The sequence below is a fragment of the Sciurus carolinensis genome, chromosome 16 (genome assembly GCF_902686445.1).
Source record: "Sciurus carolinensis chromosome 16, mSciCar1.2, whole genome shotgun sequence".
NCBI classification, from domain to species: Eukaryota; Metazoa; Chordata; class Mammalia; order Rodentia; family Sciuridae; genus Sciurus; species Sciurus carolinensis.
Genome location: NC_062228.1, coordinates 49,442,135 through 49,579,814, shown reverse-complemented (window position 1 = coordinate 49,579,814; position 137,680 = coordinate 49,442,135). Strand labels below are relative to the sequence as shown.

The 137,680-nt window shown below is 50.2% G+C and overlaps 11 protein-coding genes, 1 non-coding gene and 1 pseudogene across 15 annotated transcripts in view; 7 read left to right on the top strand and 6 right to left on the bottom strand.

Annotated features, from left to right (window-relative positions):
- Positions 1–1,375, top strand: part of LOC124966119 (galectin-10-like) — a 2,895-nt gene extending 1,520 nt beyond the window's left edge. Inside the window, exons 3-4 of the mRNA XM_047527194.1 lie at positions 178–388; positions 1,170–1,375. Of these exons, the coding sequence (XP_047383150.1) occupies positions 178–388; positions 1,170–1,283 (325 nt within the window). The 3' untranslated portion in view covers positions 1,284–1,375. The remainder of the gene's footprint in view (positions 1–177; positions 389–1,169) is intronic.
- Positions 1,376–12,945: 11,570 nt separating this feature from the next.
- LOC124966118 (serine/arginine-rich splicing factor 5-like) lies at positions 12,946–15,429 on the top strand (annotated as a pseudogene).
- Positions 15,430–16,587: 1,158 nt separating this feature from the next.
- Eid2 (EP300 interacting inhibitor of differentiation 2) lies at positions 16,588–19,066 on the top strand. The gene has a single exon (XM_047529979.1). It carries the CDS (start codon positions 16,735–16,737, stop codon positions 17,461–17,463), a length of 729 nt encoding a protein of 242 aa, XP_047385935.1. The 5' UTR covers positions 16,588–16,734; the 3' UTR covers positions 17,464–19,066.
- Positions 19,067–23,016: 3,950 nt separating this feature from the next.
- On the top strand, positions 23,017–29,918 carry Eid2b (EP300 interacting inhibitor of differentiation 2B). The gene is given in 4 exon segments (XM_047527193.1): positions 23,017–23,057; positions 28,614–28,973; positions 28,975–29,012; positions 29,015–29,918. Coding segments are annotated over 4 exon segments (531 nt in total). The 3' UTR covers positions 29,107–29,918.
- Positions 29,919–39,169: 9,251 nt separating this feature from the next.
- On the bottom strand, positions 39,170–43,015 carry Selenov (selenoprotein V). The gene is made up of 5 exons (XM_047527191.1): positions 42,060–43,015; positions 40,212–40,236; positions 40,043–40,096; positions 39,865–39,939; positions 39,170–39,772 (listed from the first exon to the last, which is right to left on the bottom strand). Exons 1-5 carry the CDS (start codon positions 43,013–43,015, stop codon positions 39,695–39,697), a joined length of 1,188 nt encoding a protein of 395 aa, XP_047383147.1. The 3' UTR covers positions 39,170–39,694.
- A 6,057-nt stretch (positions 43,016–49,072) lies between these two features.
- LOC124967247 (60S ribosomal protein L17-like) lies at positions 49,073–49,972 on the top strand. Its single transcript, XM_047529348.1, has one exon. The coding sequence runs from the start codon at positions 49,383–49,385 to the stop codon at positions 49,956–49,958; it is 576 nt and encodes a 191-aa protein (XP_047385304.1). The 5' UTR covers positions 49,073–49,382; the 3' UTR covers positions 49,959–49,972.
- A 2,603-nt stretch (positions 49,973–52,575) lies between these two features.
- Dll3 (delta like canonical Notch ligand 3) lies at positions 52,576–60,138 on the bottom strand. Of its 2 annotated transcripts, XM_047529560.1 has the most exons (9): positions 60,067–60,135; positions 59,638–59,919; positions 58,844–58,901; positions 56,917–57,159; positions 56,284–56,507; positions 55,232–55,454; positions 53,514–54,096; positions 53,190–53,274; positions 52,576–52,759 (listed from the first exon to the last, which is right to left on the bottom strand). In XM_047529560.1, the coding sequence occupies exons 1-9, from the start codon at positions 60,133–60,135 to the stop codon at positions 52,754–52,756; spliced, it is 1,773 nt and encodes a 590-aa protein (XP_047385516.1). In that variant the 3' UTR covers positions 52,576–52,753. The 2 variants fall into 2 exon arrangements, with proteins under 2 accessions (XP_047385516.1, XP_047385515.1); XM_047529559.1 differs by lacking the exon at positions 59,638–59,919 and having other exon boundaries at positions 60,067–60,138.
- A 5,546-nt stretch (positions 60,139–65,684) lies between these two features.
- Timm50 (translocase of inner mitochondrial membrane 50) lies at positions 65,685–72,884 on the bottom strand. Its single transcript, XM_047528970.1, has 11 exons — positions 72,753–72,884; positions 71,676–71,826; positions 71,269–71,300; positions 71,038–71,059; positions 69,464–69,522; positions 69,256–69,375; positions 68,841–68,945; positions 68,648–68,746; positions 67,682–67,838; positions 67,210–67,316; positions 65,685–66,251 (listed from the first exon to the last, which is right to left on the bottom strand). Exons 1-11 carry the CDS (start codon positions 72,858–72,860, stop codon positions 66,150–66,152), a joined length of 1,062 nt encoding a protein of 353 aa, XP_047384926.1. The 5' UTR covers positions 72,861–72,884; the 3' UTR covers positions 65,685–66,149.
- A 1,775-nt stretch (positions 72,885–74,659) lies between these two features.
- Supt5h (SPT5 homolog, DSIF elongation factor subunit) lies at positions 74,660–102,156 on the bottom strand. 2 transcript variants are annotated; one of them, XM_047529323.1, is made up of 30 exons: positions 102,084–102,156; positions 101,745–101,828; positions 94,185–94,350; positions 93,344–93,409; positions 92,788–92,799; positions 92,257–92,326; positions 92,071–92,139; positions 91,913–91,978; positions 91,602–91,632; positions 91,208–91,276; positions 86,151–86,402; positions 84,841–84,930; positions 84,672–84,742; positions 82,725–82,830; positions 82,481–82,574; positions 82,258–82,394; positions 81,154–81,309; positions 80,907–81,053; positions 80,029–80,175; positions 79,818–79,943; positions 78,873–78,957; positions 78,532–78,651; positions 78,351–78,453; positions 78,147–78,274; positions 77,956–78,061; positions 77,411–77,569; positions 77,138–77,306; positions 76,820–77,023; positions 75,158–75,253; positions 74,660–75,084 (listed from the first exon to the last, which is right to left on the bottom strand). In XM_047529323.1, the coding sequence occupies exons 2-30, from the start codon at positions 101,817–101,819 to the stop codon at positions 74,941–74,943; spliced, it is 3,264 nt and encodes a 1,087-aa protein (XP_047385279.1). In that variant the 5' UTR covers positions 101,820–101,828; positions 102,084–102,156; the 3' UTR covers positions 74,660–74,940. The 2 variants fall into 2 exon arrangements, with proteins under 2 accessions (XP_047385279.1, XP_047385280.1); XM_047529324.1 differs by lacking the exon at positions 92,788–92,799.
- Positions 102,157–106,835: 4,679 nt separating this feature from the next.
- On the top strand, positions 106,836–109,522 carry Rps16 (ribosomal protein S16). Its single transcript, XM_047528565.1, has 5 exons — positions 106,836–106,996; positions 107,107–107,208; positions 108,969–109,065; positions 109,176–109,223; positions 109,319–109,522. The coding sequence occupies exons 1-5, from the start codon at positions 106,949–106,951 to the stop codon at positions 109,462–109,464; spliced, it is 441 nt and encodes a 146-aa protein (XP_047384521.1). The 5' UTR covers positions 106,836–106,948; the 3' UTR covers positions 109,465–109,522.
- Positions 109,523–114,309: 4,787 nt separating this feature from the next.
- Positions 114,310–125,602, bottom strand: Plekhg2 (pleckstrin homology and RhoGEF domain containing G2). Of its 2 annotated transcripts, none has more exons than XM_047529646.1 (19): positions 124,679–125,602; positions 123,908–124,041; positions 122,938–123,206; positions 122,759–122,859; positions 121,914–121,980; positions 121,744–121,790; positions 121,361–121,511; positions 120,910–121,047; positions 120,520–120,720; positions 120,013–120,105; positions 119,846–119,932; positions 119,443–119,476; positions 119,250–119,351; positions 119,104–119,151; positions 118,988–119,026; positions 118,813–118,829; positions 118,433–118,609; positions 117,200–118,097; positions 114,310–117,013 (listed from the first exon to the last, which is right to left on the bottom strand). In XM_047529646.1, exons 2-19 carry the CDS (start codon positions 124,014–124,016, stop codon positions 115,464–115,466), a joined length of 4,128 nt encoding a protein of 1,375 aa, XP_047385602.1. In that variant the 5' UTR covers positions 124,017–124,041; positions 124,679–125,602; the 3' UTR covers positions 114,310–115,463. The 2 variants fall into 2 exon arrangements, with proteins under 2 accessions (XP_047385602.1, XP_047385601.1); XM_047529645.1 differs by lacking the exon at positions 124,679–125,602 and adding an exon at positions 124,215–124,419 and having other exon boundaries at positions 122,938–123,209.
- Positions 125,603–125,829: 227 nt separating this feature from the next.
- Positions 125,830–125,922, top strand: Trnai-uau (transfer RNA isoleucine (anticodon UAU)). The gene is given in 2 exon segments: positions 125,830–125,867; positions 125,887–125,922. It is a non-coding gene; the product is annotated as a tRNA-Ile (tRNA).
- Positions 125,923–129,244: 3,322 nt separating this feature from the next.
- Positions 129,245–131,646, bottom strand: Zfp36 (ZFP36 ring finger protein). Its single transcript, XM_047530078.1, has 2 exons — positions 131,511–131,646; positions 129,245–130,780 (listed from the first exon to the last, which is right to left on the bottom strand). The coding sequence occupies exons 1-2, from the start codon at positions 131,550–131,552 to the stop codon at positions 129,848–129,850; spliced, it is 975 nt and encodes a 324-aa protein (XP_047386034.1). The 5' UTR covers positions 131,553–131,646; the 3' UTR covers positions 129,245–129,847.
- Between the last annotated feature and the right edge of the window lie 6,034 nt (positions 131,647–137,680).

Here is a 137,680-nt window from a genome sequence, read left to right as displayed (position 1 = left end):
CTTGAGCTAAAGGACAGGGTATCTCACCCCCCAGTCCCACGGGGACAAGGACGACAGTATCACCCGGGAAGGTCTTCCTCCCATCATGGGGGAAAGTAGGAAAGGATTTGTGTGCATGGAGCATGTGTGTCACTACAAAGAAGGAGCCACCAACCTCCTCTGTGCTTTGCCCTTCAGAAAGGACCCACAGCTGCAGGTGGATTTCCACACTGGCCGGGACCCCACGTCTGACATTGCCTTTCATTTCCGCGTGTACTTCCGCCACTCCGTGGTCATGAACAGTCTTCAGGATGGGAAGTGGAGAGAAGACGTGAAGTCCTCCAAGATGCCCTTTGAGGACGGCAAGCCATTCAAACTGCGCTTCCTGGTGCTGGACAATGAGTACCAGGTGAGGGTCCCGGGACCAACCCCCCCCCCCCCCCAGGAAGGCTTGCGTCCTTCATGGGGAATGGGTAGGATAGGACCTGTTTGTGCACTGAGGGCGTTCCCTCCACGAGGGAGCTGCTGGTAAGGTGCAGATATCAATGCCGGCCTCGGTTCCTCCACCCACTTCCCTTTGGGAGCTAGAGCTTGTTGCTGTCAAGGACTATATTTGGGGCAAGAAGCAGAGAGTCGAGTCGTGGTCGCCAGAGCCTGGGGAGGATGTGAGGAGAGTGGGGTGGGGAGGGCGGTGCTGGGTGCAGAGGCGCTGCGCGGGCGGCGTGCCTCCAGCCCTGCAGCGGGGCGGCGACGAAGGGCATGTTTCAAAGTAGCGAACCGGGAGCTAACAGACAGGATTTTTTTTTTTAATTTGTAAAGAAGAAAGTGTATTGAGCTCAGGTTCCGGAGGCAGGAGGTCCAGGAACCCGGACGTGCTGGCGTCGGGGGAGGGCGTCCTGCTGCATCGCAGCAGCAGAAATGATTTTTAACGTTCCCAACACAAGGAAACGATAAAGGGCTGAGTTGACAGATATGCCACCTGTGTGTGTTGAAATCACAGGGTACCCCACGAATATGTATGATCGCTCTGTGTCCATCGAAAATAAAATGTTTTAAAATTTAATATTTTAATTTTTAATATTTTTTAAATTTTTAAAAGAAATTATGTTTGTGAAGTCACCCATCACGGTGGAAATGGAAAAGAGGGCTGGACTCTGTGCTGCATTTCTGACACGCCTTCCTTCCTGCAGGTCATCGTCAATGACGAGCACTGCTTCAGCTTCACCCATCGCGTCCCGCCGAGCTCCGTGAAGATGGTGCAAGTGTGGAGAGATGTCCTCCTCTCCTCCGTGGATGTCTGCTAGGCAGCGACCCGCTCCCCAGAGTTGAGGAGTTGCCCTCTCTGTGCGACCAAGGAATTCCCCGAATCCACAAGCACACATGATTCCTCCTTACCCCTTCCCTTCCTTTGCTCATTAAAACTTTGCCAAACTTCATGGGATTTGTGTTAGAGTGAAAAAAAAAAAAAAAAAAAATCAAGTGCTCATCACCAAGAGGGGTGTGGGCATTGCAGGGGAGGGATCAAGGAAACAGAGGATAAATCTTTCAGGGACACGGAGAGCAAATGACAAATCCCTGAACTTTCTAAGACATTAGTAACAACATCCTTATATGGTACTTACTAGATGTCAGACACCGTAAACCAAAAACCTAACCTGGTTTCAGAAGCCTGAACTGAAATGTTAGGTAGCAGTTCATAGCCACAGAACTAGAGTAGCTGTGGGGGAGGACTTGTATTTAGAGAACAAAGGATGAAATTTCTTAATTCCTCCATTTGAGGGATGTTCCTTTTGTATCAAAGCTGTGCCTTGCTTTGTGCAGGTTGCACTGGGAGTTGAAGAAAATAAATGGCAAAGTTAGAACCTAAAATTCTCAGCCTAAGCCCAGTTAGAGAACTACAGAAATTCAATGACAGGTCAGTCACAGTAGTGCACCCTGTGATCCAGCAGCTTGGAGGCTGAGGCAGGAGGATCCTGAGTTCAAAGCCAGCCTCAGAAACTTAGCGAGGCCCTAAGCAACTCAGCGAGACCCTGTCTCTATTATAAAAATATAGAAAGGGGCTGGGGATGTGGCTCAGTGTTCAGTGTTAAAGAGCCTCTGGGCTCTAACCCTGGTACCAAAAAAAAAAAAAAAAAAAAAAAAAAAGAAAGAAAAGAAAATCATTGACAGCCTTCAAATAATGCCCCCTATCTTTTTTTCTTTAATTTCAAAAGAGTTGCAAGAGCTACCAATTTATTTGTGCAGAAACCTGGGACCCACATTTGAAAATTGTCATGACTTTAGATCAAGGAATATGTGATTTATTATTGGTGCAAGCACAATTTATACACAGGGATGCAGAGACCAGATTTTGATTTTGCACTCAATCAGATAGGCACTGAGCAAAACAAACCTCCACAAAATGCAGGGGTCCAGCCCTAGCAGCGGTAGGGGTCCTAGGTGGATGGGAGGGGTCGGCGCGGTGGAGAAACAGCACAGAGACACCAAGTGTTCTGAGGCTGAATCCAAATCTTTGCTGTTCACAGAATCTTTTTGTATGTTTTTCATGGTTAATACAAGGAAATGTTAAGTAAAAAATCTTTAATAGCATAATTAATGATCTTATTCAAGAAACATATTCTTACTGTATGATAGGTTAAATTTAAAAAAAAATTTTTTTTTAAATCCAGTTCCCAGCAAGGTAGAAGGCACCATACTCAGTTTAGTTTTAATTTCCCTGAAAGAATATGTCATTGGGCTGGGGAGATAGCTCAGTTGGTAGAGTGCTTGCCTCACAAGCACAAGGCCCTGGGTTCAATTCCCAGCACTACAAAAAAAAAAAAAAAATACTTCATTAAGTTTCTATAGAAGTTACCCTTTCCAAGAACTCTAATGTTAGTTATTAACAGTGGAAAGTTTTTGTTATTATGAACAGAGAATAGAGGAATCAGCATATAGTTAATATTTATTCTATTTCACATACTCAATGGCAGACTAAAACTCTATTTTGATCTTTAAAGAATTAGACATAGGAAGAATACAAATTGTACTTATGATCAACCTATTTTTTTTTATTAAGTGGGAAAAATATCCTTAAACTTAATCATAAACACTAAGAAAGCAATGAAGACCAAACACCACATCAAAGCTCAGAGGAATACACTCTCATATACCTATATATAACTTTTAGAGAATTTGTATACTAAAAGAAATCACAGATGCCTTACAAATTTGAGCAAATCATAACTGCTTATTTATGATTTCATCTAAGTAATTAATATTAATTAATTAATATTATACTTTATTATATGTTATTTTGTGTCCCAGCACCATGAAATCTCCCCAGTATTCTCTATAATCTGAATCTAAGGATATATTGATTATTAGTATTAAAAGCAACTGCACATGGAGACATGCCACACCTATGGCCCCCAAGAGGGAGGATGACCTTTCAACAGAACCGTGTTAAGTGCTGAATCCTCTACTCCAACAGAACTGTGTCAAGTGTTGGAGTGGTAGGAAATAGATGCGGCACCAAAACTTATTGGTTTAAATGATAATCATCTCTTCCAGGTCTATGAGTTTTCTGGACTCATGGGGGGTGGATCGTGTGGCTCTGATCATGCTGTGGGACACAACTTAACAACAGACCGATCACCACTGAGAAGACCAGATTTGAGAGTCTTTATTAGCCAGCCGACTGACTGCCTCACACAATGTCCAAAATGGCTATTGGGAGAACAGCCCTGACCATAGGGTTGCAGGGCTTTTTATATCATCAGTCAGTACATCAATCATAAGTGTCTCTTGCTATGATTCAAAACTACAAAGTAACATCATGAGACCTAAAATCATGAGCAGAAGGGGAAGTGGGTCAAAACAACCTCACTTAGGTACAAATTAAAGAATGGTTACTAACATCTAGACAATCACTGTTGACATGGTACATTGTCGAAGAAAAATAGGAATCAAAAAGAGAACAATTTTACATTATATGAGAATTGCCATTTTGTGTTGCCAAACATGCTGTGCTCAGCAACTGGTGATGCAAACAGAGGGGGGTGTTCCCACGGGAGAAGCTTTTCCTACTTAACATGGAGTCTGTTTAGTCATTGCCCACATAGCCTGGCCACATAGCTGGACACTAGATGAACTGCAGTTAGCATGCCTATTTTTAAGAGAGAGTAGCAGGAGATGTAGAGAGGTCACTGATCCATGTCATTTCTGAAAAGCAGCCATTCTCGTACCTACCATTCCCTTTGGGTGTCTTTCTCTGCAGTAATTGACTCCATCCTCCATTTCTTAACTTTTTTGACTTCCTACCAAGATGAGACACTGACAGTAATGGATATGGAGAATAAGAAATTCCCAAAATAATGAGGCCTGAGAAAAGAAGTAAAAATGAAGGCCACGCACTGACAGGCTTGTCTCCCAGGACAAACGTCTTCCAGGCGCCAGCAGCTGCGGACAGGGCGGGGGTGTTTCATCACCTTAGAGGAAGTGGTCTCTGCGAGGCGTCCTCTCCTCCGAAGCCCATCCTCTCCAGACGCTGTCCGCAAACCTTGACCAAAGTCCCGCGTTCCTGAGTGTCCAAGCAAATTGACACATGCTCACTAGACCACCCCTCAAAGTAACCTGTATAAACCAGTCCCTTTCGCTGCTCGGTGGCTCATTTTCCACCAGGAGAGTGGGGACGTGGGCACCATTTCATCCCCTTGAATAAAGATGACTCTTGAGGTTTGCGTCCTGCCCAGTCTTTTTGTGCTAACAGCCCCTTTCTGTCTGGAAGGGCTCTGATGATCTGCTCCTCTACAAGTCTGGGAGCCACTTAGGAGAAACAAGATATGACCTTGAAAAAAAAAAAAAAAAAGGGATCACGGTGGATCTAATGAGGTCCTGTGAATTAGCTCTTTGTACATGAGGACTTGCTCAGGCTTTGATTTTGATCATTCTCGTCACTCTCACCAAGTCTAACTGCCACACTGCATCCAACTCCAGCCTCACTAGGGCCTCTTTCCTTAGCCCTCCTCTAGCCTGACTTCCAAACATTCGAAGGCACCCGTACACACAGATACGCTTCAGGCCTTTCTTCGTTGTTCCGTTTCAGTATGGGATAAAATGTCCCCGTCTAACTCTAAACTCCTGGCTTCTGTTTAGACACACTCTCCTTCCTCCTTACACCTTCTCTTTTTTTCTTGTATTTTGATTATGAGTCATAGGACCCCCAGTGATAGTCTGTAATTCATTTTTGGGAAACCAGGCAATGCTTGCTCTAACAGATGGAAACTCTCCTGGAGTCCACAACTTGCTGACTTAGATGTCATAGCCACTTGCCCTTTGGCTGGTGGCTACTGTGTCTTCATGACCTACCTAACCCCACATGGAAGTCCTGCTACAGAAACATACAGTAAATATCCTTAGCTCTTTCCAGTCTGTGCTAAACCCCTGAAAGAAAAAGTTGGACAATACTATCCTTCATGGTAAGGTCCCCAAAATCTGGTTTTGCTCTGTGGTACTGTCCAAGTTACTGATTAGTCATGGGCCTGGGCTTTGCTTCTGAGTGAGGAGCAGGAAAGATATAAAGAATAAGAGGAGCCCTCAGTGATGCACGCCTGTAATCCCAGCTACTCGGGAGGATGAGGCAGGAGGATCACAAGTTCAAGGCCAGCCCAGGGAACTTAGTAAGACCCTGTCTCAGAATTAAAATAAAAAGGGCTGGAGATGTAACTCAGTGGTAGAGTGCCCCTGGGTTTGATCCCCAGTACTGCAAAAAAGAAAACACAAAAACAGAATATGAGGGTTTTTGATGAATCATAGCTCAATATCTCTATGATGAGTAGAATTCACTCTGAATTTTTTAAACCAAAATTTTGAATTGCTGCGGATTTTCCTACCACAAATTCTTATTCAACAGGATTTAAGAATGAGTGAGGGGCTGGGGATATAGCTCGGTTGGTAGAGTGTTTGCCTCACAAGCACAAGGCCCTGGGTCCAAATCCCCAGCACCACAAAGAATGAGTGAAATACTCATTTTCCATCAGCTTTCCACACATGGATCATTTAGTAATTATTAAAATCTTTTTCCTTTCTGATCTTTCTCCCAGACAAGTATTATAGACTGTCATGCATACATGGGTGACATGACTTTCTCTAGTTTCAGAAAAAAAGATCATAAGGGACAGATGAAGGTACTGGCAGTTGGGAGACATCTTTTGTTTTATATTCGTTGAAATAAATCTATATGGGACTGGGAAGATAGCTCAGTTGGTAGAGTGCCTGCCTCCATCTTACAAGGCCCTGGGTTCAATCCCCAGCACCGCAAAAAATAAATAAATAAATAAATAAATAAATCTATATGGTAAAATAGACCTATATGGCACACAACAGGCTCATAAGCTGTATATTAAGATGAACGGGCAGGGCGCAGTGGCACATGCCTGTAATCCCAGCAGCTCAGGAAGCCGAGGCAGGAGGATCACAAGTTCAAAGCCAGCCTCAGCAATTTAGCGAGGTCCTAATCAACTCAGTGAGACCCTGTCTCTAAATAAAATACAAAAACAGGTTGGGGATGTGACTCAGTGGTTAAGTTCCCCTGAGTTCAACCCCTGATACCAAGAATATAAATAAATAAATAAATAAATAAACAAACAAACATGAATGGGAATCTCCTTCCCGACCCTCACTCCACGTACTCATATGCAGGATATATAGATTGTAGGTATCTCCCAACTGCCAGTATCTTCATCGGGTCCTTACAATCTTTTTTCTGAAACCAGAGAAAGCCGCGTGGCCCACATATGCATGGCAGTCTGAAAATGTCAAAGAATTACCGCCCTCTAGAAACGTCCTTCATCAAAGACACTCAGCAGTTGGTGCATAAATAGCCAACTCCCTCCTCCCTCTGCTGAGATACTTCTGAAGTACATCGCAGGTCATTTCCCAGAGTTTTCGCATGGGCTGAACTTCGTCGTCCACTGCAGCAGCTGAGACAACGCACCCTGACCCACTGCCTTCCCTTCCTGAAGCACGCTCCAGGCCCTTTTTGGTGCCACCTTGCTTTCCCAAATAAACTACTTGAACTTGTCCTCAGGTCTCAGGATCTGCTTCTGGAAAGACTCACACTGAGAGAAATATGCAAAGCTTTTCAACAGTTTTCCTTCTTTGCTGCAACTTGAAAACTAGCTTGTCTTCAATTTGGTGATGCATGAGATCCTTCGAATTTTTTCCAATCGCTTTCATGGTCAAGTCTTCTAAATACAGAGAGAGCAATACTTGCAATGCATTCAGATGAGAAAACTTTTGATGTATTCCTATAGCTCATGCTTTCTATAAGCATTTCCACCAAATATATACTAATTATTATTCATAGCACCAAAAAAAAAAAAACTGAAAATATCCATCCCTAAATTCTCTAAAGGCTCCCAAGTACATGAACAGAACCGAGTTGATCTCTATAACTATTCCTTGAACTATGTGTGCGTGTATTATACATTTATTTGTCTGTATTATCGCTACAGTTTGTAAGAGTGTTCCCCAGAGGTCCCCAGGGTGGGACTATTGGGAGATGTTATGGGCCTTTAGAAGATGAGGCCTTACAGGAGATTCTTAGGTTATATGGGGCATATTTGTAAAGGGGATTTTGGGACCCCAGTCTCATTTCTCTGTTTACCTCCTGGCTCACAACATAAGAGAGTTTTCTCTTCCAGACACTTCCACCATGATGTACCATTCTCACCAGAGGGCCCAAGCAATAGGCCAGAACCATGAGCTAAACAAACCTTTTTTCTTTATAAGTTAATTGCCTCTGGTACTTCGCTGCAGCAATGCAAAGCTAATACAATTATGTATCACAATAATATAATGGAAGAAAGTTAAATTAAATCAGTGTGTATATAGAAAACCACTAAAGTCCAAAAGTGACAATGAGCTTTTCTGTTAGTTCTTCCTACAATGTGGAGAGAACTGAAGCATCATACCCTATTACCTATCATGCCCAGCATCCTCTCCACGTGTTATGCCTTGAGTTATGCCACCATGATGAGGCAGATCCATTAAAGTGCCATCTGGAGAACACCAGCCAGTCTAGGTGGACAAAATGGTCAGCAGTTTCCAAAAGTTCTTTTCTAACATGAGGCTTGATTTTGGAAAAAGAGTAATATTTGAAAGAGTTCCCAAAGGAAAATGGGTCAATGGCTAAGACATTACCCATGTGATCCCGGCGGCTCAGAGGGCTGAGGCAGGATGACCGCAAGTTCAAGATCAGCCTTGACAACTGAGCAAGATCCTGTCTGAAACTAAAGAGATAAAAAGGGCTGGGGAGGTAGCTCAGTGGTGGAGGAACCCCGGTTCCAATTCCCAGTACCACAAGACGAAAAAGTGATGTCAGTAAAGAGAAAAGGGGGTACAGCCTTGCCTGTGACATAAACCAAACCATTTGTCAAGGTGCCTCGTCTGAGTCCTAGAGTTACTTGTTAAGCAGCAGATTCTCAATAAGCATCTGTTATCTTTTATAATTGAGTCCTAAGTATACTTCACTTTTTTTTTGCTTTACTTTTAAAACTGTAATTTTAATTGACAAGTAATCATTGTATAATAGCTTAGTTAACCACGAAGAGGACTGGGGATGTAGCTCAGTGATAGAGCATTTCACTAGCATGTGTGAGGTCTTGGGTTCAGTCCTCAGCATGGGGGACGAGGCGGGGAGTTAGCGAATGTTTACAACCTGGGCCAAAAAAGATGGGAACTCTTGCTTTTGCAAATGAACCTAATTATAGACTATTCCAAAAGCATACCTAGGGTCAGTAATATTACCAATAGACTTGGAAAATGAAAGGTGCATGCCAGGGTTAGAATAGCATTCTGCATGTGGAATAATAAAGGGGAAAAAACTTTCTACAACTTCAGAATTTTAAAAATGCAAAAATAAAACAAGGCAGGGACTGAGACACGTTCTTGTGTGTCTTCCTACGTGAAGTACGTGTGTTCACGAAGAATTAGTCAACAACATTTTAAAACAAGACGTGATGCTTGTCACTTGGTTAGTGACCAGGGACCACCCTCTCCCAACCTCCACCCCCAAACAAACTTCCCATAATCTCTTATTTTTCATGTATGTATTTATTTATTTATGGTACCAGGGATTGAACCCCCAGGGATGCTTAACCACTGAGACACATAACCAGCCCTTTTTAATATTTTACTTAGAGACAGGATCTCGCTGAGTTCCTTTGGGCTTCATTAAGTTGCTGAGACTAGCTTGGAACTCGCGATGTTCTTGCCTCAGCCTCCGACCATCACCTTCCCATAGTTTCTTCAGTGACACGACCTCCAACCACTTGGGCGTTAGAGACACGGGCGCACACCCCCTGAGACCCGCATGCGCACCAGCGTGCGGTTACGATATTCCAGTTTTATTGGAAGCAGTGGAGCTGACCCTGTAGTCCCAGATGTCTGAGCTATGGTGCAACCCAAGTTGACAACCCCACATGGTTGTTTGTGCATATGTGTGTGAAGCCAGGGAAGTAGCCCTCGTAGGACTCCGGGTCTCCCTGCGTCCGTCTGGATCATTTTGCATTCATTTAGGATCTATGCGATGGTGGCTGTCAGTCACCTGCTGACAGAACTCGGCTGCGTTAGGTTGAAAACCAAGGAGTAGTTATGTTATGTCCTTTACGCCCAAAGAAGAGGCAGCTAGTTCCAGAAAACCCTGCCTTTTTCTTTGGGGTTCATTCAAGATGGAGTCGTTTGCCACTCCTATAATGAGAACAATTTTGGGGAAAAAAATTAAGGGAGAAGAAAACATTTCTGGCACAGGTGTCAAGAGAACGATGTGAAGAATCATTACAGGATCTCCCCCACCCCTTCAATACTGAGGACAGAACCCAGAGCACTCAACCACCAAGTCACATCCCCAACCTTTTATTAATTAATTTACTTATTTATTCATTTATTATTTTCAGATAGGGTCTCACTAAGTTGCTGAGACTGGCCTCAAACTTGCAATCCTCCTGCCTCAGGCTCCCAAGACGTTGGGATTACAGGCGTGCACCACCACACCCAGCTCCCACACCACTTTGAAAGTCTTCTTCCAAGAACTCCAAGACAGAAGGGAAGGGGATTCCGCTGAGTCAATGCTGAGGACATGAGCTGGGGCTGTTATCCTCTCTCCAGGGTCCTAAGCCACAGATCTCCATGGAAAACAGGAAAAGAAAAAAAAAAAAAAAGGTGCCCCAGTCTCTCTTGTGGCTGACATCTGTTTGATCCCTGTCTCATTCAGAGGGGAAGGGCTGAGATGACGGAGATGACTGCCGGTGGCCTCCCATGCGCCCCCATTCTCTCAGCCTGCTCCAGATCCGCTGTCCCTTACCCTGTCGTCTCTGTGTGAACATTCCAGCCTTCAGGAGAAAAGTGATGGCCTTTTTCCCAGCACCAACATCAGCTACCCTACACAACCAGAGGGCGAACTGAAGGTGGGGAGGTGGCCCCCCATTGATGAGCAAGATTAATCATGGTAATAATTCCTACCCTTTATATAAAGCTTAATCTGTTCCAGCCATTGTTAAAGGCATGTTCCAGAAGTTAACTTATTCCTCACACAAACCTGTGATGGAGGTACTACCATGTTGGTTTTACAGATGAAGAAATGGAGTCACAGAACTATTAACTCACTTGGACAGTTACACAAAGGAGCCACACGCCAGCTTCCCAGAATCTTGACAGTGGAGAGAACGGGTTAAACCACAACAGGACGGATGTTACTTCTGGGTAACAGAAAAGGGTGGGGAAGAGGAAAGATTTTCAGGGCCGATTAGGCTACAGGTACAGAGTCCCTTTCCACTGTCTCCACACCCTGGTGAGATTTTACCCAGCTCTCCAGGGGACCCCATCAGCACTTTGTATCCCCCCTGAGCTGAAGTCCCATGCATCTTTGAATAGGGAGGTAGAGTAGGGACAGGCGTGTCAATGGCTTGACCTTCAGCATGAGCTCATCTTTTGAGCTGTGCTGCCTGAGCTTGGAGCCAAAGAGATGCAGGGGATGAGGGACCTATCAGAAGAGAAATAGATGAGCTGTCTCAGTGTGATGGACTGACAGATCTGGCTCCATGAGAATGTTATAGGTCAGACTCTAAGGGAAATGACCAAAGAGACTCCATTTTGTCATGTAGGAAATAAGCTTCTCCCATGGGAACACCCCGCCTCTGTGCCCATCAGCAGTTACTTAGTGTGACATGTTTAACAATACAGAATGATAATTCCTATGTAATGAAAACTTGCTCTCTTTTGATTCCTATTGCTCCTAAACAATGTACCATGTGAACAGTGATTGTGTGGATGTTAGTAACCATTCTTTAGTTTCTACCTAGGTAAGGGTCAGTTTGACCTACTTCCCCCTCTGTCGATGATCTCATGATGTTAGTTTATAATTTCGAATCATAGCAACAGACACTTATGATTGATGTGATTTTTGGTATAAGAACCCCTACAACCCTGTGGTTGGGGCTGTTCTCCCAATAGCCATTTTTTGGGGCATTGTGTGAGACAGTCAGCCGGCCGGCTTAATAAAGACTCTCAAATTTGGACTTCTCAGTGGTGATCAGTCTGTTCTTAAGTTGCAACGCATAACATCAGGCTGCCCGAACTGTCTTAACAGAATGCTGCAGACCAGGAGGCTTAAACACAGAAACTAGAAGTTCAAGATCATGATGCTACTGGTTCGTCTTCTGGTGAGGCCTCTCTCCTTGTCTTGCAGATGGTCACTTTCTTGTGTCTTCACGTGGCCTTTCCCTCTGTGTGCATGCATCCTGGTGGTCTTCTCTCCCTCTCACTCCCTCTCTCCTTCCCTCCCTCCCTCTCTCTTTCTTTCTCTCTCTGAGACAGGGTCTCACCATGTTACCCAGGCTGACCTCTAAATGCTAGGATCAAGTAATCTCCTTACTCTGTGAGAGAGTAGAGACCCCCTTATAAAAAGAAAAGGGAAAAAAAAAAGAAAAGAAAAGGGTAGAGACCCTCAGATATAAAACAAATCTATCTGGTTAGGATTGACCAAACCAAAATGGGTACAAATAAAATCATCGAGTTGTGCTGACTGTGGTAAATACAAGGACAGAAATACCCGAGATAAAGTAATGTGGCCATGAGTTAAGGACATTGTGACCATTTCTGTGAAGCAACCCATCTCTCTGGAGGCCCCAGAAACTGCCGGTTTCAGATATGGGTAGTCAGGCTCCCCCGCCTAGCCCGTCCTGCTAACCCACCAGGTGCAGCCTGAAATAGATAAACTGAAGCTTGCTATTTGCATTCCTTGAAAAAAGACCCCTATTGTAAGCCTACCAAGATTTTTTTTTTTTTTTTTTTTTTTTGTGGTTTTCACTTTAAAAACTGGCTTGCTAAAGTCACTCTTCACTGCTGCTCCACTTGGCGGGGTGGTCCTGACGCATCAGTCTGTTTTTTCTCTCTTCCCAAATAAACTTTTTTCCTACTCTATCCCTGGTGGTCTCACTATGTGTCAATAACCGGACCCCATAACAACTTAGCTTCTGGAGTATATGGGACTACACATTTTTTCCCCAGTACCTGGAATTGAACCCAGGCACTCGCACATGCGAGGCAAGTGTTCCACCTAACTACACCCCCAGTCCTTTTTATTTTACTTGGGATAAGATCTCACTAAATCGCCCAGACTGGCCTGTAACTTTTGATCCTCCTGCCTCAGTTTCCCACGGAGCTGGAATTACAGGTGCGCATGACAACACCTTGCCTCTTCCTCTTTTAATAAGGATACTAGTCCTATTGGATTAGGGTCCTACCCTTATGATCTCATTTAGCTTTAATGAATCTCCTTGAAGACCCTATCTCCAAAGGCAATCATAGTAGGGATTAGGGCTTCAACATTGGAATTTGGGGGCGGGGTATAAGCTATAAATATGTGGAATAGCGCCTTGTCCCTAGTAAGTACTCAAAAAATGGGAACAATGGTACCGATTAGTAATGACGTTCACTGGGAAGAGAATTAGAACCAGGAAGCTTGGTAACCAAGACTACTGAGCCTCCTCATTTGCCAAATAATTGGGGTTTATCAATTAATAAAACACTTCACCTCCCGACTTCGCTATATGCAGACCCCGCCCTGACATCCTGCAAGATGGTGTCGCTGAAAGCTAAGGAAAGCCAGCTTCCCCCAACTGAGGCTGTTAGTGGAAAGGACAAATTTCCACCTGGCTTTTATCACAAGCTTTGCTCTTTTCTAGCAGCAGATCTTTCAAAATATTAACTGTATGACCAGGGGATTAAAGTCATGCCCATCCTCTGTCTCTCAAGATTTTAGGCCACCTGGAGCCTCTGAGGCCACCCCTAATTGTTACATCTGCAGCATGACTGACGGAATTTGCCTTCAGATAATCCTAAATCATCTTCCATGAGTCACCAAGAGGCTAGCTCCAATTTTCATTTTTATCTCCTCATATTATCATCAAGTTTTTCTGCCTCTCTCTTTCAATTTTGTTCACTTCATTTTTCTAGAACATTTCTCCGCCTGTGGTACTGGGGGAAATCAAACCCAGGACCTCGAACCTCCCAGTCCCTACAAAATCTTTTACATTGCTTCTGTTTAATAAAATTCAATTTTATTTAGAGCCATTTCTGTTCCTGGAAAATAGAAGTACTTTTTAGCCTATGCTACAAGGTGAAATTTAGTCTCAGAAGGCAGGATTGCATCTGCTTCCATAGGAACATAGCAAAGTTCGATAATTTCTAATTCTTCCTCTAATGATGTATATTATTGCTGAAGTCTGGGAATTCCTTTGTTAAATATTTGCGATTCTCCAGGCAGCCAAAGGGTGGGAACAGAACATCTTCAACTGCCAAGCTAGTCTGGTAGTCTGCCTTAAAGGAGCCACATACTTAGTGATAGCAGAGACACTAGTGGAAGGCTGCATTTAAAGCAGCAGATAGTCAGGGTGTTATTTTATAGATTTGCTACTTGGAACAGGAAAATGAGAGTCCTGGCTGAGATCTGAGGATGAGATTTTAATGCCTCAAAATAATTTATTCCCAACAGGAAAGAAAGCAGTTGAGTCACTAAAGTTATTTGCTGACGCAGAACCACCACCAGCAAAATCAAAGGTGGAATTTCCTTATGTGATGTTTTTAGCATTAGTTGGAATTAAGAGAAAGTAATTAGAGAACAGTTTTGTTGTTGTTTGGTTTGGGGTTTTTTGTTTGTTTGGGGGATGGGGGTCTCACTGGGTTGCCCAGGCTGGCCTCCAACTCCCAGACTCAAGGATCCTCCTGCCTTACCTTCAAAGTAGCTGGGATTACAGACACATGCCATGGTGTGTGACTTGGAGAATCACTATTTAAGATGCATATTGTAATATGATAGGACCATAAAAAGAATGGTAATGAATTTGTAACTATCAAGAAAATAAAGTGGGCTGGGGTTACGGATCAGTGGTAGAGCGCTTGCCTAGCACATGTGAGGCACTGGGTTTGATCCTCAGGACCACATAAAAATAAATAAATATATTATGTCCATCTACAACTAAAAATATTTTTTAGAAAGTAAGTATTAGAGACGTAGAGGAGCTGAGTCTGTGGGGAGGCAGATGACTCCTGTCGCAGACTATGGACCTTTCTGGGTCTCAGCTGCCAAAGATCCTTGTTGGGTAAGAAATACTAGCCAGACATCAAGAGTGGCTGTCAAGTGAAGTTCACCAGGAGGCTAAACCCAGCAGCGAGGGAGAAAGATGTGGAAAGATTCTTCAAGGGTTATAGACGGATCAGAGATATTGAGCTGAAAAGAGGTTTTGGTTTTGTGGAATTTGAGGATCCCGGAGATGCAGATGATGCTGTACTATTGATCATGCTAGGGCGCAATCTCCAGGTGGAAGAGGTAGAGGACACTACTCTGATCGTTTTAGTCATCTCAGACCTTGAAATGATAGACAAAATGATCCACCTGTAAGAACAGGAAATTGACCTATGATTGAGAATTTATCCTCAAGAGTCAGCTGGCAGGATCTCAAAGATTTCATGAGACAAGCGGGGGGAGTAACCTTTGTGGATGCACATCAACCTAAATTAAATGAAGGCGAGGTTGAGTTTGCCTCTTATGGTGATTTAAAGTATGTTATTGAAAAACTTTCTGGAAAGGAAATAAATGGGAGAAAAATCAAATTAATTGAAGGCAGTAAAAGGCACAGTAGGTCAAGGAGCAGGTCTCGATCAAGGACTAGGAGTTCCTGTAGGTCACATTGCCAATCTCGTTCCCGTGGTCGCAAGGCTTACAGCTGGTCAAGAAGCAGGAGCCAGAGCAAGAACAAGTCCCGCTCAGTTAGTGCCTGGGAAGAGCCCAAAACGTGGTTCTTCAAGTAGATCTAAGTCTCCAGCATCTGTGGATGGCCAGAGGTCCCAGTCCAGGTCCAGGTCCAGATCAGTTGACGGTGACGATTAAACTGTAAATACCTTGCCCAGGGGCCCTTTAAAAAAAAAAAAAAATCCCAAACCACACTTGCTAAAAATTCTAGGAGGTCTGTGCTTTTCTGTGGGGGTGGGGTCTGGAGGGGGGTTGGACTGGGCTGGATATCTTTGTAGATGTGAACCACCAAGGGGTTGTTGAAAACTAATTGTATCAAATGTCTTTTGATAAGCAAAAATAAATAAATAAGTGAAAAGAAAGTATACTACGATGAAAAACATGGGTGAATTTCATTTTTAAAAATGATGTTATTCAAAAGAAACCAGACACGAGAGTACATAAAGTTCAAAACACAGACAAAACCAAATTGCAGTATTAGGAAAGCACCCTTAAGTGGTAGAACAAAAAAGAAAACAAGGAAATGATTATCATAAATATCAAGAGAGTAGTTCCCTCCAGGTAGAAGTGAGAGGATAGTAATAAGAAGGTAAGGAAGGATTCTGGGTACTGGAAATATTCAATTTCTTAACTGGAAGTAGTTTTACAAATGTTTACTTTGTAGTAAATCACTCAGCTGTGTATATTTCATTCATTTTTATGCGTATGCATAATATTGCACAAATTTTGAAAAAAATTAATGTCCAATCACAGCTAAAGAAAATTTTTAAGTTACAAGAAGGGAGTATTATTATAAAACTTTAGTAATTAATTGGATTGATATGGGTGAAAATAGATGAAAGAATGGAAAAGAACAAACGACCTAAAAAGACCCAGAACCAGAATATGTGGGTATATAATAGAGGTGACAGTGTCTACTGAGACAGGAGGATCACAAGTTTGAAGTCAGCCTGGAAAACTTAGCTAGACCCTGTCTCAAGATAAAATTTTTAAAAAGGGGCTGAGGAGGTAGCTTAGTGGTAGAAAACTTGCTTGGAATGTGCAAAGCCCTGATTTCAATCCCCAGAACAAAAAAAAAAAAAAAAGAAGAGGTGGTATAACAGTCACTAAGCAAAAGTTTAGAAGCATCCTAGGATGGAAGGATAGGAACGCTTACAGAAAACGATCTTGTGAGACTTTTCTTATAAACATTAACTGGTAGAAATGTAAAAACTTGGACCCCACCCTTGCACGTTCTGCGGTTTCAGATGCCTTAATTTTGCTGGCCACTAGATGGCATCTGGAGTCTCCGGGTGCCTGGCTACTAAGCATGCGCAGAGCTGCTAGTTCGCGACAGAGAGTGCACACAGCGTTTACCCGTGCGCATTGCGCTCATGTACGCGCCCTCGCGTGCACACCCGTAATCGCACTGTCCCGTTATTCCATTTTTTCTGGGAGCAACCGAGCTGTCCCTGCGGTCTGAGATGTCCCAGCTGCCCGAAGACAGCAGCGTCCCGCAGACTGGCGCAGCTAATGGCGACGTCGGCGTCCCGCAGGCGGAGGTAGGCGGCGGGAGGCGGGAGCCGACCCCGGCACAGGCTGCGGAGGTCCGGGAGGGCCCGGTGGCGGCGGCCCGGGAAGGCCCGGTGGCAGCGGCCCGGGAAGCCCCGGTGGCGGCGGCCAGGGGAGGCCGGATGGCGGCGGCCAGGGAAGGCCGGATGGCGGAGGCCAGAGGAGGCCCTGCGGCGGCGGCCCGGGGAGGCCCGGCGGCCCGAGAAGGCGCGATGGCGGGGGCGTCCCGGGATGCCCGGATGGCGGAGGTCGCCCGATTGTTGGGGGAGCCGCTGGAGGAGGAGGGTCCGGAGGCCAGGCCCAGGTCCAGGGCCGGCAACGCCGGGGGCCTGGCCGCGCTGCCCTATCTCCGCCTTCGCCACCCGCTTAGCGTTTTAGGAATTAATTACCAGCAGTTCCTCCGCCACTACCTGGAAAATTATCCGATCGCCCCGGGCAGAATACAGGAGCTGGAGGAGCGCCGCAGGCGGTTCGTGGAGGCCTGCAGAGCCCGGGAAGCCGCGTTCGATGCCGAGTATCAGCGCAACCCTCAGAGGGTGGATTTCGATATTTTAACGTTTACCATAGCTCTGACTGCATCCGAAGTGATCAATCCTCTGATAGAAGAACTCGGTTGTGATAAGTTTATCAACAGAGAATAGTTGAGTGATGCAGCGACTCCAAGAGAACCTCTGCGTTCCAGACAGTCGACCCAATCCTGCAACTTGATCTTAGAAAAAGTCAAAGCATATGGAGAACAAGGCAGTGCCCAGTTGGGAAGAAACGGAAGCTTATCATGACGAAAGCATCAGAAAAGAAATAGAAGAAGAAATGTCCAAAGCCTCGTAATTACTCCTGTGATGTTCTTTGAGTTTGTGGTTGATCCAGATTCTTTTCCCTGTGTTATGAAACATGTCTGTCAACATGGCTTCATTCCAAAATAAAGGGTGGTTTTATGAAGTTGAGACTTGAAGGAAAATTGCCAGCAGTAGAGCCCATGACGAAGAAAGGAATTATCAGATAGCCATGATAAGAGAATAAAGAATTACAGCTGGTTTTGGGACTGGAATGCCGTGGAAAGAACTTGACGTTGTCAGAATACGTGCTCTCTTCATGTCAGATTCAACAGAAGTTTTTAGTGTAAGACTGAGTTTGTGTTTTTCTGGGGCATTTCAGATGGCAAGCAAAGTAAATATTGTATATATTACGTGATAAAGCGGTGTTTTCAAAAATACCAAATTTCTGGATTTTTTTTCTTTCAGTTGTTAATCCTCATTGCAAGTTTTTTGTTAAGTCATCTAGTCATAAACCCCAAATATAAAATAGAAAAGCTTCCCATCCTTGTCCCCCTTCACCCGGGACCTAACAGCCTCTATGGCACCAGCCACAGTTCTGCCCTAGTTTCGTTGTGTACACACAAGCAAACATACATTTGGATTTGTTTTTTCATTTCTTCACAAAGTTTAGCCTATTGTATTTACTGGTTTTGCATATCTTGAAGATCCTTCCAAACCACTCTATCTCCTCTTCCTAGGACCAAATTTCTTTCCCCTCTGTGGTTATGTTGTAATTAACCAGAAGTGTATTGATGAACATTTAGGTTTGTTGCCCATCATTTTCTTGTGGCAAAAGAAGAAGAAGAAAAAAAAAGGCTTCTGTAATAGTTATCTTGAATGCATATCATATGGCATGTATGCAAATATAGTATTGCTTTGATTCTAAATGCACTTTTCATATTTTAACATCTCAAATCAGGATACTTCTTAACTTTGATAGTGTGGTAGATCATGTCTGCCTTAGGTCTTCCTCAAGCTAATGGTCTATGTCTATCTTATAACCAGTAACTTCTTAGATTCTTTGTAATGTATATTGTCTATAGGATGAATTTCCAGAAGTGAGAGTTCTGGGCCAGAGATGTTCCATCTGAAATTTGATGCTATTGCTAAGTTGCCTTCCACACATTATCACTGTTTCCCCACAGAATCTCTCTTTAATGCCTAGCCTACAGTAAGCCATCCAATGTGTGGATCTTACCAATCCAATAGCTGAAAAAAATGGTGTATCAGTTTTAATTTGCCTTTTATTATAAGCAAAGTTAAATTTAAGAATCATATATATTCCCTTTTCTGTGAACTATTTGTTGTATCCTTTATCTGTTTCTCTCCTGAATAACTGTCATTCCTTTATTGACTCTAGTATATGTATTGGTGACATGAGGCATGGTAATAGTTTGTGATGTGCATTATGAACATTTTTCTTCCAGTTGTCATTTGTCTTTGACTTTTCTGAAAACCTTTTGGGTGTGGAGATTTTCTTATTCGTTTTTTGTTCAAACTTAAACCTACAAGGATTTTGAATCCCAATGTTCTCTTGCGCATGCATTGTTCATATTTGAATCAACAATTGGAAATCTATTCCGGGGAATAGTAATATAAAATAAGGATCTGTTTTCTTTTTTTAAGATGGCTACCTGTTAACCAGATACTAAGTAACTGGTTATTTCCCCTCTAATTTTGTTTTAAGATGCCTTTTCATGTATCAACTGCATTTTAGATTTTCTAACTAGTTCTGAATTTTCATACTGAAAACCCTTAGTATACTTCCTTTTCATAGTGTTCTGGCTGGTTTTGTACATTGTATGTATTACTACATCAATCTCAAAATTAGCTTCCCTGATTTCACACACAAAAAAACCTATTTAGTCATGTTACACTTAATTAACCCAGAGGTAACTACTATCTTGAAGATCCTGAACCTTTGAATCCAATTATCTATTTTCCCATTTTTTTAAAAAGAATTCCTTTGTGTCCTTCAGCAGACTATTAATGTTTATTCTTGAATTAATGCCCCTAAAGGTGATCTTTCACAGGTCTAGTAATTTATTCCTAGATATTTTCTCTTTTATGTTTTCTCTATAGTTGACAACATTTTCATTATATGTTAAGCTTGCCTATGTCTTTGAAACAATTGATTTTTTTTTTTTTTTTTTTTTTTTTGGTATTAGGGATTTAACCCAGGGGTGCTTTACCACTGAGTCACATCCCCAAACCCCTTTTATTTTTTATTTTGAGACAGGGTCTCACCCTGTTGTTTAGGGCCTCGCTAAGTTGCTGAGGCTAACCTAGAACTTGGAATCCTCTTGAGTCGCTGGGATTGGAGGCATGCACCACTGCACCTGGCTGAAAATAATTGATTTTTGCACATTTATTTAATAACCTGTCAGTGTACTAAATTCTCTAACTTTTATAATAGTTTTTCAAATAATTCTCTTAAGTTGAAGAATTAGTCATGTGCACATAACTATAGTTTTGCCTCTTAACAATTTTTAACACCTCTGACTTCCTTATTCTTGGCTCGTGCCTTCTGCCTAATACAAAGTAATGATGGGTGATGGTGAAGCATTCTTACTGTGGTTTTGTGAAAATCCCTTATATCTCCATCTATTCCTATTTGTGTGGGTGTTTTTATGAAGAATGATTGTTGAGTTTTGTCAAAGCCCTTTTCAGAATCTAGGAAACTGATCCTAGAGTTATTTTCAGGTCCACCACCATGATGAATTAGTTAGTGATAATGCACGATCTTTACATTCTTCAGATTTACTAATTTTTTTATTCTTTTTGTGTGTCATTGGATCTCTTTTTCTTTTTTTTTTTTTTTTAAGAATATTTGCAATTCATGTCCATAAGTGAGATAGCTGTAACATTCTCTTGTGCTGTATTTATCCCTTTTGGGTATTGATGCGATAATTATATTATATAAATAACTTGGAAGTTTTCTTCCTTTCTAAGTCCTGAAATACTTTAAATCCTTTGGAACTGTTTTTCTATGAATTGGAAGAAAATCTGCCTTTGAAGCCCTCTGGGCTGGGGCTTAGGGTGCTGAGGGGTAATAGTTCTTTCATAATTTTCTCTACCACCCCCATGGTACCAGGAGTAGATTTTTAAGTACTTTGAAAAAAAAAAAAAAATGGGAGTTAGAAGTTAGCATTTTCCCTGATTGCATATCTTTCTTTATATTTATTAGTAATGGAAGTTTTTGAAGTTAGCAAAGTGGTATATCATTTATAAGTATATAGTACATAAGAAACTCTAAAGTCTTCATAAAACTTTGTTTTAACTTACCATCGTCTTCTCAGAAATGATGGGTACATCAAGGTCTAAATGGTCTCCCTGGAGTCCGGAAATCAACCTGGAGTTTCTGCTTATTGGGTTCCAGGAGGGAAAAAAAAAAAAAGGAAGGCTGTTTTTTCTGAGGATTTTTCTAGAATTTGACCCAAGACAGAAGTTACAGGTTTCTGCCTTGACAGAAGATGAACTCAGGTCTAGAGAAAAAGGAGTAGTTGCCCAAACAGTAAGAACGTGGAAACAGATTTCCACAGCTCTAAGCATTTTTCCATGTCATCTGACTCCACATCAGGACCTCTTCTGTGTGAAGGGCACAGTCCTAGCTGTGGGGTTGGCCTCTCCAGAGGGCGGGAGAGCAGAATCGGGGTCAGATGGAAAGTATTAAGAGGCTCACCTCTGGTGTCCAACTGCTTGGGCGCAGATTCCAGCTGTGACATTATCTGTGTGACCCAAGGCATGCTACTTGATACTGTGTTCATCTTAAGTTCAGCCTTCAACATTCTCAGACACAATGGGAGTTTGTAGAGGTAAAATATGTCAGGTTTTGAGATCTGGGTCAGGAGACATATGAAGCTAGAGTTCCTAAGCCAACACACATCCTTAGAATAGGTAAATACATATTGTCATAGAAAGTGAATTCAGTTTCCCTATGAAAAACCAAACAAACCACTCATCGCTCAGTTCCCAGCTGAGCTGATGGAGAAATGCCCACCTGCAGAAGTCTGAGCACGGGAAGGACTTCAAATGAGTGGGCACCGAACAACCTTCCCTGGGTTGAGTGCTACTAGGATTGTGGGAAATGGTCTGTCTTCTTCAGGGATTGAAAGGAAATTCCCAGAAAAAAAATAAAATGCCAGAAATCCTAGAAAAAAAGAAAGGAAGAACTGTTCTCTGCTGATGAAAATTGACTAAATGGTTCCTATTTCCTCCTGTCTCCAAGATCTCTCTTTGCTATTCTGCAAAGAAAGGAGGAAAGAATCCCTCCATTTCCTCCTCCAAGTTACAAGACCCTTTGTGGTAGGATGAGAAAGGTGTTTTGGTTTTTGTCACTGGTTGCTGTCTGGATGCCAGAAAGACCAAGGCTTCATTAAAGCCTGAAACTTCCAGCTCCAGCCCCCAGCTTCCCAGGGAAGAGAGGGGCTAGAGATTCAGTTCATCACCAATGGCAAATGATTTAGTCATGCCACGTAATTAAGTCTTAAAACCAACCCTCAACGGCAAGGTTCAGGAAGCTTCCAGGTAAACACATTGAGGTGCTAGGAGGGCAGTTCCCTGAGAGGGCTTGGAAGCTCTGCACCCCTGACCCCTCACCCCAACTCTGTGCATCTCCATTTAGCTATTCCTGAGTTGTATCCATTATAATAAACTGGTAATACCGGTTGAGGGTCCTGTACTCATCTGTTTTGAAATGCCTGAGGCAGGATAATTTTTATTTATTTTGGGGTACTGGGAATTGAGCCCCCAAGGGCACTTTACCACTAAGCTATATCCCCAGCCCATTTTTTTTTTTTTTGGACAGGGCCTTACCAAGTTGTTGAGGAATCTTCCTACCTCATCCTCCCAGGTTGCTGGAATTATAGGCATAAGCCACCATGCCCAGCTGAGGCAGGGTAATGTTATAAAGAAAAGGTTTATTTAATTCATAGTTTGGGAAGTTCAAGGGCACGGTGCTCTCACTGGCTCAACTCTGTTGAGTCTCTTTGGTTGCATTAAATCATGGCATGTGACAGTGGGAGAAAGCTGTCCCATGACCAGACAGGAAGCAAAAGAGTAACAAGGGTCCCACAGTCTCTTCTGAGGGCACACCCCCAATTGATCTAAGGGCCTTCCGCTATGCCCCACCTCTGAGGTCCCAGTACCTCAACACTTTCTTTATTCATTCATCCATTGACAGACACCTAGGTGGGTTCCATAGTTTGGCTATTGTGAATTGAGCTGCTATAAACATGGGCATGTATGTATCACTATAATATACTGACTTTAATTCTTTAAGTAAATACCTAGGAGTGGTATGGCTAGCTCCCCTGGTGGTTCCACTTCTGTCTTTGAGGAATTGCCATACTGCAAAATCCAAAACCTTTAAATGCCAGCATGACGTCACAAGTGGAAGATTCCACACCCGAAAAAGGCAGGTGCACTAAAACGTATACAATATTATCTTCAGGCTGTTTATAAATGAATTTCATGTTTACACTTGGGTCCCACCCAAGATATCTCATTATGTATATGCAAATATTCCAAAATCAAAAAATAAAAATCCAGAATCCAAAGCACTTCTGGTCCCAAGCACTTCAGATAAGAGATACTCAACCTGTAGTAAGTAAAGTAATTTGCTGAGTTCTGTGAGTCACTAGTGAATTATCAAACCTGAGGAGATAATGGGAACCCCCAAATTTGTAGTTTGCTGGGCAAAAATGTGGGTAGCTTGGGCATCCCATTTGAGACTGGCATCTGAAATCAGGGCAGTCTTGTGGGATTGGAGGGGCCTTCACTAACTCCAGGTAGTATCAGAATTGACTTGTAAGACACCCAGTTGGTGTTAGAGAATTAATGTACAAAAAATGCATTTATCGGGCTGGGGAGATAGCTCAGTGGGTAGAGTGCTCACTTCACAAGCACAAGGCCCTGGGTTCGATCCCCAGCACTGCAAAATAAAATACATTCAGTGGCAGAAGTGCTATCGGGAGGAAAACTTGGCTTTCAAATGGAGAATAATATCCTTTTAAAATAGTAAATTTTAAAATATGGACCTTTATTTTATTCATATGTGGTGCTGAGAATCGAACCCAGGACATCACACATGCTAGGCAAGCGCTCTACCACTGAGCCACAACCCCAGCCCTGCCTTACGGAATTTAACTTCAATTCAGACAAAGGAAAATGGCATAATGTTATATATCATAAAAATTAATAATAAATATACCATGTGGATATATAGTAACATGTTACTATATGTTGTTATATGTATTCAGGCAAATTAAACAATCACTGCTTATGGCAGTTTTCTGAGGTATTTGCGGACCCCTGAGGAAGCCGTGTGACATGGCACAGAGTGAGTAAGGGAAGGTGATAGCGATGTAGTTAGAGAAATAACAAGCAGGCCTGAGCTGGGGCCTGGTCTCCTCCTTAGCCCAGTTGTGCCGTCGTGGGTGAGGCTGCGGACTGGCCAGAACGTGCCCTGAGACGCATGGGAGACCGTGGTTATTGGGAAGAACTTACACTAGATGAGAGACTACTCTGAAAAGACATCGGTGGCGACAAGCTGACAGCCAGCACCTCCAACCCCCGGGGCTTGACGAGCAGCACCTCCATCCCTCACAGTGCTTTGTCCATGGCAGCCAGCTGGTCGAGTGGCACATACCCTTTCCACAGGGCCCTCAGTTCACACCCGTCCCCACTCGGGTTTCGTAGGTTAGGCTGCACATGCAGTGACAGCATTAGCATCAGCATTAGCTTGCTGAGTTTGCTTCAATGATCAGCGTCCCAAGGTCCAGTTGTCCCTTGTACATGCAAGAAAGTAACTTTCTGCAGATAGTACCAGCTTGCCCTCATTCCCAGCATGTAGAAGGCCCCAGTGTCCTTCAAGATATATGTATCTGGACCTTCTGGTCCAGGCTTGCTTCCATTGTTACTTTAATTCAGATAGGGGCCTTCAGGGACATGGTGTTTTACTGTCCCACGTTAGAGATGATACATGCCCTATAGACCATTGTTAGAACTTTGGCGTTTATTCTGAGTGAAATGAGTTATTAGAAGAGTGAGCTATCTTGACCTTTGAAATAATCATTATGGATACTTCATTAAAAGTCGATTGCAGACAGCAATGTGGGGAGCAATAGGAGGCTACTCTAATAATCAAGGGAAGAGATGGTGAAGTTGTTAAATTTCAGAAGTGGGCAAAAGTAAACATGTAATATTTTTCCATCCTAGTTCATGGCTGCCCTGAATTCTATCCAGTGATTTCTTGGGGCTCATGGACCCTTGGTTAAGATGCTCAGATATTGCAAGCATAAGGCCCTGGATTGATTCCCAACCCCACAAAAAAAAAAAAAAAAGATGCTCAGATCAGATATGCCAGGCAGGTGGCTCACACTTGTAATTCCAGCGTCTCCAGAGGCTGAGGCCGGAGGATCCTGAGTTCAAAGCCAGCCGCAGCAGCTTAGCAAGGCCCTAAGCAACTCAGTGAGACTCTGTCTCTAAATAAAAAATAAAAAGGACTGGGGATGTGGTTCAGTGGTTAAATAGCCCCTGGGTTCAATCCCTGGTACCAAAAAATAAAATAAGCCCTGATATCGATGGTATTTGAAACCATGAGACCAATGAATCTACCAGAGAGGTGGGGTAAGTGGGCTAATAGCTGAGCCCTGAAGCCCCCGCCATTGAAGTCAAGGGGAAGAGTAGGGATGAGGCAGGGAAGAAACAGGGAACAACAGAGTGCGGTGTCCTGGAAACCAAATGAATCAAGGAGTATGAATTGTGTCAAATGCTAGTTTTGGATCAGATGAGGCCTGAGACTTGACCCTGGGGTTTATCAGTGGCACTGGTAACCTTTATTAAAAGTAATTATTTCACTTTAGAAAAACAACTTTGGAGGAGTTTTGCAGGAAAAAAAAATGAGGTCATAAAGAAAGTAGGGTTAAAGTTTTTTTGTTTGTTGTTTTTGTTTGGTTTTCCAAAATAGGAGGAATAGCAATATGTATATGCTGAAGGGAATGATCCATTAGAGGGGAAAAGTTATTGATGGAGAGAAGAGGGGCAGATACTAGAAGGTGGGTCTGTGCCTAAGTAAAGGGGTCGACACCGGGCAGGAGCACAGTGGTCACCCATGGAGACTGCGCAGGTAGCGTGCGTGCGGACAATGCTGCTCAGTGGGGAGATGAATAAGAGCTGGAATTGTGCTTCAGATTGCTTCCATTTCCTACAAAATCTTAGGACACAAAATTGCTTGCTGAAAATAAGGATGAGAAAGAATGTTTTGGAAGTCTGAAGTTTGTGAAATAGCCATTCAAAGAATGGAAAAGGGGCTGGGGAGATAGCTCAGTTGCTAAAGTGCTTGCCTTTCAAGCACAGGGCCCTGGGTTCAATCCCCAGCACCAAAAAAAAAAAAAAAAAAATAGAATGGAAAAGTAAGTAGACTGGAAATACTGTAAAAGTGCTAGGCAGCTTTAAGGGCACAATAAATTTGGGTCAATAATTTAACATAAGATCAGATTTTTAAATGCTGTGATTGTAGCTTAACCAGTTGCCTAGGCTGGACTTTTAGGTTGCTATTAAAGTGCTTCTCTTCTTGGCGTTAGAAGTGTAGCTCAATGGGCCAGATGTGGCACACACCTGTGATCCCAGTGGCTCAATTGGCTGAGGCAGGAGGATCGCAAGTTCAAAGCCAGCCTCAGCAACTTAGCAAGGCCCTAAGTGACTTAGTGAGACCCTATCTCAAAATAAAAAAACTAAAAAGGGCTATGGATGTAGCTCAGTGCTAAAGTGCTGCTGGATTCAATGCCCAGCAAAATATGGTATAGTGTGCCTGGTACCTAGTGAATGGTTAAAAATGGGAACAATGGTAATATTAGTAATGATGTTCATGGGAAGGGTTTTGGAAAAACAAACTGACTCAATTTCTCCTACTATACCCTAATAACAGCTCAAGTGGGGGATTTCTCCCCACTAACAAGCCAGCAATCAGGCCTGGAGTGAATACCAGCTGATTGTCCTCTGCAGTGGAAAGCCACTGCAAACCTAAGTCACTTCCCAGGCCCAGAACACTTGATCGAGTAGGAGATCAGCTCCCCTTGAGGAAAAAGACCTTGCACCGTGCCAAGGTACACCCCGTAAATCTTCATCCAACTCTTTCCCTTTGGGATCCATGGCCACTTACTAGAGTGAAAGCAGAAAGGGAAATACCTAAACCTTTTGGGAATTCTAGACACTGGCTCTGAATTGATGCTAATATGGAGGAACCAATCAAAGTGGAGGCTTTTGGTAGTCAGGTGATAGATGGCAAAGGTTCAGGTCACAGTAGGACCAGTTGGTCGACTATGGGCATTTTCCCAGTGTCTGAATATCTAATTGTAATATAAATACTTGGCAAGTGGAAGATTCTCTACATTGGCTGTTAACACAGTGAGTACCATTGGGGTTGGGTGGGGGGGCTAACTGGAAGCCCCTGGAACTTTCACTCCCATCCACAGAGTGCACCAATGACAAACTACATCCCTAGAAGAATTTCAGGGACTGATGCCACCATCAAAGACTTGCAGGAAGCATAGGTGTGGTTAACACACCCCCATTTGACCTGTATAGAAGACAGACAGATCTGGAAGAACGACTGGATAATCATAAACTTGATTGGATGGTGAGTCCAACTGTAACTCCTGTCCCAGATGTTATGTCTTTACTGGGCATGGCATCATTATTATTTTTATTATTTGGGGGATACCAGGGATTGAACCCAGGGGTGCTTTACCACTGAGTCCTTTTTTATTTTGAGACAGCATCTCACTAAGTTACTTAGACCCTCACTAAGTTGCTGAAGCTGGCCTCAAACTTGCAATCCTCCTGCCTCAGCCTCCCAAGTCACTGGGATTACAGGCTTGTGCCCCCATGCCCAGCAACATCTTACTTTTTTAAAAATATTTTTTAGGTGTTGATGGACTTTATTTTATACATTTATTTATATGTGGTGCTGAAAAATGAACCCAGTGCCTCACACGTGCTAGGCAACCACTGAGCCACAACCCCGGCCCCAACACCTTACTTTTTAAAGGTCATCAAGGAAGTCTCTCTAACTCCATTAGGTTGAGAATCATCAGAGTGACATTCCATCACTTTTGCCATATTCTGTTGTTTGGAAGCAAAGAACAGACCTCACATATACTCTACTGTGTTTTTTGAGATGATGACTAGGCAGGTGCTGTCAAAAGAAGTAGCATGGGAGAGTCTCAGGAAAACAGTCTATTACACTCACAGGTCCTAGGAGACAGAGTCACTGGGTGCTGAGAGGGAGGTCTCATGAAAGTGTGGAGGGAGCCTGCGCCACCAAGCACGAGGGAAGCAGAGAGAGGGATGACCTGTGGGCAAGAGCCTTTACTGGGCGTCAGGGTGGACCACACAAGAAAATGAGCAAGGGATTTCATGGGTACCTTTGACTGTTATTAGGCCGTGGTCAGGGGGAAGTAGGAAGGGGAACGTTGGGATGCTCATAGTGTTGGTGGAGACCTTGAGGCAGCAGAAAAATATGAATACATTCACCCAAGGGGGAAGAGACACACAAAAGTTATGAAAGTTAGGAAGCAGTCATTGGGATTCACCAGAAGGTCTGTCCGGCATAAACAGCACCAGCCTACCAATGAACCTAGCGGTGGAGGAGGGAGGGAGGATGAGGGAGGAGACCCAATTCTCAGGAAGAGTTTCCCGAAAGCAACAGTAGATTGCTTCAATTTTACAGAATTAAAATCTGCAGAGTTTAATTAAGATGGGAGCTAGAAGAAGGATCTTATTCCTCAATATTCATGAGTGTTTAAGTTGAAACTTTAATTTAAAACACAGCTGGAGGCTACAGTCGTAATAGTTCCCAGGGCCGCTAGGGGGCGCCCGAGGATTGCGCACTGTGCTTACGCACGCGCACACCGCCACTCGCGCGTGCGCACGACCCTCAACCTCCAAAGCCGTTGCTCTGTTGTGTGTGTGAGTGGAAACGCTCTGGCGTTGGCGGATTGGACGCCGCGGTCAGAGATGTCCGAGCTGCCGGGAGACAGCAGTCTCCCCGAGATGAACACAGTGACTGGCGTCAGCGACGTCTTACAGGCGGGCGTAGGCGGCAGGAGTCGGGCCCGGGAGGCCCAGGAAGGGCCAGTGGCCGGAGCCGCCCAAGCCGCGGCTCGGGTGCTGGGCGCCGCTCTCAGGCGGGTCCCTGGCCTCGTCCCAGGCCTGATGTCAGTGCTAAGCCTTCAAGGGCAGCTTGGCCTTGTAGGAATTAACCAGCAGCGGCTCTTCCAGTACCTGGACAGGTCCCCCATGGCCGCAGTCAGGTTCCTCCGAGATAGCGAGGAGCCGCAGGCTCTTTGTGGAAGGCTGCAAGGCCAGGGCTCCGGCCAGCTGGACGCCGAGGCCGGAGCTTTCACTCTAGCCCTGACGGCCTCGGACGCTGTCAGCCCGCTGGCCGACCGAGTCGGCAGTGGTTGAGATAAGATGGGTGGTGAGGAAGTCAGGTGACTCGGGATCAAAGGCAGAGACGGCCGGTGCCGGTGCGGTCAGTCATTAGGAAGGAATGCAGACCAGAAGAGAACCCGGCCGTGCCCGTGGGGGAGGAAGCACACGGGAAGAGAAGGAGAAGGGCACTTGAGACGGATGGAGCTTGCTTCCAGAGGCCCTGGCACGCCTCTGACCACGCTTTTTCTATGAATCAGGTTCGATCCTCAGTATCATCATTGCTTCTCTAATGCTGGTACAAAATAATTGGAAGCCAAAGTATGTTTGGGGAGTCTTCGTCCTGTGGCGTTTTCCTGGACTGGATTTCCTCCCTGGAGGAGACTCGAAAACAGCCCCAAAGGAAAAAGCACTTGCTTCACTGCAAAAAGAATAGGAACTCACTTTAAAATAATATGTACATGTAATTTCTCTGTTCTTTTAACTCATCAGTCTGGGGAGAGTTTTCTCAATGTTAATACTTTTTTCCAAAGCCTATCTATTTGCTGTTTTAAGCCTCTTGTTTTCTATTAATTTTTGTCTTTATCATTTCTTTTTTTAACTTTTTTAATTTTTTAACTTCTTGAATTGTATTTTCATTTCATCAATTTTCACCCTAATTTTTATTACAACCATTTAAGCAAGATGATAAAATTTCTTCTAAGTACCATTTTGGTCAAACCCACAAATTTAGGTACATATTATTTTTGTTATTTAGTTGAAAATGCATCCCAATTGTGATGCTAGGGATTGAACCCAGGGCCTCACACATGCTAGGCAAGTTCAGACCTTCTACATGCTGAGCTACATCCCCATTCATTTTTATTTTTTAATTTTGAGACAGGAGGCTGAGGTTGTGGCTCAGTAGTAGAGCACTTGCCTAGCATGTGTGAGGCACTGATTTCAATTTTCAGCACCGCATAAAAAAATATTGTGTCAATCTATAACTAAAGATATTTTTAAACATTATTTGAGACAGGGTCTAAGTTGCCCAGGATGGCCTTAAACTTGTAACCCTCCTGTCTCAGGCTCCCAAGTAGCTCCGGGTGTGCCACCATGCCCACCTAGAAATGTATTCTTTAGTTCCCAAATATATTCGGGTTTTATGTTCCTTTTTTACTAATTTCCAACTTAAATACATGATGGTCATAAAATGTTCAAATGATAAAATTATGCTTTATGACATAATAAATTGTTAATTTTTGTAAATATTTCATTTATATTCTCCAATTGCAATGGTATGCATTTGTCCATCAGGTCAAGCCTATAATTTGTGTCAGTCAGACCTTCCACCCCCTGATATTTTTTTGTCAGTTTCATCTGTCTCTAACTTGGTTGTGTTGGTCAGTTTCTTATAGTTTTCTTAACTTTTGCTCAATGGATTTTGAAGCTGTTATTAGGTACATGTGGCTTAAAATTTTATCATCTTCTTGGCTAATTAAAATATCATTCTGTAGTTACTGTCTTTATACCCGCAATGGAGTTCTAACACTAACTACCTAGAGTCAGTGTCAGACTCCACAGGCTTAAGGACTTAGTCCCCCACAAGACTGCCCTCACTACAGACGCCAGCCACGATTTAGGAGTTCCACAGCCCCCATGCTCCTGAGCAACTGTGTACAAATTTAGGGTCCCCACAACTCTCTCAGATTTGATAATATGCAAAAGTGTCTCACTGTACTACAGAAGTACCATATTTATTTTTACAATTTTAGCATAGCAGCAGGTAGAAGAGGAGACACATAGGGGAAGGTCTGGAGGGCTCCAAACACTGGACTTCCCCGTCCTGTCTTGGTGTAGTCAGGACATACCAACCTCTTGGCTGTCTAGTCCAGAGAAGCTGCCTGAGCCTCCGTGTACACAGTTGTTACTGGGGCTTCGTTTTGAAGGTCTTACTGAGTCATTGTTCACAGGATTGAATTCAGGCTCCAGCTCCCCTCCCCTCAGAAGGTTAGGATGATACCATATGGCTGGAAGCCCAGCTTTCTAATCATGTGGTTGGTCTAGATTTATGTGGATCCGCGTGGTTAGAGCTGAAGATTTCAATGAATGGAAAAGGACATTGTTGAGGGATGTTAGGTAAGCTATCCCTAATGAAAACGAAACCCTGTGTTCATGGGTGTGGATGATTATACAAAGCCTAAAAAGCAACTAGAATTCATGGTGGGGTGCCTCAGGGTAAAGGGCATTTGTGAACAGAGACCTCAGGAGTTGTCACTGACTATACCATCAGCAGTACTGAGTGGTAGAATGTACATACTTATATGTTCTGTATTTTATAAAAACTCTTTAAAAACAAAAAGATACATGTGGTTATAAAGAAGGAAAAATCAAATTATAAGCTTTTGACCACCAGGTGCATTTTTAAATTACTGAAGTGTGGGCTGGTGGCCCGTGGCTCAGTAGTAGAGCATTTGCCTAGCATGTGCAAGGCCCTGGGCTCAGTCGCCAACACTGCATAAATAACTAAATAGAAAACCACTAAAGCTTTGGGGGCAGGCCACACAATCATTCTATAGAAACATGATTATTATGATTGGAACTAATGCTGTCCATGGTCTTCCTGAGCTAATTTCTGTACCTTCACATTTTTAAAAAGGCCTTGTTCAGCTACGTAATCCCAGTGACTTCAGGAGGCTGAGGCAGGAGGATCACAAGTTCAAGACCAACCTCAACAACTTAGCAAGGCCCTCTCTCAAAATATAACATAAAAAAGGGCTGGGGATATGGCTTAGTGGGAAAATGCCCGAGTTTAATCTCCAATACAGCAAAAAGGAGGGAAGGAAGGAAGGAAGGAAGAAAGGAAAGGAGGAAGGGAGGGAGGGGAAGGGAAGGAAGGGAAAAAAATAAGGAAAAAGGCCTCTTTTTGGATACATATAGACCAGGCTCAAAATGAGACAAAAAAAGTGATCTTATGACATTCTATGTTCCAATGCCATATGAGTGACATCTTCCACATCCCATTTCTGGGCTTGAGTGTGAAAATGTGTGTGTGTGTGTGTGTGTGTGTGTCTGTCCCTTTTTTCTGGCAGTTTGTGGGGTGTTGACGCTGGGGCCTGAGAAGTGTGCACATCTGTGTGAGGTTATTTCTTCAGGTTTAGTATGTAGTTCTCCATGCGTCTCTGGGAATGCTGGTGCCTCCCGTATGAGTCTCTTTTTGTTGTTCCACACATTTCCATGTGTCCAGCTTAGCTTTTCTGCCCAAGTCTGTCTCTTTCACTGGATCTGGGAAGGTAATTGGTAAGTCTGGTTTCTGGGTGATCATGTCCTTGAATCTCTGTGTTCCTGGATGTGTGTCTGTGTGCATCATGGCTGCCGCCACCTACCGTTTGTGAAAAACATATGGTTGGAGAGAAGCATTTCTTCTCTGGTGAGTTGAGTACTGCTGTGGTTTAGTAAGAGTCCCCCAAAGGCTTAATGTTAAGTAAGGGCTTGATCTCCATCAGGTACTGCTGTTAGGATCTGGTGGAGTCTTTGAGAGGTGGGGCCTGGTAGGAGGAAGTTCGGTCCTTGGGGGCATGCCTTAAGGGAGATTGTGGGACTCCAGTCTCTTCCTGTTCCTCTCTGCTTCTTAGTCACCACAAGGTGAGGAAGTTGCTTGACCATATACTCCCCACCATGAGTACTGCTCACTACAGGCCCAAAGTGATAGGGTCAATTGATTCTTTGGACTAGACCCTATGAAACTGAACAAAAACAAACCTTTCCTCTTTTTAAGTTTCTTTATCTCAGGTATTTGTTACAGTAACAGAAAACTATTACAGACCTGTCTTACCAAACCCTGACAGTTGGACCCTCCCCCCATCTCAAGTCTGAGGACATGTAGATTGGTTTTCTTAGTCCAAGAAGATTCAATACTTGTCATATCTAAAAATAAATCACTGACTGACTTTCCAACTTAGTTTGGGGCACAACAGATGAGTATTGTGAGGAATGTGAAGACACCGTGACTGAGAGAGTCCCAGTCATAACCATTATCCCAGCAAGAAAAGAAAGTGGGTTTTTTTTGTTTGTTTGTTTGTTTTGTACCAGGGATTGAACTCAGGGGTGCTTGACCACTGAGACATCCCCAGCCCTTTTTGTATTTTATTTTGAGCAGAGTCTGCTGAATTACTTAGGGCTTTGCCAAATTGCTGAGGCTGACTTTGTTTTTTGTTTGTTTTTGTGTTTTGTTTTTTAATACTAAGGATTGAATTCAGGGGCACTCAACCACTGAGCCATACCCCAGCACTATTTTATATTTTATGTAGAGACAGGGTCTCACTGAGTTGCTTAGCACCTCACTTTTGCTGAGGTTGGCTTTGAACATGTGATCCTCCTGCCTCAGCCTCCTGAGCCACTGAGATTGTAGGCAGGTACCACCGGCATGCCCAGGTCAGCAGAAATATAACATCCTCCTTCCCAAAAGTATCCAGGTTTGGACAATAAATTACATAGTCACCCTGTGTAGAGAATGTTATTGGGTTTTTTGTTTGTTTTTGGTACCAGGGATTGAACCCAGTGGCATTTGGCCACTGAGCCACACTGCCAGCCCTATTTTGTATTTTATTTAGAGACAGGGTCTCACTGAGTTGCTTAGCGCCTTGCTTTTTTGCTGAGGCTGGCTTTGAACTTGCGATGCTCCTGCCTCAGCCTCCTGAGCCACTGAAGTTACAGGCGTGCGTCCACCACACCCAGCTGAGAATGTTGTTTTTGAGGAACCTCAATGAGTCATAGCATGGGTCCTGAAGCGGCAGGCCTATGCCTGTCTGCCTCACCCCCGCCGCCGCTGCCACACCTTCCTGACACTGGCCACATGCCCACCAAGCACCACCTGTTCCCTACCACAGGGCGTATGTCATGGTATAATGTGTGTGAGATAAACATCTTTTTAGCTGATTTTCTATCAATTGGAACTTTGGTGCTGGCAAATGACAAACCCATCTCCAGAGACCCTGAGTAAGAAAAATGTAGTCCCTGAACGTGTATTCCAGAACCCGGGTTTGACAACTCCAGAATTCTCAGTTCTTCCTTCTACACCTTGGCTACTGCCCTGTGAGTATTGTCCCAATTTGTCTCTTATTTCAGATGACAGTTGTCCACTCCAAAGAACAGGGCTGGGGTCGTGGCTCAGTGGCAGAGCACTTGCCATGTGAGGCGCTGGGTTCCATCCTCAGCACCACATACAAATAGATAAAGGTATTTAAAAAAAGAATAGGTGGCTTTAGGCTGCTCCTCAGTCATTTCCCAGGACACCTGGTCATAATTCCTGTGACCCCCTTAAGGAATCACAGTTCATCCCAAGAACAAAGGATGGACTCGGGGCAAGTGTGCAGTGACCATGGGACCAGAATTCTGAAGACTTGAACATCGTCCTCGAAGATCAACCCTGAGGTCCCTCTAACCTTAACCCTGAAAAGAGTCTGCCGTGTCTGGATAGAAGATCTGATCTACGCGGCATGAGTCCCCAGACTCAATCCCTGACATTCAATGAAACTGATTCAACAAGGCTTTGTTACTGAGCACCAACTGTATTTCACCATGCTACCAGATTCCCGTAGATAGTTTAAGAGACCCAGAATAGCTAAAGCAAGAAGAGTGAAGAGTGAAGCAGGAGGCAGCTTGTGGAGAAGAAACCCCAGCCCAGACACGCGGGAGCCCCAAAGGGCTGTGGCCTTCAGCTAGGTTTGTCTTTTTAACTCTTATTGAGGAAAACCACAAGCACAAAAGTGGAAAGGACTGATCCTCACAATTCTGCATGTTGTCTGGTATTTGCTTCACACTACCAGGCCTTAAACTCTACTACAGAGCAAGAGTAACAAAAATGGCATGGCATTGGCACCAAAATAGACATGCAGACTATGTGCAGACTATGGTACAGAAGAGAAGACACAGAGACAAACCCACATAAATACGGTTATCTCATATTAGACAAAAGTGCCAAAAATATACATTGGAGAAAAGATAGCCTATTTGATAAATGGTGCTGGGAAAACTGGAAATCCATATGTAACAAAATGAAATTAAACCTCTATCTCTCACCCTGCACAAAAAGATCAACAACTTAGGCACTAGAACAGAGACACTGCATCAAATAAAAGGAAAGCAGGCCCAAATCTTCATGTTGGTTTAAGATCTGACTTCTTTAATGAGACTCCTAAAGCACAAGAAATAAAATTAAGAATCAGTAAATGGGATGGATTCAATCTAAAAACTTCTCAGCAAAGGAAACATTAATGTGAAGAGAGAGCCTACAGAATGGGAGAAAATCTTTGCCACACGCACCTCAGAGCACTAATCTCCAGAATCTATAAAGAACTCAAAAAACTTAACACCAAAACAACAAATAACCCAATCAATAAATGGGCTAAGGAACTGAACAAAAATTCACAGAAGAAGTATAATCAATCAACAAACATAAAAAATTTTCATCATCTCTTGCAATTGTAGAAATGCAAATCAAAACTACTGTAAGATTTCATCTCCACCCAGTCAGAATGGCAATTATCAGAATACAAGCTGCATTAAGTGTTGGTGAGGATGTGGGGGGAAAAGTTCACTCATGAATTACCAGTATGACTGCAGATTGGTGCAACCACTTTGGAAAGCAGTGTGGAGAATCCTCAGAAAACTTGGAATGGAACCACCATTTGACCCAGCTATCCCACTCCTCAGTTTATGACCAAAGGACTTAAAATCAGCATCCTACAGTGATGTAACCACATGAGTGTTTATAGCAGCTCAATTCACAATAACTAAACTGTGGAACCAACCTAGATGCCCTTCAATAGATGAATGGATAAAGAAAATGTGGTACATATACACAATGGAATATTACTCAACTTTAAATGAAATGATGGCATTTGCAGGTAAATGGACGGAACTGGAGATTATCATGCTCAGTGAAATAAGCCAATCCCAAAAAACCAAAGGCCGAATGTTTTCTCTGATAAGTGGATGCTGATCCATTGTAGCGAGTGGGTAGGGAAGAATGAAGGAACTTAGGGTTGTGCAGAGGGGAGTGAGGGGAGGGGAGGGGTGGGGCAGGGGGTGGGCAGGACGGTAGAGTGAGACATATTATTACCCTATGTACATGTATGATTACGCTGCTGGTGGGACTCGGCACCATGTACAGCCAGAGAATGAAAAGTTCTGCTCCATTTGTGTACAATGTGGCAAAATGCATTCTACTGCCCTGTACAGCCAATTAGAACAAATTTTTAAAAAGAATAATTAAAAAAAAAAAGACTGAAGCCAAGACTCAGCCCACTCTCGTCCCCCAAACCCGCCCATCCTGATGGGGTACAATGGTCAGCCCAGGAAGAGCAGCCCAGACTGTGGCCAGGAAAGACAGGAAGTTCCATCCCTCTCTCTTGGCCCCACAGAAGTGAGGCCAGGGTCTGGCAGTGGCCGCCTCCTCCACCCTCCCTCCACCTGGGTGCCCCACGTCCCGCTCCCACCACAGTGGCCTTTCCCTTTGTAGCGGCTTTCATCTGGGTCAGCTTGTGGAAAAGAAACCCCAGCCAGACACGCGGGAGCCCCAAAGGGCTGTGACCTTCAGCTAGGTTTGTCTTTTTAACTCTTAGGAAAACCGCAGGCACAAAAGTGGAAAGGACTGATCCTCACAATTCTGCACGTTGTCTGGCATTTGCTTCAGAACAGCAGCTGGGGAGTGACAGCGCGGGAGCTTTCTATTCTCTACTACCATTGCCGCACAGCCGGTTTCACAGGGACCCGCTCAGCTCCCTCCGCGGCCCCAAGAACTTGTAAAGGAGCTGAGAAATCACCGAGTGAACACACAGCTGAGGAGGAGGCAAGAGAAAAGGAAAACACCCCCAAGGACTCAGCAGAAGCCGGGCAGACCTCAACAAGAGCCTTAAAAAGTCCAAAACAGGGACCCCAATACCAAAGGCTCATTAAGGGAGAGGAATGTTCATGGCCCCTTATCTGCCCCCAAGCAGAAAAGCAAGTCCAGCAAACCACGACGGTCCTGCTTCCTAACCTCCTCAGCACCTCAGGTGGGCCCTTCACATTATTTCAGAAGCAGGAGGTGACAGAACCGTGCCTGCTATCGCCCTGAAGACTTCCCAGGGGGACCTGATGTGGAGGTGGAAGACTGTGATATCGATGATCCTGGCCCTGGGCAGACCTAGGTGTGTGTGTGTGAACAAAACGTCTTAAAAGTAAAATATAATAACAAGAAGAAGAAGAATATAATCTCATAGGATCACAACTAAGTACAGAGGCACAACCCTGTAATCCCAGCCACTCAGGAGGCTGAGGTTGGAGGATCACAAGTGCACAAGTGTCATTACAGAAGTTTAAAACATTTTAAAGTTCATAAATTTTAAAAAGTTATGGTAAGTTAAGGCTGATTATTGAAGAAAGAAAAGGTTTAAATGAATCTAGTGTCACCAGGCACAGTGGAGCACGCCTGTGATCCCAGCAACTTGGGAGGCTGAAGCAGGAGGATCGCAAGTTCAAGGTCAACCTTCAGTAACTTGGGGAGTCAAAATGAAGAATAAAAAGGGCTTAGGAGGTGGCTCAGTGGTAAAGTGCCCCCTGGGTTAAATCCCCAGTGCCAAGAATTAAAAATGAAAAATCTAGTGTGGCCCGAGTGTCCAGCAGGGTCCAGTCGAGTCCCAGGCCTTCACATCTACTCACCCCTCCCTCCCAGCCCTGCAAGTTCCCTTCATGGTAAGTGCCTAGACAGGTGCACCATTCCAAAACTTTCTTGCTGTGTTTTTAGTGTGCTTCTTTCTAGGCTTCGACACGTTTAGATACACAGATACTTACCATTGTGTTACCACTGCCTGTAGTCTCCAGGCAGTAGCCGAGCCTGGGTGGACAGCAGGTGATCTCTTGGGTGTGCATGCACACTTTGTGGTGTCCACATAAAACAAAACTGCCTACTCATTCATTTCTCAGAACTTGTCCCTGTTGTTAAGTGACACATGACTCCGATTCTCTGTCATGCCCTTGGCTGATCTCTTCCAGGCACAATTTAATATGTAAGTGTCAAATTCCAAGAATTGGGGTTATGATAGCCATTATGAAAGAGAACACTGAGCTGAGAGGCGGTGTCCCCGGGGAGGGCACACAGCAGCTGGGCGGTCAAGTCCGCAAGGTCTGCCCCCCAAGCCTGTGCACTGGACCTCCTGGTGGGCGCCCAGCGAGCCTGCAGTGCAGTCAGGGGCCTATGACTGTCCAGTGAATGCACAGACGCCCCTTGCAGCTCCCAAGATCCCTCCCAACACTTGGAATTCCAAGGCGGGGCTAGAAAGCGGTCCTGGAGTGCAGGAGATTCGGAACGTCAAGGCCTGAGACTCTCCACAAGCCCTGTTTCCATCTCAAACCCTAAAAACGCCAGGAGATGGAAGGTGTTCCAAACATGTCTTGAACGAGGCCATGGGAAACGAAGTCACGGGAATCTGGCCTCCGCAGCATAGAGGCTGAGCCCAGTCTGCCGGGAGCGCCGAGCCGCCTTTATTCCAAGCCCTGCTCTTCCCCAACCCCACCGGGGCCAGAACTCGGACGCTAGAAGCAGGCAGCAGGTCCTTCCAGAGACCTCCGCTGTGGGCGCAGGGACCACAGACGCAGGCCAGAGCACAGGGAGGCAGACTCTGCATGTATTTCCCTCCAGCCTTCCCCAACCCCACCCCAGCCAGCCACCATCAGAGGAGGACCCGACTTGACATTTCAGCCCTTCTCATCATCCTGCTGAGGCTCCTGAGATGGGAAAAGAAGAGAGGGAAAACAGTAACACATAACTCCACTAAAATAATGGTGTTTATATAGGGCTTCCTGTGTGTAAGGCACTGTTCTAGGACTTTCCATGGATTACAGTGTCCACTCTAGTCCTATTTCTCAAACTCACAAGCACACTCCTACAGGGCCTTTGCACTTGCTGTTCCCACTGCCTGGGATACTTTCCCCCAGATGCCCACATGGTCCAGTCCCTCACTGCTTTCAAGAGTTCAAATATCACCTTCTCAGGGAGTCTTCTGAGTTATGAAAGAACTCCCAGCAATCCCCATGCCTTTTTTCTACTTTTTCTTCATAACTCTTGTCACCTTCTAAAATGCCTTCTATGGAGATCAGTAGCGGAAAGGGACCAGGGAGAGAGAAAAGGGCATGGAGACAGGAACTACTAGGGAATTATATTGACCAAATTATATTGTTACATTGCATACATGTATGAATATATAACAATGAATCCCACCATTATGTACAACTATAATGCACCAATAAAAAATGGGAAAAACTAAAATAAAATGCCAACTATTCTCCTATGCACAGCTTTACAAATAAAGGTAACAAAAAATAGCCTGTTTTTTGGGGGAAAATGTATAATCAACATACACTGAGCCCTACTTGGGACCAAGTACTATTTACTACCTGATAGGAGTCATCCCATTTTACAGATGAGGAAACTGAGGCTCAGAGAAGGGTCTAGATAACTTGTGACTATGACAGTGAGGACCAGCTGAGTCAGACAGTGCTAGAACCTAGATGGATGGTGCCCTGCCCTGCTCACCTGCCACCCCAAGCCAGCCCTCCAGTCCCTCTGCAGGATCTCACTCACTTCCAGCTCCACCATTGCCTGCTACCTTTTCTTGATCTCTTCATCAATAACACTAACAATTTTCTGCAGCCTGGTCGCATCTACAAAGCCATCACCTTTCTGGGCACAGAGAGGAAAGACTCAGATATGTCCCCTGCCCCTCAGAGCCCCGGCCCACCTCCTCCCTATCCAGGCCCCTTGTTCAGAATCACCTTCTTGGAATGGACCAGTGTCCCTTCCACAAACACTTCAAACTCCCCTGTGGCCTGGGTGGCTCTCTCCTCCTCCTGGGAAGGAACGTTGGGGATGGCGAGAGGCCAAGAGCTCCCTCCAAACCCTGGAGGGTCAGAAGCCCCGACGCCCCCCTCCCCAGCCCAACAACACACTTACAAAGTACAGAAGATTCGGAAACTGCAGCTCCAGACTCTTCTTCAGTAGGATGTACTGAGGGGAGATGAGATCATAGGCTCACAGGGTTATGGGGTCACAGGAGGGGAAAGAAGCTCCACCCCATCTTCGTGCCCCACTCTTTCCCCACCTCCAAGGCCAAACTACTCACCTGAAGACTGTAGCTTCAGAGGCCACTGGAAGCCAAGGGCAGCGGGAGGGGGCAGAGAGAGAGGAGGGGAAACGCCACATCAGCACTGCCAAAGCCCAGGAGCACCCGAGTGGGTCACGTCCCCCTCGCTCAGAACCTCCACGTGCCCCCTCAGTCAGGGGAACAGACCACAGTCTGCCCATGGTCTGCTAGCTGCCTCCTGATCTGCCCCACCTCCTCCCACTGTGTCCCACCTCACTCGCCCTTCCAGCACACAGAGCTCCCAGCTCTTCTGCAACCCTGGGTACCCACTGGTGGTTCTCTCTGCAGAATGCTCCTCCCCCAGGGACCATGTGGCTCCTCCTCTCCCCTCCTTCAGGTCTCTACTCATGTCCCTGTCTAAGTGAGGCCTTCCTGACCACTCCAGCTGAAACCGTAACCCCCAAATCGGGCGCCGTGGCACAGGCCTGTAATTCCAGCAGCTTGGGAGGCTAAGGCAGGAGGATCATGGTTCAAAGCCAGCCTCAGCAAAAGAGAGCATTATGCAACTCAGTGAGACCTTGTCGCTAAATAAATTGTAAAATAGGACTGGGAATGTGGCTCAGCGGTTAAGCACCCCTGAGTTCAATTTCTCATACAAAAACAAAACAAAACAAAACAAAAAAACCCTGCAATCTGCAATCTTATCAGTGATAAGATGCCTTTTGTCCATAGGACTGGTCACCTTGTCATCTATGAGATCATTTGCCGTGCGTCCTATTTATGGTGTATTGCCTGCCTCTCCACCCCAGCATGCCAACACCCCCAGGCCAGGGACCCTGGTCTTGTTCACTGCTGTATCCCTGATGGTACACACAATGCCTGGGGCATGGCAGGTACCTAAGGAATTGGTTGTTGAATGAACGAACTGCTGAACCCATGGAGTCAGAGAAAGAGGTAGAAAGGAGGAGATGGGGAGAGAAGAGAACAGGAGAGGAAGGAACCAGTGGAGCTGGGGAAGAGGAGAGACACTCGTGCCATAGAAAAGAAAGAGCCAGAGCGAGCTGGGAGAGAGACAGAGCTGGAGAGAGACACCTAGGCAGAGACAGAAGACGGGAAGCAACAGGGAAAGACAAGGATGCAAAGCGACCTCCGGAGCAGAGCGCAGGGATCTGAGGGGAAGGGTCTGTCTCAGCTACATTCAGCCCTGGGTTCCAGGGGCGTCAAGGAAAGTCATTACTATTATTTTTGTTCTCATTATTGTTGATTTGAAGAGAGGCCCGGGCCTCCGCGCTGCATCCAGCCTCCTCCAGACTTCCCACTCGCTGTTCCGGCTACCTTGACTACCCGTCCCCTAAGGACCCTACACTTGGCAATCTCCTCCTGCTGAGAAGTGTCAGCTCAAGGGCCACCTCCTGAAAAGGGCTGTTCCCGACCGCTCGGTCCTAGAGTTCGCTGACCCCTTGTGCTCCCCAGGGAGCGCACCTCCATCCACAGGAATGCACCTGGCCTTGGGTCTGCGTGGCCAGACCTCGCGCTGAGGAGGCAGAGCGAGCCCGGGGGCTCAGCGCGGTCTGCCCAGCGCGGGCCTGGCTCGAGGCCGGCGGAGCTCTTGGAAATTAACGAAGATGGGGAGTCAAAAGGAAGCTCCCAGGCCGAAGTCACGCAAACGGATCAAGGAATGAGTGAGTGAACGAATGACGCTCAGGCTGAGCGGGAATCCGAACCCGCCCGGGACAGGAGGATGGGCGGAGCCGCGTGTCCGGCTTCCAGGTTCCACCGACTCCTCCAGGGCCTGCCGGGGCTCTGCCACCACGTCCCCAGAGCGCCAGAGCCTCCGCGCCCAGCCCGACCTTGGGGAGCAGGGCGGGCGTGGGGGGCCGCCCTCACCAGTAGGTCACGCGAATCAGGATCTTGTTCCCCGTCTGGAGGTTCTCGCTGGTGGAGGCCAATGTGTTGGTGGAAATGGAGATGGACAGCGGGCCGGTCCGCAGGACGGGTCCAGAAGCGGGGGGATCCGTCGGCCCGGTGGCCGGTAGACCCACCTTCGTGGCGGACCCCAAGGTGGGTCCCAGCACGTTAGGGGCCAGAGCAGTGGGCGCGGGAAAGGGCTCCTGGGCGGGCCCCGCAAGCGTAGCGAGCGACGGGAGGTGCTTTGGTCCGGGCGCGGGCGCAGGAGCCTCGGCAGAAGACGGGGCTGCCTCCCGAGCAAGTTCTGCGGGCGGATCCAAAGGCAGGGCTGGGGGCGCAGGGGATTCCTCAGCAGGAACCGCGGCGGGCATCGGGGCCTGGACCCTGGAGGGCGCCGGGACCGGGCCTGGGGCTGGGAACCGGACGGGAGTCCGGGTGGAGACCCAGGTTGGGGCTGGGGCTGGAGCTGGAGCCGGGGCTGGGAACTGGACCGGTCTCGGGGTCGGGACCCAGGCTGGTGCTGGAGCTGGTGCTGGATCTGGATCTGGAGCTGGAGCTGGAGCTGGAGCTGGAGCTGGAGCTGGAGCCGGGAACCGCACCGGACTCGGGGTGGGGACCCAGGCTGGGGCTGGGGCTGGGGCTGGGGCCGGGAACCGGACAGGAGGCGGGTTCAGAGTCCGGACCGGAGCCTGGGTCCGAACTAGGTTCGGGGCCCGGGCCTGCGTGGAGGTTCGGACGGGGATCACGGGTCGGGTCGGGGCCGGGGTTCGGACCAGAGTCGGGGTCCGGGTCTGGACAGGGGTCGACATCCGTGCTGGGATCGAAGTCCGGACGAGAGTCGGGGTTCGGGTCGGGAGCGGGGTGAGGGTGGAAGCCCGGACCCGGGCTGAAGGCCGGGCTGGGGACGGGGCTGGGGTCCCCGCCTGGTTGTTCATGGGGACCGGGTGGGACCCGGGAATCCGGGTCCTGCGTCCCGCCCCGCCCCGCTTCCTGGGCGAGGAGAGCACCCCAGCACCAGGGTTCTAAAATGAGGGGTGCCCACAGGGAGGCACTGTTACACCGCGTTCCACCCGGGCGGAGGTTCCACAGACCTAGGCCTGGGATGTGGCGCGGCTGCAGCTCCCCCGGAGCAATTCCGAGTAATTCCCAGCCCTTCGATCGCCACCACCAAGGTAAGAAACACACAGGGCGCCCCAGTGCATTCCACAGCTGCCGCTGACGTTCGTGTGTTCAGCATAAGTTTATTGAGTGCCTATTGTGTACACCGTTCTGTGCTGGGTGCTTCTGGGGACAGAGGAAGGATCAGGAAAGCCCCGGTCCCTGCCTTCCTGTCCTCACCAGGCTCCCTGTCCATGGGAATGGCAGCCCAGGGTGGTCAGGGCCAGGATGGGAGAGCACTGAGGACCTGCACTGCCCCAGAGAGATGCAACCAGTCTGTAGCAGTCAGCCAGGGCCGCCTAGGAAAGGTGACAACTGTGAGCTTTGAGAATATGCACTTGGGATTCAAACCCAAGCTGGTGGCTCCAGGGTCCTGTGGCCTCCGCACTCTGAGAAGGACTCTATCACTGAGAACTTCAAGGGTAAGGATTTGTGTGTCTTGTTCAGTCCCTAACTCCTAGATCAAGGCCCAGTACACAGGAGGTGCTTAATAAATGGGGAGTTAATGAAAGAGACCAGGAATAGGAGTTAAGGAGGGAAAGCTGGGGTTTGCTGGAGGCAGAGGGGAAACCTGGCTTGTTCCAGGAGCTGACAGTGCCTCACAGGGCTGGAGCACGGGCAGCAAGCGGGGCGAGGGACTGGAGCCCAAGCAGTGGCCACCTGAGGACATGGACTCCCCAGGCCGGGGAGTCGTGGGAGGCTCGTATTAATCTTGCCCACAGAGGTCTGGCCTTTGCCCTTGGCTCCTGGGAAATGATCTCTAAGCCCTCGGATGTCCTTCTGGAAACACGGTGTCCTTGAGCTGGTAGTTAAGCCATAGCAGGTATCCTGTGCTAACAGTGTGACTGATGGTGGGGTCTTTGGGCCACACTGTCACCTCAACCTTGGGAAGTGCTGGAAACTCTAAGATCAGCCACTGGGACTGTCAATCACACCTACTTGACCAACTGTAGACCCTAAAGGTGCACAGGGGCACCCCGGTGGTTGGTAAGACACACGCTCATATCACTCACTGTCACGGGGAGAACAACAATGACTCCCCAGAGAAGACACCCAGACACTCATACCGGGAGCTCCCCTGGACTCTGCTGCTCTTCCCTCGGCTGATTTTAATCCATATCCTTCCTCTGTGATGCACCATGACCGAGTGTAGCAGCTTCCAGTCAACCCTTCCATCCAGTTATCAATCCTGAGAGTGCTCTTGGCCCCGAACTCCGCAGGCGCACACCCGCACGCTCCTTACAAACTTTGCACAGGTCTGCACATGCACAATCTTTTTACTTGAATATATGTTTTATATAATATGTAATTATGCAATTCAAATATAAATAATTGAATTTATTTAGTTAACAGTCCCAGGAAGTTGGAACGATAGGACAGAGAATTCCTGTGTAATTCCCATTTTGCACAATAATATCTTAGGACCCATGATATATGGTGGAAACCAAGGCTAGCACAATATGGTTAGGTCAGACTTGCTTCAGATTCACAGAAGGGTTCTGAGAAAAAGAGAGGCATAACCCACTATCCAACCTCTGAGAGATTGTCCGTGTTAAAACTTGGGCCTGGGTCTCAAAAACCAGGAAAGCCACTTAATTTTGTTTGATGCCAGGCAAGTCTCCACCCTTCTCTTTCCCCCTCTGTGGGATTGTCTTTCCTCATAGCACAATATTGAGAGTGAACATTTTTGGGGGTGCTGGGGATTGAACCCAGGACCTTGTGCTTGCAGAGCAAGCAAGCTACTAACTGAGCTATATCCCCAGCCCTGAGAGTTAATATTCATTGAGCATTTATTATATGCAGGCTCTGTTATAAAATGCCTTGTACTTGTCCGTTGATACCCCCAATTTTATGAAGCAGATTCTATTCTTCCCATTTTACAGATGAAGAAATGAAGGCACAGAGAGGTGAAGTGGCTCATCCTAGCAAGTGATAGAACCAAGATCTGAGCCCAGGCACTCCTATCTATACACACGTAACCTTTTTTATTTTTTCAAAGGTACCAACAGCATTAAGAGTATTATTAACTGTCTTAGGATGTTCCCCAAATTAGGGAAGATGACCTCCTTCCTTCTAGTTCTTTTTAAAAAATTTTTTTTAGTCATAGATGAACACGATACCATTGATTTATTTATTTATTTTTATGTGGTACTGAGGATCGAACCCAGTGCCTCACACGTGCTAGGCAAGTGCTCCACCACTGAGCCACAACCCCAGACCCCTTTCTGCTTGTTCTGACTTAGATCTTTCGGTCTCATTTGGAAGGAGATTTTGGAAAACGCAGAAACAGGGCCAAGTCAAAGTATTTGCACTTGCCCTTTATTCCCACCCGGAACAGTGGAGGAGACAGCTAGCTATTGCCAGTCCTGCTCCTACGATTTGCCAAGGACTGGATTCTTCACCTGTCTTAGAGAGATCCCTGACTTCTGTCTTGGTTTTTGGAGTTTAGGATTTTTTGTTTAGTTTTGTTTGGTTGTTTGGGGCATCTGTATCCAAGGACCCGGATGACTTTCCCTCCAAAGGGGGAGGGGGTCCCAGTGTTGATGGCAAAAATGACCCCGATGCCCCGACTCTGTCCCCTTCCCCTTCCCCATTCAGGCCCTTGGAAAGGGACTCTGTACCTTCTCCCCTGAAGAGGCAGAATCCATTTCCCCACTCCTGGCCTGTGACTGGCTCTGATCCATAGGACACTGGCAAAATGAGGAATGTTGGTAGAGTCCACTGGAACTCCTGCCTTGGCCAGGAGAACAAACCAGAACCAGCCTGCTGGAGGACGAGGGGCCTGTGGAGCCCGGCAGAGCAGCCAGCTCCCAGCTGACCCCTGCGCTTGCCAGGGACATATTCCTGAGGCCCGCCCACATCAGCCACCCTGAGTGCCCGAAGCCGAGTCAACCTGTAGCCTCTGGAGCAAAAGTTTATGTTCAGTGTTTTCTGCCACTGAGTTCTTGCAGCATTATCCCTAGCAATAGGTAGTGGGCAATTAGCCATACTTTTGTTTTAAACTTTTTTGTTGCTAAACATAACACAAATGCAGAGACTGCACAAAACAATAGCTGGGTGCACTGGGCCCAGTGGTGCAAACGGGTAATCCCAGTGGCTCAGGACGCTGGGGTAAGAGGATCACAAGTTCAAAGTCAGCCTCAGCAAAAGCAAGGCGCTAAGCAATTCAGTGAGACCCTGTCTCTGAATAAAAGATACAAAATAGGGCTGGGGGAGTGACTCAGGGGTCAAGTGCCCCAGAGTTCAATCCCTGGCACGTCCACCCCCAAAAATAAATAACTGGGTTTGACCATGTCTCCCCAAAAAATAGCATAAATTGGAAACTTAATCCCCAACGAAAGTTTCTATGGTTTGGATGGGTGTCCTCCAAAAGTTCATGTGTTAAAGGACTGGCCTCCCGGGTGGCTGGGTAACCGGGAGATGGTGTGAACCTCCCAGAGGTGGAGCCTAGTGGGAGGTCCCTAGACCACTGCAGGTGTGCCCTCCAAGGGGATTGTGGAACCCCAGTCTCAGTCTCTCGGCCTCCTGGCTTGTGAAGTGAGCAGTTTGATGCTGTACACGGCTGCCATGATGTGCCACCCTCACCAGTGGTCCAGTCTTATGCCACATTGGGGCCCAAGGGCCGAACACATGAATCTTTGGAGGTAGACCACTTCCAACCACAGCAAGTGGCCGTGATCCAGCGGCTCGCGCCAGTCCCCTCTGCTGAAGCTCCTGCGTCAGTCAGCTTGTGTCACTGTAATGAAATACCTGACGCGGCTACTGATGAAGCAGAGAGAGGTGTATTTTGGCTCATGGATTTAGAGGTTCAAGAATAAGGTTTTTAATTAATTTATTTATCTTTTAATTAATTTATTTTTGGTACGGAGGATTGAATCCAGGGTGTTCTACCACTGAGCTACAACCCCAAACCCCCAAACTTTTTTTTTTTTTTTTAGACAGGGTCTCACTAAGTTGCCCAGGTTGACCTTGAACTTGTGATCCTCTTTCCTCAAACTCGAGGATCTGAGGTTACAGGTGTGCACCACTGCACCTGGCTCCCAGTCCTCTTAGAACCTATGCATCATAAGAGCCTTTCCACCCATTTACAGTTAACCTCCAGTCCCACCCAAACCCAGGCAGCCACGAATTGACCTTCTGGCTCTATAGATCTGCCTCTTCTAGACATTCCATGCAAATGGAATTCTGTGACATGGCTTGCTTCTTCCACTTCCATGTTTTCATGGTTCATTTGGATGTCGGTACTTCATTTCTTTCATGGCCAAATAATATTCCCTTGTGTGGACAGATCACACTTTGGATGAACTATCATCCATTGATGGACACAGGTGGTTTCCACATTCTGGCTTTTTTTTTTTTTTTTTTTTTTTTTTTTTTTTTGTAGTTGTAGAGGGACACAATCCCTTTATTTTATTTATTTATTTTTATGTTATTTTATTTATTTATTTTTATGTGATGCTGAGGATCAAACCCAGTGCCTCACCTGTGCCAGGCAAGCGCTCTGCCATTGAGCCATAGCCCCAGCCCTACATTCTGGCTTTTTTTAACAGTATTTTTTTAGTTGTCCACGGACCTTTATTTTATTTATTTTTATGTGGTGCTGAGAATTGAACCCAGTGCCTCGCACGTGCTAGGCAAGTGCTCTACCACTGAACCACAACCCCAGCCCCCACATTCTGGCTTTTTTTGAATAACATGTCTATGAACGTTTGCAAGAAAATCTTTGGAGGTACACATTTTCTCTCTTTTTTTCTTTGTGTTTTTATTTTGATACCAGGGATTGAACCCAGGGGTGCTTAACCACTGAGCCACATCCCCAGCCCTTTTTTTTGGTATTTTATTTAGAGACAGGATCTCACGGAGTTGCTCAGGGCCTCACTAAATTGCTGAGGCTGGTTTTAAACTCGCGATCCTCCTGCCTCAGCCTCCGGAGCCACTGCAATTATGGGCATGGGCCCCTGTGCCTGGCACCATATTTTCTCTCTTGAGGAGATAAGGAGGAGTGGAATTGCTAGGTCACAGAGTAACTCTGTTTAATTTATTAAGAAGCTGCCTGTTTCACAGTGGCTTCATCATTTTTCCCAAGAGCAGCATATGAGGGCTCCTGTATTTCCACATCCTAACCAACACCTGTTCCTGTCATTTTACTTGTAATCATTCTAGTGAATTTGAAGTACTAAGCTAATTATTTCCTCAAGAAACCACTTATTTATCCCATGAAGTTCCCACAGTCTGGATTTTGTTCATCTCGGGGTGGTACTTAACACCTGTTCTCTGAATTTCCTATAAATTGGTATTAGGTTAAATCATAACAGATTGTCAATATCCCACCTTTTTACCTGGGCAGATCTCAACATACCTCCTGAAGAATAACAAAAATTTACTCCGCTATTCCATCTGCTACCTGTGAAAAAGGAAACATCGTTCCATGGTGTCTTAGTCCATTTTCGTTGCTATAACGGAACACCTGAGACTGGGCAGTTCATGAAAGTTCCTCTTGGCTCACAGTCCTGGAGGCTGGAAAGTCCAGGAGAGTAGGCCAGAGTCTGCTGGACTTCTGCTGAGGGCACAGACTGCATCACAACGTGGCAGAAGGGGAAGCAAGCACATGCAAAGGAGGAAAAGGCTAAGGCAGATTTGCTTTATACCAACCTTGTCCCCCAATAACTCACTCCCATGACGACATGAATCCTTTTTTTTTTTTTTTTTTTTTTAATTTTTGGTACCAAAATTGAACACACAGGCGCTTAACCACTGAGCCACATCCACAGCCCTTTTTTGAGACAGGACCTTGCTAAGTTGCTGAGGCTGGCTTTGAACTCACAATCCTCCTGCCTCAGCCTCCCAACCTGCTGGGATTACAGACAGGCATGCCCCACCATGCCCGGCAACATTAATCCATTCTTGAGGGTGACACCACGTGAACTAATCACTTTTAAAGGTCCCTCCACCTCTCAATACTATTACATTAGCAATTAAATTTCAACGTGAGTTTTGGAGGGGACAAACCACATTCAAAGCCTAGCACCCTGTGACGTCAGAGGGGATCTTCTGACGTGTTCCAAAACAGCAAGATAGGGGGCGGTGTTAAATAAAACAAAGGTTTACTCTCTTCCTGTAAGCGGCCTCAGGTGATCTGTGAAAATGGTCCGATACTCTCTTGACCCAGAAAACCCCACAAAGTCATGCAAATCAAGAGGTTCAAATCTTCGCGTTCACTTTAAGAACACCTGTGAAACTGCGCAGGCCATCAAGGGTATGCATATCCGAAAAGCTACCAAGTACCTGAAGGATGTCACTTTAAAGAAGCAATGTGTGCCATTCCGGCGTTACAATGGTGGAGTTGGTAGGTGTGCCCAGGCCAAACAGTGGGGCTGGACACAGGGACAGTGGGGCTGGACACAGGGACGGTGGCCCAAAAGGAGTGCTGAATTTTTGCTGCATATGCTTAAAAATGCAGAGAGTAATGCTGAACTTAAGGGTTTAGACGTAGATTCTCTGGTCATTGAACATATCCAGGTGAACAAAGCACCCAAGATGCGCCGCCTTACTTACAGAGCTCATGGTGGGATTAACCCATACATGAGTTCCCCCTGCCACACTGAGATGATCCTCACTGAAAAGGAACAGATTGTTCCTAAACCAGAAGAGGAGGTTGCACAGAAGAAAAAAATATCCCAGAAGAAACTAAAGAAACAAAAACTTATGGCACGGGAATAAATTCAGCATAAAATGCAAAAAACAACAACAACAACAACAACAACAACAAAGGTTTATACGGTGAAATGTCAGTCTTCCCAGGGTTTCTTATACACCCCAGCGGGAACTAACTGCGGAAATGAGGACCGAGAAACCAGCTGTCACTAGCTGGTGAAACTGACGGCTACGCCAGGGACCAGGCCAACTCTCCTGGGTATACATCTGTAGCAGCCTCCATTCAAAGTATTCACTGTCGCTCCCTGACGGGATACTACTTGCTGCCCCACCAACAGCAGGCTCAAGTCATGTGACTTGTGTTGCCCAATAAAATGTGAGCAGGCGTTTTAGGAGCCTCCGCCCGAGTCTCGCTGCTCTTTCCCTCTAACAGGTTGCCTGGCAGTGATCCAGATAGAGGCTCCTGTTAGCCTTGGCCTTGGGGGGAAAGCAATGTGGAGCAGAACTGGTGGCTTGGAGGTGTGCCATGACAAGAAACCTGTGGGGATTTGCTGTCATTTGTTTGGGGAGGGGTTGTTTTATTTTGGTTTTTTACGTTGCTAATGCTGGAACCCAGGGCCTCCAGCGTGCTAGGCAAGCGCTCTACCACTGAGCCACACCCACAGCCCCAAACCTGTGCTTCTGTAAGCCGTTAAGATCTGAAGGTCACTTGCTATTGCACAAAACCTACCTGTCTTAGCTCAGGCTGCTGTAAAGAAATATCATAAACTGGGTGCATTAAGCAGACATGTATTTCTCACAGTTCAGCAGGTTCCAAGTCCAAGATCAGAGGGCCAGCAGGGTCAGGTTCTGGTGAGGGCTCTCCTCCACGCCGGAGCTCTCTTCTTATGAAAGCATCAGTCCCATTCCTGAACGCTGCACCCTTGACCCAGTACCGCCCAACGCCCCCTCTCCAAACACACCACGTTGGGGATCAGATTCTAACAGGAAATGCTGGGGGGACACGTTCAGCCCCTCACAGCCCATGCTGACTGATATGAAGTCCAGAGAATTCAGTTTACACAATTGCTTTTTAAACCAGTTAACAGAAGAAAGGAGAAGAAACAGAGGTGCGGACTCCGGTGGTTCCGCTACCGCCTTTCCCAGTGCTCTGCTGCCTGGTGTGGACTTCGCGCCTCTCTCACTTGCCTCCAGCCTGAAGAACTTCTGTAGCTTTCTTACAAGGCAGCTCTGGGGGGTGCCTGCCTGGCGCAGTACTCATTTCTAGCAATGAACCCTAACTTGAGGTGGGACCCTCTCCCACATACCGCACGTGATTTGGGCAGGCCAGCCTTATGTCCTTGCACACAGCAGGGAGACGACAAGAGTAAACCAGGCTGCTTGGCAACTAGTTCAGTGGTGGCCTTGTGACCAGCCAGGATCAGTGAAGATCTGTCAACCTATGAAGGCAATTCAGGGGTAAGAGAGCCAATTGGAGCAGGGCATGATGGCCCACATTTGTAATCCCAGCGAATCTGGGAGGCCAAGGCAGCAGGATCACAGGTGTGAGGGAGCCTCAGCAACTTAGCAACTCTGTCCCAGAATTCAAAAATCATTAATAAATAAAAAGGACTGGGGATGTAGCTCAGTGGTAAAGCACCCCTGTGTTCAATCTCCAGTTTCTCTCTCTCTCTCTCTCTCTCTCTCTCTCTCTCTCTCTCTCACACACACACACACACACACACACAAAGAGCCAACTGGAAACAGACACACACACACATACACACACACACATACACACACAAAGAGCCAACTGGAAAAAGACACTGGGCTGGAGTCTAGCCCTACTTGAAGCTGCCACAGGATTATTTCTTATGAACTGTTACTTTGAATTATTTGGCCAAAAGTGACATCCCTACATAGTGAACTATAGTTTAACTAGATGTGCAAAGTAGTTGAGTCTTAGCCAATCACAAGTAGCCAACTATTCAAATGTTCAAATAAGACAGACACCTAGCTGTAACCATGAGTGTCTCTACCTCACTTCCTGTTTCTGTATCATTTCCTTTTTTTAAAAAAAAATTTTTTTTAGTTGTAGATGGACACAATATATTTTTATGTGGTGCTGAGGATCGAACCCTGAGCTCTGTCACTGAGCCCCAGCCCCTGTCCTGTCACTTCCTCTTCTTAGGATAAATTTTAACCTGCCTATGGGGTGGAAGGGAGTTTTCTGAACCATGTTTCATAAAGACTGCTGCCTAATTCAGTAACAAATAAAGCCAGTTAAGATCTACAAAATCAGATTTGTTGTAATTTTGTGTTTTAACAATGTTATTTTAAAATTTAAATCAATTTGTATGGTTTCTGATTTCTGCAACATAATCCCATTAGTATCATCCATGGTGGTGCATGCCTGTAATTCCAGTGGCTCGGGTGGCTGAGGCAGGAGGATCCCGAGTTCAAAGCCAGCCTCAGTAACTTAGCGAGGCGCTAAGCAACTCAGCAAGACCCTGTCTCTAAATAAAATATAAAAAAGAGCTAGGAATGTGGCTCAGTGGTAGAGGCCCCTGGGTTCAATCCCTGGTACCCACCCCCCAAAAATCTCATTCTCCTCAGGAGTCAAATCTCTCCTCCTCTCATTCCTAACACCAACTATAAAGCACTCAGCCTGAGATAGCTGATCAAAATAAGAGCCTTTATAGATGTCTCTGGAGAGATGGGGAGAGAAAAAATAGGATATAAATAACCATTATGTACAATTGCCAACAGTTAAGTTCTCCCAGCCACCCCTGCCAGCATGCACTCCAAAGTGTCTGGGGCAGAGACTGGACACTAGCAAGCAAAGTACATCCAGGCTCTGTCTCCAGGTGCTGATGGGCAGTTCAGGCCTAGAAAAGGAAAGGAGTAAGAATCATTAGAAGGGCCGCCCCTCCGCCACCCAGCTCCCTCCCCAGAAGCAGCTCTGACTGAGGGTCTCCACCGTGACCTCTTTTTTTTTTTGGTGGGGGGGTGCTGGGGATGGAACCCAGGGCCTTGTGCTTGCAAGGCAAGCACTCTACCGACTGAGCTATCTCCCCAGCCCCTACCGTGACCTCTTGAGCCCATGGGCCTTCCATGGAGAAGGTGGCAAGGAGCCCAAACGACAGATAGAGGAATGCAAGATAGAATTAAGTCAGAACTGAACAGTGGGCTTAAGGACCTTGCGGAGACTCTGTCCTCCTTGTTTCAATACAGAATCAATGAGAACTACAGAAAAATCAGGGTTGCCTTTACTAGTGTGCCCAGGGTGTGAACTGTGGAGACAAAGGGCATAGCTACCTCCCGAGCATAGACTGAAGGAGCAGAAATGACATAAATCGAGCGAGAGTCTCCATCTTCGGGGTGATTCCAATCTACTGACGAACTGCGGGAGGAAGGAAAGAAGGAAAGACCGAATCCCTCTAAATTCTCAGATCTTGTTTGCCCCACCCGTCTAGAAGAGGAACCCGCGGTCAACTAGGGGAATTCTGGAACTACCCAATCCGAAGAGGGCTAGAGGGGTTCGGACCAATCAGGAAGATGCACCAAAGACAGCGCCCGCTCGCACGAAAGAGATGGATGCCGGCCACCAACAGCGACAAAGCATCCCTCAGCGGCCCTCACCTGGGGCCATCACCGGAGCCCTCGTGCGTCCTCAAGTTGTTAAGTGCATCGGGGAGCGTGTGGACCGACGGCTCCGGGGATCCCGCCAGCAGGCGAGACCCAGTCTCCCGACCCGGGCCACGGCGGCGCACGTGGACCAGCAAGAGTGCAGCACCAGCCAAGCCCGCGGCCACCAGCAGCCCCAAAGCTGGCGGCAGAAGGAAGCGCTGCGGATCCGATGGCCTCAGGCTGGGTCGAGCTGCGCTTACGCCGTCCTCCGCGCCTTCAGGGTGAACCGGGAACTCGCAGCGCGCGCCCATGTAGCCGGGCGCGCAGGCGCAGACGAGGCCGGAGAAGTGGGCGTAGCATCGACCACCGTGAGCGCAAGGGCGCGCGGCGCAGGGGTCCGCGCGCTCGCGGCAGTCGCGGCCGCCGAAGCCCAGCGCGCAGGAGCAGCGGCGCGCGCCGCCACCCTCCACGCACGTGCCGCCGTTGGCGCAGGCGCGGCCGGCGCAGTCGTCCAGGTCATGCTCACAGCGCGGACCCGCGAAGCCCGCGCGGCAGCGGCAGCGCAGGGAGTGGCCCAGGTCCAGGCAGATCCCGCCTGCGGGGAAGGGGGCGTCAGCAGCGCAGCCCTGGCTGGAGCCCCCAGCCCGCCCGTGCCAGTTTCTCAGCTCCGTGGTCGCCACGCTGGGTGCCCCGTTTTCTAACTCAAAGGCCAGCCCCTTGGTTTGCCTGGAAAACCAGGTCGCTGCTTTTTCTACGTCTTGGAATGACGCAGCATCACTTCTTTGACCCTCAGTCTCTTTCTCACCTTGACACGTACTTAGTTAACAGGTCTCAGAACTAGCCTTTGAACCACCTGGCTTTTGCCCTGCCTTCTGCTGCCTGGACTGCGCCTCCTCTTTTCCTTTGCTCCCGTTTTTTTACTTTTTCTCTTCCCGAGTTCAACCTTCAGGTCTGTGCTCAGAGACCTTCCTCCAGGGAGCCCTCCCCAACTCTTCTTCTAGCCCAACCCTGATCACGTGCCCTGAGAGAGCACCACAGCCTGACCTCTCTGGGCTATCTCTGAGGATGGGCAGAGGACCAGGGGCTGAGGCAGCCCTTGGTACCCTCGGAGGGCAGGGCTCAAGAGATGGCCTGGCCACTGCTGTGGCCACAGTGCACACTCAGTATTTTGGAAAGAATCATTCTATTCACTTTTAAGAGGGTGCCAGGCACAATTCATGAAAAGCACTTTACATTTACGATCTCATTTAATCTTTTAACACCTATATCAGATCAGGTGGTTCTCCTTTCAGAACTGTCCTGTGGCTCCATCTCAGCGTAAAAGCAAGAGTCCTCCTTTCTGGCTGCCCAGGAGGTCCCACAGGATCTGCTCCCATCACCTGCCTGACCTCAGTCTCTCACCCTCTCCTCTGCTCTCTGTTCCAACCCCACTGTCCTCCCTGCTGATTTGCAGCACGGCAGGCACATTCCTGCCACATCAGCTCCAAGAGGGCAAGGATTTTCTCCCGTTTCCCTGATGCAATCTGCAGTGCCTAGATGGAGGCCTGACAGACATACAGACAGTCATACATATTTATGAGATGGGGTCGACCTCCTTGCCCGTTTTACAGAACACTGGCTGGGCAGAACACTGGGGTTACAGAATAGAAAGCCAGGATTCTCGCCCAGGACCGTCTGAGCCACGCAGGGACCCCCTCCCCCTCCCCTGCCGCTCTGGCCTCCCGCCTTACCGTTCTGGCATGGCTGCAGGCTGCACCGGTCCACCCTCTTCTCGCAGTTGGAACCTTGGAAGCCAGGTGGGCAGTGGCAGACGTAGGCAGAGTCGGGGTCTGCACCCCCAACACACAAGCCACCATTGAAGCAGGGTCCATCCGCACAAGTCACCCCGCTCACCTCACACCGCAAGCCGTAGAACCCACGGGGGCAGGCACACTCGAAGGACCCGGGTGTCTCCTGGCGGGGGCAAGAGGGTTTTGTGCAGGAGGCTCCCCAGAGCAAAACCCCACCCCGCTCCTCAGACTTAACTACTGGGGCTGCTCTTTGTCCTGCCCCAAGTCCCAGTATTCAGGAACCTCGCCTGGGAGTCCTCTCCAGACAGCCCCTTGTCCACTCCATCTACACTGCAGCCCACAGGGAGGGGGCTCTGGAGACCCTGAGCGCCCCATCCCAAGGCTACCCCTTTGCCCACCAAGTGCCGCCTGTCTGCTCTGCCCTCCCCAAATCCATCCACATACACAAATCCTACTTTGAGGTCCCAGCTCTACGCCCACCTCCTCCATGAAGGCTTCTCTTGATCTCTTCCCAGGTGATCCTTACTTGAACTGAGTGCCTCTCACTCTCCCAGGGTAGAAGTGGCTCTCCTTTGTCCCAGCATAGACACCAAGCTCATTCCCACTTCTGTGCCTTTGCCCCCTCCATGCCACTCACCTGGCCACCCCTCAGCCAAACCACACTTCTCAAGCCCTAGTCCTGGAAGCTTCTGCCATCTTTACCTCCTTCTCCCAGGATCCCAGATCCTCCACTCCCATTGCCCCACCCACTCCTGGTTCCCATCCCACCTTCTGGTACCATCCACTCAGTCCTTGCTCCTCAGTCCCATCTCCATCACCTAATGCTACTTCAAGGCCCCAATGTAGGCTGGATGCCTCCAGGAAGCCCTCTGTGATGGCTACTTCTAGATCTCCAACCCAGGTTGGTGTCTCATGAAGCCCCAGAGAGGGAGGTCTCAGGAACTCCCAGGGTGAAGTTCTAATCAGGGTGAGGTGGGAGAGGGGATACTGACACTACAGCTGCCTCCATTGGCACACGGGTTCCCGTCACAGGGCCCGGGCCCGGGCCCAGTCACAAGACATCCAGCGGTGGCAGATGAGGGGCCCTTAGGGCTAAGGCAGCTGCTGGTTGAGACAGGGACCGTGCAGAGGGGCCCAGTCCAGCCCTCCAGGCATCGGCATTCATCTGGCTGCTCACAGAAGCCATGCTCCGGGTTGCAGCCGGCTCGACACGCTGCTGTGGGGCGGGGAGGGGGGTGGAGAGGCAGAGAGAAGAGGGGTATCAACGTTGGAGAAGGTCAAGGGCAAGGATCTGAAGCAGAGAGGTTGAGTGCTTTCCGTGCACTACCCTATCTCATGACAGCCCTCTGGGATAGATGGTATTGTGACCTCCCTCCCAGTTTACAGACAGGGAAACTGAGGCCCAGAGAGGGGGTGAGCTGCACGGCTAGGAAGTGAGGTGAGGAGTGAGGTTCAGAACGCAGGCTGCTAGACCATGAATGGAGCTAGCAAGGGACCGAGGGTCCCCAGCTCCCTGAAGGAAATAGTTGGGTTGAGGAAGGATTTTGGAACCCGCGAGTGAAGCAAGGGGGAGTCGGCGTTCCTGGGCGAGGCGCGCACGGACTAGGGCTGAACAGAGGACTCACTGGGGGCTTCACACTCGTCCTCGAACGGCTCACAGGGGCGCAGTCCCGGGCCGCATCGCGAGGGGGCGCTGCGCGAGCGGCACAGACGTGCGCATGCGGCTCCGACGGCAGGCGGCTCGCAGCGCGCGCGGTAGGAGAAGCGCAGCTCCCAGGCGCCTGCGCGCTGCACGTCCCGGGCCCACGGGCCCCCAGCCGCCAGGCGACGCCGGCCGGCCACTCGCGCCAGCAGGCTCCAGACTGGCCCTGCGGGAAAAGCGGGGGTGCTGGAGTGGGCGCGACCGACCCGGCCAGACTCTCCATACTTAAAGCAGTGATGAGACCTCTAACACCACGTGACATTTGATATCTTTTTGTGGACAAAGGAAAATAACGGGTCTCCTAAAGTGAGAGCATTACATCGCATCCCAGATGTTAAAATAGTGACAGACACTCCAGTTGCCAAACCATAAATTTCATATTGCCTGAGACCTTAGGATGCTGGGAAAGTGACAGCTTCCCCAGAGCAAGGGTGTCACATTCTAATATTGTGCCCCAGGAATTTTCCATACCGAAACGGTGACAGAACCCCACTGTGGGTCTTCATAGCAAGTTTCCAAACAGAATAAGACCACATCCTGAAACCTTTGCTCAGTATTCCCCTGGGGAAGCCGCCACATCCCATAGGGTTCCCCAGGATCATTATGGTGACAGGTGATGGAGTTACTCATAAAGGAACCAGAACTAACTCCTATTGCATCCTGGGTTCTTGAAATCCGGTCATGACACAGCAAGACCATGAAATGCAGATCCTGCTCTGGTGGCTTCAATTCCAAGAGAGCTTCCTCCAATTTGCCAGATACTGATGCAGGATGCTTGTCCAAAATTTTCAGAGCTGGGTGCAATGGCATGTGGTTCCAGCTCTGGGGGTGCTGAGACAGAAGGCTCACTTAAGCCCAGGAGTTTTGAGACCAACCTGGGCGACATGGTGAAATGCATCTCAAGGAAAAAAAAAGGGGGGGTGGGGCTAGAGACACAGCTCAGTGATAAGAGCATTTGCTTAGCACACATGAGGTGCAGAGTTTGATCACCAATGCCACAGGAGTAAGGGAGGGGTACCCTGAGACATAAGTGTGTTGGATTTTGAAATATTTGCACCTACATAATGAGATATTTTGGGTATGAGAAGCAAGTCTAAATATGGAATATGTTATATTTCATATCTTATACATATAGCCTGAAAGTAATATGATAATATGATATTTTATATTTTTAGTGCACCTGCTTTTTTTGGGGGGGTACTGGGGATTTCACTCAGGGGCCACTGAGTGAAATATCCCCAGCCCTTTATCTATATATTTTTTATTTTGAGACACGTTCTCACTAAATCGCTTAGGGCCTCATTAAGTTGCTGAGGCTGCCCTTGAACCTGCAATCCTCCTGCCTCAGCCTCCCGAGCCGCTGGGATCATAGGAGTGCACCACGGGCCAGCAGTGCACCTGCATTTTGCCTGCAATGTGCCGCATGAGGTCAGATGTGGAATTTTACACCCACAACATCATGTCAGCTCTCAAAAAAGTTTCATTTTGGGGGCTGGGGGTAGCACAGTGCAAGAGTGTTTGCCTGGCATGTGGGAAACTAGCTTCCATGCCCAGCACTGCAAAAAAAAAAAAAAAAAAAAAAAAAAAAAAACTTTTGGATTTTGGAGCATTTAAGAGTTCCCATTTTTTGGATTAAGTATGCCCAACCTGTGCCAAGACCATGGGTTCCACATCCATCACCAGGACATTCCTATACCTGAGATGCCCAGAGCCCTGGAGCTGTTACCACACAGGAGCATGGGTCTAGCGGTCTCAGGAACTCTCCACCTTACAGACCACCTCGTGTCACTATCCTGGATCCCACATCCAGACCCGTACCCCCAACCACAGCCCCAAAGCCGAACACTCACTTCCAATCCGCTCTCCCAGCTCCTCTCTCCAGGTTTCAATGATGAGGGAGAAGGTGCCCTGTTGGTGGCAGAAGGGGAGGAAGACAGAATGGACTACATGGTCAGGGCAGGCACTCAGAGAAGGCCAGAGTCCAGGCATGAAAAGTGGTGGCCAAGTTCCAGGACAATTCCCAGAGGGAATTGCAGAGCAGGAACGATATTGTGGGCACTCTCTGCTGAGTGTTGTATGGCAAGCGCGTAATTCAAGAGACCTAGTTGAGTCTGCAAAGGGGTTCACTGAAGTACCAGTATGATCCCACTTTACAGCTGAGAAATCAGACTGGAAAAGGGAAAGTCATTTACCCAGTGGTCTAGAATTTAAATCCTGGAGAATAGGTGTCCCCAAGACAGTGCATGGAAACAGTCCCTAAGTGCAAGGAGATTTGGAGATAAAGATGAGGATCCCAATTTTTAAGTATCTCCAAGAAACAAAGGTAGGGCTCTATGAAGTTAGGACTTTCAGAGAGTGGGTTTGGGGTTCTGGGAATTTGGGGTCTCCAGCCTAGAAAGCTGGGGTCAGAACATTTGGAACCCCCAAGAGGGCAAGTTGGAATCAGAATATTTAGGGTGCCCAGTGAGTAGGGTTGAGAAGTCTGAAAATGTAGTTTCCCAGAATGATGGTAGAGTTACTTCTCTGGAAATGTGCCACTATGGCAGCACGGTTAGGATTTTGAAATTTGGACCAAAGAAAGGGGTCGAGGTTTGGGTAGCATGATCAGCCCCAGCACGGGCAGTACCCCGGGGCAGGGGCTCACCGGCCAGGCATCTCGGAAGGGCACACGCAAGAGGCCCTCCGGCAGCGGCAAGTCAGTCGCGGGCGCTCCGGGCGGCTCGGTGTAGACCGGTCCGCGCGCACTGAGCGCCGCGCCCAGGGCGCAGGGGGCCTCGGCGGCCTCCTCAGAGATCCCCGGCTTTAGGCAGACCCTGAAAAAGAGGCGGCAGGACCCCCGGGCGCTGCAGGGTGATCGCGGGGTCCCTGGGCCTGGTCCCGGTCCAAAGGAGTGGATCTGCAGCTCGAAGACACCGGCTGGCCGTGCCTGAGGTCGAAGGGGTGGAAGGGGGCACAGGGTGAGGGGACCGCGGGGACCCAGGTGTCTGTCGGCCCCGCATCCCCTCCCAAGACCACCGGGTCGCACCCCTAGCCCCATTTATCCCTTTCCATTACATCCCCGCTGTGTTCTGACCTGGGGAAGGAAAAAGAGCGCCAGGATCACCGTTTGGGACGGAACCCGGGACATCCGCAGAGAGACCATGGCCTTTCCAGGATCTCGGGAGTCGCAGCTGCTAGCTCTGGAGCTTTATAACGGAGAGGACGGCCCCGCCCCTTCAGGCAGCCGCCTGGCTCGGGGACCAAGGGGAAGAAGAGGCAGGGGAAGGGGCGCAGTGCAGGGAGCAACCTCGAGGTTCCGATGTGGCGATGGGCGCGGGCGATGTAGTGTGTGTTCGTGGGCGTGATTTTGAGTGTAGTCGGGTAGGGTGGGAATCCGGCGTTGGGCCTGTGTGTGAGGTTGTACAGGATTCTGTGTCTGTGTGCGGACAAAGGCTACTGGAGGACGTGCAGGATGTGTCTAAACGGGACGGTGTGGCTCAGCGTGTCTGGAATTGTGGATGGATGACAAATTGTAGATTGTCAATGATTCTGTGCTCCTGTGTGTGAGTACGCACCTGAGTGGGCGAATAGCAGTGAGTGTGTGACGTTTGGAGATCCTGTGGCTGCGTGGGTGCTTCTCGGCGCATGTGAGTGTGTTTTATGTGAGCTTCTGGACCATTCTGTGTAGTCGCCGAGCCTGTGACTTTGTGGTCCTGTGCAGGTGTCTCCAGCTGGCTATGTGCATGTGGGCTAAAGGACATGAGGTTGTGAATGACTAAGGTGTGTGTGTGTGTGTGTGTGTGTGTGTGTGTGTGTGTTGACTAGGTTTGGGAGGTCCACGGATGTAGCTGTGAATGAATACGATGAAGATCCGGGGTTCTTTGTGGACCTCTGTGTGTGTGCGCGCGCGGGCACTCGTGTGTTCCGCCTTCTGATAACAAAGCCACCCTTCCCAAACCCTGCATCACCAGACGCACCAGACGCCAGGGCGAGGAGCCCCAGCCTCAAAGAGAACTCTCAGCTGTATGTAAATGCCGCCATCTGCCGGGCGGCCGCGCCCCTCCCCCTCGGCCGCAGCTGGGCTGCCCGTTTGGCCTCCGGAAGGTGTGAGGAGCAAATGGGCAGGAAATTCGTCTTCACGCACCAGTAGCCGCTCTCCCGCCCCAGGACGAATGCGGTGGGGGCACCCCCGGAGTCCCCAGAAACCTCTTAGTATTCCAGGACCACAGCAAAAAAAGTTAGGGGCAGATGTCCCAGCCCTGGTCACGATCACTCTGTACTCAGGGCAAAGCCCGTTGGATGGAGGAAACTCAATGTCTTGTCCTGGGGGTGGGGGTGGGTGTAGGGGGATTAATTCAGAGGCTAATAATTTTAGGGAAAAATGCAGGTCGAATTTAAATACAATTTCTCTTCTAGAGGCCAGCAAAGTGAGGCATACAGCAGTGCTCAGTAATTTGTAATTAATAGAAGAATCCAATCCAGAGCGTCCTCTTAATCCTGAGGACACTGGAGTCAGGGGAGGGTCTGAGCCCAGAAGCAGTGGGCCAGCTGACCTGCAACGTCCCAGGCTCCTTTTCAGCCTGTCATTCTTTCCCTCCCTCCCTGCTCTAGGGATGTCCTCCCCAAGGGGACCAGGGTCGTCTCTGCTTCGGCTCCATCTCTCTGCCCCGACCACTCTGGCCTGTCGTCTTTCTGAGCACAAATCTGGCCATATCCTTCCCCTGCACACTCTTGGGTGGCCCCCCAGTGCCTTCAGAGTATCTCGTGGGTTTCTGACATTTGAGGTCCTTGTTCCACAGCCTCACTACTCAGATTCTGTGATCCCCAAAGAAAAGAGTCAGACCTTATGGGTCCGGATTATTGGGCAGCAGATTAGCAGATTAGCATTAGGTGGGAGAGTGAGCCTCCCATCATGGGAGATATTCAAACAGGATTTGCACAAGTATTAGAATTAGCTGTGGGAGAAGCGAACTTCTGGGTAACTTGAGAAAATAACAGATTCCAGGATTGATATATCTAAAAAAAATTTAAGTTTAAAAATAGCACTTGGGGCACTTAACTGTATGTCAAACTTAATGAAAATCAATACAGTGTATCAAAATGTGTGGGATGAATTGTTGAGAAGCAAACCAACATCTTGCACACCAACATTGAAAAAGAAGGATCTGAAATCAGTACCCTAAGCTTCTGCCCTAAAAAACTAGAAAGAGAAAACTAAGTCCAAAGCCAGCTGATTACTAAGAAAAGTGACAGAAAGAGGCAAATCTCAAGAGGCAAAGCAGATGAGTGATTTCCTGGGGTTGGGGTGCAGTGAAGGAGTCCGTGCAAACAGGCGGAAGAGACGCTTCTGGATCCTTCTGAGGTGATGACAGACGTTCTAACACTAGACTGGAAGGATGACAGCCTAACTTCATAAATGTCATCCAGCTAAAATGAATGGATTCTATAGCACGCAATTTATACTTCAATAAAGTCATTAAAATGTAACGGCCTTATTGGCATCTGTCTATATGCCAGATAAATAAAATTCAATATTATTAAATTCAACCATTTAGTGCTAAGTACAGGCATGGATTTTAAAATTAAAGAATATTTAACCATGCTCTTAAAAATAGTCAAGGGGCTGGGGCTGGGGCTCAGGGGTAGAGCACTTGCCTGGCATGTGTGGGGCACTGGGTTCGATCCTCAGCACCACATATAAATAAATAAAGGTCCATCGATGAGTTAAAAAATTTTTTTTAATTTTATAGTCAATAAAAATATTCTTTTCTAGTTTTAACTGTTGAAATGATATATTCACATAAAAAAACAGCCAACACCTGCCTCTCATATATAAGGCCCTGGGTTGGATCTCCAGCACTACAAAAAATGAATGAATGATCTGGGTGTGGTGGCACATGTCTGTGATCCCAGGGGCTCAGGAGTCTGAGGCAGGAGTTCAAAGTCAGCTTCAGCAAAAGCGAGCTGCTAAGCAACTCAGTGAGACCCTGTCATCAAATAAAATACAAAATAGGGCTGGGGATGTGGCTCAGTGATCAAGTGCCCCTGTGTTCAAGCCCTGGTACACGCCCCCCCCCCAAAAAAAAAAGTGGATGAGTAAATAAACTTAAAAAAAAAATAACTAGTCTGTACAGAGGGCTTGTGCCAAGCATAGTGGGGTTTTCCATGGATGTTCTCATGTCCCGTGGGCATGAAAGGTACTTCAGAGGATTTCTGACCATCTTTTTGGCTGTTTGGGACTTTTTCTTATGTGCTAACCTTAGAGATCACAGAAGGCCTGCTGAGGTGACATCTTAGCTGAGACCGAAAGGAAGTGAGGAACTAAACCGCAGGATCCTAGGAGAAAACACTTCTGACAAAGGAAACCACAAGTGCCAAGGCCCTGAGGTGACCACGCCTGGCACGCTCAGACATCCCAGGGCTCTCCTCATTTTGTTCTGGGCTCTGCTCAACTACGTTCCATCAAGTCTAAAATAGCACTCCAGGGGATGGGGAGATAGCTCAGCTGGTAGAGTGCTTGCCTTGCAAGCACAAGGCCCTGAGTTCAATCCCCAGTACCGCAAAAAAAAAAAAATAAAATAAAATAGCACTCCTAGTCCCAAACCCTGTGTCCCCCACATTTTCTTTTTCACTTATGGGGCTGACCCAGGGGCACTCTACCACTGAGCGGTACCCTAGAGTTTTGCGTTTTCCCATAGTCTCGCTAAATTGCTGAGGCGTCTGACCCCTGCCTCACCCCAAGTCACTGGGATTCTGAGCGTGTGCCACCGGGCACTGCTTACTTTTCCTTCATCCTTGATCATTCCCGAGAAATACCTGTGCACCGAGTCTCTCCGTGGGGACACCAGCTGCGTGAGGGCAGGTTCCCCGTCCCTCTGGTTCTCTGCTGCACCTTGGGGCCAGCAGTGTGCACTGCCCCTATGTGGTCCGTGTGCCAGTGAGGAACCAGTGTGAACGCCTTGGGGTGAGGAACTGCAGGCTTGGCCTTGCCGGGGCACAGGGCCCGAGGGGTGTGGCCTGGAGGCTCAGATCCTGCTGGGGTGTGCTTTAACCCAGCCCACCCTGCGCATCCGTAGACCTGTGGCACCACGCAGCCCGAGTGCCCAGGGCACTTGAGCCCGGGCCCTTGCCTGTCATATGCAGTGTCAGATCCTCTTCTCCCACCCTCAGCTTTAGCAGGTGTCACCCAACAGCAAGAGGGGCTGAGCTGGCACCAAGGTGGGCAGGGTTCTGGGGACCCTGATGGGCACAAAGCAGGTGCCAGTGAGCCTGTCTCTAAATAAAATGCAAACAGGGCTGGGGAGGTGGCTCAGAATGCCACAGCTTCCGGGCTCAAGTCACTCCAGACCGCTGGAGGGAAGGGCCAGTGGATGAACCTCTTCCTTCCTGCACTGAAGGGGCTTTGGAAAGGTCCCTCAGGTTCCAGGGATGCGCTGTTTCCCTCCCTGGAGCTCCCTGTTCACCACCCACTCCCCCAGGACACATTACTCACAGCTTTGCCCCCACCTTCTCCTCAAAGCCATATGCAAAGCAAATGTGGCCCTCCCTCCATTCAGGAATTTCCTGCAACTGGGGAGCCCTGAGAACATGGGCCGGCTCCCTGGATTAGAAAGAGTACCCCAGGGCTGGGTTGTTTGTGTTTGCAGATGCCCATGAGCATTTTTTTTTTTTTTAATCGAGCCCAGGGGTGCTCTAACACTAAGCTACATCCCCAGCCCTTTCTGAGACAGGGTCTCGCTAAATTGCTGAGGCTGGCTTCAAACTTGTGATCCTCCTGCCTCAGCCTCCTGAGCTGCTGGGATTACAGGCATGAGCCACCACACACATCTGGCGGGGTAGAAAGACATTTCAAGTGAAAAAGTTTCAGCGTATTTCCATGTGTGAACAATCACTGTGGCTTGGTAACAGCAGGCCCCACGTAGATACATTAAATCCCTGAACAGGGAATGTCACTATTCCTGACAACCACTCTAAGGTACCAACATCACCCCATTTTAGAGATGAAAAAACTGAGTTAGAGAGGTGCCTTCCTTTGCCTAAGTGGATGGGCCTCTGTTTTAAGCCCAGTCTGAGGCAGAAAGTGTTGTAGATGTTGGAACGGAGGCACCACGAGGTAAAGTAGCTTGCCCAGCATCACAAGCCAGCCAGGAAGTGGCAGAGCTTGCGTTTGCACCTGGACAGTCAGGAACCTGGACTCTTTAATCAACACACAGCTGTGCTCCAGTATGGGGGCCAGGAGACCCATGTGGCTATTAAATTTTAAAAATTCAGTTGATCATTCACACTAGCCGCATTTCAATTACGCCACAGCCTCACCAGGCGCTGGCCACCACACTGGATGGCAGACATCACAGACAGTGCTGCTGCAAAGGGCGGCTGCAGGTCTGGGGAGGCGGAGCTCAGGGCTCAGCTTTGGCCTGTCATGTGGGAGGCCCTGGGCTCTACCCCAGCACTGCAGAAAATAAACGAATGGCAAGATTTGATACAAAAATCCCAATTTCTGGGCAGGCACAGTAGCACAGTCCTACAGCGCCCCCAGCGACTCTGGAAGCTGGGGCAGGAAGACCACTCAAGCCCAGGAGTTCAAGATCAGCCAGGGCAACAGACAGAGGCTCCATCTCATTCATTCATTCATCCATCAATCAATCAATCAATCAATCAATCAATAAAATCCCCATTTTTGGTTTCTGTTGACAAACTGGAAGATTAAACAACTCCAAGGCCACCTTCCCATGGGGCCACAGCAGGCCAGAGGAGAGCAGCCCACGTGAGGTGGGCCTCTCTAGACAACCACAGTTCAGCTTGGCTTTATTTCCACGGACGCTACCTGTCTTAACTCCACCCTCCTTTTCTCCACATGCGAGGAATGTGAGGCCAGAGAGACGCACTTTTGCAGATCATACAGCCGAGCAGAGACCCAGGTTTCCAGACAGCCAGGCCCAAAGTGGCCCTGATCCAACAGAGCCCCCCCTCTGTTCGACAGTCAGCTGGTCACCATGGGAGGATGACCCAAGTCCCGGACCGCACCCTGATGCCCCAACTGCAGACTCTCCGGACACAGGAGTTGTGGCATCTGGGATGCACTTTATTGGACACATGGCTGCCCAAGCCTTGGTCTGGGAGAACTGTGGCCTGAGGCCTTGGACCCAGGCAGTGAGTTTGAGGAGGCCCAAAGTATTAGGGCTGTTTGGAGCGAGGCCACAAGCGGCTGGTGAGAGAGCCGAAGAAGAGGTTCTGCTTGTTGGACTTGGAGAGCTCAGCCAGGCGCTGCTGTTCCTCCTGGGGTCAGGGGACAGAGGAGGAAGAGGGTCAGCCGGGTTGGCAGGCCTCCTCCCACATTACCAGCTCCCAGCCTCAGCCCAGCAGCCAGCCTCTGTTTAGACTTTGGCCCAGGCCCGACTCCCTTCCCACACAGCAGAGCAGTCCACATGCCGGCCCCGCTCACACACTGGCAAGGGCCAGCTGCGTCACAGGAGCTCAGTCGCAGATGTCTGGGGATACCTCGCTCAGTCCCAGGCCCTCAGGCCCTCCGTATTTTCAGCCCTGAACCTCAGCAATTCTCAGGCAGAAAACTCTCACTAGACCCTCTCCTGATCCCAGGGCCCCAACCTGTAGCCTGGGAACCTATCTCAGATCCTAGAGCCCATCCTGGATACTGGGCAGACCCCAGGCCCAAAACCCACAGCCTTCTTCAACACACTGCCTTGTCTTACTCTGAGCATGGGGGATCCCCGACCCCAGCCTCCAGAGCCTTTTCTGGGCACTTAGGGGCTCTAGCCCCACATCCAGAAAGTCAACCCAGAATCTGGCCGACCTCAGTCTGGACCTGAGCATCTTTTCTGACTCCATCCACACACCAGTGTCCCTCTAAGACCAGCAGAATCCCCCCCCCAGACCCCCCGCCAAGTGCCATGGACACCTCCCTCCAGACCTGCTCTAAACCCCAAGTTCACCTCCACAGGAGTCCCCAGGACTGCTCACAAGCATCAAGGACACGCCCTTTCCCAGACCTGTCTCCAGTGCTTGCTGCTTCCCACCTCCACTCCGAGAGCAGCCTGCAGAGCGGGCCACCCCGCCTTACGACAGCCCTGCCAGGAAGGCTGTGTTAAGCCCCCAGGTTAGAGATACACTGAGGCAAAGCAGAGAAGGTATTTGCCAAGGTCACACAGTCGGCCAGGGGACCGTGTGGAGATGGGAAGCCCTGGAAATGATCCAGGGGTGGGGTCTGAGTCCTGACCTGCTCCAGCTGGCTCTGCCGCTGTTTGAAAGCCTCCAGCGGATCGTCCTCCAGGGCGTAGTGCTCCAGCACAGTCCGCACGTCCTCCACCTGGTTCAGTGCGATGGCTGCAGGCACGACAGGGAGAGGTCAGCCAGGCTTGAGGCCTGAGGGAGGCAGGCCCACAGCGTCAAAGTCAGATCCCAGATCAGCACTCCCTGGAACACGTCTCAGTGCTCTAAAAGGCTTCCCCAGACATTCCCAGGGAGCCCCTAACACTCCAAAGGAACACCCAGACACGGGAGTCTTCAGGACTCCAAGATGCTCAAGACCTCCTGAACCTCAACTGCCAGTCTTGTCTTCCAGTGCTGGAGGCTGAACCTGGGCCTGGCGTGATGCCAGTTTGACAGGAAAGACGAGGCAGAACCAAGCCTCTGTCAGCACCCTGAGGGCCCCTGGGGTCAGAGGCCAGGAGGTGCGGGGTCCGTCTTACTCTTAAGGAAGGCAGACAGGTCCAACAAGACCCGGTCATCAGAGTTGCCATCCCAGGGCCGCAGGGCGACGCCATTGTAGGGCTGCAGGCGGAAGGCTTCCTTCTTGCAGTCCACAACTACCACTCGGGCTGGGTCCCGATTCAGACACGAAATGTCCTGCAAGTGGGTGACAGGTCAGGTCACCATCTGCACCCCTCCCCGCCCCACCAGGAACACGCGCACACAGGGCATCACCAAGGCCTGTCTCCCAGACTCGACCTGGAGAGCCCTGGGCTCCTGAGGAGCTAGCCACACGACTCCTAGGCCCAGGTGGACTCAGGCCCTCCTGGGAGGGGCGGGCCCTGGCGTGTTCCACCACCACTGCCCAGTGACTGTGGTATGCTGCTGGTCGAGGAACCTCTTGCCCAGAAAGAGGTGCAGCTGGACCCACAGCAGTACACGGGAGTCACACAGACCGACGCAGACCTGCGGTCACAGTCCACGCACTGCTGAATCCCAGCACAGACCCCCAGAACCACCAAGACCCAGACAGAAGCCCAAGAGATGCCTGGGCACATGGAATCCTGCAGCCAGGCCCAGACTTCTGATGTGTTACTGGCCCCAGGAACAAACCCCAAGCCAAACCAAGTCCAAACAGGTTCACAGAAGCTACTGTGGTTATTCAATGTCCCTGAAACACCCAGTTACAGACACAGAGAAGCAAAACTCAACATCACTACCCCTCACCCACAACTGCCTTCTTTAGGGAGACCCCATTTCTCCCCACTCCCCCAGGTTCTGGAGGAAGAAGGGCCAAAATGCTCCACCAAGCTCAGGTTCTGCCAGGAGAATGAGGTCTGTACAGAATCACAAGCAGGGTTGAGGCTGGGATTTAAGCTGAGCCCTCTTTCTGGCAGTGCTAGAACGCCCACCCCAGAGGCCCAACAAGACCACCCCAGAAGCCCACCATGACCTCCACATGGCACCTTAACGTGGTGTCCATCCATGTATCTCGTGGCATCCCGGAACAGGCGGTAGGAGATGAAGCCATGGGGGTCCACGCTATCGATAAGTGGGAACGCAGTCTAGGGGACCAAGGAAAGGTCAGCTGGGTTTGGCCTACCAGATCTGTCTTGTTCCACCCCCACCAACTGTGCCTCCTCTGCCCTGGAGCCTCACCATGCCAGTCTCTGACGTAAAGATGACAATTTCATACAGAGGTGCAAGCTGCTGGAACAAGGTCTCGATGCCTGGGCGTTTCTTAAACCTCCAGCCAGTAGCCAGCTGGGGAGATGGGACAGTGAGCCACCAACCAAGAGGCCCCTGGAGCCTACAGCCAGCCAGAGGATCCCAGAGCCAGGGTTCTCGCTGTTCTTGAGGGCTTGGGAATACATGGGCTAAGAACTAGAGTCTGGAGCAAGAGCCAACTCTTGGCACACTTCCTGTGTGCCCAGGCATACCCACAATAGAGTGGGCACTGAAAGTAGTGGGCACTGAAAGTGAGGCAGCGGGAAGAGACAAGCCCTCCCCTAGGTCCCACAGCACCCCACCAACACACAGGTCTCCCCAACCCGCTGCCTTCCCCGAGACACACCGACCACTCAGGGTGCAAGAGGACACCAGTCAGCTCCAAGACGAGTGTGTAGGGCGGCTGGTAGTATGGCTCCCGCAGAGGGTCTGGGAGAAGGCAGGGGCTGGTGGGCTCGATGATCATCTGTGGGAGAGGAAAGGGACAGGGTGCTTGACACAGAAACTGGGGGCTGAGGATGGAAGATAGGGACCAGGCCCAGGTCCCTGCTTACCTGTCTATAATCTTTGAAATATTTGTATGTCCGACGCAACTGCTGTACCAGAAATGGATCTAGAAGAACATCAGGCACAAAGGATTCCAAGATAAGCTGCTGCTTGCTTTCCAAACACACCATGGGTTTGTGATCTACTAGATACACAACAGGCCTACACATCCACCTGAGAATCAGCTTATTTCCAGGTCCCAGGTAGGAACAAAGATATTTACTCACTTACCCAGTTTTACCACACACACCAGGTATAAAAACAACATTTACACATCGGTCCACTTAAAATTCAGACGTATAAACCTGTTGACCTTATGTCAGTGTTTAGTCTATTCTGAGCAACCAAGCTTCTAGATCTGTTTGCTTTAAGCCAGTGTATTAGTTATACCACAATGAACACAGACATCTGTGTGCTTTAAACCCAAGGTTGTCAACTAGGAACACTTTTATTTTGCTCCCACCCCTCAAACACCGTAAATTTGACAATGTTTGGAGAGCAATTTTTTTTTTTTTTGATACTGGGATTGAACCCAGGATCTCACCAAGCTAAGCCTGGGCTCTACCACTGAGCCACACCCCAGCCCTTGGGGACAGCACTGATGGCCATGATTCTGGCACCAAGTTTGTAGATATAATTATCCTGGGTGCTGCTAAATGTCTTACAATGCACAGGACAGTCCCCTACACAGCAAAGAATGATCTAGTCCAATGTGTCAATAAGGGCTGAAGGTGAAAAATCCTGGCTTACATGAACACACTGGATTCAGTTTAAAACAGTAAACTTCCATGAGTGTGCATTTCAAGGCTGTATTTTCAGTCCAGTTCTACCTCTGGCCAGCTTCTTAAAAACCAAAATATTGAAACCAGTTAACTAGTTAATATGCACATTTTAAACCATCATGTCTACCTGCCCAATTTAAATCAGCATATTGATTTGTTGAAGCCACTATGATTTTATATCTGCCCAGTTAAAACAACATACTTACCCCCCTGCCTAGTTGAAACAATCAGTGTATTAACATGCCTGTTTGCAAACTTCCCCAGCACAAACAGGTGGCTTTCTGGATCCACCAATTTTACTTTTCTCTTGGGAAGGCCCAGGTGTGACAGAATTGACAACTACTCTCTAGTATCCAATTTCTCAGAAGCTCCCCATCAAAAGCTGGCTAATGAGAGAGGGAGGGAGGAAAGAGGCATTGTTTTGGAAATGAGGAGCCTGGAAGGGTCAGAGCTTAGGGGGAAAAAAAAAAGAGGCTGTCATAAAGCAGGGGTTAGGGGCTGCAGATGCTCAGATCTAAGGCACAGGAAGCCATGTGTCTGGGGGTGGACTGCCCAAGACCTCCCACCCAGGCTCCCCTCCCCCATCTGTCCCTGACCATCTGCTCCTGGGCTGAGGGGCCAGGAAAGGGGGCTGGAACTTTATAATGCCCCTCCCCCAAGCCATCCAGCTGCTGCCCCTCACCTAGTACCCCCCAATAGGAGGAGGAGGGGCTGGAGGCACCAGAGGGGGAGAGCTACTGTGCCTATAAGTGGCACAGTCAGGAGGGCCAGGGACCCAGAATCTGAGTTTGTTTACTCACCATTGTCGAACTCATCAGGAATCTGGGAGGTGGAGAGAAAAATGGAAGGTTTGGGAAGGTAGGAGTGGGACCCCATCACACCCACAAAAAGGTTCTCCAAAGCCTCTGAGAGGAGCAGGAGAAGGTCCCTGGGAGGGAGAGGCTCACTCCATACCAGAGACAAGCCTGAGCAAACCACAGGGAAGCCACCCTCACACAGGAAGGACTTCCGGCAAGGCTGCATTCCCTCACCTTGGCACCATTTTCATCCACAGGGTTGTTTCCTGCAAGGGAGACAAAACAAGTAAGAGAAATGGGGACCCCATCTCTTGGGTCTTGAGGGTGGAGTATGTGTCAGTGGACCTGGACTCCTGGGTCTGAAGGACAGGGCTAGAGGTATGGCGTCCTAGATTCAAGGGAGGAGGGGACTGGGACGGACTTTTGGGAGTTGAGGGAAGACACAGCGTAGAAAGCTGGTCCAGGCCCAACCTCCTCCATATTCCCTTCTTCCGTTTGGTTCCCTGTAGCCTGGTACAGGAATTGGCAGTCCTATTGAGGGGTCAGAGATCAATGAAGCCACTATGGGGAAAGATGGGGTGGTTCCACAGAATTCAGGAGGCCAGCAGAACAAAACTGGGGGGAAGGGGCATGTCCCTCACCGAAAATATAGATGATGCTCACAGTCCCACCGGCTCCAAGCAAACCAGCAAGCCAAAGTGCAACTTTTTTGGCATAACTGGGACCTTCTGAGCCTGGCTGCTGCTGTGGCCCCTGGGCCTTAGTGCTCCCATGGCTTCCAATCTCTGCAGCCTGTGGGTTGGGGAAGGGGCAGGGGAAGGCAGTTAGCCAAAAAGAGAAGAGAGACAAGGTCAGGATACACTGACCTCTACTCCAAGTAGAATCAAGATCAGAAGTCAAGAAGACACCCACATAGCCCCCAGCATTGTGTCCCTGGAAGGGCAGCTGAGAGGATGGTCCCCTGGGAGGGACTAAACTAGACTGTACAGGGCAACAAATCCAGGGATTCAAGAACTGACAGGTCAGTTTACCCAGGACCCTGAAGGCAAGAGGACTGGAGGGTCTGAAGCCCAGCAAGGTAGGTCAGGGAGACTAAGGGATCAAGTCACTGAAAATTGGGGTGCCTGAAGCAGGGGGACATTAGACACAAGGGACAAGACAAAGAGTTAAGACATCCGGATTCCTAAGGCCTAAGATAGCGGGGTCTAGAAAAGAAGGGACAGGAGTGGGGACAGGGAGGAGCAACTCGTATGGGACTTGGGGAAATAGGGAACGGAAGTGATGAACTTGGGAGGTCAGAATGGTTGGATTGTCGACATGGAAGAAGGTCAAATCCGATGCCCGGACGTCTACTTCACTACCACCAACAACGCGAAGAAAATACCCGCAAGGCCAGGCTGGAAGCCCAGTGTCCCCAGCGTCCCGGGTCCCTCCCTCTCGTGTTATCACCTGAGGGTTCACTGACATGGGGAAAGAGGTGACCTCCCCGGGCGCCCACGTGGGTGGGAGGTGAGATCCAAAGGATGCACTTGGGGCCCCAGCATCCATCCCAGGGAGCGAATGTCCACCCTGGCAGGTAGGGAAGCACCCCCAAAACGCAGGCGGATTTCCATTCAGCACCCTGAGGTGCAGCATCCCAGAACGGCCAGGTGGCAGCTATACGTCCAAAATTTAAGGGAGGAGCCCGGGAACCTGGGCCCAACCCCCATTCAGCTTACCTGGTCTGGGGCTCTGGGGGGCGGCGTCGCCAGCCTCGTGCACAGCCCCCGCGCGCCGAGCCCGAGCCCGCTCCGCAAGCGCGAGAACAGCGCCGCCGAGGCAGCCATCTTGAGCTGACGCCACGGGGCCCCGCCCACTCGCTCCCTCTTCTCCCGCCCGGAATCGAGGCTGCGGCCAATAAGGACGCAGAGAGAAGGTGGGTGAACGGGAGCCCGAGGGAGACAAAAGGCTCCGGGCGAATTGCCGCGGGTGCTCACTCCTTTGCTTTTTCTATTGGCTGTCTCCCAGGCGCACCAATAGCAGTACAGTCACCTGGCACCACGCCCCCCCTCAGTCGTAGGGAACGCCAGTTCTGCAACTGGACGTGGCAGGGACGAGGATCATACTATTGTTTGGAGGTAAAGCTGAGACCATAATTAAGGAACACAATGATTGCCTTTTTTGTTCAATGGTATCTGTCTCTCCCAGGGGGCTCTTTATCTCCACCTCTCAATTCTCAGAAGTGGAAACAGGCTCAGAAGGCATGCTGAAAAGCCAGCCCTCATAAATTCCTTTACTCTTGGAGCTGAGAGATGGAATTGCCTTCTTTCCCATAGTCAGAGCTCTTCTCGCCTCTCCTACCGTGAATTTCTATGACGGGACGGGAGAGGCAGCACAGCGCCATGCGTGGCTGGAGAGGGCTTATTGACAGAGAGTAATCAACGAATTTGAGGTTACAAAGGCCATGAATGTTTGCCAAATCATTTTCAGTAAGAAAAAAAACCTGATAATTTATGTAAACTTAAAAAAGCAAAATACTAATGTAGCAAAAGTTCAAAGTCAGGCAAGGTAAAGACACGGAGTCCAGGGGTGTGGTTACTGTTGGAGGGGATTGTTTGGGGCTGCTGCCAAAATTGGTTCTATCTGACCTATTGTTTCCTAAGCTGGGAAGTGGGGACATGGGTCTTATGGTATTTTTTTGGCGGGGGGGGGGTGTGTGCCAGAGATTGAACCCAGGGGCGCTTAACCATGGAGCCACATCCCCAGCCCTTTTAATTTTTTATTTTGAGACAGGGTCTCACTAGATTGCTTACAGCCTCATTAAGTTGCTGAGATTGGCTTCAAAACTGAGATTCTCCTGCCTCAGCTTCCCAAGCTGCTGGGATTACAGGTGTGCACCACCATGCCTGGTGGTATCTTTTTTTTAATATCTTCAGTATTTTATAATACTGTCATATTTGAAAAAAGATGTTAATATTGGCAGGTCATGGTGGTGCGTGTCTGTAATTCCAGTAGCTTGGGAGGCTGAGGTAGGAAGATCACAAGTTTGAGGCCAGCCTCAGCAACTTAGCAAGGCTCTATGCACCTTAGTGAGACCCTGTCAAAAAAATAAAAAGGGTTGGGGATATGGCTCAGTGGTTAAGTGCCTCTGGATTTAATTCCCAGTAACCCTCAACCCCCCCAAAAAGATATTAAAGGTGTTAATACATCAAATGAGAAACAGGAGGTCCAAGGTACAAAGCCCAATTCTTTATATCGCTCCCACTCCTGTCCCCAGTTATCACAAGCTACAATAATTCTGGTGTCATTGCTCTTGGAACTCAAGATAAAGGACCATCAAGAGTGCTGCTAGGAGAAATTTAGGTTGGGGGAGTGATTTTCACTTGGTAGAACTCATGCCTAAGATGCAACTTTGTTAGTCTCGTGGCAAGCTCTGTTCGGTGACCTCTTTCCAATATCTTCTCATCTATGACTCTCAAGAGCCTTCTGAGGCAGACACTCATTTTCTAGATGGGAAAACTTTGGTAGGATCCAGCTATTTGCCTGAAACTACACAAGGAAGTACACAGGCTCTGCAAATAACCCCACTACAAACAAGACCTCCCCTTACCACACACACACACACACACACACACACACACAGAGCTCTGACCAAACAGCTTCTTTTTATTGAAAGACCATAACACAAAAGCAAGCTGGGGGCAGGGGGTGTTAGGAGTGGGGGACCCTTCTCCAGACTCTACTCTGATTCCTATGAGCATCAGGGAGCAATAAGATGGAAACCCAGGAAAGAAGATAAAGAAACTCCAAATGATCAGTGTAGCCCTACTCCAAGCCCAGGATTCTGTCAGGGTCAAGGGCCAGGAAGGAAGGAGGGTCCTCTTCATCTGCCAGATCATCTGCTGAATTCTACCTCTCCTGCCTGCCTTAAGCCTCCAGGAGCTTCCCCAGGAAGCGGAGGTTGAGGATCTTGAGCTGCTCATCAAGGTCCATGCGGACGATGCCATCCTCACCATCAATGCTCAGCAGGACTCCTGTGGCTTCCCGATCCTCACCCAGGATCACCTTTACCTGAAGGCAGTAGACATGGAATCAGGGCCCCACATCAGCAGTGAGACACCCCTCACCCTGTCCCCTGACTTACCTTGTTGTTCTTGGTGGGGGTGATGGGTTCCAGGTGCTCACTGGAAATGCTGACAACCTTCTCGCTATCTTTCAGGTACACAGAGCACATGCCTCCCTGTAGGGTGGGGACAGCCTGGTCAGCCTGCTCTGTTCCCACCTTCAAGAGACACAGGCTACAGGCTCATTCTGAAAACTCAATCCCCAGGTGACAAGGGAGGGAAGAGGGTCACGGCTGTGCCTGGCTCCAAGGCCGGAGCCAATGATGCATGGTGGCAGGGAGGGCAGGTGGGATGACCAGATCAGCAAGGAAGCACCAGAATGTAGCTAACTTGGGCCAAAAGGGGGACTACTTCTCAGGCACTTGACCTTTCATGTCTTCTAACGGCCTTGGTTTCTTTCTACCTGCTCCTCCTGGGCCCTGGTCTCAGGGATAGCTCCACAGCCTGTCATGCTCTAGATCTCATCCTTGTCACCAAGTCCTCCAGCTCCGAGGCCTGTCCATTCAGCCTCCCGAGGGTCTCTTCTCCCACCTCTGTTCCTCCTTCCTTCCCCATGGCACCACCACAGAGCAACCTGACCTCCCCACCCTCCTCAGGGCTCCAAGACCCCAGTGTCACCAACTCCAATCCCTCCCTGACATTGCAACATGGAGAATCAGTTCCAAACTACAGACCCAATCCCATCACTCCCCTGCTTAGATGCTTCCATGGTTCTCCAGTGCCCGCTGGACAGTCCCAAGTCCTCTAGGCTGGCAGAGGCCCGGCCACTTCTCTGGCCTCATTGCTCACCTTCCCCCTGGCTATTTATATTCCAGGTACAAGGAACGTACTTCGGCTCCCACAGGCACCTCTGCACGTGCAGTTCCCCAGGCCCCTCCTTGGCTGATTCCTATTCACCCATGAGGTCTTGGTTCAGAAGTCTCCCTCTCCACAAAGTCCTTCCTCATTCCCCACAAAATCGGGTACAGTGTTCCTCTTGGTCACCCAGTAGTTTCTCTGGCCTTGTCTCACCCCAGCTGTGCCCACTCTGGACTGTCACTGTCTGGGGACATATCTGCCCCCTCTCCAGGGGAATGTGAGGTCCATGAGGCAAGGTCTGGAGTGTTTTCATTTCTGGTATTTGTTAAGTAATCCAATCAACATTTATAATCAAAGAATTACACCAGGTAAACCTTAAGCTCTTCATCAGGATACACGCGAATCACATGGACCTGTGAGACCCAGACCTGAGGTAGTATAAACTCCCCTGAAAGTGAGCAGGCGTTGGCCAGACAAAGCATGGAAGGAAGAGAGGGGACAGTATATGTGCAAAGGTCCTGAACTTGAAGAAGGGAGAGGCCAGGAGGCCTGGAAGAGCCCAGGGGTGTGGGTGCCTGAGACAGGCCCTGACAGGGCACTCAGAACACGTTACTGAGCTGATCTCAGAGGACTGTGACAAAAATCAACCACCTTCTCTGTTTCGGGCCACGGGCTTCAGCTGTGACTGCAGCAGGCGGAGGTGAGCACGACAGGCAGAAACCCCTGCACTGTGGGTCACATTCCTGACCCTCCCGTGCCCACCCTCTGCCCACCCATGGATGGATCTTTATGTGGTCAGTTCAGAAACAAAAAATGCACCCACACAAATTGAGGGCACCCAGGGAGAGGATACCTTCCCACCGACCACCCTATTCCCCACTCACCGTGACACTGCGGATGACTCCTGTCTGCCCCACCACCTGTGTGTCCAGGTAGGTGTCCCGCACCTTCACCTGGATGTCAGTGGTCACCCAGTCACTGGAGTTCTGCTCGATGCCTGAGCCAGGTGTGTGCGGGTTGTAGCCACCAGGGGAAGGAGCTCCAGGTGTCATCGGGCTATAGCCAACTGGGCTGGGGCTGGGACTTGCCTGCAGGGGAACGGAAGACAGTGTCACTGAACAGTCATTTGGCCTGGCCATCCCTACAGGTCGCCCCAGCCCATTCTGGTCACTGCTCTGCAGGGAGTGCAAGCTGACCAGTACCTGATAGGCCATGGGTGAAGGTGTGGGGTGGTAGCTGGCTGGCGAATGGGTGTTCTGGTAGCCTGCTGGGCTTGGCGCCACCTGGTGGTAGCTCTGAGGGCTAGGGCTGGGCTGGTAGGAGCCTTGAGGGGAGGGGGCAGCATAGGGAGAGAACTGGTCCGTGTTGTACCTGTGGACACAAGAGAGAAGGGGCACCTGTTAAGCAGGGAGGGCACAGGAGGGGGAGTAAAGGGTGCACACAGCTAGGATCAGGGCCAGCCCCGCTGCACTCACATGGCCGGCGTCCCTGGAGTCTGTGGGTTATACTGCGGATTGACCTGCGGGGATGAGGGGTCTGGATAGCCAGGTGTTTGAGGGTTGGGGGTGCCCCCGTAGGCCTGTGGAGACGGGGTAGGCTCATCGTCGAAGGCATACTCGTACTCTTCTTCAGCCCTGTTGGGGACAGAAGTCAGCTGAGACCTGGTAAGGAGGCAGATGCTTCTGGATGGCAACCACGCCCCCAACTGAGGCATGAAGCCCCAACCAGAGACCTTCCCGAAGTTAGCGCCATTCCACAGCTGAGACCGTGATGGAGATGGGGGCTGCCTGCCCGTGGTAACAGACCCAGCAACCCATTTCCAGCTCAGGGCTTCGCGGAGCTGCTACCTGGGGTGGCTGGAGTAGAGAAGACTGCTTTGCCCTGCTCCCAGCCACACCCACTCCTGCCTGCCGAGAGCAGGGACTTCGGTGCATCTCAGAGCCCTCTGCCCTCAGATGCCACAGCATAACCGTCACATCCCCAAGCCCATGCACCCCGTGCCTCAGGACCTGGCCCTCACCGTGATGGTGTGTTGGGGTTGTTGGGGTCCCACGCCCCACTCTGGGCAGGAGTGCGGCTGCCATCGTGTAGGGGTGTCTGTGAGCCATAATGTGGGGTGCGGCTGCCTGTAATGGGAGAGATGTGTATGCCCATCACTCTGTCCTGTCCTGTCCCCCTCCGCCCTCCCTCCCCACACCGTGGCGCACTCACCGTCCTGGAGAGGTGTCTGGGAGCCATACATGGGTGTGCGGGAGCCAGAACCGTACATGGGGGTCTGGGAGCCATACATGGGCGTCCGCCCGTAAGTTGTGGTCATGCCACCAGGACGCCTCGAGCCACTGGGGACAGAGCAAGCGTGTGGGCGGGGCCTTCTCACCACCCGCACCCCCGGCCCTCCCCCGGCCCACTCCGTACACTGTGGTGAGCCGCTGGCGGTCCACGGAGATGGTCTGGCAGGTGGAGTGCAGCTCCACACGGGCTGTGGACTCGGTGGCATCCTTCACCACACCGATGTAGCCTGCGGGGGCATGAGGTCAGGCCGAGGGGCTGCCCCACCTTGCCCCTCACCAGGCCTCCATGTGGCCTTGCAGATCACCTTTGTAGGGTCCCTGGGAGATGCGCACAGTCTGGCCGATGAGCTCGTTGTCTCTCCGCCCTCGGCCCCTGCTCATGCCGCCACCACCGCCACCTGGGCTACCGAAACCTCCGTGCTGACCTGGGAGGAAGGAGAATGTTACCAGTTCCCTAGGACGGCACCCTCCCCTCCCGTGCTGTGCCCAGGGGACCCTCAAACCCTCCTTCATCTGCTTCACATGTGGGGTTAGGAGCGTCCTCTGCCCACCCCCACCCCTGAGCAGTGAGTGGCTTTGCGGAGCAGCCAAGGTTCTCCCCACCCCTCCCACCCCCAGACACATCCCTGGCCTCTGACCCCCTCACCTCCAGCGCTCGGGTGCATGGGACTGCTGATCCGGGGGCTCATGGGGACAAAGCCACCCACAGTGAGGTTGGTCACATCTCGGGGCTAGGGGAGGGGCAAGGAGTGAACTGCAGAGCCGGGGTGATGGGCCTCCAGCCCCCACAACACACTGACCTTCTCCACATGGACATTTCCTGCCTGACCTGCCCAGCAGCTCTCCCTCCTCCTCCTGGAGATAATGCTTTCATTTCCCTTTGGGGGAACTGCCACCCCTCTGCCCTTGTGGCAGATTAAGAGGCCTGGGATTCCTTTGGTCCCTTGGTCAAGGAGTGAGACTGAAATGTGGCTAGTCAAAACTTTAAGTCTCTAATAACACAAAAACTACAGGCTATAAGAATTCACCATCTGATCTGCAGAGCCTTGAGGTCACCTCCTGGTTCCTGGTACCTGGACCAGAGTTCCTTTCTTATACTTCATTCTGTACACCTTTCTTACAAGTCCCACCTCAGGGCCTTTGCACTTGCCCCTACCCCCACATGGCTCCTCATTCCTTTGTTCTCTGTCCCCTCCTCTACCTAAAGTGGCAGCCCCCGTGATTCTGCTTCCCACCCCTTTCCACTTTTCCACACAGCTGCCACTGCTTCACACTGAATCACCTGTGCACCTGTGGATCTGCTGGCCTCCGGAGAAGCAGCTCTAGGAGGGTAGAGACTGCTCTCAGTCACTGCTGTATCTGCAGGGTCTGGCACCCAAGGGTGGTGCTCAATAAAACTGAACCAATGGAATGACTGGGTGGGCATCTCAGAATCCCACGTGAACATCCACCTTGTCCTTTTCCAAGGACTTGACAATGACACCGGCTCTTCTAACCCCCTCATATGCATAATCTTGCTACTCTTGGGCCCAGGGAGGCTGCAGAGCTGAGCTGGTACTCAACACAAAGGGTCCTGCCATGCCCACCTCACCTTCAAACCCCCAGCCAGCACCAGGTGGCGGGTCTTGCAGACAAACATGCCTCCATTCTCCACCAGCTTCTTGCAGTGCAGGAAAGCAAAGCTGTGGTACAGATGCCGAATCTCGCCCTCCCGGTCCTAGGCAGGGAGAAGAGTCACCTCCTGGTTGTGCCCCATCCTCTCCAACTTTCAGACTCAGCAGGAAAGCAGGAGCTCATCTCACCGAGTGGGGTCCATCAATGACCTTGACGATGTCTTTCACGTGGATGTTGTTCTGTTCTGAGTCCAGGGCCACAGCAAAGCGTTTGTCCTTCTTCTGAGTCACAGCCTGGTGCCTGACAGTCACCACCTTCCCATACATGTTCAGCACCTACAGAGGAGGAGGGAGGGTGCCAAGAGCATGAGAGGCCGGGTGACAGGGAGCAGGGCTGTCCTGACCTGGGGTAATCGCCTCGAGGGAGACTGTCCTGAGCTCTGCAGGAAATCTAGGTTTCTCCACTGTGGGGCAGGCGAAGTCAGAGCATCACTGCCTAGCACTGAGTCACCCCAAATAGCCCCAATCATTTCAAAACACCCTTTGGGAAGATAATGCACCTCCTGGCTGGGCATCAGGGACCGAGATGACCAGGAGAGAATGTGCCAAGCCCGTGCCAAACTCCACACATGCCGCCCTGAGGTGGGGGCTGTCGTGCTTCCTGTCTCATGGTGGGAAACTGAAAGCTCAAAGCAGGTGGTTCTCTAGGGTCACACAGCACAGAAGCAACAGAGCTGAGACATGACCCAGTGCAGGTCCTAGCGCTACACTCCTGCTCACACGTCCATGATGAAGAGGAAGGTGCTATCCTTGATAGAGCACCAATGCCAGGTACACATCTGACCCCAGGGAATCGTCTGTGGCCAATGGAACAGATGCTGCTGTTATCTTAACAGGGTGAAACCGAGGCTCAGGGCAAATGACTTGCCACTTGCCAGTCAGTGTCACACAGCCAGCCTCGCGTTAGAGCCAGGTCTGTAACTGAGCTCTGCCTCTTCCCAGGGTGAGGGGCTCACGGGAGAGGAAGCCCCTAAAAGCAAGCCCCGACCACTGAGTGTGGCACGTACCTGGAAGGTCTCCCGCTCGAGTCGCACAATGACACCTACAGTCCGGGGGTCCAGTTGCACCAGCTCACCCCATTCATGCTGGCCCCCCACATCCACTCCAGATGCTGTCTCAGAGCACAGCTGCAGGTCCCGGGGGAGCACCTTCAGCTGCCAGGAGAAGGCAGGGGGTGAGGCGGCCCTCAGTGACCTGTCCACTGGTCACCCTGTCCCCATGGACACCTTCCATCACACCCTTCCACACACCTACCTCATGCATGGTGAGGTCAGAGAAGAGAATGATGAAATTCTCTTCCACCCGCACTATGAGGCCTGTGTCACCCTCGAATCGGCCAGCAATCACCTTCACGTGGTCCCCCATCTTGAAATACTTCCGAAGTTCCTGGGCGGGGAACTCTAGCATGTCCTGGGGAAATGTGAGCAGGTGAGAGGGGCCACCACAGCCTGCCTGCCCTTCCTGCCCTCAGAGCTTACTTATGTTCCCGGCAGAGGCCAAGGCAGAAGCCCACTCCAGGCTCACCTGCTACCACTGACTACCTGAGGTTACCTGATGGCCCTGGAGATAGCTGACCCCCAGACAGGACCTGGACCTGGACCTGGACCATGCTTCATCCCACAAAGAGATAGGCCTCAAGACACGAGACGTCCCGCAGACACAGCTTATCCCCAAACATACAAAGCCCTCTGAACAGACCTTCAGACCCACCCGAGAGCCGGACCTCAGACACTGGTTTGCCCCAGCCTTCAGATGCTGCACGACACACACCACACATGCAGACACACCTCTAAGCATTAACCCCAGCTGCCCGCTCAGTGGCTCCCTGGTTAACCACGCCATCAACCAATACACACCCAGACAGCCTGCTCGGAAACGAGACAGGCCATGTCGCCCTCAGGAACAGGCCCGAGCTGCACCTTTCAACATGGCCACACCTCAGGGGTGTTTCTTGGATGCACATTCTCCTGGGATGCCTGCAGCTGTGTGCCCATGACACTGTCTCCCCTCACACCCCAGGACAGAAGCATGGAACATAAACTCCGTATATCCACAGCCCAGTCACCGAAGACACCCCAAGAGCTCCCTGAGGTCACAGAACCTACACACCGGGTCCCCAAACTGTAACCAGACATCTGCTCCCCCTGCACACACCCCAACCTGGCCTGAGTGGCACGCATGTCACCACCTCGGCGCAGCCCTCTCACTGGGAACACTGAAGACCTAGATGTGGCCTCTCTGAAGAGGGAGGTGAATTCAGGTACACCACAGCCTGGTCACCTGTGCGCAGCCAGACAGGCCCCCAACACTTCAGCCCGCCTCTCAGACCCAGGTCCAGCCAGGATCCTGTGCACCCACCTTGAGGTCCTCGTGCTTGGGCATGATGGTGATCTTATTGCCATCCACGCTGAGGACCTTGCCCTGCAGGTTGATGAGCTCGCCCTCACACACCTCCACATTGTCCCCTGGCTGGAAGTTGTGCTCCCGCTCCTTCCCTGTGGGGACAGCCGCAGGGATGATGGAGCCACCGCCCTGAGGCCACCCTCCTCCCTGGTCCTGAATACTGAAGTGGACCAGATACCTGTGCTCTCCGTCACCACCTCCAGGTCGATGCCCTCTGGCTGGTCCTCAAACTTCTCTAGCTCGGATAGTGTGGGCTTCACACCCTCTGTGATCTGAGCCCCAGGGCGGGAGGGCAGAGGTTAGTGTGATGGCCCAGTCAGACCCATTCCCCGGGACAGAGCAGACAACCCACTGCCCTGGGACGGGGCTACGGAGGGAGCAGCTCCCCCACCCCATGAGCACTGCCCTGCCAGAACCCTTACCACAGCAGACATGGCGAAGCTCTTGAACAGAAAGCCCTTTCGGCTGTACCGGTTCCCCTCAAAGATGAGGAAGTCACCGTCGGAGGCAACATCACCCCCCAGGGACCTGGTATTATTTGGGGGAGAAGTCAGCAAAGGGAGTCACGAAGAGGATCTTGTTGGGCTTCAGTCTCAGCTGGCGAAGGGAGAGGACAACAGGAAGGCCTACCCAGCTTCCAGCGCACACCCTCCAGGCAGGCCTTCTCCTAGACCCCAAAGGCTGCCCTGATGGAGGGACGCAGTCCTGTGCCCCCTGCCCCACATCCCTCTTAACTTTTTTACCAGCACACACGTCACCACTTGAAGAGCTACTGTTTGCTCTGATCCCTGACACTCAGCTCCTCCTTTACTGCTCTCCCCTAGACAGAGCCTGCCACACAGCAGGTGCTCAGTGAGGAGAGACTGAGCAAGGAACAATGCCAGACACTGATGCCAGCATCTGTGGAGCAGTCAGCATGGCCCAACCTGCACCGTCACAGCCTCACAAGTCCCCCAAGACCTGTGCACTGGGTTCGTGCTCATCTTCCTGGTGAGGGGACAGGCTCAGGGAGATCACACCACAAGCTCAAGGTAGCCAAGCCAGCAATTTTGAGGGCCACGATTCAAACACAGGAAGTAGGACTCAGGTCTGCTCATCAGCTGTCCAGCCCCTGCTCCACCTGTGCCCCTCTCCCTGCAGGCAGAGTACAGGTACCTCTTCCTGCTCCAGGCTACCAGAAGGGGAAGGGTAGTAGCTGCCACTGTCCAAAAGGGAAGAGTGCAAGAGGAACAGGCCAGGTTGCTGCTGCTGTTCACCTAACCATCTTCTCTACAAGTCAGGTGAGGGGAAGAGCACGCTCTGCCAGACATGTTGGGGGAGCCCTGTCAGCCTTCTGCTGGGGACAGGATCTCTAGGGATTGCTCTGTGCTGTGCAGTAAGGGAGTGCCAGTTGAGTAGAGATGGATGGCAAGGAGGGATCTAATTCAGAGGTGTCGTATCAGCAAGGCCCCTGGGAACAGATGGAAAGGTACCTTCTGCAGTGCAGCCTGCACTGAAAAGAAGTGGGGCTTTGGCTGTAGGCCCATCTCCAGCACCAAAAGAGAAGGAAAGAAATCTGCCTAGCGCCTCACACAGTTGGTTCCAGTACAGGGCCAGAGGGGAGGGTGTCACTGGTGCCTCAGCACCTCTGGCTCCTCTCTAGACCTGACCTGGTGGAGCCCCAGCCAGCCCCACACGCTGGCAGCCTGGGCTGCCCCAATTTGCCACTTCACTGGGAAGGATGGGAATCATCACAAGGGAACGGGCTCTGTGCCTCCACCTCCAGTGGCCAGGAGGAGATCGGGTCAGAGACTCTTTATCAAGGCTAACATGACCCATAAATCCCATTTTAATATATGATACCATTACCATCCTCACTGCCTGCAGAGTGCTGTTCTGGGTGTACATGCATATTAATTCAATTCTCACTATAATCTAGGGAAGCCAGGGTTGTCAACCATCATCAATCATTGTTACCAATCTGTTTTTTGTAGGGGGGAGGCGCTGTGGATTGAACCTAAGGGCCGCATCCCACATCCCTAGCACTTCCCTGCTTTTTTTCATTTTGAGACAGGTTCTCACTAAGTTGCTGAGGCTGGCCTTGAACTTGGAATACTCTGGCTTCAGCCTGAGTCACTGCGATTACAGGCGTGCACCATCATGCTCAGCTATAATCAACCAGCTGTAATCAACCAGTTGTAATCCATCTTTGAAGCAAAGGAAACTGAAGCACAGGAAGGTGAAATAATCTGCCTGAGGCTGTATCACCCAGCTCACCACCCACAAACTACCCCTGTGGGGGCCCAGCTCGGCAGAGCAGCCGGAAGGCACACTGCCCCACAGGTCACAGGGACCCCACCATCCAGCCCCAAGCACACGTGCACTCTCACCTGATCTTCTCAGCATCGAAGAGCCTCTGTGGAGGCCGCTTAAACTTCTTCCTTTTGGCAAACCAGTCCTTCTGCAGAAGGCAGGGCCACGGGTGGAAAGGTGAGGGAGGAGGGCTGGCCACCAGCAGGATCAAGAGTCCCCCCACCCAGCAGCACAGCCCCATGGTACCAAGCTCATGCGGGCCTTGATGCGGTCATAGTCAATGCGTGGGATCATTTTCAGGGAGATGGTATTCTGGCTGGGCTCCACGTAGTCCACCTGCGCAGGGCAGAGAGGAGGTCACCAGGGTCTGGTCCTGCCTCCCTGAACCGACACTGGAAGGGCAGGTACCAGGAAGGGGAAGAGGTGACGGGGAAGAGATCAGACAACCAACGACTCCCAGAAGCCCCTCTCTAGCCTGCCTGTCCCCCAGCGCTGGAGCTGAATATCCACTGCCTACCTGACGTACTCACCTGGGTGTCTGAAAGGTCCCTCATACCCAGATAGTCACAGTTAAGCGACTGCTTCCCCCAACCTGCCCCTCTTCCAGGCGCCTCCTACTGCATTCTTCTGTTCAGGCACACAACCTGGAGACAGGGTCTCAAAAAGTTGCTGAACTGGTGATCCTCCTGCCTCAGCCTCTCAAGTAGCTGGGATTACAGATGTGCCCCACCACACCTGGCCCTGGATTCATTCTTGATTCCTTTCTTGCACAATCATATCCAATCTGTCAGCAGATCCTGTCAGCCCTACCCTAAAAAATCCTGACCTCTTCCCTTCTCCACAGCCTCAGTCCTGTCCACCAGTACCTACCACCTGGACCGTGGCAGTAGCCTCCTCATGGGGCTCCCTGTCCCTGCTCTGTGGCCCCTTTAGCCCAATCTGGGGCTCTTTGGCATTAGTACTATTGACCTTGTACCAGGACACCCTTCGTTGTGGGCAGCTATCTGGTGCCTTGTGGGATGTCACCAGCATCCCTAACTTTTATCTCGTAGATGCCAGGGTCAATCTCTCCCCTGGTAACATAACCAAAAAATATCTCCAGAAACTGCCAAATAGATCCCCAGTCTGAGAACAGTGGACTCGTCTCAACACAGTCACCAGAGTGATTCTATTAAAACTCAAATCGGACCACGTCCTCTACAACCTTCCTATCGTATGTATGCCAAGTGAAGCCGAGGCCTGCCCCTGGCCACCAGATCTCAGGATCCCTGCTCTCACTCCGTTTCAGCCAGGGACCACGGGGTTTCATGAGCCACCCCTTCTGCCCACCACACTCTCCACCCCCGTCCCCTGCTTCAGATCTTCACACACGCACCTCTGAATGTGCCAGAGAGATGGCCAGCCATCTCCTGAGTACGAGAACAGAACCACGGGCTCTGCTTCCCCGTGGAAGTCTAGGTGGGGCTCTGCTCTATGCACTCCAAGTGGGGGTGGGAAAGTCAAAAGGACAAGAGGACAGAACAGAGGGCCCCCCTGGGCTGCCTGCCTCCTGGCACCTGAGCAATGTCATCCTTGTAGATGCCTCGCTTGAGGCGGACCCAGGACTTTGGCTTCAGGTTGGCCACCTCCTTCACCACTTTGAGCACATCTGTCATCTCCTTGATGGGTACCATCTGTTGGTTCCAGTAGCCGAGCCTCAGGTTGCCCACACCCTCGATGGCCTGCTTCACGTGGGTCTGCTTGTAGGCTTCCACGTAGATATAGCCCTTCACGTGCTCTGGTGCCACCACTGACTTGATTTGCAGGGGCTGCAGGGAGCAGGCAGAAGAAGGAGATGGTCAAGTGCAATGCCAGTGACAGTGATGACTGCTGCTCAGCAGGCTTCCTCCAGGAGGCTAAGCCAGAGCTGTGTGGGCACAACACCACAGACACAAGGATATTCACCGCTATTGTTTATTTTTAGGAAATTTTAATTTTTGTGTGGTGCTGGGAATGGAACCCAAGGACTTCAATGCAGAATTTTTACATTAATTTATTTTTGATAACCAGGGATTGAATTCAGGAGTGCTTAACCACTGAGACACATCCCCAGGCCTTTTCTGTTGCTAAGTTGCTGAGGCTGACTTTGAACTTGTGATCCTCCTACCTCGACTCCTCAGTCACTGGGATTACAGGTGAGTGCCACTGCCCAGCATATCTTTGTTTTTCCTATCTATCCATCCACTCATCCATCCATCTACTCATGCAGTACTAGGGATAATACTGGGGGGGCACTCCACCACTGAGCTACATTCCCAGCCCCAATTTATTTTCTTAATTTTTTGAGACAGGGTCTCGCTAAATTGCCCAAGTTGGCCACAACTTGTGATCCTACTGATTCAGCCTCCTGAATAGTTAGAATTACAGGCACATGCCAACATACCTAGCTGTGCTATTTTTTTTGCGGGGGTGGCAGGTGGGAGACTGGGGATTGAAATTAGGAGTGCTTTTACCACTGAGCTATATTTACAGCCCTTTTTATTTATATTTTTAAATTTTGAGACAGGATTCTGCTTGCTAAATTGCCCAGACTAGTCTTAAACTTAAGATCCTCCAGCTTCAGCATCCCAAGCTCCTGGGATTATAGGTATACATCACCACATAAATATTTTTTAAATTGTGAGTTTTTGTTATTTTGTAATGCTGTTGTTTAAAATTTTGAGTTTTTATTTTTTTGTAGTGCAGAGGATAGAACACAAGATCTCATACATCCTAGGCAAGCAATCTACCATTGAGATGCATTCCCAGCCCTAGAGTTAATTACTGTTATAAACCATCAACCCTGGAAATTTTTAAAACACCCCAAAAGATTGATTACATTACAGCTTGGCCATACCATAAAATACAATGTTGCATTTAAAAAAAAAAAAAAAAAAAAAAAGGGAGCTGAGTACAGTGACACACACCTACAATCCCCTACAATCCCAGCAACGTGGAAGGCTGAGGCAGGAGGATAGCAAGTTCAAGGACAGCCTGGGCAATTTAGTGAAACCCTGTCTCAAAATACTGAAAAAAGGCTAGAGATGTGTCTCAGTGCTAGAGCACCCTTAGGTTCAATCCCCAGTACTGAAAAAAACATCAAAATGAAGGGGTTAGGAATGTAGCTCAGTGGTAGAACACTTGCCCAGCATGCCTGAGGCCCTGGGTTCCATCCCTAGTAACCCCACCCCAAATAAAACACTAAAGAACAAAATTAATGAAATCTGATATATGCTACAACATGGATGAACCTTGAAAACATTATATAAAGGTAAGTTACAAGAGATCACAGATTGTGTGATTCCATTTATATGAAACACCCCCAAATTTGTCAAATTCATAAAAACAGAGAATAAATTAATGGCTACCCAGGACAGTGAGGAAGGAAGAACAGGAAGTGACTACTAATGGGTATGGGTTATTTGGGGTAATGGCAATGTCTGGAATTAAACAATGTTCATGACTGTGAACATACTAAACATGCTGAAATATATTAAAACCTACAAAATCTTACAATTTTTTAAAGAGTGAATTTTATGATGTATTAATTACATCTCTCTTTTTTTTTTTTTTTTGGTACTGGGGATCGAACTCAGGGCCTTGTGCTTGCAAGGCAAGCACTCTACCAGCTGAGCTATCTCCCCAGCCCAATGTCTCATTTTTAAAAAAGCAACTGGGTTGTTCCAGCACTGGTTGTATGGTAAAAAGTAGACCACCCAAATTTAAGCAAGTCATGACCAGGATCCAGCCAATTAATTACAAAGTCTTACAAAGAGGGACACAGCTCTATTTGATGTGATGTGAAAAGATGTTCAAGAGATAGTGTTAGGTGAAAAAAGCAAGATGTTCACTGCAACAGCCCAAAAGCAGAATCGTCCCATACATTACAGCTGAGAAATTAAATACATCAAAGCTATGACCCTATCTTTTAAAAAGAATGATGTAGAACTTTATAATAACATGCAAAACGTTTCTAAAACCCAATAGTAAGGTAAAAGGAAAAAAAAAAAAAAAAAACTGTCCAATACTATTTACAAAAGTTAAAATCTAGGGGAAGAGGTCAGGCACGTGGATCACAAGTTCAAGGCCAGCCTCAGCAACTTAGTGAGGAATGTCTCAAAATAAAAAATAAAAAGGGTTGAGGATGTGGCCTGGTAGCCAAGTGTCCCTGGGTTCAATTCCCAGCACCAAAATAAATAAATAATAAAAAGTAAAAATCAAGAGAAAGAAAACCTGTCTATTATTGGGATGGTGGGTAAAGGAAAAACAGTCCATCTATACAATGGAAGCTCACGTGGCCGTTGAAAAGAATGAGGTTTACTTATGTTTCCTGGGTGTGGAAAGGCAGTTATGGCATTGAAAAAAGTCTGGCTAATCAAGAATACAAACAATAACAAATACCAGAGAAGATGTTTTTGTTTTTGATTTTTTTCTTTTCTTTCTTTTTTTTTTTTTAGTACCAGGGATTGAACCCAGGGTCGCTTAACCACTGAGTTACATCTCCAGCTCTTTTTATAGTTTTATTTTGAGACAGGGTCTCGTTAAGTGACTTAGGGCCTCACCAAGTTCCTAAGGCTGGCTTTTATCTTGCGATTCTCCTGCCTCAGCCTCCCAAGCTGCTGTAAAAGGAACATCTTTATACCATCAGTGGGACTGAAATGAGTACAACCACTATGGAAATCAGTATGGAGGTTCCTCAAAAGACAAGGCATGGACCCACCATAAATGACCAGCTATTTATCCTGAAGAATTTATTCTGAAGAATTAAAATCATCATACTACAGTGATACATGCACACCCATGTTTACAAGCCAATTCACAATAGCCAAATTATGGAACCAGTCCAGATCTCTAAATGGATGAATGGATAAAGAAAATGTGGTATATATTCACAATGGAATTTTATTCAGTCATAAAGAAAAATGAAATTATGTAATATGCAGGAAAACAGATGGAACCTGAGAACATTATGTTAAGTGAAATAAGTCAAACTCAGGTCAGGGTTGTATATCCTCTCATATGTGGAAGCTAGGGAGGAAAAAGGAAAAGAAAGATAGAGATGGGGAGATTGCATGAAAATTGAAGGGAGATTAGTAAAGGTAAAAGACCAAGGTGAGGGAGGAGGAGAGGGAAAGGGAAAATACTAGGGAATAGTCAAAATCTATTGTTATAACGTGTGCATGTACAAACGTGTAACAAGGAATCCTACCATTATGTACAGCTATAATATACCATTAAAAAATATGGATAAACCCCCCAAATTTAAGAAGATTTTTTAAAAAGGGGGGTTGGCTGCAAAATGACAAGCATATAATACCATTTTATTTACAGGAAAAAGAAAAAAAAAAACATGAACATGCATATAAGACAAGAGCCAACAGGAACTGCTTCTGAAAAATGGGACTTTGGGCTTTTACTACTTTGGACATTAAAAATAAAAACAAGCTGAGTTATCAGAGTCATAACTCAAATGAGGTGACTAGAATTTCAGCCCTGGATACTATGTAGGAAGGTTTGATATTCCAAGTCATGTCTCCACCGTTCAACAATGACCACTTTCGTAGGTCAAAGCAACAGACTCAGACTGAGTACAGTGGCATGTGCCTATAATCCCAGCAACTCAGGAGGCTGAGGCAGGAGGATCACAAGTTTGAGCCCCCCCCCACAACTTAGTAAGAAACTGTCTCAAAATAAAACATAAAATGACTGGGGATGTGGCTCAGTGGCAAAGTGTTCCTGGGTTAAATCCCTAGTACCAAAAAAAAAGTTCCTCGGACTAATAGGAACACTACTGAGAAAACTATCACCTTTAGTAGTTTCATGGATTTTCAGGGTTGATTCTAAATTGCCAAATATACCTTTGGTAACAACTATGCTTACTGCAAACAAGCTGCAAGTAAAGCCCTGGACAATAGCTGGACATGTCCAAGATCACTTAATCCTAACAATGCTAAAGGACAAGCAAACAGCCCAGAAAGGAAAGAGGTTTAATCAAGGTCACAAGATAGAAGTGGCAGAGGCAGGATTCAGACCCTGGCAGTCTGAAGAAAGATCTAGGTTCTTAATGCATCACTTGCTGCCTCACATGCTATGACCACTGTACCCTCAGAAGCATCCAGTGCAGGGACAGGCACTGAGGAAGGACTCAGTGAGTATGTGATGACTATATGAATGAGACAAGCAGGGAAATCTCCGGACAAGCCCCAAGACCCCAGTTCCCTGATGGACCTGCCAAGCTACCCTGTATTAGGACACCCTCCTCCACCGTAAGAGGGTGACAACTGCCCCACAGGGTTGTTCACGAGGAAAAACTCAAGTCTCATGCAGAAAAGGTACAGGAAGCTAGCTGGTCGACCTCAACAGGATTACAGGGGCCGTGAGATCTTGTAAGAAATGCGAAGAAGAGAGACAATAGCTCTGAGAGGGTGCGGAAGAGCTCTCCATCTGGGCAGTGGTCTTGTTCCAGCTGCCGCAGCTCACCTAGCAAACAGCTCTGCCGGAACAAGGGATACCTGGTCCCTTGAAGCCTATAACATCTTTCTGTCTGAGTCTGGCCCTGTCCCTCACCCCCAAGCCTCCTGACTACCCCACTTACCGTGTCTGTGAATTGGTAAGCAATGAACTTGCGCATCAAGGAGATGGCTGTGGCTCGTTCCTCCCCGATCTGGAAGAAGAGAGACAGATCTGGAATTGCTGGGAAGATGGAGCGCAGAACATGGAAAAGGGGGGCAGCACAGCAGCCAAAGGGGAAGTCAGTGGGGCAGAAAGATCAGCAGGAGAGAATGAGGAACAAAGACAGACAGGGATGGCCATCCAGAAAGGGAGGGTAGGAGGGGGAAGGGAGGGGTAAATGAGTCAGAGAGAGAGCAGGCACATGGCACGCTCATGAGAAGGATGGAGAAAAGCTGTCAGGAAGACCAAGAAACTGACAGGCCAAGGACAGTCTCTCCCATTCTGACTTCCCCATGCCCCAAGGCCAGAGCACGCACCTTACATTTGACAGTCCACAGATTGGGATCCCTAGGTGTCAGAGAGAAAAGGAAACCCTTTAGAGGAACTCTCCTCACCAAGGCACACCGAACTCCCCACAGCCATGCTTCCTCCCCGCCCCACACCACAGGGTTCTCCCACCCTGTCATCATAGACAGAAGAGACAGCTCCAAGTGGCCCTCCCCTGCCTCCCACCACTGCGTCTGCACGACTCTGTCCCGACTTATTCCAGCAGGTGACCCATGTGGGCACCATCACACCCCGTACCACACTCCCACTTCAGACTGTCTGTCCCTGTTCCCCCCCTTACTTGACTCCTGGGAGCAGTTGCTGCTGAGTGATGTCATCTGAGAGCTCATCAGACCCTCCATACACCCTGGAGAGAGGTGGGTGTTGGGGAGGAGGGGTGAGGCTCCGTGAGGTCCTCCCACTCCCCTCCGGAGCCACCTCTCCCCACCGCGCCCTTACGTCTCTCCCACAGATGACTTGGCGTATTTCTTCATGTAATACTCGCCCAGTTCTTCTTCTCGCTGGTCCCTGGGGCACAAGGGGGAGAGCAAATGTGAACTGAAGGCTGAGGAGGGAGGGTGGGCTGACTCGCTCTCAAATGTCCCCAAGAGAGCCAGTCCCACCACAGTTCCCCTCCATGCTCACCTCCAGAGGTTCTGTAGGCGGCGGGCCCCAGAACGGTCTTCATCCAGGACGACATTATCAATATTGGAGGCTGGAAACAAATGGGCAGATGGGGTGAGCGCGGGTGGAGAGCAGGGGCCTGGAGAATGTGGTGGGCAAAGGGAGCCGGAGCCTGGCCTCCTGAGCAACCCCCACCCTCACCCGTACTCTGTCCTTATCATCCTGCTTCTCATCACAAGACCTGGGGACAGGGCCCAGCTATTGGGCAACACTGAGCAGTCCCCCTCTCACAGCCACTGTCTGAGCACACCCTGATTTCATCCCACACCTTGCATCTATGCCACCCACAAGCTCAGTCACGTTTACAAATACAACACACATTCCCGATTAACCAGGGTTGGAGACCTGGCCCCAGAACTTCCTGACTTTGGACTCTACATGAGTCGGAGCCCCCAAGCCAGACAGGGTCAAGGGCTGAGGGCAAGAGGCCGCTGGAAGGAGGAAATGTCAGGCTATGGGAGGAGGGTCACAAATCACTTTCCAGGTTCTTACCTTCAATCTCTTCTACTTGGAGGAAGAGGAGGAGGTGGTGGTGGTGGTGGTGGAGGAGGTGGTGGTGGTGGTGGTGGTGGGCGAGGGCAGACAAAGTATGAGCCAAATTATAGCAGCAAAATCAACCAATGGGTTGGGGGAGGGGAAGGGAGGGACACAAGAAGGTTGAAAATCAAAAAAGTAAAGGCCAGGCACCGGGTGGTGGGAGAAGCCGGAATGTATGAGGCGCACAGAACGAAATAACAGGGAACAGGGGGCACTGGCCCAGGAAGTGGGGGGTATCTTGCCCACCCAACCACCCACAGGGGGGATTCACTGGGGCCCTGGGGTCCCAGAGTCCTCTCCCCATAATCCCCCCAACCCCACAATCCCCGCCCCCCACTCATGGGCCTAAAAGGAAAAGGGTGGGGAGCTGGTCTCTCTGGCAAGGACAGAAAGAAGCAAGGTGAAGAGGGTGGGGTTGGGGTGGCACAGGGCATGGGGGTGGGGAGAGGGCCTTGGAAGACCCCTTGGGCAGAGCCTCCCCTGGCCTCACAGAGGCAGGGCCCACACACACCTTTCTCCAGGATGTCTTCAGCTCCGTCCTCCCACTGGTCCTCATCCTCATACTCATCATCCACATCTGAAAGAGGACAGCAAAACACTCAGGGCTCAGTTGGGGCAAAGGCACCTCATGACAACAGTTCTTGGGAAATGAAGCATTTCCTCTACGGGTTCTAGAAATCTCCATCCCACAGAGCAGGATGCTGCGGCTCTGACAGGCAAGGCCACACCAAGGAGCTGCTACAAGAGAGTCAAGTGCAACACACAGATCCCACTGACTCTCAAAGTCATTCCCTTACGCCACCCACATATCCTTTTTAAAAAATTGAAACGGCAGGATGTGGTGGCACATGTCTAGACTCCTAGCTACTTGGGAAGTTGAAGCAGGAGGATCCCAAGTTTGAGCACAACCACAGGAACTTATCAAGACCCAGTCTCAAAATAAAAACTAAAAAAAGCTGGGGATGTAGCTCACTGGTACAGCAGCCCTGGGTGCTGGGTTCCCCAGTATCACAAGGAGGAAAAACACATACAAGGGATCAAAGTAATTGGGCAAAAAAGTGTTTCCTCTTACTACCAAGGGAAGACTAGTAGATAAAAGTTTACTTTTTGGGGGGGTAGGGGGGAGCTACACCTCTGGCTCAAAAATGTTTTAAAAAGCATTTTCCAGGCTGGAGTCAGAGTTCTGGGATAGAACACCTGCGTAGCATGCTCAGGACCCTGGGTTACATCCCTAGCATCACATACACACACCAAAAAAAAAAAAAAAACAGAAGTGGAGCAAAAGATATTCTCATGCCATGGCTTTACCTCCCACGCAGTTTATTCAGTGCTTGCCCAGACCCATGACCTACCAGCTTCGTCCAGAATGAAGCCGCCATGGCGGGGTTTCTTGGGGGGACGGTCATCATCTTCTTCTTCCTCCTCTTCATCATATTCCTCCTCCTCTTCCTCCTCCTCTTCCTCCTCCGGCTCCTCTTCCTTCTCACTGCCTGCTGCGCTCCGCCGCTCTTCTTCTACCTGCAGGAGTCAGGTAGAGTTGGGGTGCCAGGGTTCTACTATTCCAAATCCAGAAAACAAGTTACCCCTCCCCAAAACCTGACCTTGACCTGCCAGGCCAATCCTAGCCCCCCCCCCCAGCTCTGCCTGTGCACCCTCCCAGTCTGGCCAGGCCTCCGATTCCCATCCTAACTCTGACAGCATCACCAAGCCCTGCCACCCAACCAACCCCAGCAGCTGGCCTTCACTATTCCCTCCCTAGACCCTTTGCTCATCCTCCACCTAGCCAATAAGAGCCACACACAACGGGTCAAAGAAAGCAAGCAAACCATCTCCTCTTACTACCGAGAGAAGAGTAGTATGTATGGTTTTATTTTATTTTGTTTTATTCTTTTGGTGGTGCTAGGGATCAAACCCAGAGATGAGGAGTTGGTCCTTGGTTCTCATCTCTGCCCATCCCACAATCCCACTGAGCTACCTCATCCAGACCTTGGCTGAGGTGGACACTCTGACCATGACTCCTATAGCTCTGCCTCTGGGACATGCCACTCCCCAGGCCAATGCTCACTAACCCACACCAACCGCATGAACCTCCTGCAGCCCTTCCCTGCCACCCCAACTGCACCTGGCCCCACCAGCCACACCCTCCCAGGGTGATGCTCCTCCCTTGGCTCCTGCCACGTGGTGTGGTCCCAGTCTCCTCCAGCCTGCGCTGCTCCTCCTTGGGCTCCTCTTGCTGCTCACTCCTCACGGGCACCTTCGAGCGCCAGGGGTCCGTCCAAGGCCCACTTGGCTTCCCCCTCCATGCACTCCATTTCCTTCCCTCGCCTCACTTCCCAACTCTGCAAACACCACCTTCATGTCTTTAGCCTCCCGCTTTTTTTCCACAACTAGAGAGGCCACCCACATGCTAGTGCCTTCTCAATGCCTCCTCCGATGTCCTCCCAGCCTTCAAACTCATGATGTCCCATTCTGACCTCAGTGTCTTCCCCTAAACTTGGCCTCCTCTGATTCCCCTCACAACCACATCCTTGTACTTTCTGCTGCCTGTAACTGTCATCTCTTCAGTCCTTTCCCTTTCCCTAGCCCCACGTCTCCAACCTAAGCCACCATACTATCCCTAACACTGGGTTCTTGCCCTGGGTTCCTCCTGGTCTCTTGGCCTCTAATTCCTCTTCCCAAACTAGTCACAAAATTAACTATCACAAAATACCAAACTACGTTTTCCAATCTTAACCTTTAGCTCATTAACTTTGTAACTTCTCTTTCCATGGCCATACCACGGCTACAACCCAGTTAGCTAATATTTCCTTCAAATACACTCACTTTTTAACCCTTTTTTTTTTTTTGGCAGTATTGGGGATTGAATCAAGGGTGCTCTACCACTGAACTATATTCCCAGCCCTTTAAATTTTTTTCTTTCAAATTTTGAGACAGGATCTTACTTGATTGCTCAGGCTGGCCTCAAACTTGTGCTCCTCCTGCCTCAGCCTCCCAAGTTGTTGGGATTACAGGTGTCACCCTCTTGCCTGGCCTACTCTCATTTTCAATTAAGTGAAATGTTTCTGGGCTGGGATGTGGCTCATGGATACAGCATTTTTGCCGAGGATAAGCAAGGTCCTGGACTGGACTGGACTGCTAGCATGGCAAAAGCAAGATTTGTCTGTTGTCTTGAAATGTTTCACAATTAAAAGCTTTTGAAAGTTTGCTTGTTTTAACTAGAAAGTAACCATAAAGATTAAAGCCAAACAAGGTTGTTAGTGTTGAGTCCAGCAGATACGGACTGCTGCAAGCTGTAAGCCTAAGCCTGATAAACACACAGGCCAGCAAATCCCAGAGGCATTCGAGAAGCCGAGGCACCCAAATCAACTCTCTCCATGATCCCATCATAAAGACAGGACGCACAGATGAAAAGGAAACAACTTTCTTTCTTTTTCTTTCTTTCTTTTTTTTGCGGTGCTAGGGATTGAACCCAGGGCCTTGTGCTTGCAAGGCAAGCACTCTACCAACTGAGCTATCTCCCCAGTCCAGGAAACAACTTTCTAATTAGGTGATTCAATGTGACATAAGGTCTAATCCTCATTCCACCTAAAAGCACCTCTCATCACTCCTGACCTAGAACACATCCTACAGTCTTGGGAAACTGACCTAAAACACAGATCCAACTGTTTGATCCTCATGTAACCTGGAAGCACACACCCAGCCCACTGGCTCCCCTTCTCAAACTCTAGGTTTCAGCTGCACTGAACTACTTGTATCTGTATCATTCAGGTCTTTCGGAGTTATTTGTTTTTGTTTTTTTGGTGCTGGAGACCAATCCCAGGTCCCTGTGCATGCTAATCACACACTCTACCACTGAGCAACACTCAGAACCACTAAACCAGGCTCTGTTCTGGCCATCATCTTTAGTGGTACTCTGTACAAAAAGTTGTTCTCCAGCTGGGGATGTAGCCCAGTGGTAGTGCGCTTGTCTGTCATACAAGACCCTGGGTCAATTTCCAGCACTGTGAAAATGGTGGCATATGCCTGTAAACTCAGCAACTTGGGAGGCTTAGGCAGGAGGATCACAAGTATGAGGCCAGCCTCAGTATCTTAGTGAAACCTTAGCAATTCAGCAAGATCCTGCCTCAAAATAAAAAACACAAAGAAGAGCTGGGCATGGTGCTGCATGCCTGTAATCCTAGAGACTTGGGAGGCTGATGCGGGAGGATTCCAAGTTCAAGGTCAGCCTCAGCAATTTAATGAGATCCTGCCTCAAAAATAAATTAATTAAGTAAAATACATATATATTTTAAAGTGAGGATATAGCTCAGTGTAAAGTGCCTCTGGGTTCAACCCCCAGTACCAAATAAATACATAAATGAAATGAGCAAAAGTTGTTCTCCTCTATCTCCCACTCATACTTCAATCAAAATACTCCCTTCTCCAGCTGGAGATGCAGCTCAGTGGCACTTGCCTAGCATGTGTGATGTCCAGGATTCAATCCCCAGTAACGCCTGCATACACACACACACTCCCTTTGCCAGGCATCCATTCCTGCTTCCTCTCCCCTAAATAAAGTCAGGAACATCCTCTAGGATCCTCTGGGCTTCCTTCATATAGCCCTGAACACTATGAGCTCCCTGAGACCAGGACTTAAGCTCTCTCACGCACCACTGTTTCCCTCAGTTTCCCCCAGCCCAGTGCTGGGCTAGACACAGAATGACAAATATCTGCTTAATACACAATGCCAGTTAATTAGCCCACAGTGTCTTACCCTCCCTAGCCCCAAACAGGGTACACCACTATGTTACCCAGGCTGGCCTGAAATTCCTGGGCTCAAATAATCCTCCTGCCTTAGCCTCCTGAGTGCAGTGGCACGTACCACTGTGCCTGGCTTTATCTCACATTTTAATGACCCAAGCTGTAAAAGACCACAGCCTGATTTGGAAGAATCGTGTCATCATTTCCCTTCGCTGGGCCCCAGAGAAACCTTTTTGTGTGGGGGTTGGGGTGGGGGTACCAGGGATTGAACTCAGGGGCACTCAACCACTGAGCCACAGCCCCATCCCTATTTTGTATTTTATTTAGAGACAGTCTCACTGAGTTCCTTAGCTTCCAGAGAAGCCTTTCAACACACCTGGATCATGCATCCCTGAGGTCAGAGCTCCCACTCCTATGTTTGTGCTACTTCAGGGCTCAACCAGGCTCTTACACTGTCCTCAACAGCCCCTGTAGTAACTGTCTGTCCATAAAACTCTCTCCAGGACTGACAGCTCTATGAGAGACCATACCAGGAACTCCAGAAAACTTAATGAATAAACAGGTTCCTGGGGCTATGGAGGGGGGAGCCAGCTGATTCCCCAACAGTAGTCTTCCTGGCACATCTATACAAAGAACCCGATCCTTCTAGGCCCATGTCAACATCTGGCCATCTGAAAAGTCCATCCAGCCCTGTCTCTGGCAGTGGGCTAGGACTCGCACTGTCTTTCTGCCTCAGTGACGCAAGAGTATGGGTGAGTGGAGCAGAAGCAGGGAACCAAGGGTGAAGGAGGAAGGGAGAGAAAGGGGAAGAACTGGGGAATAAAGTTGACCCAATCACTACATCACAATGCATTCTAATTGTATATAGAACTACAATGTATCAACTAAAAAATGCACAAACAGAAGGAAACCAACAGAGTAGAGGGAGGGGATCAGAGAGAGGGAGGAGGGAAGGGCAAGGGGTGTACTGAGGACTGAAATGGAGAAAATGAGGTTTTATTCATTTATGAATACATCAAAATGAACCCCACTATTATGTATAACTATGAAACTCTAAAATAAAAAGTAGGAAGGGCCTGGGTATATTGCTCAGTTGGTAGAGTGTTGCCTTGTAAGCACAAGGCCCTGGGTTCAATCCCCAGCAATGCAAAAAAAAAAAAAAAAAAAGGGAGAAAAAGATTTTATTGTGGTACTAGAAGTGAGACTTGTACAGTGCAAAGCAGAATGTCCCAGAAGAAAATGGAACTAGAGATCCTGGTCTCATTACCACCAGGCTTTAACCACCAAGCAGTGACTTGAAGCCATGAGTCACAGACCAAGGATCCAGTGCTATAGCTTGGTGCAAAGGCCCTTCCTGTCACCCTGCCACTAGCCCCACCCTTCCGAGGCATCCCAGTGCCTCCAACTCCTTGCTGGAAGCTGAAGACATTCTAAAAAGGACAAACTGACCATCAAATGCCCACAAAAGTCAGGTGCAGAGGTGCACACCTTAATGCCAGCACCGTAGGAAACTGAAGCAAGAGCATCAAAAGTTTGAGGTCAGCCGGGGCATCTTGGTGAGGACTAGGGATACAGTTCAGTGGTTGAGTGTTCACCTAGTGCTACAAAATCCCCAGTGCTACAAAAATAAACAAACAAACAAACAAATAACATCTAGCTAGGCCTGGTGGTCTATGCCTGTAATCCCAGCGACCCAGGAAACTGAGACAGGAGAACTGCAAGTTTAAGGACTTAGCAAGACCCTGTCTCAAAAATAAAAACACATCAATATGCATCAACTATAATGCACCAATTTTAAAATGTGGAAAAAATTGTTAAAAAAATAAATAAAAATTAAGGGCTGTGGATGTACCTCAGTGGTAGAATGCCCTTTGGTCCAATCCCCAGTACTGAAAGAAGAAGAAGAAAAAAAAAAACCTAGCTGGGAACATGCCTGTAATCCCAAGTTAGGAGGCTAGGCAAGAGGATCACAAATTTGATGCCAGCCTCAGCAACATACTAAAATCCTATCTCAAAATACAAACTAAAAATGACCCTGAGAATGTAGTTCAGAGGTAAAGCATCCCTGTGCAATCCCCAGTATCAAAACCCAAAAACATACATCTCTAATCACCCTGTATTCATTGGTTTTGACTCCTGTCTACTAAATGCGAATCCCACAAAAGCAAAGATTTGTCTTGCTCCACTGTGCCTGACCTGGAAAGGTACTAGAACATAGTAGAAGCTCAAGCATTTGTTTGTGTTCAACAACTAAAAAGGAAAAAAAATAAAAGGATAATAGTTTAAAAAGAAACCCTGAGGGGGATATAGCTCAGTTGGTAGAGTGCTTGCCTTGCAAGCACAAGGCCCTGGGTTCAATTCTCAGCTCAAAAAAAAAAAAAAAAAACCCTGAAATTAGAAATGTCTCAGGGACTGTTTGGTTTTGGTTCCCAAAACAGACAGAGCCAATAGACCCACAGCCAGAGTGATCTTTTTTCAAAAGTTAAGGTCATAACCTTTGCTTATGGTTCCATCTCACTCAGTTAAGGCCATATTCCTCACCACGGCCTTCAAGATCCTGTACGTACATATACTTGCACGCTCTCTGTCTCTTGCTGTGTGATCTCATGTACCACCTGGATTCTGTCAGCAAGAAGGCCATTAGACCTTGGACAAGAACCATAAACTAAAATAAACCTATTTTCTTTGTAATAATAATAATAATAATAATAATAATAAATTCTATGTGTCTTCCTCCTATTACTTCTCTGCTAAAATTGCTCTGATTCAGTCACAACAGACTTTTCTTGCTACTTCTTGGATAGGGCAGATACATTCCCAACTTTGCAAGTGATGGTCCCTCTTACTGAACACTCTTCCTCCAGATTTCCATGCGACTTACTCTCTCACCTCCAGGTCTTCTTCAAGTGTCACTCTCCTAGCCTCATACTGATTACCCTATTGCAAATGCAACCAAGACTTCCTATTTCCTTTCTCTGACCTGCTTTTCTCCAAAGCACCTTCTAGCTCAACACAGGTAGAATATTCCTTATCCAAAACCCTTGGGACCAGAAAACTTGAGATTTTTTTTTTTTAAATTTTGGAATATTTGCACATACATAAAAGGCTATATTGGAGACGTGACCCAAGTGTAAGCAGGAATTCATTTATTTTATTTTTAAAAATTTTTTTAGTTGTAGATGGGCACAATATATTTATTTATTTATTTATTTACTTACTTACTTTTATGTGGTGCTGAGGATTGAACCCAGTGCCCCACACATTTGAGGCAAGTGTTCTACCACTAAGCTACAGCCCTAATTTTTTAAAAAATATTTTGTTTTAGTTGTAAGTGAACATAATACCTTTATTTTTATGTGATGCTGAGGATCAAACCCAGGGCTTCATGCATGCTAGGCGAGCACTCTACCACTGCGCTACAACCCGGGCCCTCATTTGTTTTATATGTACTTTATACTTAGAGCCTGTAGGTAATTTTATATAATATTTTTAGAGGACTGATGTTTTGATTTCAACCTACTAAATGTGAATCCCAAGTGAAATCATGTATGGCATTTTCCACTTGTGGCATGGTGTTGGGACTTAAAAAGTTTCAGATTTGGGGGTTGGGGATATAGCTCAGCACTAGAGTAACTGCTTAGCATGAAGAAGCCCTTGGGTTCAATCCCCAGAATCAATGCACTCTCCACAAAACAAAACAAAGCAAAACAAAAAAACAGGTTCAGATTTTGGAACATTTTGGATTTTCAGATTAAGGATATTCAAGCTGTATACGGTTTATTTACCAATAATGCTTAGTTACAAGGGTGAATATGTATTTATTTATTAATTACGTTTATTACCATTTTAAAATCTGTTTTGATTACTGGTGTAGCCCAAGAGCAAAGAATTGTGCCTAGCACTGTAGGCTCTACAAATACATTTTTGTGATGACGGGGCACAAAAATAACCAGGTCCTTTAGACACATCACCTGTTATCTTACTGTACCCGGCACACCCCGGGCCTCCAGAACCTGTCCCTCTGCTTGACTTCTCCTGCCTACTTTGCTATATCTCCCGACAATCTGGAAGCTCCCGGAAGCTGCAGTCGGTTCTAAGTGTCCCCGGGCTTCCAAAGGAGCCCCACCGCGTATCCCCAAGGTAATACCTCCCCCAGCGCCCCAGCCACAGACCTCGGCCTCCTCGCCGTCGCTGCTGCGCTCGCTGTCCTCCTCCTCCGAGAAGTTGCTGTCCTCGCTGTCCGACATCTTCCGCTCCTGCAGGGAAAGACCCGGGCCTCAGAGCATCCCATAGTCCCGAGCTCCACCCGCAGCCTCAGTTTCCCCGCCAGTTCTCTGGGAGAAGAAAAATCCCTTGGCGCACTTCCGGCAGCCTCGTTCTGGCAATCGGGAACCGAAGTGGGGATTGTCCCGATGCCACCTTCTGACACATCCAGAGTCTCCGCATCAAGTCTCTACAACTCTCCAGCCCTCACCAGTCCCAAGGCCTACCACCTCTGAACTCTCCCTTACCGCTTCAGTTCCACCTCCGCCTTCTGTACCAGCTGCTGTTCACACGACGCCTGGCTAGGACTGATGAATCCTCTCGCGATAACCTACCCGTTGGCCTCGCCTAACGCGAGATTTCCGGGGCTGGCCCCGGGCGACGCACTTCCAGGCCGCCATCTTGAGAGTGACAGAGTTGTCTTAAGTAGAACGTGGAACCGACATCTTGGGAGGGTCAAGAATGAGAAAGTTTTTCCCCTGGGGACCCAACCTTGTCTAACTTGAATTTGTGCTTGAATTTAATGAGTGGCTTATTCATTATCTCATAGACCCTCTAAAACATCCCTAGGAGGTCGGTACTCCCATATTACAGAAGCGGAAACATGCTCAGAAAAATTAAATGAGAAGCATCAGATTCAAGATTTCTCCCAAGTCTGGGTGATCCTGCAGTTTGTTTTGTTTTGCTGGGGGATTGAACTGGGCATTGAACCCAGTGGTACTCTACCACTGAGCCACATCCCTAGTCCTTTTTCTATTTCGAGACTGGGTCTCTCTATAGGTGCTGACTTGGGATCCTCCTGTTTCAGCATCCTGAGTCGCAGGGATCACCGGCACTCAGAGCCCTGTTTTTCTTTGGGGTCTCCTTAAATTCATTTCAGCATTAATTTATGTAATAGAAATGATGCAGCAGCCTGATGGCAAAGAGGATAAGTTCAGGGTGGAAATGAAAAATTAACCAATGGAGGATTTTTAAAGCAGATACTTTTAGAACACATTATTAAAATTTCTCACATAAGCAAGATTCAAATACCTGAATTCAGTTTAGAGGAAAACATTTTTTTAGAGGCACTGGGGATTGAGTCCAGGGCCGAGTACGTGCTGAGCAAGTGCTTTGCCCTCAAGCCATGTCCTCACCCCACCCCTTTTTTTGAACAGGATCTAGGTAAATTGCCCAGGCTGGCCTTGAATTTGCCATCCTCCTGCCTCAGTCTCCGTGAATACCTGGGATTACAGGTGTGTACCAGCACACCAAGTTTATAGAACGTTGTTGTTATTGTTTTGTTTGCTTTTTGTTTGTTTTTGGTTCTGGGGGTTGAACCCAGAAGCACTTTACCACTGCACTACATCCCAAACCCTTTTCTTTTTTTTCTTTTCTTTTTTTTTTTTTTTTGAGACAGCGTCTCCCTAAATTGCTGAAGCTGGTCTTGAATTTGCCATCCTCATACCTCAGCCTGAAGAAACTGAGACCCAGAGAAGTGAAAGGGGCTTCTCACATGCCACAAATCAGAAACCCTTTGCAAATGGGGCTCCAAATAATCCCTACCCTAATAATATTGAATCTCAGTGCAAATTAGAGAAACTTCTACCTCTGGACCCATAGTCACATCTATTTGGGAGCCTCAGGCAGAGGGATCACTCCAGCACAGGAGTTCAAGGCCAGCTTGGGCAACATAGTGAGACTGTCTTTTTTTTTTTTTTTTTAGTTGTTGATGAACCTTTATTTTATTCATTTATTTATACGTGGTGCTAAGAATCAAACCCAGTGGTGCCTCACACGTGTTAGGCAAGCACTCTACCACTGAGCCGCAACCTCAACCCAAGAGACTCTATCTCTTTAAAAACAATAACGTTCAGGGCCTGGTGGCACGTAATCCCAGGGCCCAGAGGCTGGGAGGCTGAGGCAGGAGGATCACAAGTTCAAAGCCAGCCTAAGCAAAAGTGAGCACTAAGCAATTCGGTGAGACCTTGTCTCTAAATAAAATACAAACTAGGCCTGGGGATGTGGCTCAGTGGTTGATTTCTCCTGAGTTCAATCCCCGGTACCGCCCCTCCCCCCAAAACAATAACAAAAGACATACTTCCTTAAGATACTAAATAACTTTATTAGAACAAGATCCTTTACTGCCATCTTCTGGAAGTGGGCAAACATGCACTCTACATGTTCAAGAAGTAAGTATTGTCCTTGTAGATGTGGGATCCTTGTGCAGTGTATAACCTTCACATCCATACGTGGCGGCCCTGTCTATATCATAAGATTGGTGTGAAGGGTAGATAAGCTAATGCACTTAAAGCATATAGGCCAGCAGCTAGCCACTGTAAGTATAGTTGTAACTAACACTATCATCATTTGTTATTATATGTCTGTCACTGTTCTGGGTATTACAGACAGCAGTGAACAAAATATATCTGTGAAGTTGGGGTCAGCGATGGGTCAGGAGCTAACAGCCAGGACAGCAGTTCCCCTACCTCAGGCATGTGTGCCCTGTCACAGAGCCCAGTGGATTCTCCCTAACTATCCAGTTTCAGGAAGGAGCTACCGAAGCACTCATCAAAAGATCATCTGGGAGTAAAAAGTGACACCATTTTTGTTTCCTTAAATTTGAGGGTTAGAAGGAGAATCAAATCTTGGAGGAGCGCTTGAACTTCCTCAGTCAGCTTGTGGGTCTGCCAGCTCTGCCCCCCTCACTAACATCTTCATGTGGCAATGAGGAAGTAAAAAGGGGGTCCTGGGCTCCCCGAAGCCCTATGAGCAGAAGGATGATCCAGAGAAAACTGGATGCCTTGCCCCTCTAGGTTTTCTCTGGTCCCCAACCCAGTGTTCAAGAAGAGAAGTTCAGAGGAAGGGAATGGGGCTGTAAGACTGGAGTGGGTGAGGAGAACTGCCCCGACCCTTCCCCTGCCAGCTTCACTCAAGCCACAGATATTCAAGGAATGTTCTCCAAGAGGCTGGGGAAGCTGTGACCACAGAGGAGCAAGAGCCCTGGACCGCCAAGCTCAGAGAGACTCAAGACTTAAGCATGAGGATTACCTAGAGCCTGGAGAGTTTGAACTCCCCCTCCATCCCATTTGGCTCCAAAGGAAGTAGAGCATGCATTTTATTTATTTTTTAGTACTGAGGATTGAACCCATGGGCGCTTTACCACTAAACCACATCCCCAGCCCTTTTTAAGGTCTTGCTGAGTTGCTTAGAGCCTTGCTAAATTGCTGAGGCTGGCTTTTTATCTTTTATTTTGGTGAGACAGGATCTCACTAAGTTGTGTAGGGCTTCACAAAGTTCTGAGGCTAGCTTTGAACTTTCAGTTCTTCTGCCTCAGTAGACCAAGTCACTGGGATTACTACAAGAGTGCACCACCATGCCCACCTTTTTTTTTCTTTTTCAGTGTTGGGGGATCAAACCCAGATTTTTGTGCATGCTAGGCAAGCACTGAGCTATACCCCCAGCCCCTGTGTCTGCTTCTCTCTTGTGCTGTCTCATTTATTCTTTCAGGAATGTCTCTGGTGCTCCTTCTCTTCTTCCCTCCAGTCTCTCTTCCTCTCTTATCCTTTACAGGAAATGCTCTGTGAGTTCCATTCCCAGCATTCCTCTCTCTCTCTCTCTTACACACACACACACACACACACACACACACACACACACAAAGCCTGGACTGGAGGACCTCACTCTGGGCCCAGCCCTGCTCTTCAGGCCAGGCTTCACCATCTCCATCCTATGAGGCAAGGTAAGCCAATGCCCCTTGAGCCTTGGACACCAGACCCTGTTCTGCCTATGAAACTGAGGCAATTGTGGGCTCCCTCCATCCCTTTGCTAAGGAGAATAATGGGCGTTAAGTCTGTGGGGGAGGGGACAACCCAAACCTAAGGTTTCTTAGATGGGATTGGGGGACTGGTGATGGAGAATTCTGTGGGGACGGGGTGGCTTTGGGGAGTAAAGAGATTACTTAGGGGATTCTAGAGTACAGATCCTGAACAGGGGCATTCTATGAGGGGAAATTCTCCAAAGGGAAAAAGAGTCTCCAAAGGAATAGAAATTCTGGAGAAAACTGGGCACAGTGGCACACACCTGTAATCCCAGGGACTGGAGGCTGAAGCTGGAGGATCCCAAGTTCAAAGCCAGCCTCTTCAACTTAGCAAAACCCTAAGCAAGGTAGCAAGAACTTGCTTCAAAGTAAAACAAACAAACAGGACTGGGGATGTAGCTCAGTGGTAAAGTACTCCGAGTTCAATCTCTAGTACCAAATTAATTATTTAAAGAAAAGGAAAAACAGTTCTGGGGAATGGTAGATTTGAGGAGGGGACTCTGAAAGATTTTGTGAAAGGGGATTCTCCGGGAAGTATCCTGGGAAAGATGGGTTCTCCTAGGAAAGGGAGTTTCTAGAAGGGGGACTCCAGGAGGAGTGGGTCCTGAAGAAAGGAAGATTCTGGGAAAAATGATTGTGGGGAAGAGGGCCCGGAGTGGAGGGGGACTGGGGAAAAAGAGAAGTCCAGGGTGTGACCTCTTCAGAGGCTTCTGGGAAGTCTGAGTTCTGGGAAGAGGAGATCCCGGAAGGAAATTCTGATGAAAGGAAGATTCTGGGGGAGGAAGCCCGGACCGGGGTTTCTGGGAGAGAACTCTCCAAGGAAGTGGGTTCTGGGGCTAAGATTCTCGGAATCCAGCTTGATTTCATGTAGGATTCGGGAGGGAAGATTGATGGGGAGGAGGGAGTCCAGAGGAGTGGAAATGACGGGTGATAGGAGGGTTAGTACAGACTTAGAGAGGGGCGGAGGGAGATCATCACAGAACCCTGCTCTCAAGGAAAACGGCGGAAGCTGATCACGACGCCAGCTACCAAGGACACCCTCTCTCTGAGGTCCTCCGCTGCAAGCTTCGCTCCCCGACCCCGCCTCTTCCACCTCTCAGGCTCCGCCCTCCCCCGCCGTGAGGCAGGGCGGGTGTCCCGCAGTTTATCAGTGGCCCCGCCCCCGACTAAACGTCAGCCGTAAAGCGTCCAACTGTCGCGGCGCAGCGTTCAGAGCGCCTGCGCAGACCCTGAAAAGTGGCTTGGGTGACCCCCGAGCTTCCCTTTTCCGGTTGCAGCGCCGCGCGGTGAGGACTTCTCTCTACGCTCGCAGCCATGCCGTCCAAGGGTCCACTTCAGTCCGTACAAGTCTTCGGACGCAAGGTAGGCCAGGCGCTGGGTGGGTGGGGTCAGGGGAGGCTCGGGTCTGGGGTCTCCCTGGGAGCCAGGACCTAAAGCTCGTACGGCCACTCTGGCGCCTTCCTTTTCCGCAGAAGACGGCCACTGCTGTGGCGCACTGCAAACGGGGCAACGGCCTTATTAAGGTGAATGGGCGTCCGCTGGAGATGATCGAGCCGCGCACGCTGCAATACAAGGTACTGGGATGCGGATGGGCGTCGAGTGGAGGGCTCCATCTTGGAGACAGAGATGTTACCGATCTTGGAAGCGGAGTGAGCTAGTGTTAGCAGCGCAATATTCAGGAACTGAGTTGGGAGCATAAAAAGGGAACACTTATTAATAGAGCTGGACTTGGGTTTAGATGTAAAAACCGAATTGGGAAGATGAAAACGTGGATGTAGAGGGTCTAGGGAGTGCTTTGTAAACTAGAATATTTTTCAATCAGGATATTTTTCCAACTAGCAACGGGAATACCAGAGTTTATTCTTCCTGGCTGTATGTTTTCCTTCCTTAGGTTCTTCGAGCACAAGGATCAGTGTTTTGTTCCTGATAAATCTCAAGTGTCTGAACGCAATACAATAGTTGTTAGGACCAGAAACTGAATTAGGGTGTGTTTAAATGCTCGGTGGTGATAGGGGTTCCTCTGCTCCCTGTTTAGAATTTGGGGCGGGACTCAGAAAGGAAGGAAATTGGAATCTAGTTTCTGCCTCTTTAGCTGCCTTTACTTAAGGCAAGTTAGTGGGTTTTCTCTGCCTTGGGTCCATCACCTGAGAAACGGATAATTTCTATTTTTATAGATTGTGAGGTCAAATTAAGATTCTCTGAGAAAGTTTCTTGGCATGTATGGAAGATGTGTTTCTTTTTTAAAGTCAAGTACTTTCAAAAGGAAAGAACACCTACATTGCATGGTGTCTAAGATAGCAGATATCGAATATGGTAGTTTATTGTTGGCTGTTAGTTTGAAGGATTTGTCTGTGTATTCTTTGTTGAATTTTGGGGACAGAGTAGTAACTCGGGTGCGTTCATGAAGCTCTCAGGCTAGTGGGGAAGGACTGGACTTAATATCAGAAACTGATCCAAAGTGGTCATAGCTGGAATGTTGAGCCCAAAGGCTTGGGAAGGGGTGGAAGAAGGAGACCTGTTAGCTCAGACCAAAGTAAGAAAGACAAAAATGTGTCTAGCTGGGCCAAGGTGCAATCCTAGCAATGCTGTAATCTTAGTAATTTGAAGCCTAACGCAAGAGGATCACAAGTTTGAGGCCAACCTCAGCAACTGTGTGAGAACCTGTCTCAAAAAATAAAAGGGCTGTGGGTGTGGCTCAGTGGTAAAGCACTCCTGGGTTCAATCCCTGCTGAATCTGTGAAGTCAGCAGCTGAGGGGGGGGAAAAACACCCTGCCCCGCCCCCAAAAAAACACACACACACGTTTATTATAGGCACTGGCAAAAAGACCTAGAGTTGGGAAAGGAGGAACATGGCAGAGTTTGCAGTGTAATTCTTTTGGAAATCAGCATGAGGCTCAATGGGAGGACAGAGAGCTCAGGCAGGGAATTCAGAAAGCTACCTAAGCAGCTCTAAGCAGCATTTTCCATGTTTGGAAAATGGTCTTGGTAGTTCCCTTAGCATGCTTTTTACTGTTTAGCATTCTGGGAACTCATCTTAGAGCTGGGGTATCCAACATCCAGAGAGGGACATAAAAAGGAAGGATCTCAGATCAGGTTGCCTTTACTTTTCCTGTTTCTTGCCATTGTGTTAGTCTTTTACCTGGCCTTTTTGAATCTTTCCTTCTTCTGGCCCTGTAGAGAGGCCTTTGGTGACAACTAGATCTCCTTCCAGTATTCCTAAGCTGGTGGTGGCAGAAGTCACATAGTGAAAGATAAGGAGTGCTCAGTGAGGTGACTGAGCTGCCTAGCTTGTAACTTAAAAGCCCACCCTGTTCATTTCCCCTATTTCTGTAGTTACTGGAGCCTGTTCTGCTTCTGGGCAAGGAGCGGTTTGCTGGCGTGGACATCCGGGTCCGTGTGAAGGGTGGTGGTCATGTGGCCCAGATTTATGGTGAGTCCCAGGATCTGGACACATGGGTATGAGATGGCCTAGTAGCAAGGCCCTAGTCTTGGTCCTTCACAAGCTCACATATCTTTTTATTATGTCTGTCTTCCTTACAGCTATCCGTCAGTCCATCTCCAAAGCCCTGGTGGCCTATTACCAGAAATGTGAGTGAGAGAGCGTCCTTAGTGGAGGTGGGTATTTGGGGACCAAGTCTAGGACTTCTGTGATTATCTAAATTTTTACACTTTTTCATCTCCAGATGTAGATGAGGCTTCCAAGAAGGAGATCAAAGACATCCTCATCCAGTATGACCGAACCCTGCTGGTAGCTGACCCCCGTCGCTGCGAGTCCAAAAAGTTTGGAGGTCCTGGTGCTCGTGCTCGCTACCAGAAGTCCTATCGATAAGCCCATCACAAGGATCAGAGTTCACCTTTGTAATAAAACAGTGTGGAATATTAAGGTTCTAAGGACTGTGCTATGGTCTTCTGTGGTAGTGAATCTTTAATTAAAATGTAGCAGGAAATGCCCCATCTCATTGCTGGTGGCGATTTTAACCTTTCCCAGAAGTGCTTGCTCTGGGGTTGGGGGGTAGAGGTGCCAGGTTGGAGCAGACAGGATCTATTTCCCTACACTTCCAGTAGAACGCAGTGCACAGCTGGTGTGGCAGGGGTTCTGTTTGGTAGCTGTAGAGTTTAGCAGATGTGTGGGTTTGGTGTGTGTTTTGTTTTCTTTTTTGTTGTTGTTGTTTTGTTTTTGTTTTTTAAGAGGAGGGTTTCTCCCTAAATTGCCAGGCTGCCCTCAAACTCCTGGGCTGATGTGGTCCTTATGCCTCAGCCTCCTAAGTAGCTTGGACTACAGGCTCATGCCACAGTCCAGCATGCTCTGTTTTTTCCGTCCTTTTGCTGGTGTTTTGGGTTCTGGGATTCAAATGTAGGAGCCTCATATGTGCTGAGGAATCTCCCTCTTCTCCCTGTTGTGCTTCATCACTGAGCTACACTGGTGCCCACTGCTGACTGTTTTTGTTTTGTTTCTTGTCTCTCCTCGCCCCACATGGGTGTGGGTTCTCTTTTAGTTTTAGTTGTAGAAAGATACAGTACCTTTGCTTATTTAGTTTTATGTGTTATTGGAGATCGAAACCAGTGTACCACACATGCTAGGCAAATGCTGAGCCCCAGCCCCACATGGGTTCTTGGTCTTGTGCAGGCTGCTCTCAACTCCTGATCTTAAGTGGTCTTTAGCTTTCTGATTGCTGGGATTACAGGCATATACCACCACACCTAGCCTGTTGTTTTAGTGGCAGGAAGAGCAGAGGAAATGGGTAACATCACTAATGATTGATACAGAGAGCTGGGCACAATGGCACATACCTATAATCCCAGTGGTTCAGGAGCCTGAGGCAGGAGGATCACAAGGTCAAAGCTAGCCTAAGCAAAAGTGAGGTGCCAAACAACTCAGATCCTGTCTCTAAATAAAATGCAAAATAGGGCTGGGGATGTGGTTTAGTGGTTGAGTGCCCCTGAGTTCAATACCTGGTGCCAAAAAAAAAAAAAAAAAGATTAATACAGAGAAATCAAGAGGAAACTACCTAGGTGTAATCTGTGAAGTTGGCAGCTGAGAGCTGTGCTGGGGTTGAGAAAGCAAAATGTAGATATACATGTGTACATGTTTGTGTGTGTGATGCTGACCAAGAGTATATTAAGACAGACCTGGGGAAAAGGGCCAAATAACAGGTTTAAGAAAAATTTATCCTGTCAGCTTTAGTCCTGGTAGATTCCATCCAGCCCATGCCAGTCTCCTTTTCTGCTCTTGCTCATGTGAGTCTTTGTACCTGACAGGTTTATTTGTGTGCTGGAGGTTGAACCTGGAGCCTCACACATAGCATGTGCTTCAGTTTTCTTGACACCCATGACTAGCTTCATCTTTCAGGTGTCAGTATTATCTGCTCGGGAGGCTATCCCTGTCCTAAAGGTAGTTCCTATTGTGCTCAATGTGGCAACTTGTTTTTTGTGTTTGGCCCTAGGGGTTGAACCCCTAGGGGTGCTTAACCACTGAGCCACATCCCCAGTCCTTTTTTTGGAAAAAAAAAAAAAAAAAACAAACAGGGTCTCTCTTAGCTGGCCTTGAACTTGTCAGTCTCCTGCCTCAGCGTCCTGCATCCCTGGAATTGTAGCCATGCACCACCATGCCCTGTACGACTCTGTCTTTATAGGGTCCATCCTTTTATTAGATGGGATCAAGTGCTCATCGGTTAGGCCTGTGGTGTTATGGAGCCAGCATACAGGGAATACCTAGAAGCAAGGTGCTGCTGGGAATGTCACCTTTAGGGTTTTCCCCATTTTGTGGAGGAGAAAAGGAAAAGCACCAGGAAGTAACTTGCCCCAGGGCACGTAGTAAAGTGTGAGTGACATGCAGTTGAGCAGTGGAAGAACCTGGGCTCTAAATACACTAGACAGCCACAAATCTAAGAGCCTCTCCCTGTCCCTGTCCCACAGTCCTTAGTTAGGTCACAGCAGCTCAATGCCACCTGTGGGAGAAGCCCAAGAGGGTTGGGCCCACAAAAGATAGTGAGCCCTGCCTGGAGGATCTGGTGGGCTTCCTGGGGGAGATGCCATCTGAGCCAGGGTCTGCTGGAAGAGCACCCTCAGTAACTGGGTTGATTCTTGTCTGGTTTGCTCACTGGCACCCCTTGAACACCTAAGCCATGTGTTGATCTGGGGACAAGGCAGCGACCACAGCCCATGTTCTTCCAGGGGTGTTGGAAAGTGCTCTGGATTTGAACTTGAAGTAGTTGAGTGGCCAGGGACTCGGAAACTAGTGAGCTGGTTGGGGATGGTGGTCTTTCAGTGTCAACCTCTGCGTCCAGTGTAGAGGGGTGCTGCACTTACCAGTTACCAGGAGTTTGACAGCTTCTGAGGTCGCTGTCCAGTACTCTTATTTGTATACCTCTTTACCCATGATAAGAGTCACACTAGGGCTCAGTAGCCATGTTGGTCACCAATTTAGGCTGCTCAGAACATTCCCATTGTTGAGGAAAGTTGGGATAGCGCTGATGCTGACATGGAAGTAAAGGGGAGTTGAGTTCATTGAACACCAACTAGATATCTGGTAAAGTGTTGCTGGATGTATCCTTGAGGTGACCCTGTGAGGGTGGTAATTCTGGTGTCCCCAATATTACTGGATTGGAAAACTACCCTGGTGGCAAAACAGCAATCTGCAGTTGCATTGGAGCTGGAGTTAACTTGGGTTGATGGGGTTAGGAGGGCACCACCCCTTTCTTAGACTTCTCCAAGGTCCCCCCATCCTCCTTTTTAAGATGGGATTTCACTGTTACCCAGGCTGACTTCTAATTCCTGGGCTCAAGCGACCCTCCTGACTTTGCTTCCAGAGGAGCTGGGACTACAGACATGCCACAACAGCCAGCTTAACCCCTTCATTTTTTTTTTTTTTTTTTTTTAACACTAAGGGGCACTCAACCACTAAGCCGCATCCTCAGCCATTTTTTATATTTAGAGATAGGGTCTCAATGAGTTACTTAGGGCCTTGTTTAACTGCTGAGGCTGGCTTTGAACTCAATCCTGCCTCAGCCTCCCAAACTGCTGGAATTATAGGCAGTTCCACCACACCCAGCTTAACCCTTAACTTTTGGAACCTGATTTTGGCTATATCTCCAAAAAAAGACACAGCAGGCAGACTGGCTGTCGCTCAATAACGCTCCTAGCTGGACACAGTGGTTCATAACTAATCCGAGTGACTTGGAGGCTAAGGCAAACTCAACATTTTAAAACGGGTTTGGGATGTAGGTCATTGGTAGAAGACCCCTGGGCTCAGATCCCAGTACCATTTAAAAAGAAAAAAAAAAAAAAAAAAAAAAAAAAACACCCTAAAGCAAGTAGGAGTTGGGCAGGAGGAATGGAATTCAGACACCAGGAGGAGGGGTGAGGCAGGCCTAGGGCCCATGGTATTCCCAAAGGGTCCAGAGACCCCTTTATTGAGGCTCCTGGCTCCCTCCCAGAAGCACAGCTGGGGCACATCTGGAAAAAGGCTGCCTCTCCTTCCCTATTCCAGGTCTTAAGAGTAGACAGCCCCTTTTCCCCTCCCTGTCTCTTTAAATACCGGGAATTCCGGCGCCACTGGGAGCTCAGGCCGGCTGGGAACTTTCCTTCAGGGAATGTACAGCTGGGGGAGGCTGGGAATGTGCTGCTCAGGCCTGACCTCCAGGAGGCTGCAGTGGAGTCCTGATTACTGCAGACTGAAGAGTCCACCTCCACCGTGGGCCCTCAAGACTTCGCTTGGCCCTGGTGCACAGTAGCCATCCAACAAACTTGAGCAGGAGCCAGGCCTTGTGCTGCTGCCTCGCTCAGCTAAGCTTCAATCACTGGGACCCGAGGAGCACCTGGCCATAAGCCTCCTGGGGTCAAAGAAACACCTGCTCTTATGCCTCTTGGTGGCAAGAATGACATGGCATTGGATAGGCACTCAAATTTAAGAGCGCAAGACTTGAACCAGCCTGTGTGGACTTATTCCATCTGCCCCTTCCTGGTTGTACCCTGGGTAAGTTCCTTGTGATCTCTGCCTCATTTTTCCCATCTTGAGTGATTAAAACCCATCCCTCGAGCACTGGGGTGCAACTCAGTGGTAGAGCATTTGTCAAGCACATGTGAGGCCTGGGTTCAATGCAGGGCAACCAAACAACCAACCAACCCCACCCTCACTTGCCTTTTAAGGATATTGTGAAGAACAAGAGTGACACCTCACATAAAGTGCCTGTAACACTTTTGGTATGCAGCTAGTACCCAATAAATATCAGTTTTGTTTTGTTTGGTATTGGGTATTGAACCAAGGGCACTGTACCAGAGCTATATTCCTAACCCCTTTCACATTTTGAGGCAGGACAGGGTCTCACTAAATTGCCCAGGGTGGCCTCAAACTCAGGATCCTCCTGCCTCAGTCTCCTAAGTTGCTGGGATTGCAGACATGCACCAAGCACTGAGTCACACCAGACTGTGTGTATGTGCCTGGTTTTAGCTAGTACTAAAATCGATTCCTAGGCTCCTATCCTAGGGGCTTTCTTCAGTAGGGAGGGATTAGATCTTGGAGGATCTGTGATTTGAATGTTACCCTTGGTCAGAAGTGCAGACACATTTGTGACATTGGAAGATACACACACTGGATACTAGGGTCTTTCCTAAGAGGCAGGTACTGTTGTCATTTTGTAGATGACAGGCTCAGAGAGGAAGGTCATACACCAAGTAAATATGGGACCTGAATTTATAGCCATGACATGGGCGCCTCAGGGAATTCCACAGAAAATTAAACACAACACGCTGAAACACAAGATGTTGTGTTTGATGAAAGAAGCTGGTCTTCTCATCAAACCAGCTGTTTAAATTATGCTTCTCATCGGGCATACCACTGCGGGAAGGAGCGGGGAGAAGGCCTCGACCATAAGAAGCCTTTTGTTTCCACAACCTGAATTATTTTGTGGGAGCCTCCTCCCACATGAGCATGTTGAACTGCAGAGGTCCCAAGTGAGGGGGAGAAGGGATCTGAGAGTGGGAGTGGGCAAAAGAATCGGGATATTCATAACACGGAGGGCTGTTGCCAAGGGTAACCAGACAGACGTGGGACACTTTTCCCAGAACCCAAACCTGATCTGCCCTGGTATTAGCATGTCTGAAGTTTTGTAGTACCAAGACCCAGAAGAACCCAAGCAAGGAGGAATGGATGGGTCCGTTGATGGATTTGGAGATGGATGAGTGAGATGTATGGAGGACTCAACAGCCAGACAGGGGACAGGGGTGAAGATATGGATAGATGGATGTTGGGTGTTAGATGGACAGGGAGATGGCGGATGCCTGACAGAGGAATGGAATGGGACACGGGGTGGATGATGATTGGGTGTGAGGATGAGAAAGGTAGAAATGGTCAACTAATCAAGTCGCGTAGGCAAGGTCACAAACTGGAAGATGTGATGTCACCAGAGATCGCTGAGGTTATAATGGATGAACAGAAGTGGAAAGGCAGACCAACGAGAAGGCTAGGTCCTCATGGGGCTTGTGGACCGGGTGTGCTGCTAGAGGAGTGGCCTCCCTGGGTGAGCACTACGCAGTTCATAAACCCCTTTGAAATCATTTCTTATCGTTCTCAAAGGATCTGAGAGTCCCCAGCTGACTCCATGTCAGACTTTCCCATTCATCAGGTCCTGTCCCCCACCACCTCCAAAATGGGAAAACACACATAATTTCATGTTAATTAACAAAATATTAATGACCTCTCCTTCCCTATCCCTGCTGTAGCAAGGCCAGCAGATCCCAGGGGCTAGACAGCTGCAGCCACTCCTAGACCTGTGTCAAAACTTCCAGGTGAAGTCCCGAGAGCACATGGCATCTGGTCAAGTCCTTGGCTCATGTGTGGAAAGGGGCATCAGGAGCTCCCTGGGCCCTTCGAAGGCCCACAGGTTCCTGAGTGGGAGCCAGGAGAGCAGGATGGTTCAACCTGACCTGGGCCTTGGCTGGCCGCAGCCGCCCCCCACCTCCCACCTGGATGCTGACTGTGGTGGCATAACTGAGTCGCCTGGCTGGGGGTGGTGGGGGCTGGGGCTGGGGCGGTGGCGAAGGTGCCCTTGATGTGGGGGCAGAGGAAGACCAAGGACCCCGGGTGCCTGCAGGGGCCTCTCCCCCAGGCCCCTGCCGCCGAGCCAGGCTCTGGCTGATGTATGAGGCTGCCAGGTACCTGGAGAGGGCAGCTGCATTGGGGCCCAGGAGCTGCCGTGTAGGGGGTGGGGGACTCTGGGGCGGGGAGGAGTCTGACCTGGCAACAGGAGTCACAGGAGGGCTTCCTGGTTTGGATAAAACCATGGTGGTCTGAACTGGGGTGGGTAACAGGCTCTGAGTGTCCCAAGAGCTTCCTCGCTCAGGTAAAGGTGTGGTAGCTGGAACATGGATGTTCGTGAGGTTCTGCTGCCCCAACAAAGGCGCGAGTTTGGCGGCCTGTGTGTCCACGAGGCCGTGCTCCGGAAGCAGCGGTGAAGCACCTGGGCCCTGGATGTCTGGAAGGCCTCCCTGCTTGGGTGAAGGTGGCAGAGCTTGGTTCTGGATGTCCGCAAGGTCCTGTGGCAGGGGCGAGGGTGTGCCAGCTGGAACCTGAACGGCCGGGAGTTCTTGGAATAAAGATGGTGGAGCCTGATGGTCCAGGTGGCCTCCACGTGCAGGCAAAGGTGAGGTACCTGGAACCTGAGTGTCTGGTAGGTCACATGACAAGGGAAGTGGGGTGCTGGCTGGACTCTGATGGGCCAGGCTGTTTTCATGTGTCAGCAAAAGGTGGACAGCTTGGACACAGGCAGTGGCTGGGCGCTGATCATCCCTGGAACCTCCGTGTTCAGTTCCTAGGATGCTGGTTGGGTTCTGGCTGTTGCGGGGGCCTTCTTCTTGCCCGGGCAAAGAGCTGCTGGCTAAAACCATGCCATCAGAACAACTTCTCTGCTTGGGCAATGCTGTGCTGGCTGGAACCGGGATGTCCGCATGGCACCCTTGCTCAGAAAAGCAGGTGGCGGATGGACCCTGAGTACCCGTGCAGTTCCTAGGCATAGGCAAAGAAGCGGGAGCAGGAACTTGGCTCTCCAGGTGGCCTTGCTCAGACAAAGTTGAAATAGCTGGGTCCTGGACGTTTGGAAGGCCTTCTTCCTGGGGCAAAGGTGATGCCGCTGGAGCCTGGACGTTCCAGAGGCTTCCTTGCCCAGGTAAAGGGGTAGTAGTGGGAACGTCAATGCCCAGATGCTCTCGCTCAGGCAAATGTGAAATGTCACGACTCGGGCCATCGTGGTGGCCTCCCGGCCTAGATAAAGGTGCAGCAACCTGAACTCTGGCAGCAGGGCCCAGGGGGACTGATTCCTGGGCACACGTCAGCGGGAAGGCCAGTTCACATACCAGCACGTGTCCAAAGGCAGGCAGGGGCCCTGTGAGCAAAGTGCATGAGTCAGGACTGATTCTGTGGCCAACCCTTTGCTGACTGAGAGCAGCACCTGAGCCATCAGATCCCAGTCGGCCCTCCACCATCTTTGTCCCCAAACCTCTCAGATGTTTTGGTTCCAGTGCCCCAGCTTGGGCCACCTCCACTCACCACATACCCACCCAGTCCTCACCTGGCTCGACCTGCTCCTGGGGCAGGCATGGGGATGGATGGGGCTGGGCCAGAACCCGTGGCCGGCGGCGGGGGGCATTGGCTGATGCCCGCGTCTCGGCCCGCTGCATCTGCTGGATCCGCTCGCTGTAGAGCCGGGCCAGCTCTCGCACTCGGGACGCGGTCCGCTCTGAATGTGGGGCTGCCGCCTTCCCGCTCCCACTGCCTCCACCCAGATCTGAGTCCTCCAGGATCAGCAGCGGCTCTGGGAAGCCTGGCCGAGCCAGCTGCCCCTGCTCCAATGCCTGCCATGCACTCCGGATCTCTGAGCAAGAGCGAAATTCCAGCTCATCTGGGAATCCCTGAGCTTGGGTGATATCCCGGGGCTGGAAATCTGGGAATGATATCCCTTCTCCTTCCTTCTCCTGTCCTGCCCTGCTTCCTGAGGGAGGCTCTCCTAGCTTCCCAGGATTGCTTCCAGGGAACAGTTCTCTCCTGAGGGCTAAAGCTTCAGCTGGCTCCTGCAGAGGTCCTGGGAGCCAGGAATCACAGGGAACAGGAGCATTGGAAAGACTGGGAATGTCAGGCACACTAGGTATGGATGGAAGGCAGGGCATTTCAAAAACACTGGGGATGTCAGAGAGACTGGGAAGGCAGGGAACTTCGGGAATTTCAGGGAGGCTGGGCATGTCAGGAATCTTGGTAAGGCTGGGAATGTCGGGAATTTCAGCTGCACTGGGACTTTCAAGGCCCTCTAAGACATGGAGTGGGGAAGGTTCCCTTTCATCCATCTCCAGTTCTTCCTCTTCTTCCTCCTCTTCTGAAGAGTCCCGGCTGGGCAGGGCTTGGAATGTGAGGGGTTCGTTGTTGCTTGGCACTTGGGAATCTCTGGGGAACTTGGGATTGTCGTGGGTGTCTGGCTGTAGTAGGCACGGGAAGAAGCCAAAGATATCAGGGTGGGTTGGTCAACCAGGTCCCTGGTCTTTGTCTGCCCAAGTCATAATCCCAAGAATATGCTGGGCACTGTGGCACATGCCTATAATCCCAGTGGCTCAGGAGGCTGAGGAAGGAGGATCATAAATTCAAAGCCAGCCTCAGCAACTTAGCCTGGCCCTAAGCAACTCAGCAAGACCTTGTCTCTAAATAAAAAATGAAAAGGGGTTGGGGGTATGGCTCAGTGGTAACTGTCCCTGGTACCAAATCCCCAGTACCAATAGAGTCCCAAGAACACTATGATGAGAGATCCACAGCTCACCCCAGGATCCCGGAGGCCTCTCTGGTTTAGCAGTTCCAAGATCTCTTCAGTGATTGAGGTTCCAGAGGGGTCCAGCGAAGGGGGCCCAGCATCCTCCAGGTCTTCAGGGGGTCCAGAGGCTGGAACTGGTGTCTGCAATTCTGAAGGGGAATAGAGCTCCCCTTCGCTGCCAGCATGCTGTGAGAAGAGTGGGTGGAAGGCACGAGCCAGCAGGACCCCGTGTCCCCCTTCCCCAGGCCCTTGATTTTGGGTCCCAGTACCCTCCTTCAGTTAAGGGAATGCAAGCCCCAACACTCTTATTCAGACGCGGGATCTGGGAACTCGAAACTTCCTTTTCCACAGACCCAGACCCCCAGTCCTTGCCTTAGGATATTTCTTACCTGGAATCCAGGCTTATCTGGAGATGGGAGAAATGAGGAAGAGGAAGGAGAGAGACGCAGGAAAGAGTCATTCCTTATCATTAATGAGTAACCCCATCCCCTTCCTCCATCCACCCTGGCTATCCCCTGGGGGAAGAGAAGACAGACCAACAGACAGGGATGACCAGTCACTGACCGTTCTGTGGAAACATGGCATAAGGGTCCTTCATTGGCTCTGGGGGAGGATACAGGGATATCAGGAGCCTAGTTCTCTGTGGATTTCAGGGTCACCTCTAGGTGGTAGACACTTACCAGACTGCCTGCGGCCACGGCGACCAACAGAGAGCCCTGGAGATGGAGCTGTGGGAAAGGCAGGTCAGAATCCTGTCATGAGCCTGACTCCAAGATCCTGGGAGAGGAGGGGCTGCGGGCCAGCACTCAGCACTCCCCTCGTTTACCTGTATTCCTCCGGCCAGGGGTGAAATTTCTAGCATCTCGAGGTTGGGGAGACCCAAGTGGGGGTGTGAGGGGCTCTGGGACAGGCTTACTTTTTGGAGCACCTGTGGAGACAGTTTGGGGGCTACAAGCCTACTTTTCCTTGGAAGCAATTCCTCAATTCCCACATCCTCCCAGCCCGAGGCCCCAACTCACAGTGCAGGCTGTTTTCCAGGAGAACTTGCTTTGCCTGAAAGAGACAAGGACCAGGGTCAAGGGGGCCGGTCTGTGCGCACCACGTCGTTCTCATGAACGGGTGCTTCTGCACGTCAGGCCTGACATGGCTGATGACCACGAATCCTCACCACCACCCTGGGAGGTGGCCACTAGTATTCCCCCAGGTAAGGAAATTGAGACCCAAAGAGGTTAAAAATGACTTGCCCAAGGTCACAAAGCCAGGATCATGGTAAAGCTTGGATTCAAACCCAGGTAGTGTAATTCTGCATCTTTAGCAATCATGTTATAGGAGTGTCCCTGCCCTCAGAGGGTCTTCTGGTACTATGGGGGCAGGGTCTCCAGCACTCCAGCCTCTGGTCCCACACAGTGGCAGGAGCTGTACCTTGGCAGGAATGGAGGCAGGGTGGTTTTCGAAAAAGAGGCGCTGGAGACAGTGAATCCACAGCCTCTTCTCTTCTTGGTTCTTGGCCTGATGGTACGATGGAGTCAGGAAGCCAGGAGTGAAATTTATTGGGGGACCCTGCCAGCCCAACCCAACCCTATGCTCACCTGGAGCAGATGCCTGTGCTTGGGAATGGTCAGATCGGACACCTTGAACCCTAGAGGGTCTCGAGAACTCTCGCTTACACTCAGGTTGCAGCACTGAATGAGGGGCAGGGAGGGGGCTGGCTCAGAGCCCTTTAAGCTTAGCCCTGAGCCTTGTGGGTATTAAGATTATCTTAGATACCCTTGGAGGTGTGTCTGGGCCTACGCCCCCAAAAGGATGCAATGTAAGATCTTCTGCTGGGTTCCCATTCCCACCAGGGCCCCCATGGTTCCCCATGAAGGTGCCTGCCTCATGGGCAGATCCAGTCTTCCCTTGCAGATCTCACCCCATCACTACTTCCATACCCCACTGGCCCTGCCCCCCCCACAAGCCTCAAGCCCCACTTGAACCCAAGAAAACGTGTCACTTTTATGCCAGGCTGTCCTCCCCCGCTTTAGGTATACAGGCACAAGGGCACAGAACACACCTGGTAGGTAACAGTTTAGCCCCGGCCCCATGCCCAAACTCACAAAGATGTGGCCCTTGTAGATGTACTCTGGCCCCCGGCGCTTGGCCACGAGCAGCATCCGTGAGAACAGGAAGAGCAACCGCTCACCCCCTCGCAGCCGGGGGCCGCCCCCTCCGCCACCTCGGAAGGCGCCCTCCAGCACCAGCTCCCCGAAAGCACTGAGTTCTGGGCCAGTCCAGCCGCCCAGCCGCCGCTGCACTTCCTACTGGGACACCACCAGGAACAGAGACAGGCACAAACGGGTGGCACACACATACACATGCCACCAGGGGGTTAGCGACAGGGACCCGCAGTCTGAGCCAACCCTCTCAGGCTGCCTCGAAGCACTGACCCCTCCCCTCAAGGCCCACAGCGCACTCCCCTCGGCCAACCCAGCCCACTCTCGGGCCACCTGGAGGCGGGCCGCGTGCTCCTGCTTGCGCTTCATGTCATTGATGTACCAGGCGACTGCCGTCATGGACACAATAGCTTCCTCCACCATTTCTCGGCCTCCAGCACCAGGGCCCTCTGCCCAGTGCTTGCCTAGCTCCTGCCCCACCGCCAGCAGGCACACAGGACAGGGAAGAAAAGAAGAAAATGAGTCACAGGGGAGAAACGCAGAGGAAGGGGCAGACAGAGCACACCCGACTGTGGAATCAGGTGCCAGTCCGACTGCCAGTGAGGCCTGACGCCACACACTGGCCCAGTTTCCGGGGACTAGAGGCCTCCCCAGGGGCAGAGTCTAGCAGGGAGGGTCAGAGGACAGCTCTGCAGGCCTGGCTCAACTCCTGCTGGAAGCACCAGGTGACCAATGGATGAGCCCTTGCCCTCCCCCCGTCAGGCCCCCAGGGGCCACAGCTGACCTGCAACAGCAGATGGTACTTGAGGATGCGCTGAACAGGTTTCAGCAGGAAGCTCTGCAAGGGCAGTGAGTGACGAAGCTGGGCCTGGCGCTCCTGCAGCCACAGGGCTGCTGGTGGAGACAGTGACAGCTCCCGGAGCAGGGCCAGGGAGCTGGGGGCACAGCACAGGTCAGGGAGGAGCAGCAGCTCCAGGGGTGAAGCTGGAAGGGTTCAGCAAGTGGCCAGAGTCTGGGGATAGTCAGGGTCTGGCCAGGGGCAAGGGCACGCGGGGAGGTCAGTTACTGTCACAGTCTGGCAGGGGTTGGAGCTGGGCTGGCCAGAGGGTACAGGGAGGAGAGCTGGCTCATCAGCCTAGGGCTCAGCAGGGGCTCCCCACCCCTCACCTTGGGTAGTTCATGCAGTACAACGTGTAGATGTCAAAATCTTCACTCTGCAGGAGACAGGCGAGTCAGGGAAACCCCAGCTCCCAGCTCCTCACGGCCCCCTCCAGCCTAGCCCAGGCCTGCTCCCCACTGCCAGGCTGGTCCTGGCAGAGAACCCCGGCCTTACTCACCCTCTGCACAAAGCACTCAGCGATGTCCCCTGCACTGCGGCTGCCCTCCAAGTCCTCCAGGAGCTCACTGTGGGGGAGGGGAGGGGGAGGAACTGTCTCCATGTGTCCCCCATGGGAGGGACAGGGGCTAGGGTTTGATGATAGCTAGGATCTCTCAAGGGGGTGTCTTGTCCAGAGAAGGGGGCCTCTGATGGCTACAAGGGATGCTGCAACCTGCTTAGACTTCGGACAGCTTCACATTCCTTAGACTGAAACCTTGTCACAGCTGGTATGAACAGGGGTGGGGAGGGTGGGTTTATGTCATGACCTAGAAAGGAGCACCATGGCCCAGGGGGGAGGGTGTTGTGACTGCTAAAGTCATGACCTCATTGTGATTCTGAGACCTCACCAAAGCACTCAGAGATGTCATGATCCTTGAACCTAACACCCTCCTCACTAGGATGACCAACCACCCTGGTTTGTCCAGGACTAAGCAGTTTCCCAGAACAAGGGACTTACAGGGTTAAAACTGGGAAAGTCCTGAGCAAATCAGGACAAGTTGGTCACACAATGCTCATATGGCCATGACCTTCAAGCCCTACAAGACTCTTGGATTCATTGTGAGCCCAGACCTGACACTGCGCTGAGACCCACTTGTGATGACTGGCTTCCGTCCTGATGTTTGGACATCATTCACACCCTTAGATTCCTGTCCCCTACACCCCTGGGTCCTCACTGCCCTATCATGAGCTCTGCCTGATGTCACCATACCCCATGTGCCAGCCTGGACAGAACACTACGGGGCGCCAAGGTGTGAGTTTGGACATAGCCCGACAGCACCCAGCACCCCTGCTGCCCCACCTCACCTGCTGAACTCATAGATGTCCTCAATGTTGGCGAACAGGGTGCCCATCTGCTCCACGCTCAGCCCCAGGACCCCGCCATCCAGCAGTGGACCCAGGTAGTCCTATGGGGATGACTGGAGTTACTGGGGCCAAGGGCCTGTCTTGAGTCCCCATCGCCTTCGGATGCTGGCCCACCTCACCTCCACGATGCTGCGTAAGTCCCGGACGTAGGCCCGCTCTGTCTCCACAATCTCACGGGCCACACGCTCCAGTCGTGAAGGTTTTGCTGAACCAGAGATCTCAACAGGAGATAGATGCAGGCGAATGGGGGGGCCTGGCAGGGGCTCTGGCCTGGAGGCTGAGCAGGCTGGGGTGGGCCCTGGAGCCAGGTCTCCCTCAGAGCCCACGGTGCTCAGGGATGTGGAACTCCCAGAACCTCGAGGGGAAGCCATGGCGGAGGCTGCAGGGGCTGCTGGGATGCAGATGGGGGGTCAGGGGTTCTCCCTAAGTGCCCCCTCCCACAGCCCACACTCACCTCCCCTGGTCAACAACCTCTCCAAAGGCTTCCTCCTCTTCCTCTCTGCCCCACCCATCTCATTTTACTCTACCACTCACAGGAATATAAACCCCTCATGCCCTCTGACTGATGTCCACACTCAGATCCACAGGCCCCTGTAAGAAGTGGCCAGGGCAGATCTCTCCAGCCGGCTCTCTTCCCCCTGCCACCCCTCATCTTCCCCTGGGCTCCACTCACACTCAACGTCTTTCAATTACTTAAAACAGTAGCTCTGGGTCTTTGCACAAACCGTTCCCAAGGTGGGGAACAGTCTTCCTTGTCTTTGTCCAACTCCTTCCTCCTAACCTTTCAGTTCTGGGTTTGCTGAAGCCACCTCCAGGAAGCCTGACCTCCCAGACGGGACTCCCACAGTCCAGTCCCGGGTGTCTCCACCACAGCCCTGGCCACTTGGTCCCAGGTTTTCCCCTCAGGACTGTCCCTGATTGTGAACAGCTGACTCTCCCAACAGACCAGGAACTCCATGAGGACAGGGTTGGGTCATCTTGGTCACCCTGTGTGGTCAGCATTGTCCAGCAATAGACTAATCACAGGGCTGCTCAAATTTTGAATGAAGAAACAAATGCCCACAAACTCTACCTGTCCTGGTTGCTCACCTGCTGGAGTCTCACCCACAGATGGGCACTCACAGACTTGACCTCGGTGACCGCACTGTGGGCTGGGGCTGGGTTTGGACAGGCTCAGTCCACGGGCTCCCTCAGGCATGGCTCAGAGGCAGGGCAGCAGCAACCTGCAGAAAGACCCCCTTCTTGGGTACAGGACCCCACAGACCTCCTAGCCTTCCATATTCACAGATGGGCCTCTGGGAATTGGAAGGCTGGGCTAAATCCTGGGAGGGGCCCCTTGGGAAGAACTAATAAGAAGACAGGCAAAGTGACAGGAAGAGAGGGATAAGGAGAGAACCTTGAGAAGATGGAAAGGTTGAGACAAAGAATGAAAAGAGCAAGTCGCAGAAGCCAGGAGTCCCGTCTGCCTGGAGTCGGAGAATCAAGGATCCTGGGAACGTTCGAGTTCTGGCTGGAGCCGAGGGCTAGGGGCAGGGCTGGGAAAAGCCGTGGGCGGGAGGCCGCGGGGTCCCAGGGGAGGGCGGAGGCTGGGGGACCGGATGCCAGGGTCCTGCAGACGGCTCCCTCCCCCGCTGAGGACTGCGCGCTGGGGCGCTGGCCGCAAGCCCTCCACCCGCCTCTAGTCGATCCCTCCAGACCCGATCACCGTCCCGGCCGCCGAAAGCTCCCCAGCGCCTTCCTACACCCCTCAGCCCCAACTCCCGCCGGCGCCTCCGCTCGCCCCCGGCCGGCACGCCCCCTCATTGTTCAGCAGCGGCGCCGCCCCCTCCCCCAGCCCGCCCGGGCCCCTTGCCTCCTCACCTCCCGGGGAGCTGCCAGCCCGCGCCCAGAAGCCGAATTCCCAGTCGACTCTAAACCGGTCCCCAGGGAGGCGCGGAGCCGGGACTTAGGGGTGTGAGCCTCGGGCTCTCAGGCTCCAGGAACCAGAATCCTGGATCCCTCGGAAAGCGGTCCGGCAGTCCGAATTTTTTGGTGTTCTAAGTGGGGGGTGCTGGGAGCCTCCACTCTGGAGTCTGGATGCGGGCGCTGGGGACCCAAACTCCTGAATCTTCTAGGTAGGGCCGTAGTTGGAACCCGGATCCGTGAATTCCCCTAACTCTAGGGGCCGGGACTAAATCACCTCGAGGCGGGAGCGCAAGGGGTCCCAAATTCCTGGGTCCCCTGGAAGTGGTGGTTGCTGCAGCCCAAAGCAGATTAGCTGGGGCGCTTGAGGTCCGATTCCAAGTTTCTCCAACCCGGGGGTCTTGGGCTTGGTTTTCTGAGAACCCTTGGAGGGAATGTGCGGTCGGGGATCCTGAGTTCTAACGCGGGTGCGGGACGCTCGGCCTCCAGGGTCCCGCGGAGCTGACGTCCCGAACTCCTGGCTCCCCCAGGAGGGGGCGCTGGGCACCTGAGGTCCTCGAGCAGGGTCGCGGGGGCCTGGACTTCGAGGTTCCTCAAAAAGCAGTGCAGAAATTCCAGACTCCCGGGTCCGAGACTTTGGACCCCTCTGGCTCCGGGATGGATGGCACCGGACTTCGGTGGCTGGGGCAGCGCCACATCTGGGGCGGGAGAATCGGGTCCCAGTTGTGGGGCGGGGGGCAGTCGCCGGAGGCTTCCCCTCCCCTTCTGCTGCCCGGGCTCACATCCTGTTCCCGCCTGTGAGGGGGAGGGGCCACCTTCCGGCAGGCCCGCCAACGAAGGGTTAAGACCCCTCCCCCTAGAATCTGAATATTCATGAAGAGGCGAGTACTCGGGCAGGCCGCAGCTCCGCATTCCAAGGGCCTCGAAGACTTTTCCCTTTTACAGCAAGGGCCTGCGAGGCGTGAGAATCCGGAACTGGTCGTACTCTTTTTCCTATTGGTCAATCAAAGGATTTCTATTTGCATATACAGTATAGGGCGGGATCTTCCCGGAGAGGTCACGTGGCTAAGAATGACTGAAGGACTCGGCGGCGCAAGGGTGCGGCCGGAGCTCCAGTGGCGCAATCGGTTAGCGCGCGGTACTTATAAGACAGTGCGGGCGGAGCGATGCCGAGGTTGTGAGTTCGATCCTCACCTGGAGCACTCTTTTTTTCCCTAAATCAGGAGCATTCCTAGCTTTCTCATCAGTTTTCTTACTTACACGTCTTGTGAATTAACCAGACGTCTACATCACTTATAGGAATGAACATTTCCATCTGAATTTTTGGACTGGAAAAACTTGGCGACGGTCGGTTGGGAAAGTGTTCTGTATGGTGGGAAGGTGCCGTTTCCATTCTTGCCGCCAGAGGGAGGTACCGCCTCTCATCAGATGTCCTGAGCTTCGAATTGAGTCTGCAAATCTGAGTTTATGACTTTTTTTTTCCCCCCAGTGTTGAGGATGGGATTTACCTAGTTTAAGACTTTAGCGGTATGACAGGCTGTGGGTCCTCAAAACTGTATGAGAGCTTTGCCGCTTTCTCTATATTTTTTCTCTTTTAACCCTCTCTTCTCCGTCTCTTAATCCATTTTTTAATTTCCGTGGCGGTACTGGGGATGGTACCCAGGGACGCTTTACCCCTGCACTACATTCCCCACTTTTTAAAGTTTTTTTTTTTTCAGTTGTCTATGGAACTTTATTTTATTTATTTATATGTGGTGCTGAGAATTGTACCCAGTGCTTCACACATGCTTGGCCAGTGCTTTACCACTAAGCTACAATCCCAGCCCTACTTCACCCTTTTTAAAAATTTTTATTTTGAGACAGGGTTTCAGTAATTGCGGAGGCTGGCCTCAAACTAGTTATCCTTTTGCCTGAGCCTCCCAGAAGGCTGGGATTACAGGTGTGCACCATCACACCGGTTCGACTTGTTTTTCTCATATTTCAAAAACTCATTATGTGCCAGGTTCTGGTTAGTTGTGGTGATACAGTGGTAAACAAGATAGGTCTCTGCCCCTGAGGACTTGACATTCTACTGAGAAGGCAGAATGTGATGAACCTAAGAATTTTTTTCTTTTTTGCAGTACTGGGGATTGAAGCTGGGGGCGCCCTATCACTGAGACACATCTCCAGTCCTTTCTATTATTATATCTTTAATTTTGAGATAGGGTCTAGCCAAGTTGCCCAGCCTGTCCTGGAACTTGGGACTTTCCTGCCCCAGTCTTCCAAGTGGCAGGAATACAGTCCTGTGCCACCACTGTAGCAGAATGAAGTACATTTTATATGTTAGGTGGTGATAAATATCATGGAGAGAGTGGAACAAGGTAGGGAGGATGAAGAGTGGAGGGGGATGTCAGTCAGGGATGATCTCATCTGAGCAAAGACCCAAGGGAAGGGAGTAAGCCTGGGGGACATCAGGGGGTGATCCAGGCAGAGGGTTAGCCTTACAGCCAGCATAAAGGCCCTGTGCCCACGACGTGCCAGATGTGTTAGTGGAGTGGCTAGGAAAGCAGTATGATTGGGTTATGTGGTGTGCTGGGGAGCAGATGGGAGCTAGGTTGTGAAGGCTGTGTGGAGGACTTAGCACTTTGCCTTTTTGTGATCTGCCTCAGGTGTCCTACCCTAGTTTGTCTCCTGGGGGAGTGGGGAAAGAGAACAGGGACTGAAGCAGATCGAGGAGGCTGCTATGAAGGCTCAAGTGGTAGAGGCTGGATGGGACCAGGAGGAAGAGGTCGTGGGGGAGGGCGGAGCTGGGGGATGAATCGTTTGTCCATTTCTGTGTATTTATTTTGAAGGTGGATCAGGACTGCAGTTGGCCTGAGGTATGGGTTCAAGACAGGTGACAAGGGACTCCCAGGTCCCAGGTGTCTGGCCTGAGTCCTGATCACTGGTGGTGGGTGTCATTTTCTTAGACGAGGATTTTTTTGTTTTGTTGTTTGGCTGGTGCTGGGGATTGAACCCAGAGCTTTGCTTAGCTAAACAGGAGCTCTGCCACTGGTTATACCCCCAGCACAGGTTTTATTGTTTTGGGAATCAATCAGAGATTTCTGCTTTCTGGTGTTCGTGGTTTCAGCGTCCACGTCTCTTTCTGCAAATGTTTTGGCACTGCTCACTCTTGTTCTCTGCCTTCGGGTCTCTGAGTTCCTGTTTCTTTCTCTCTCTCTCTCTATCTCTCCCACATACCAGGGCCAGCGCTCTTTCCCACAAGGGAGGCAGTTTCCTGGAAGAGAAGACCAAAGGTCAGAGCCAGCCAGTGGGATGAGGAGAGGGACAAGGGAGGCCTGAGGAGGGGAGGAGAGAGAAGAGGGTAAATGGCTGCTGGGCGAGAGGAAAGAATGAGGAGGAGGAAAATAGATCGGGGAGGGAAGAAAGGAGAAGGGCAACTAGAAGAGGGGATAAGGGACGGGAGAGGGTGGGAGGCTGGAAGGGCTGGGGGAGAGGAGTACTGGGAGGGGAGGGGCTAGAAGAACTGGAGGCAAAGGGGGAAAGGGAGCAAGGGAGAGGGAAGTGGGAGGGAGGAGGGAAAGTGGAGAGAAAAGAGGGGTCAAGGGAGGGAGGGGACCGCGGGCGAGGGGGCGGGGCGCAGGTCTGACGCGGGGCGGCTTCCGGGCGCGGCGCCCCTACCCCGGGGGGCGGCTCCCGACGCCTCTTGCCTTGTATGGTCCGGGGACGCGGCTCCCAGGGCCCCGCCCGGACGCGCGTCCAGGACCCACGCACACCGGCCTGGAGAGGCCGCCCCGGCTGGAGTCCCGGGCCTTGCATTCCCAATGTCCAGACGTGCCCGGATTCCGTAGTCCTGAACCTCTAGATCCCGCCAGGCCCCAATCCTGTATTTCCGAGGACCAGGGTCCCGGGACGCAGAGGTTCACCATGCGACCCCGAGCGTCTAGATGGCAAGTCGTGTCTGGATTAGAAGCGACACAGCCCAAGATCCCAAAGTGCTGAGATTCTAGACTCCTGGGACTTTGGGCATCCGCCCCCAGCAGCCTGGAGGTCTGAGTCCCCCAGGTTCAAGCGCTGAGGCGGCCCCAAGGCGCCCAGCCGCCCCCGCCCGCCCTGGGCTCGCGTTCCGGCACATTCCGTCCTCTCAACTCCGCCCGTCCCGCCCCCCTTGGCCCCGTGGGGACGGAAACATCCCGTCCCCGCCCGAGCTAGGTCAAGGAGCCCGACGAGACGCGAGCGCAGCGCAGCGCCCCCCACGCCCTGGGAACTGGCTCTCCCGGTTCTCACCGGGTGACTTCACCTGGCCCCGCCCTCTCAGGTGAACGGCCGGGTCCGCCGACGTCACTTCCTGCCAGGTAAGCGCCGCAGGCGCTCGGCTTTGGGAAGGTCAGTCGACCCTATCCCGCTCCTAAGAAATGGTTACATCATCCTTCCCACCCCGCTAACCCTCTAAACGGCGGAAAAAACCAGAATTCGTTTACACAGATTCCTTTTATTTAAAAATTTCAAAAAAAAAAAAAAAAAAAACCCACAAAAATAGACTTTTAGATAATATATATTAATATATTATTATAGCATACTTACAATAATTATACCATTGTTTCTGATATTACAAAAAGGAAAATACAAGGGAAGCAGACGACCCAATATATATAAATAACTATAAAATCTTATTAGAATAAATAAAGTCGTCATAAATAAAGGGCCCACTGGCTTGGGAGGAGGGATTTGGCAATGACTTTGGCTACTTGCTTGTGGAGGGAAATTTGAGCACCAGGATTCTCCCTCGGGGAGGCTCCAATCACCAAACACTGGAACCTCGGGACTAGGAAAAAAAACGGGAGGGGACCATAGGGGCCTACTATTCACAGCACAGAGTCCAGGAGACAGAGCTGGGCAGAGGAGAGGGCTCACTGGTTCCCTCAAATATGCTACATGTTTTTAAGAACCTCAGAAAACACTGTCACCCAACACCATGAACACTGAGTTTGCACACTGGGGACCTGCCCCAGGGTGGCGCGGGGAGTGGGTTAATGCATTATGGAATGTGGGGGGAGGGCCACGTGATTAAATTAGGAATCCCCCAGTTTCCCACAGCACAAGTGTCTCCCCTTGAGATCCAGCTGATGTGTACTAGGCAGGCACTTGTCACTCAGAAACAGAGATGCGATTGAAGATAGGGAGTCGTCGTGGGGCTGCAGGTGGCTGAGGTGGCACAAAAACCCCAGCCTCAAAGACAGGCGAGTCAGATCCCCCCAGGCTGCTGCCACTGCTGGCATATTCATCAGGGTCGGATCCCAGGGAGTGTGCAGAAGGGCTCCGAGCCAGGCCACCCAAGGGCCCCCAGATGCTGCCAGGAGTGGCTCTTCGGCAAGAGGGGCAACAGGCTGGGGTGGGGTCCCTTCGGGCCACAGGGGTCCCAGGGGCAGCAGAGAAGGCAGAAGGTGAAAGTGGAAGGTCCCCAGGTGGTGGTGGGGAGCTGGAGGGCGAGAAGGAACATGAGGATAGGGAAGGACCTGCCAGGCCTGGTGGTGGTGGAGAGGTTCGGCGGCCAGAGGGCAAGCCAGAGAAGCTGATGCTCTGGCGAAGCACATGGGGGGTGCCAGGGTTCGCCAGGTCCTCGCTGGGGTTGTGAATGAAGTGGCACCGTGAGCCGTAGGGGCAGCGGCCCTGGAGGTAGAATTTGTGGCAGAGTTCCGTCTTGTACTTGGGGTGGCGATTGGCCTGGCGCAGCTCACCCAGGCCATGGGCAAACTGGCACTTGGCCCCATAGCGGCAGCGCCCACTCTCTGAGAAGGTCCGACACAGCTCAGTCTTGTAGCGGGAGGAGGTGGTAGGGGTCGCAGTAGGCGAAGTGGGTGAGGGCGACTGCTCAGGGCCCGGGCGGGGAACAAGGGGTGCAAAGCCAGGGGGTGGGGGCACCCAGCCACAGCTGCGGCCCTCCACCAGGCTGGTAGAGCGACCAGGCAGGCGGGAGGTGACCCCGGACGAGCTGGAGTCAGATGAGTTCAGGCTCCAGAGTCCAGAGGACTCAGTTCCTCCGTGGTCCGATGACAGGTCAGGGCTCAGCGACAAGAGGCTCTGTGGGAACAGTGTTCGGTTAGGACATCCGAAAACGCAGGGTGACGCCGCGCCCCACGGCACAAGAGCCTGCCAGTCCGGTTTGTGGGCTCCCAGCCTGAGCCCCACCCGATTACACAAACTCTTGGGTGCCAGATCCCAGGTTCCCGATAGGGAGGTTCTGGGTTTATCCACGACTGAAGCCCATCCTGAGGGACCCAGGAACCCCTGCCCCCCCCCCCATGTGTCAAGAGGGGGTCCCAAAGTCAGGGCACACCACTGTTCCTCAATTTTAAGGCTCCGGGCCTGCCCGGGTACGATCGCACATCGGGTTCTCCAGTTTCATGACTGGAGGCGCCAGGCAAAGCTGACCCCGGAGACCACGGCTCTGGTTTTAGGAACTGATTCCGAGAGGAGGCAGAAGTCGGTTCCCCCCACCGTGGAACTTCAACCCCAGAAACGCCTCCGCGCAAAACCGCGCCCTCGGCAACTAGGGGGGTGAACCAGGTGTGGGGGCCATTTCCGCTTCCAGGCAACCCTAGTTTGAGAAAAGTGCGCCAGCTTTCCTTCTCCAGAGCCGCCCCACCCGTGTTTGGGCCGCGACCCGGGGGTTGTGGGCTCCATTTTCACGTCCTGATCATCAGGCTGGTCTGAGAAAAGAGGCAGACGGCCCCGGCCCGAGTTTGCGGCGCTAGAGGAGTAGAGAGTCGGGCGTGCGGTCCCCCGGGAATGTCGGTCGGAGTGGACTCACCTCGTAGATGGCAGTGAGATCCATGGCGGCGCGGGTGGCCATGAAGGGCGGGCCAAAAGTCGGAGCGCTGAAGTCAGGCTGCTGCGGGTGGCGAGAGCCTGCATCTTATAGGGCCAGCGGGGGGCGGGGCCACGAGGGGCGGGGCCAGAAGGGGCGCTTCCCGGACGCGCGCCCGCGGCATGGCCCGGCGGGCCTCGTACCAGTTCCCTTCCGCCCGCCCCCGGCGAGGATGCGCCTGAACTTGGCCCGTAGGCAGCCACGACCCAGCGGGAAAGCCTGAGATGGGGCGCTAGAGACTAAGGCGCGGAGGGAACTGGGGCAGGGGTGGGGGAGGGGCTCCAGGGGCAATTGAGAGGAGCAGAGGCCGAGAGGGTGCGCTTGCGACACGGACAGTCTGGGGAGGGGAGAGACAGTGGAAGAGACAGAGCTAAGACGAAATGCAGAGAGAAAAACAAAGACAGGCACACAGCAAGAGACCTAGTACATCTGGGCGCGGTGGCGCACACCTGTAATCCCAGCGAATGGGAGGCTGAGGCAGGAGGATCACAAGTTCCAGGGCAGCGTCAGCAACTTAGTGAGACCCTCAGCAATTTAGTGAAACTCTGTCTCAACATGGGGGAAAAAAAAAAAAAAGGCTGGGGGTGTAGCTCAGTGGTAAAGTAAAGCACGCCTGGGTTCAATACCCAGTCCAAAAACGACGACACAGGGAGAGACTGGGAAGAGGAGGAGGTGGGTAAACCAGAGACGGTCCTAAGAAACAAATTCAGGAGAAGCGGGACGGGAGGGGCACATAGGGAAACGGGGAAAAAAGGAGAAAAACTGTGAGAAACACCTGCAGAGAGACAGAAATCTGCCGGGGCAAAAGGAAGAACGGAGACCGACGGATCTGGAAGGGAATTCTCTTCGCAGGCTTCACCTGGTGCAGCATCACCAATAGCCTGAATCAGCAGACCGAGAAGAGTCGCCACATCTCATTAGCGGAGGAGGGGGTTGGGCGAGGTCCCAGATACCTGGTGTGGTTGAAAAGGGCAGCTGTAGCCCATCACCGTCAAGTTGATAATGGCACTTTGATTTCTTCCGGGTGGGCCATTGTTCTAAGCGCTTTACATACATTAATCCCCACCACCACTCACGGAGGTATTATACCTATTTAAAGCACAAGGAAACCGAGGTTGTTACTTAGTTTCAGCCACCTAATTACTTAGCAGCCACCTAATTTCAAGACATTTAAAATTAAGATGTTTAACCTGGGGGGGGGGGGCGGGAACTGGACCGGCGGGAGGTCTTTATTATGGAGGAGGACTGCCTGGATTGAGTTTTTAAGAAATGGGAGGTATGGGCTGTTCTCAACTCTTGAAAGGGCCTTGAAGAGGGTGCCCTGCAGGAATTCTTAATTTTCGACGATCACCCCCCCACACATTGGCCAAGCCCTTTATTTTCAAAGAGTGAAAACTCTTAAGATCCGGGCAGAATATTAACTTTCTTAGCGAAATCTTGATGAGCTGGCTGCCTTGAGTGAAAAGATGAGGGTAGACAGAAATCATTGCCGTGAAGCGCGGTTAAGACGGTGGAAAGGTCATTCTTGCAGGCTGCGCGGCGGGCTTGTATTGAGGTGGGGAGATCTGGCCAGGCTCTACGCGAACTTGCCTCGTCGGAGCACGGGGGGAATCCCTAGTGTGGCGCTTTCGGAGGCCAAGGGGCCTTCCTGGACCGGTCCCGTGAGCGGGGCGGGCCGCGGGCGGCTCTGGCACGGTTGCGGCCTCCCGCTCGCCCGTGACTCACTCGCGAGGGGCGGGGGAGGGGGGGCTTCCTGGAAGCCGTGACGAGGAGGCTCGGCCGGGACGCCCGGGTTCCTCTCCTGTAACCAGGCTCCGATCTGCTGTAAACAGAGCCTGGGGACAGGGGGAAAAGCGGCGGGAGGGGGTGCGAGGAGGGGCGCGGGCCTGCCTCCCGCCCAGGCCAGCGCTCAGGGCCGCTCGCTGTCGCTGTAGGGACTAAAGGGGAAACCCTGAGAGGGGGGCAGCCCGGGTCCACTCTGGCCTCGGTGCTGGGGGAGGGATCCCAGTTTCGATTCCCGGGAGACAGGGCGCACGTCCCACTCCTGAGTCAGCTCGGCCCCCTCCCCTCTGCCATCTGCTGAGTCATCGGGACGGGAGCTGGGACGCCTGGGATCGGGCCACTCTGGCAGGGCGGGACGACCCCTTCTTCCCCCAAAGTCAGGAGCGACGTGTGAGGCTCGCGACGCTAGGCCTCGGCGCGCCTCCCGGGACCTGGAGGGTCGAGGCCCCAGGCCCTGCTCCGTCGGACGCAGGGGTGCGGACCTCGCTCCACCCGGGGTCCAGGCCCCAAACCCTCCTCCCTCGGCCGCAGGAGTCGGGGTACCCCGCCCCCCAGGCGCCCTGGCAGGAGGAAGTTCAGGGCAGGACTCCTCCCCGCTCCCCACGTAGCCAGCGGGAAAATCCGCGGCTCCTGCGGCGGCCGGGAATCCCCTCTGGAATGACTGGGGAGGGACATGGCCGGGGTCCCGGGCCGGGCGCCCCGACGAGGTCCTGGGCGGGCGGGTGGGGGTTGGGGGGAGAAAGGGGCGGAAACCAGAGAGGCTAAAAATACAACGAGCACTTCCGGCTGGGGGAAGGACAACGGAGAGCAGAGTTTCCAGAAAAACAAGCGGGGACGGGAAACGCGGGGGTGTGAGAGCCCCTGGAGTGTGCAGGCGAGCAGGGGACCGTGTGCTCACGGCACGTGTGCCTGTCTGTGTGTGCGCCCGGGCGACAGTGGGGGTGGCTGCGTATGGGACTGCCGGTGCCTAGCACTAGTGGGACTAGTGTGCACCTGCAGGTGGGAAGTGTGCGCCCTGCATCTCTGGGTGGAAGCTTTGCAGTTGGGGAAGTAGGTGTGGGGCTCGAGTGTGCCGGGTTTCCTGTGCGAAGGGCTGTGTGCACACGATCCCCAGGGTCAGGACTCTGAATAAAAGTGTGAAACCACCTGTCTGTGTGATAGATGGACTAACCACCAGCGCCGGAACCCACTGGATGTGGGGAGGACACTCAGTTGTCTTTGAGTTAGATTTATGGGACTGAAACGTCCATAGCCCTGAGCTACTGTGGGATCTGGATGACTAAGGGTGTGTAACTCCTCACAGGTGCCTGGGCAGCGAGGTACTGACTGTACCTGTTGCTGTGACTGGGGTCGGGAGACACATGTCCTTGAAGCTGGGTGACTTCTCAACCTTGAAGTCCAGGGGACTGCAGCTATGGCTCAGTGTGTACCCCTCTTAGGTGTGTGAGTGCTGTTCACATGTGTTTGTCCTTATCTGTGGGTGTCCCCGAGGCTGCATGTGCATGACGACATAGTAGGCCAGTGTCTGGATGCAGTTCCTCTGTGGGCCAGTCACAAGGCCGTGAAACTGGTGAACTTTGGTGCCTGACGTCTACAGCGCGCGTGACGGGGAGGGTGGTTGGCGCCCTACTTCATGTGGCTGTTGATGTGTCTGCCTCTGTGGGCAGCACAGACATGCACACACCCGCACCTGAGAACCTGTGTCTGAGCCAGTCTTATCTGTCCCCAGCTGATGAGGCCCTGCTGCCACTGGGCCGATGGCAGGGCTGAGTCAGCCCCTGATGGGCAAAGTGTGTGATGGGGTAACCGATAGCAGGTTAAGTGGTGGCTAGGAGGTTGTTTGTGTATTCACATGGTTGAGTTGTTCATTTAGAGTTTGTTTGTGGGACTGCCAATGGGATGGGATCCCTGAGGCACCAGGTGATGGGTTACACTAGTCTCTGCTGAGGGCGAGGGTGGTGTGCGCCTGTGTGGTGCCTATGGTCTGTGCTGCCCTGTTTGTGGTGTGTGGTGGCTGTGCACACATCTCATACCCCCTGAGCATCAGGCCATGCACCCTCCCTCTGGGCCTAACAACCTAGCAAAAGTCAAGTATTCACTCCATGATCTGCCTGAGCTTCCTGTCCCGTACCAGCTCCCTGTTCATGCTCACCAGCACATTCTTGCCTCGGGGCCTTTGCATTGCACTTCTCTTCCTGGAATGAGCTTGTGGATTCCCTCTCCTTCAAGTTGACTTTAGCACGTCAGTGAGGCCTGCCTTGACCTCTGTTAAGGAGTTGTTTTTTTTTGAGACAGGGATGGGGTTTATTACATAACCCAGGCTGGTTTTGAACTGGATTCAAGAGATCCTCCTGCCTCAGCCTCCAGAGTAGCTGGAATTTCAGGCATGTACCACTGTTTCTGGTGCTTAGTTTTTTGTTTTTTTTTTGTTTTTTTTTGGGGGGGAGGGGTTCTTTGGTGCTGAAAATCAAACCCAGGGTCTCACATATACTAAGCACATGCTCTACCATTGAGTTACACTATCAGCCCTCCAACTTAAATAACTTTGTCATCAATTTAACATAATAAACATGTTACATCTAGTTATAAGCCAAAATAATGATCACAGAATTACTACCCAATGAAGGTTTTCAATAAATCGACAATTTTCCATATGCGAATCTTTTTTTTTTTTTTTTTCCCCTTTTGCTGTGCTGGGGATTGAACCCAGGGACACTACTACTGAGCCACATCCCCAAACCTTTTTATTTTTTATTTTGAGACGGTCTCCCTATTGCCCAGGCTGGCCTTGAACTTGCTATCCTTCTGCCTCAGCCTCCTGAGTAACTGGGTTTACAGGCGTGTTGATCTACCAGGTTTCACTTGATTACACAGCCTCTCATTAGAGTATCGGCTTCAGCACAGAATCCAGGGCTCTTGGATCACACTGTGGAGCTTGGCCCACACAAGATGCTCAGCATTTGTCAAGTGGATGTGGCTTCCTGGTACCTGTGTTCCACTGTTGGGGATGCCAGATGGGCATCTTTCACCCACTGCCATGGTATGTCAACGTGACGTCACGTTGACACCACCCAGTGGAGCCAGCTGCGCCTGTCTTCTTGCACATATGCTAATGAACTGACATGACACATCTCTGCCAGTATGTGACGTGTGCCCCTGGGCTGGGAGCTGATAGGCTCTGCTGGGGACAGAGTTAGCATGTTTTTAGTTGTATGAAAGATAACTAAATCCTGTTAGGCAGAAAGAAGACTCTATAGAGATTAAGTAAGTGAAGAGATGTGTGTCGGTGCCCACGTGACAAGGACTAGATGGTGGTGTTTTGTTGCTATACTAGGGATTGAAAGCAGAAGTGCTTCACCACTTAGCTACACAGCCCTTTTTATTTCATTTCTGAGACAATGTCTGACCAAGTTGCCCAGGCTGGCCTTCAACTTGGAATTCTCCTGCCTCAGCCTCCACAGTCACTGGGATTGCAGTGCGCCCCTGCACCCAGCTATGGTCAGTTTTATGTGTCAAGTTGGCTGGGCCACAGCCCCAAATTATTCAGTCAAATGCTAATCAAGGTGTTGCTGTGAACTTTTGTAGATGTGATTCAAGTCCATCATCAGTTGACTTTAGGTGAGGAAGATCAGCCTAGGTAAGTGGAAGAGCTGATTCAGTCAGACAGGGGCAGGGCTAAGGCTTCCCCGGAGAAGACAGCCTCCTGTGGACAGTGCTTCAGCTGGTCTTCCTGCCTGACCAGCACCAGGGCTTCAAGGAAGCTCCAAGGAAGGGATTTCCTGGGATGTACACACACAGCTGGCAGCATTCCAGTTTCCCAGTATGGGACAGTGAATCACAGAGGTCTCCATGGTCTCAGGGTTTTCTTACAAACATGGGGTCCAGCAGAGGAGGCTGCTGGGTGATGACATGGGAACCAGGGCACTGAAGGTATTGGGTGGGGCAGTTCCCCGACCAGGCTGAGTCACTGGGCCTTTCACACCCCAGCAGCTGAGCCTGGGCCGGTAGCTCCACCCGGCATTTGCCCAGGCGTGAAGACCATGGCTGAGCTCCCCAAAGCTGGTTCTGCTGTTGGGGACAGGGGAAGCCTGGTGGGGCCCTCCCTCTCTGAAGCCCCCTCCCCAGGACCTTCTTCCCGGAGCTGGGTTCTTCCCCAGGATGGATGATTCACACCACTGGGGCCTTTTCACTTCTCCTTTGGGGCTAAAAATACAGGGACCCAGGCATCCAGCTGGGCCAGGCTGCTCCACAGATTGCATAATGGCCCACATTGGTGTTCCGCTGACGCAGGACCTAGAGACAGGCGGGGGCCCGGGTTGCTCCCCAATCAG

Excerpts from the sequence above, each read along its gene's own strand:
- Eid2 (XM_047529979.1), top strand. The coding sequence starts at position 16,735 with ATGTCCCAGCTGCCCGAAGACAGCAGCGTCCCGCAGACTGGCGCAGCT.
- Rps16 (XM_047528565.1), top strand. The coding sequence starts at position 106,949 with ATGCCGTCCAAGGGTCCACTTCAGTCCGTACAAGTCTTCGGACGCAAG. Across the intron at positions 107,209-108,968 it reads CGCGCACGCTGCAATACAAG|TTACTGGAGCCTGTTCTGCT; the intron begins GTACTGGGATGC and ends CTATTTCTGTAG. Across the intron at positions 109,066-109,175 it reads TCATGTGGCCCAGATTTATG|CTATCCGTCAGTCCATCTCC; the intron begins GTGAGTCCCAGG and ends TCTTCCTTACAG.
- Supt5h (XM_047529323.1), bottom strand. The coding sequence starts at position 101,819 with ATGTCGGACAGCGAGGACAGCAACTTCTCGGAGGAGGAGGACAGCGAG. Across the intron at positions 82,575-82,724 it reads GCTTCGCCATGTCTGCTGTG|ATCACAGAGGGTGTGAAGCC; the intron begins GTAAGGGTTCTG and ends CCTGGGGCTCAG. Across the intron at positions 79,944-80,028 it reads TCATTGATGGACCCCACTCG|GACCGGGAGGGCGAGATTCG; the intron begins GTGAGATGAGCT and ends CTCCCTGCCTAG.
- Zfp36 (XM_047530078.1), bottom strand. The coding sequence starts at position 131,552 with ATGGCCACCCGCGCCGCCATGGATCTCACTGCCATCTACGAG. Across the intron at positions 130,781-131,510 it reads ATCTCACTGCCATCTACGAG|AGCCTCTTGTCGCTGAGCCC; the intron begins GTGAGTCCACTC and ends CTGTTCCCACAG.
- Dll3 (XM_047529560.1), bottom strand. The coding sequence starts at position 60,135 with ATGGTCTCTCTGCGGATGTCCCGGGTTCCGTCCCAAACGGTGATCCTG. Across the intron at positions 59,920-60,066 it reads CGCTCTTTTTCCTTCCCCAG|GCACGGCCAGCCGGTGTCTT; the intron begins GTCAGAACACAG and ends CTTCGACCTCAG. Across the intron at positions 53,275-53,513 it reads GGCTCCGGTGATGGCCCCAG|TTCGTCAGTAGATTGGAATC; the intron begins GTGAGGGCCGCT and ends TTCCTCCCGCAG.
- Timm50 (XM_047528970.1), bottom strand. The coding sequence starts at position 72,860 with ATGGCTGCCTCGGCGGCGCTGTTCTCGCGCTTGCGGAGCGGGCTCGGG. Across the intron at positions 67,839-68,647 it reads TGGATGGACACCACGTTAAG|GACATTTCGTGTCTGAATCG; the intron begins GTGCCATGTGGA and ends ACCCACTTGCAG. Across the intron at positions 66,252-67,209 it reads GGCAGAGCCAGCTGGAGCAG|GAGGAACAGCAGCGCCTGGC; the intron begins GTCAGGACTCAG and ends CCCTGACCCCAG.
- Plekhg2 (XM_047529645.1), bottom strand. The coding sequence starts at position 124,016 with ATGCCTGAGGGAGCCCGTGGACTGAGCCTGTCCAAACCCAGCCCCAGC. Across the intron at positions 120,721-120,909 it reads AGCACGCGGCCCGCCTCCAG|GAAGTGCAGCGGCGGCTGGG; the intron begins GTGGCCCGAGAG and ends GTGTCCCAGTAG. Across the intron at positions 119,027-119,103 it reads CCGTGGCCGCAGGCAGTCTG|AGCCAATGAAGGACCCTTAT; the intron begins GTAAGTGTCTAC and ends ATCCTCCCCCAG.
- LOC124967247 (XM_047529348.1), top strand. The coding sequence starts at position 49,383 with ATGGTCCGATACTCTCTTGACCCAGAAAACCCCACAAAGTCATGCAAA.